The sequence below is a fragment of the Phymastichus coffea genome, unplaced genomic scaffold (assembly GCF_024137745.1).
Source record: "Phymastichus coffea isolate CEN01 unplaced genomic scaffold, Cenicafe_Pcof_1.1 PCOF00007, whole genome shotgun sequence".
Classification (NCBI taxonomy): Eukaryota; Metazoa; Arthropoda; class Insecta; order Hymenoptera; family Eulophidae; genus Phymastichus; species Phymastichus coffea.
In genome coordinates, this window is record NW_026706818.1 from 6,503,026 (window position 1) to 6,647,204 (window position 144,179).

The window sequence follows — 144,179 nt, forward strand, 5'->3', positions numbered from 1 at the left end:
ATTAAATCGTTCGCATATCGAAGCTTTGAGCGAACTATTGGTAGAATACAGATTGATATTATATTTTTTCACGAGAGCTTGAAAATCTGTATTGTAGAATTCCTTGCCTCTATCCGTATGAAGATTCTTTGGCCGTCTACCTTTCGCTAAAATAGATTTCATGGCCGCTGTCACATCGCGACCGGTTTTCCTTTTCACTGGCACAGTCCACGCGTGCTTGGAAAAATTATCAATTATCGTGAGAAGCCAATTATAGCCGCGATTTTGTCTAGAATAGGCCTGCATATCGACGAGATCGGCTTGCCACGTCTCATCGATACCTCGAACGTCGTACTTTCGTCTTGGATAATTACGTCTCGTTGGTTTGTGCAACTCCTCCACCACCGCTTCCATCTAATCGACTGTTTTCTAAATTTTCAACACTTGACTTTATTCGTGGTAATTCCTCCTTGATAATTGCATCCAAATCCTCAAGATCATTCCTTAATCGTGCGATCACGTCTCTCGTAGATTTGATTGCCATCTGAACAATGTTTTCCGCAGTTTCCCAATTTATAGCATCTTTAGCCTTCCACGGAGGAGCAAGATTTTCCAATCTTTTATTCTCTAGATCGTAATGGTACTCGCTCGTGAGCTTGAACCCAATACCGGGCGGACCGCGAAGACCGTGAACTCCTTGCTCTTTATATTTACGTCCGAATACGTCGACGTTCATTTTGATAATGCTCGAACGATAGGTATGCTCTTAGTATATATATAACCACCCTCGCGTAATTCTTCGATTATCGAATGAATTTCGTTGATGTGATTATTGTTACCAGCTGATTGCTCAGCCAATATAAAATCGAAGACGATCAACGAGCTCATTCGGATCATCCCAGTATATGTAATCCATAGAAGTATTGTTTCGAGCAATCTTGTAGGTAGGCAAAGACGTATCAGTCGTCTGTAGCAGCCCCTCGCCTCCTTTTGTATTTTTTTTAGTCAAACCAAATAACGGACCAATTATGTTATTGAATTTATTACTATTGTGCGCTCGTATAGCCTCGTTTGGATTATTTTTCTTCCTATGAATATTAGATATCTCCAAGATTTCTTTGTAGCTCTTGAGATCATTGGAAGTGATTAAACTTTGATCAGGTTGCTTTGCAACCAGTAACTCCATCAAACCCTGTGTTTTTGGATACTTGAAATCATCGACGTCTACGTTATCTTTGTCAAAAATCACCGTAGATTTACCAAGCGTGTATGATCCATTTCGTTCTTTACGTACTCCATAAATCAAGTCCACAAAATTCGAATCACTTTTATCCAATGCATTCGTGTACTTGTCGCCAGCTAAATGCTCATCCTCGCTCGGTTCGTCGGATAAACTGTTATAAAATTGTGTAGTATTGTGCGTGACAGTAGCATCGCTATCTCCGCCACTAGACTGAGCGGTTTCGTACTTGTCGACATTATCAGCCGAATTGATTTCGTATTTTAATTTTTTTTTGTTTAGAAATTTCGGCTTTTTAATAACTGTAACGGGAGTTTCGGGGGGAAGATTTTTTTTTTGTTCCTTCTCACTTATTATGACTTTAAGAGGATCGACTATTGGTTTGAATGTCTTATTCAAGACTTCGTCGGTATACTCTCGGTTATGCTTCAATAAACTATATTTTCGTCTTATCGCGTCTTGCGCTTTTACGAGTTGAGAAAGCACATGTTTTTCCCTTTGATGATCAGCCATGTTAACGCTTCGACGATCATCAAGAGACTGTGTACCGCATTACTATCGTGATATATTTATAACAAAACAATCAAAGCCCTTTCGATATCTTCCACAATTTATAGTTCTGTCTTTGTCGATCACTAAAAACCCATATTTATCATCCAACCAGCATTTTGCACAAAGTTCTTTAAATTGATTGTAAGTCATATCTGAATTCACATGATCGTCGTATATATGTTTCATATTTGCTTCGTCTTGTCAAAAAATTGCCAATAAATTGACGTTATCTCTCACGAGATGCTTAGGAATACGCGCGTACGTTTGCGAGAGATAGAAACAGTCGACGCTCCTATGTCTGCCCATACAAAAGAAAGCGCGTACATTGTCCTGTTTCTCACAGGCGATGTCGTCGAATATCATAATTGAATTAGGCAATGCATGCTCGGAATCGATCACAGATTCGTGCTCCTTGAACGAAAAATACTTCACTCCGTCTATCGGCTTTAACATCTCTTCCAATAATTTATACTTTGGCTGATCGAGCGATTTCGAGTACACGTAAATATTTTCGAATCTAACGCCATTGGGGTGAGTGATAAGCGCCAAAAGACTGTTGGTCTTGCCACAGTTGGACGGACCACAAAAAATAGCTCTGATGCTATTCGGCAGTAAATCTCCGTGACGCTTTGGTTGCTTATCCTCCCGCACGATGACGTCAAAATTTTCTACGGGAAGTTTCACAGTTTGTTTCTTGAAATTCATACTCACGAGACAGAGTTCGAACGATAACTGACCACATGGCTATATATATACCTGTTTTTATAGTTTAAAACGTTAGTCGTGTGTCGGACTTGGTCGAGGGATGATCATATGCAAACGTCAAAGAGCAAAGAAAGGACGAGGATTCGTCAATAACTTCCGTTTGAACTCCATATTTTAGGCTATCAATATTGCGGACCAGGAACTAAGTTACAGACACGTTTAGCTCGCGCCGATCCAGGAATCAATCCTCTCGACGCAGCTTGCAAGCAACACGATATAGCGTACTCGAAAAATCGAGAAAATATCCAGGCTAGAAATATCGCAGACAAAATTTTAGCTGAAAAAGCGATCAAAAGAGTCTTCGCTAAGGATTCTAGTTTTGATGAGAAAGCAGCTGCTTACGCTATATCTAACGCCATGAAATTAAAATCAAAGTTTGGTATGGGTCTCGCGAAGAGAAGAAAGAAAACCAAGACGAAAGGACGCAAGAAAACGAAAAAGTTAGTTAATTTGAAAAGCGTGATCAAAGCGGCCACATTCAAATGGTCCAAGGGTAAATGTGCGCGCAAAGTCATCGGTTCTGCTTTGAAAAAAGCTCGTACAACCGTTAAAAAAGCTGGTGGAAAAGCAAACATCAATGTTCCACGAATTCTGTCAATATCAACTAAGATGGGTGGAGCTTTGCCCTTCCTCATACCACTTTTTGCAGGCTTGAGTGCAACTGGCGCTCTAGCTGGTGGCGCCGCGGGAATCGCAAAAGCCGTGAACGATGCAAAGTCTGCAAAACAGCAATTGGAAGAGAACAAGAGACACAACAAAACGATGGAGACCATTTCTCTGGGAAAAGGTCTGTATCTCCAACCTTATAAAAAAGGCTATGAACTTTATCTCAAACCTTATCTGGGATCAGGTTTGAAAAAAAAAAAAAGTTCGAAATAAATTTACCAGATAGAGCCCTCACAAATGCCGACTTGATGAAGTATGCAAAAGTTTTGAGTATACCAAATTTTCGCGGAGTCTTCATGAGAAATGACTTACCGAGTTCTGGACCATATTATTAATCAGCTATAGTCAATCTTGACGGCGTCGAAGGAACAGGAACGCACTGGGTGGCTTATCGCAAAATCGGAAAAAACGTCACATATTTCGATAGCTTTGGAGATCTTAGACCACCTATTGATTTAATGATGTATCTTGGCAATATCGAGATCAAATATAATACGAAAAGATATCAAGATTTCAATTCTCACGTATGCGGTCATCTTTGCTTACAGTTTTTGTGCGAGGGTATAAAAGTAAAGGCAACGTGAAAATATCGGTAGTCATGTTCACACCGTCATGGAGGATTCGTTAACCCTGACGCTCTCGGGTAATTCTTCACTGTTGGAAGCGCACTATTTCCCACCAATCGAACTATCACAGCATAAACATTACAAGTTAGGCTTAGTCGAGTTTCTAACGTTCAACTCGATACCTAATATCGACGTACATATTAATAAATTTTACGTCGCAAATCAAATTATCGACATACCTGTCGGGACCTACGAGATCGACGACATTGATAAATTTCTTCGCAAAGCTGTGCAACCTCTTCGTACTGATAATAATAATAATATAATATTTAGTTTGAAACCAAACAACAACACCTTGCATTGTACAATCAAGTGTTCCGAACCTATCGATTTTCGTCCGCAGAATTCTATCGGACGATTGTTGGGTTTTTCACAACGTACATTAGAGGCAAACGTTTCTCACAACTCTGATCTTCCCGTCAGTATTCTCAGAGTGAACGCTGTGAGAGTCGAGTGTAATATAACCGCTGGAGCTTACTTGAACGGAAACACCGTTCACGATATTCACGAATTTTTTCCAGCAGTACCGCCTGGATATAAAATTATTGAAATTCCCTCTCGCGTGATTTATCTTCCAGTTACGAAAAAGTCTATAGATTATTTACAATTACGCATCGTCGATCAAGACGGAAATTTAATTAATTTTCGCGGTGAAGTCATAACCATCAGATTACACCTCAAAAGCGTATAATGGGAATTGTTTACGATTCAAAGAGTGGTAGGGACTATATAAGCATTGAAAAATGCAAACCCATCATCAGTCGTCGACTGAAATTGAAAACGTCAACACGACGAACTCCAGTCATCAATCGTCATCGGAAAGCGAAAGCTTTAACACGTCAAAGCATAAAATTCCTAAAAAGTCTTGGGTTAAGAGTAGTTCCAGGTGGAAAATAAATTGCCTAATATTTTCTTTTTGCTGCTGCTTTCAACGAAACAATGGAGAACATTCTCGAAATACAGTCACATGTCGTCTTCGATGAATCTTTGGCTCATTACGAGATCCACGCTCATCAACCTTACACCAATTCATCGTTCAAAAATAGTTACGAGATTCGTATATCAATTCAACATCAAGACTTGTGCCTTTTACCATCTCGCAGCTCGTTACACATTTGTGGACGATTACGCAGCAACAGTAACACTTTGTTAACGAATACTGATTTTGTTAATAATGCCATTTGTCACATGTTTGAAGAAATTAGGTATGAGCTGAATGCTATAGAAATAGATAAATGTAAGAACGTTGGTCTCACAACCGTTATGAAGAACTGGTTATCTCTCACTCCAAGTCAAACCTTGATTGCCGAAAATGCCGGATGGATAAATACCTTAGAACAAGAGGACCGTAAAATAACTAATGCGAATGGCGACTTTGACATTTTGATTCCTCTGAGCTTCATACTTGGATTCGCTGAGGACTATCGTAAAGTGCTAGTGAATATGAAACATGAATTAATTCTCGTAAGATCGAGTACTGATTTAAATGCAGTTTATCAAACGAAGAAGACCGTGGCCAACGTTGAAGCTTACGAAGAATTCAAGATTAATGTAACACGTCTCGAATGGCTTATGCCCTATGTGACTGCATCGAATGCAAAGAAAATACGTCTACTCGACTTTCTAAAAAGCGAACGAAGTATTTCAATGAGTTTTCGTAGTTGGGAACTGTACGAATATCCAGCGCTGCCTGCAAACACAATACACGTCTGGACAGTTAAAACGACAAATCAGTTGGAGAAACCACGCTACGTCATCTTAGCCTTCCAAATCAATCGAAAAAATGAACCAAACTCTAACGCTAGTATATTTGATCATTGTAACATCAGAAATGTAAAACTGTACCTCAACTCTCAGTGCTATCCATACGGTAATCTCAATATTGATTTCAGTAAAAACCAGTACGCAATGTTGTACGATATGTATGCCAATTTTCAAAACGTATACTACGGTAAGGATGCCGAACCGATGCTCAAAAAACTCGAATATAAAAATTACATGCCACTCGTAGTGATTGACTGTTCGAAACAAAACGAATCATTAAAAACTGCTCTAGTAGATGTGCGCTTGGAGTTCGAAACCAGAGAAAATATTCCCGAAGGAACTACAGCGTATTGTCTTATTCTACACGATCGCATCGTTCAGTATAATCCGATAAATGGAGATGTGAAGAAACTTATTTAAGAGTGGGGGGGGGGTATTAAAGAATTGACTCTTTCCTTAAGCAGCTCAGTAGTAGCTTTCTATCGCAATGGAGTACGTAGTGGATATGCAAGGCTTCATGATGCCTGGCAAAACTTATGCCGTGAAAGAGTTAGCGATACTCCCACTTAACTACAACGAAGAACCGCTCGTACGCTTGTTCAAACCTCCCTTTCCATGGCGAAGGCTAACGGAGAAATATAAGCGAGAAAATCTCTGGTTAGAACTCTACTATCATGGATTAACATGGAACTCTGGCGATTATAAATACGAAGAGCATAAATTCATCATCACAGATACACTCAAAGATGCCACAAAAATTTTCGTTTCCGGAGATTTGAAAAAAGAGTGGTTAGAACGATATGGCCTCAAAGTTTTCGATTTGAATGATTGGGGCTATTCGCCTTTCGAAAAATTAAAATCAGTTACCGTGTGCCCTAATCATAACGGCAAATACGTAACGACATGTGCACATCAAAACGTTAAAATAATGAAAAAGTTTTATATTGATGGCTGTTGTATGGATTGGGAAGAGAGCGATGAAGTCGTTGAAGGATTTCTATAGTGATTTTGTTTTTAAGTAAATACTTTGTAGAATAATATGTATTTTTTTAAGAACATGTAGAATAAGATATATTTTTTATCAATAAAAAAATTTTGTTTCAATTGATACAAAAAAATATTCTTTTATTTTTTATTAAACCATCCAACAAAAAAAAAAGCATATACACAGATTTTCCCGCTTATTATTGCAGGAGAGATTTCATCGAAAATTCGAGAGACATTCGCGAATTTTGAGAAATAAGTTTTCTTAATTTACAAGTAAATAACCATTAATATTAAGTTTTTAACACATGTAAATTTTACAGAATTAGTTATTTGTTGATTTTATACAATATGTAATTATCGCCAATATTGTCGTCAAAAGTTATTAACTAATAAAGTTAATTAACGTGATATTACATTATTTACAATAGAAAATTATTAAAATTTCATATAACTTTATAGTTGATTAATTTTGGAAGTATTTTCCAAAATTAATTATTTAAATTAATTAATAACATTTGAATTATGACTAATTTTTCATATTTGTAACGGTTTTTTCTAATCTTAATATGCAATTATTAGATTAATTATCTAAGATTTCTAAGTCATAAAGTTATCATTATCAAGTATTAACTTAATATTTTCGTTTTATATATAGCTTATTGTTTAAATATATTATTAATTGTTTATTTATTAATAACAGTTATTATTCAGCTGTTATTAATGAAACCAATTCTTACTCATGTTCTATGCTTATTCATTTTGCATATAAATTATTTATATTTTTCTAATATTTCATATGTTAATAAATAAATCAACTTTGCATATTGATATTCATTATTAATTTATAATTGAATGAGATATTCTGAATCTACATGTTAAAATCTATATAATCGATACTTTGTTATATTAAAATTAACATATTTTTCTTAATATCATGAATCATTATATCTATGTCTATTATTTTGTGACGTCACGCTGTTTATTTTGATTCGACTCTTATTTGTATACAGTCGCGTAAACAGTGAGGTAGCGCCGCTTAATGTATTGTTTTGACTAAACAGATAGATACGTTAGACTAGTTGCAGTCATTCAGTGATTTAATAAATAGCTCATATATAGGACCGTTACATATTCGAAAGCTTGATTAAGAGAAAGCGCGCCGTCGATCTCTTTATACGCTAAATTGTTCTTAATGAAGGCAATAATTCCACCTCCTTGTTTATGTAGACGATCTTTTCTCAGGGTCTTGAATTCAGGGAAATGTAGGCTAGCGTCGATATTATTCAGCTGTGATTTCTACACACACAAAAATGTTAATATGCTTGAGAATTTTGGGAATTTCTTCGATCCTGGCTCTAATACTTCTACAGTTCCAAAACACAATTTTGAGATCTTCAGAAACAACTTCTGCCATTATGAGAATCTAGGTTTCCGTATCTCCTTCGTAATTCTCTTGAGTTAAAAGGGACAATTTTTCCGACAATCTTTTACATCGGGCCTTAAGTTTGTGATCAGAGATGAGGTAGAGTAGATCGCCAATCATCTTGTGAAGACCGGTGAAATCATTAGTGAGTGATTCCGTGATAGATGCTATGTTACTTTTACCATAAGTTTGTTCGAGAAAGCTTTTGAAATTTTCAAAATTCAAACAGTAGGCCGTGGGATTATTTGTGATTTCGTCCTTCACAGCTTGGAGTGATGATTCAAGATCAGAGACTTCAGTTTCGCTAGACGAGCTATCGAGTATCTTGTCGCTTTTGTGTTTTTTGCTTAACGGTGGCTTGACTTTTTTCAGAGTACTGTTGCTATGGATTTTGACAGGGTCTTTATTTATCGGATTTAGTTTGTTATCAATCGGTATAGAGTAAGTTTCAAATTATCTTGAAAATAGCTTCGAAAATTTTTTTAAACTAGAATATGTCTCAGCCGAGCCTAACACTAAGTACTCTATTTTTACTGAAATTGTAACGAATGCTATTAAAGCAAATACACCTGTAAAGAGAATCGTTAATAACAAAAACCATCGCAATCCGGTTCCCTGGTGGGATTCGGACTGCGACAGGGTTAAAAGACTCAGAAGAGCTGCGTTCAAAAAGTGGCGTTTCTCTAAAAAACAACATGATTTTATCGAATATAAGAAAGCAGTTGCAGTGGCTCATAAGACATTTAAAACTAAAAAAAGAGCAAATTTTCGTAATTTTGCCGAAACGCTCAACTTCAACATTAATTAAAATTACGTCTGGAATAAATCCAAGTTGCTTAAAAATAAATGGGTTAAAATTACCCCTAACAGCTCCTCCGAAAACCACTAGAACAATGATCTTATTAACGATTGTCTAGATCATATCAGTCCAACTTGGTGTCAAAACAATCCGGATGTTCTACCTAACTGCTTATCCAATACTCTACTTGAATCCTTGCTCAATTTTGCTGAATTCAACGCGGCTCTCAGCAGTAAAAGTACTCGTTCGTCATGCGGTGTCGACGGCTTAGACTATGAAGCTATTCAACGTTTACCAATAAAATACAAACTTATTCTCGTTAACATATACAATGATATGTATCAAAATAGCTCATTCCCAGTCTAGTGGAAAACATCCCACATTCACTTCATTAATAAACCCAATGGCAAAAGCGTAAGGCCAATCGCCCTCAGCTCATGTTTATGCAAAGTGTTCGAAACAATGCTTAAAACTAAGTTGCAATGGTGGGTTGAAACTAATAACATCCTCCCTGATTTTCAGACTGGATTTAGAAAAGGTCAATCCACCATAGACAACCTGATTGGTCTGACCCTAGAGGTCGAGGAGGCTTTCTCTGAGGGTAAAGAAGTTCTTGCTGCTTTCCTAGATATCCAAGGCGCATTTGACAATGTCAATGTCGAAATTCTTTTGGATAAACTTGCGGCTGTCGGCTGCCCCCTTATATTTATTAAATTCATTCAACACTTGACTTGGGATAGAATAATCTGCTCTGATATTCTGGGTGAAAATATTAGAACGGTATGCAAGGGCGTCCCTCAAGGAGGGGTCCTCAGCCCTTTATTATCCTGCATTTATATTGCGTCTGTCTGTAACCACCTACCGAAATCTGTTAAAATTGCTAATTTTGCCAATGACATCGCCTTTTATTGTCAACGACTTCCTCTCTCGTCTAGTATCAGAGTCATTGAAAAATCTGTCGAAGTAATCTACCAAAATCTCGAAGAAATCGGTCTTGACTTGGCTCCGCTCAAAACTGACTTACTTCACTTTAATAAGTCGAGAATTACTCCCGGCGAAACATCTATCCAAATTAGAAACACCACTATTTACTCCAGCGAAACAGTACTATTTCTTGGAATTCTCTTCGACCACAGACTCACGTTCAAACATCACATTAATGCCGTTATTCAAAAAGCACAAAGGGCTAACAATATCATAAAATACTTATGCGGTGTCACGTGGGGATATTGCCCTAATACACTACTCATTTTCTATGAAAGCTATATACGCTCCATTTTAGAATATGGCTGTTATGTCTATTACCCTACGACTACGACACTCAGCCATGCCATCGAAAAAGTTCAATTCTCATCCATTAGACTCGCGCTTGGCTACCGTATGAGCACTCCTAATAATATTCTCTTATCCGTATCCAAACTACCTTTCGTTGAAGAGCGCGTCTATTTCCTATGCAAAAACTATATCAACAAAGTTATGTGCAATACTAGTCTTATTGCTCATAAAAATATCTTAAGGATTTTCAAAAAAGTCCAACACAATCAATGCAAGCTCAAGAAATCCAGAAGATTACTCATAAAGTGTATTAAAAATTCTGACTTTACCAACAGCACCATCTATACGAACAGCCACTACAACATTTATCTATACAATTATGACATTCCTTTTAACAATATCATAATTGACACCGAATTTGGTCCGCAGATTAGTAAACTTACTGATCTCAATGCTCAAATCAACAATCGATTAGCTGATGGAAATGCCTACGCTATTTTCACCGACGGTAGCAAAACACCCGACGGTATTTCAGTTGGCGCTGCAACTGTATGTGACAGACTTAATGTCTCAATCATGACAAAACTCGATAACAGAGAGTCCGTCTTTACGGCGGAATGCATTGCTATTAACGAAGCTGTTAAAATTGCTCTCAATCATACTAATCAGAATGTAATCATTTTCACTGACTCTCTAAGTGCGCTTTTATCTCTAAAAACTCTTAATCTTATTGTTAATATTCAAACCAACGCTTATATCTTTGATATTCATAAATTTCAGCAAAAAAGCCTTAATAATAGTTCCATTCAACTCATCTGGATTCCAGCGCACTCAGGAATTCAGGGCAATGAAAGCGCCGATCGCCTTGCCAAAGAAGCAACCTTACTAGCTCCCGACTCCGATCTGAAAATTCCTTCTCCTGACCTCAAAATGTACCTTAAAAATAATGCTCGTCTCAATACACTTAATATCATTTGCGAGGAAGGAACGATCAAAGGAAAAATTCTCTTTCAAAACTTTCACAACGACAAAATCAAGCCCTGGTTCCACAAACTCAAACTCCCAAGAAGTGCTATAACTACTATCAACCGTTACAGATCAGGGCATTATAATCTAAAAGCGTCACTTTATAAAATAGGACTATGTCAGGATACAACTTGCGATTGTAACTCTGAAGTTCAAGATCTTGACCACATCCTCTGGCAATGCCCAAAGTACGACAAAGAAAGAAACATATTAATCGACAACCTTAAGCTCTCTAGAATGTTCCTTCCTTCCTCCAGTATTGTGATACTAAGTAATATTAACGCCAAAATTGCTCGACATCTATATTCGTTCTTCAATGATTGTAAACTTATTATTTAATATTAAACTCAGTGATAATATCCTCACTTGATGTCAAACTACATCAGCTATATTATTGTTATCTTCTCTGTAACTCTTCACCCATAAAAACCAATGTATATTTATTCTCATTTCAGTCGCGATGTCGCCGTCGAGCGGTGCGGAGGTGCAACCGCCTGACGCATCATCGCTACATAAGCATTTCAAGTGTCATCCAAATACAAAAGTTGGAGCAGTTGTGTGTTTAGTATGTGGTAATTTCTATCATACGAGTGAAATAGTTGCAAAAATCAATGCAGGAAATGCAATCAAACTAATAAACAGCTCATTCATAATATGCCAGGAGCATCCAAATTTTGCACTAACATCAAACTTGCCATATGGGGACTTAAATGAACAAGCTAGTGCCTTTATAACACAATTCAAACTTGTAAGTAGAGAACAATTAAAACAGGAAATATTAAATGAGCTTGTGCATGAAAAGCAAATTATAAATGAAAACGATGATAATATGGACGTAACACAGATCAGTGATTTGGATGAATTACAACAATTAAAAGCCGAAAATAACCTATTGAAAGAACTATACAAAGAAACAAAAGAAAAAAATGAATTCCTCAATGAACTACTAATTAAAGAAAAACAAAATAAAAATACAAATACTAACATTATGAGAAAAACATATGCTGAAACAATTGCACTACCAAAACCTAAGCCCAAAAAAATACTAAGATTAATAATAAAGAAAAAGAGTAATGATAACATAAACTTAGAAAATCAAGTAGCACATTACTTAATTAAAGACAAAAACATACAAACAAAAAGTGTGCAAGTTAAAAATACTGACACAATAATTATCAACTGCATGACCGAAGAAAATGTCACAGAGTTAGAAAAAACTTTACAAAAAAAACTACCGGCACTTACTGTTCTAAAAGAAGAAATACGTAAACCGATAATTAAAGTAGTAGGAATTTCTAAAGCTTTCACAACAGTAGGTAAACTAGAGGGGCATCAACTCAGAGGGGTACTAGCTCACTGAGTTGAAGCGTGTGAGTTGAGGTGTGTGCATATTCACCTCATCCCCCCCCCCCTCCCGATCGGCCCGTGCACTGTCGATTCACCCCCCCCCCCCTCCTACTGAGTTATACCGATGCGTTCTACGCACTCCCCCTCCCCTACTGAGTTGATCTGATGTGGCGTATACCGGTGCGTTCTACGCACTCCCCCCCCTCCCCTACTGAGTTGATCTGATGTGGCGTATACCGGTGCGTTCTACGCACTCCCCCTCCCCTACTGAGTTGATCTGATGTGGCTTGATCTGATGTGGCGTGCGTTCTCTGCATTTCCCCCTCTCCCACTGATTTGATTCCTATGCACTACGCGCGTGTTCTGTGTTACGCGTTTTGATTGTTTTATTGTGTGTGTGTGTGTGTGTGTGTGTGTGTGTGTGTGTGTGTGTGTGCGCGTGTGCGCGCGTGTGTTAAAAATTTTTAGATTTATCTGAAAAAAAAACGGACGGATCGGGGGATCGAACGCGCGTCCTCCGGATCCGCAGGCCGATGCTCTACCGCTAGAGCTACAGCCACTGTTACCACGGGCAATACCGTATTGTGTATACTGGCTACACACGCGATTGATATGTGGGGGGGGGGGCGGCGGCGCCGGCGGCTGCTGCTGCTGCTGCTGGGGAGGGCCCAAGCGCTAATACATACAAATGATAATAAATTTTAATAAATATTTATTATAATTGGTATATAACGAATAATAATTTTTTATGTTCGATGTGTGCGCGCGGGCGCGCGTGTGTGCGTGCATGCGTGTCTCATCTACCGAAGATGGTTTAATAGAAAAAAACGTGCAAGTACCTGCTTACTTTCTTTTATTTGTAGACTTCGTGGTTGTAAGCTACTATAAATAGCACAGTGTAAGAATTATCGAATCTTTCATCAACCAGCATTCCAATAAAATGGATCGCTACTCTAAAGTAAAGTACTCTCGTCTTCCACAGGAAGACCCGGACGAAAAGAAGAACAAAGAATCATCGACATGGAAACAAAGTATTTCCAAATTTTCGAGCAATACTAAAAATTTTCCTGGACAAAAAGGCTATCAGCAGTTCAATAACGAAAAGAAGAAATAATCATATTTATACATGTCATCATTGTACACCACCTCAACTAATAAATAAACATTTTTTTGTCTAAATTCTATGTTGTATAAATTTTTTTTGTTGATAAAAAAATACAAAATTTATTATAAAAAAGATGAACTGCTGCTGCTGCTGCTGCTGCTGTCATCGTCAGAGTCAGCGAAGAATTTCGCTTTTTTTTTTTGTTGGATGGTTTAATAAAAAATAAAAGAATATTTTTTTGTATCAATTGAAACAAAATTTTTTTATTGATAAAAAATATATCTTATTCTACATGTTCTTAAAAAAAAAATACATATTATTCTACAAAGTATTTACTTAAAAACAAAATCACTATAGAAATCCTTCAACGACTTCATCGCTCTCTTCCCAATCCATACAACAGCCATCAATATAAAACTTTTTCATTATTTTAACGTTTTGATGTGCACATGTCGTTACGTATTTGCCGTTATGATTAGGGCACACGGTAACTGATTTTAATTTTTCGAAAGGCGAATAGCCCCAATCATTCAAATCGAAAACTTTGAGGCCATATCGTTCTAACCACTCTTTTTTCAAATCTCCAGAAACGAAAATTTTTGTGGCATCTTTGAGTGTATCCGTGATGATGAATTTATGCTCTTCGTATTTATAATCGCCAGAGTTCCATGTTAATCCATGATAGTAGAGTTCTAACCAGAGATTTTCTCGCTTATATTTCTCCGTTAGCCTTCGCCATGGAAAGGGAGGTTTGAACAAGCGTACGAGCGGTTCTTCGTTGTAGTTTAGTGGGAGTATCGCTAACTCTTTCACGGCATAAGTTTTGCCAGGCATCATGAAGCCTTGCATATCCACTACGTACTCCATTGCGATAGAAAGCTACTACTGAGCTGCTTAAGGAAAGAGTCAATTCTTTAATACCCCCCCCCCCCTCCTAAATAAGTTTCTTCACATCTCCATTTATCGGATTATACTGAACGATGCGATCGTGTAGAATAAGACAATACGCTGTAGTTCCTTCGGGAATATTTTCTCTGGTTTCGAACTCCAAGCGCACATCTACTGGAGCAGTCTTTAATGATTCGTTTTGTTTCGAACAGTCAATCACTACGAGTGGCATGTAATTTTTATATTCGAGTTTTTTGAGCATCGGTTCGGCATCCTTACCGTAGTATACGTTTTGAAAATTGGCATACATATCGTACAACATTGCGTACTGGTTCTTACTGAAATCAATATTGAGATTACCGTATGGATAGCACTGAGAGTTGAGGTACAGTTTTACATTTCTGATGTTACAATGATCAAATATACTAGCGTTAGAGTTTGGTTCATTTTTTCGATTGATTTGGAAGGCTAAGATGACGTAGCGTGGTTTCTCCAACTGATTTGTCGTTTTAACTGTCCAGACGTGATTTGTGTTTGCAGGCAGCGCTGGATATTCGTACAGTTCCCAACTACGAAAACTCATTGAAATACTTCGTTCGCTTTTTAGAAAGTCGAGTAGACGTATTTTCTTTGCATTCGATGCAGTCACATAGGGCATAAGCCATTCGAGACGTGTTACATTAATCTTGAATTCTTCGTAAGCTTCAACGTTGGCCACGGTCTTCTTCGTTTGATAAACTGCATTTAAATCAGTACTCGATCTTACGAGAATTAATTCATGTTTCATATTCACTAGCACTTTGCGATAGTCCTCAGCGAATCCAAGTATGAAGCTCAGAGGAATCAAAATGTCAAAGTCGCCATTCGCATTAGTTATTTTACGGTCCTCTTGTTCTAAGGTATTTATCCATCCGGCATTTTCCGCAATCAAGGTTTGACTTGGAGTGAGAGATAACCAGTTCTTCATAACGGTTGTGAGACCAACGTTCTTACATTTATCTATTTCTATAGCATTCAGCTCATACCTAATTTCTTCAAACATGTGACAAATGGCATTATTAACAAAATCAGTATTCGTTAACAAAGTGTTATTGTTGCTGCGTAATCGTCCACAAATGTGTAACGAGCTGCGAGATGGTAAAAGGCACAAGTCTTGATGTTGAATTGATATACGAATCTCGTCACTATTTTTGAACGATGAATTGGTGTAAGGTTGATGAGCGTGGATCTCGTAATGAGCCAAAGATTCATCGAAGACGACAGGTGACTGTATTTCGAGAATGTTCTCCATTGTTTCGTTGAAAGCAGCAGCAAAAAGAAAATATTAGGCAATTTATTTTCCACCTGGAACTACTCTTAACCCAAGACTTTTTAGGAACTTTATGCTTTGACGTGTTAAAGCTTTCGCTTTCCGATGACGATTGATGACTGGAGTTCGTCGTGTTGACGTTTTCAATTTCAGTCGACGACTGATGATGGGTTTGCATTTTTCAATGCTTATATAGTCCCTACCACTCTTTGAATCGTAAACAATTCCCATTATACGCTTTTGAGGTGTAATCTGATGGTTATGACTTCACCGCGAAAATTAATTAAATTTCCGTCTTGATCGACGATGCGTAATTGTAAATAATCTATAGACTTTTTCGTAACTGGAAGATAAATCACGCGAGAGGGAATTTCAATAATTTTATATCCAGGCGGTACTGCTGGAAAAAATTCGTGAATATCGTGAACGGTGTTTCCGTTCAAGTAAGCTCCAGCGGTTATATTACACTCGACTCTCACAGCGTTCACTCTGAGAATACTGACGGGAAGATCAGAGTTGTGAGAAACGTTTGCCTCTAATGTACGTTGTGAAAAACCCAACAATCGTCCGATAGAATTCTGCGGACGAAAATCGATAGGTTCGGAACACTTGATTGTACAATGTAAGGTGTTGTTGTTTGGTTTCAAACTAAATATTATATTATTATTATTATCAGTACGGAGAGGCTGCACAGCTTTGCGAAGAAATTTATCAATGTCGTCGATCTCGTAGGTCCCGACAGGTATGTCGATAATTTGATTTGCGACGTAAAATTTATTATTATGTACGTCGATATTAGGTATCGAGTTGAACGTTAGAAACTCGACTAAGCCCAACTTGTAATGTTTATGCTGTGATAGTTCGATTGGTGGGAAATAGTGCGCTTCCAACAGTGAAGAATTACCCGAGAGTGTCAGAGTTAACGAATCCTCCATGACTGTGTGGACATGACTACCGATATTTTCACGTTGCCTTTACTTTTATACCCTCGCACAAAAACTGTAAGCAAAGATGACCGCATACGTGAGAATTGAAATCTTGATATCTTTTCGTATTATATTTGATCTCAATATCGCCAAGATACATCATTAAATCAATAGGTGGTCTAAGATCTCCAAAGCTATCGAAATATGTGACGTTTTTTCCGATTTTGCGATAAGCCACCCAGTGCGTTCCTGCTCCTTCGACGCCGTCAAGATTGACTATAGCTGATTCGTGATAATATGGTCCAGAACTCGGTAAGTCATTTCTCATGAAGACTCCGCGAAAATTTGGTATACTCAAAACTTTTGCATACTTCATCAAGTCGGCATTTGTGAGGGCTCTATCTGGTAAATTTATTTCGAACTTTTTTTTTTTTTCAAACCTGATCCCAGATAAGGTTTGAGATAAAGTCCATACCCTTTTTTATAAGGTTTGAGATACAGACCTTTTCCCAGAGTAATGGTCTCCATCGTTTTGTTGTGTCTCTTGTTCTCTTCCAATTGCTGTTTTGCAGACTTTGCATCGTTCACGGCTTTTGCGATTCCCGCGGCGCCACCAGCTAGAGCGCCAGTTGCACTCAAGCCTGCAAAAAGTGGTATGAGGAAGGGCAAAGCTCCACCCATCTTAGTTGATATTGGCAGAATTCGTGGAACATTGATGTTTGCTTTTCCACCAGCTTTTTTAACGGTTGTTCGAGCTTTTTTCAAAGCAGAACCAATGACTTTGCGCGCACATTTACCCTTGGACCATTTGAATGTGGCCGCTTTGATCACGCTTTTCAAATTAACTAACTTTTTCGTTTTCTTGCGTCCTTTCGTCTTGGTTTTCTTTCTTCTCTTCGCGAGACCCATACCAAACTTTGATTTTAATTTCATGGCGTTAGATATAGCGTAAGCAGCTGCTTTCTCATCAAAACTAGAATCCTTAGCGAAGACTCTTTTGATCGCTTTTTCAGCTAAAATTTTGTCTGCGATATTTCTAGCCTGGATATTTTCTCGATTTTTCGAGTACGCTATATCATGTTGCTTGCAAGCTGCGTCGAGAGGATTGATTCCTGGATCGCCGCGAGCTAAACGTGTCTGTAACTTAGTTCCTGGTCCGCAATATTGATAGCCTGGAATATGGAGTTCAAACGGAAGTTTATTAATGATATTATTGACGAATCCTCGTCCTTTCTTTGCTCTTTGACGTTTGCATATGATCATCCCTCGACCAAGTCCAACACACGACTAACGTTTTAAACTATAAAAACAGGTATATATATAGCCATGTGGTCAGTTATCGTTCGAACTCTGTCTCGTGAGTATGAATTTCAAGAAACAAACTGTGAAACTTCCCGTAGAAAATTTTGACGTTATCGTGCGGGAGGATAAGCAACCAAAGCGTCATGGAGATTTACTGCCGAATAGCATCAGAGCTATTTTTTGTGGTCCGTCCAACTGTGGCAAGACCAACAGTCTTTTGGCGCTTATCACTCACCCCAATGGCGTTAGATTCGAAAATGTTTACGTGTACTCGAAATCGCTCGATCAGCCAAAGTATAAATTATTGGAAGAGATGTTAAAGCCGATAGACGGAGTGAAGTATTTTCCGTTCAAGGAGCACGAATCCGTGATCGATCCCGAGCATGCATTGCCTAATTCAATTATGATATTCGACGACATCGCCTGTGAGAAACAGGACAATGTACGCGCTTTCTTTTGTATGGGCAGACATAGGAGCGTCGACTGTTTCTATCTCTCGCAAACGTACGCGCGTATTCCTAAGCATCTCGTGAGAGATAACGTCAATTTATTAGCAATTTTTCGACAAGACGAAGCAAATATGAAACATATATACGACGATCATGTGAATTCAGATATGACGTACAATCAATTTAAAGAACTTTGTGCAAAATGCTGGTTGGATGATAAATATGGGTTTTTAGTGATCGACAAAGACAGTACTATAAATTGTGGAAGATATCGAAAGGGCTTTGATTGTTTTGTTATAAATATATCACGATAGTAATGCGGTACACAGTCTCTCGATGATCGTCGAAGCGTTAACATGGCTGATCATCAAAGGGAAAAACATGTGCTTTCTCAACTCGTAAAAGCGCAAGACGCGATAAGACGAAAATATAGTTTATTGAAGCATAACCGAGAGTATACCGACGAAGTCTTGAATAAGACATTCAAACCAATAGTCGATCCTCTTAAAGTCATAATAAGTGAGAAGGAACAAAAAAAAAATCTTCCCCCCGAAACTCCCGTTACAGTTATTAAAAAGCCGAAATTTCTAAACAAAAAAAAATTAAAATACGAAATCAATTCGGCTGATAATGTCGACAAGTACGAAACCGCTCAGTCTAGTGGCGGAGATAGCGATGCTACTGTCACGCACAATACTACACAATTTTATAACAGTTTATCCGACGAACCGAGCGAGGATGAGCATTTAGCTGGCGACAAGTACACGAATGCATTGGATAAAAGTGATTCGAATTTTGTGGACTTGATTTATGGAGTACGTAAAGAACGAAATGGATCATACACGCTTGGTAAATCTACGGTGATTTTTGACAAAGATAACGTAGACGTCGATGATTTCAAGTATCCAAAAACACAGGGTTTGATGGAGTTACTGGTTGCAAAGCAACCTGATCAAAGTTTAATCACTTCCAATGATCTCAAGAGCTACAAAGAAATCTTGGAGATATCTAATATTCATAGGAAGAAAAATAATCCAAACGAGGCTATACGAGCGCACAATAGTAATAAATTCAATAACATAATTGGTCCGTTATTTGGTTTGACTAAAAAAAATACAAAAGGAGGCGAGGGGCTGCTACAGACGACTGATACGTCTTTGCCTACCTACAAGATTGCTCGAAACAATACTTCTATGGATTACATATACTGGGATGATCCGAATGAGCTCGTTGATCGTCTTCGATTGTTATTGGCTGAGCAATCAGCTGGTAACAATAATCACATCAACGAAATTCATTCGATAATCGAAGAATTACGCGAGGGTGGATATATATATACTAAGAGCACACCTATCGTTCGAGCATTATCAAAATGAACGTCGACGTATTCGGACGTAAATATAAAGAGCAAGGAGTTCACGGTCTTCGCGGTCCGCCCGGTATTGGGTTCAAGCTCACGAGCGAGTACCATTACGATCTAGAGAATAAAAGATTGGAAAATCTTGCTCCTCCGCGGAAGGCTAAAGATGCTATAAATTGGGAAACTGCGGAAAACATTGTTCAGATGGCAATCAAATCTACGAGAGACGTGATCGCACGATTAAGGAGTGATCTTGAGGATTTGGATGCAATTATCAAAGAGGAATTACCACGAATAAAGTCAAGTGTTGAAAATTTAGAAAACAGTCGATTAGATGGAAGCGGTGGTGGAGGAGTTGCACAAACCAACGAGACGTAATTATCCAAGACGAAACTACGACGTTCGAGGTATCGATGAGACGTGGCAAGCCGATCTCGTCGATATGCAGGCCTATTCTAGACAAAATCGCGGCTATAATTGGCTTCTCACGATAATTGATAATTTTTCCAAGCACGCGTGGACTGTGCCAGTGAAAAGGAAAACCGGTCGCGAAGTGACAGCGGCCATGAAATCTATTTTAGCGAAAGGTAGACGGCCAAAGAATCTTCATACGGATAGAGGCAAGGAATTCTACAATACAGATTTTCAAGCTCTCGTGAAAAAATATAATATCAATCTGTATTCTACCAATAGTTCGCTCAAAGCTTCGATATGCGAACGATTTAATCGCACGTTGAAGAACGCTATGTGGAAAAAGTTTAGTCTCCGTGGGAACTACAAATGGTTCGACGTACTACCGGAGCTCACAGCTGCTTACAACAATCGCAAACACAAAACTATTGGTATAAAACCTATCCAAGTTACAGCGGCGAATCAAGCTCAAGTATTAAAAAAATTTATACAATACGCGGGAAGAAGAAAGCCAAAGTTCAAAGTTGGCGACAAAGTCAGAGTGAGCAAAGCGAAGCAAGTATTTGAAAAGGGATATACACCAAATTGGTCAACGGAAATATTTACAATTGTGCGCGTGGCACCAACAAATCCAACTACTTATCATTTGAAAGATTATCAAAATAAGCCTATCCTAGGTGGCTTCTACGAACAGGAACTTCAGAAAACCAAATATCCCGACATCTATCTAGTGGAAAAGGTTATTAAGAGGCGTGGTAATCGAGTTTTCGTAAAGTGGTTAGGATTTGATGATTCGCACAATAGTTGGATAAATAGAACCGTATTGTAGAGAAAAAAAGAAAAACTATGTAGATTGAAGAATTAATAAATAAACACACACACACACACATATTTTGATTTGAAAAAAAATATAAAGGAAGTTTATTCTCTTCTTTTTTTTCTTGTTATGCGTACATTGATATACATATATTTATGCAGTTGTAAATTCTATACAACCATTACCCTTATGGCTGAGAAATAATTTAAGTTTATTAGCGTAATCCGACATATCGTTGTACAGCTTTTCATTCACGATCAGCGCACTCGATACCTTGTTTGGTAGAAACAGCTGAAACTCCTCGTTCACTTCGGCTACGATTTTTGCACCGTATCGTGTTTCAACTTGTTTGAGTCTGGTGATCATATACTTGGATTCTGTGTCCAATTCACGAATCTTCATAGTGGGTTTGAATTGATTACAAGCTAAATTATTCAGCTGCGCGAGATCCATCTGTAGAAAAAAACAATGATATCTAAACTCAGTCGACTTGAAACAAAACACACACACACACACACACACACACACACACACACACACACACACACACACACACACACACACACACACACACAAAATCACAATTACCTCGTGTAATTTTTTTTATTTTTTTCTAATTTTATCGACGAACCGAGCTTCCAGTAACTTTCTTTTTCTCGGTGCAAGTTGACTAAGAATGAAATTCGAAGACTGCTGCTCGCTACTCGTCGTCGTCGTCAACGTTGCTGGTAACTTTGTCTCGATGAGAATGAGCTGCGAAGCCTCGGGCGTCGATTGATATAACCCGTCCCCCACTCCGCTCTTTTTCGGCGACGGCGGCTCGACAGCGGCGGCGGCGGCGGCCGGCGGCTCGACGGCGGCGGTCGGCGGCTCGACGGCGGCGGTCGGCGGCTCGACGGCGGCGGTCGGCGGCTCGACGGCGTCGGTCGGCGGCTCGACGGCGTCGGCCGGCGGCTCGACGGCGTCGGCCGGCGGCTCGACGGCGTCGGCCGGCGGCTCGACGGCGGCGGTGGCGGCTCGACGGCGGCGGTCGGCGGCTCGACGGCGTCGGTCGGCGGCAGCAGCGACCGTTGGCTCGACTGCGATCAATCCCAACGCCTCTATCCGCCCCTCCCTCTCCACCAACGGAATGCCGTAATGGCCCCAAGGAAGCGTATCGGTGGTTCCGGGCAGCAAGAAGCGTTTATCGTCGTGCGCGCTGAGCGCGATCTTTGTTTGTCTCTCGCTGTACAATTGATGATGACGCGATCTGATGAACTTTTGCTGTCGGCTCATAATCACATTTTCTCGGAGACATTTGACGTAGTCGGCGAACGTAATCGTGGTATTCAGCACCGAATTCTTGATCCCCTTTGCCTTCTTTATCGCATCTCTATTCCGAACTCTCACGCTGTACATTTTGCTTCTGAGTCCCACGAACTCGAGCATGAGCATTCCGGCGTTCTCGTCCTTCATCTTGCCGACCACCTTCTTATTGGCTCTGGGAATCGCGAAGCGATTCGGCTCTGGAAAATCCGACGTATCGAATTCGTGAATATCACGACGCATGACCTCGTACATGTCTACATTGGTGATCTCGTACACGAGACTGTCCGTGTCGGTGTACAGAAGCTTGCAACGCTCCTCGCCAATGGCGGCACCGAGCATGTAGTCGTAGTGGAATCGATACACGAGCGTCTTGGACAAGTCGAGAACAGCGAGACCTATGTAAATGGGTTTTCTCACGGTGATTTCCGTACGCAACAGTTGAATCGCCACCAGTTCGTCGTCGAAAATGTCGCTACTGTGGAAATTTGGTCGAGCTATCAGAGCCTCGGCACCGTATCGCCCCTCCCACTTGTTCACCAACTTCACGTCGATGTGTTTCTTCTCGTTTTCCATGGTCTTGCCGTACACCGCATTGTTGAACAGTTTGTACAGCATTTTTTCGAATTCGTTTGCCGCTCGCTTACGCAACTCGCTATTCAAATCGATGTACGTCTTGAGCCATGGGCTCTGCTTAAACTTTAAAACCCGATGTATCTTCGCGAGGTGCAAGCCATGCCCTATTGCTTGTTTCAGAGCTCTGTAGTGGATTACGTAACGCTCCTTATCATGGAGAGTCGTCATGAGCTTTTTCTGCTTGGATCCCGGAGCGGCTTTGTGCTCCGGACAAAATGGCATATCTCTGTGCGCATCGTGAATTTCTTCTGGATACTCCAAATCCACCTCGAGTATGTAACCGAAGGCTGAGTCATCGGGAATATCGAAGGAAAAGTTGGCGGTGGCGTCAATGTCGCACCATTCGAAATCACCGAGTGGAAGTGGCTCGGTCATACTCCAACCGTAAAGGTTATTGACGTCAAAATACATCAAATATTTGTCATCTTTCTGTGGATCGTAGTTGTCGTCGTCGTCGTCGTCGTCGTCGTCGTCCATGTATGGATTGTTCGCGGCAGCGTACCTATTACAACACTGGCTAACTCCACCGCGAATGCCGCGCTCGACAAACATGAGCATGTCGATATCCGTCAAGAGCTCCAACCTTACACCCGTATACTTCAACATGGCGTCCCAACTCAGTCCGGGCGTCGTATAGTAGTGGGCCGGATCCAAACGATACGCCGTTCGACACTTGGCTCTGAAATTTTCAAAAACTTCGGCCAACAAGAGAACGTCCGTCTTGAGATACAAATCCGAATAGTTGCCGAGATCGGCGATGTCGAACGTTCTCCAAACGTTCTCCGCGTGACTGTACTCTTCGTCGCTGATATCCGAATCGTACAGACTGCTGTAAAAATCTTGCTTTTGTGGAAGCGTCGTCGTCTCCTCGAGTTTTGTAAACGACGACACATAGTCATACGGAAATACACCTTTTCTCTTGAGTAGGGCAATCTGCGGCAGTGTGTATCCGTCATCATGCTGAAAATGTCGCTCTAGAATATCGTGTTTTTCCAAGTACGACGATAGTTTGTCGAGCGAGGACGCCATAAATCGAAACGAATCGACGAAACGCAGCTTTATATCGGTACCTTCCACGTACTTCGTAAAAGATATGTATTTTTCCTTGGTTTGAGGAATGAGGCTCACTCGACCGGGAAATTCGTTCGCGATTTCCCGGATAAATAGATGCGCATCGTATCCGCTGAGATTGTGAAAAAAAACGGGTATAGTTCGCGATTCTTGATAAGCAATGTTACACGTGCTGTGAGCAGCTCCACGATACTTTCCCGTAAAGTGACAATGATCGCGAACTTTTCTGTCTTTTTTTTTTTTTTCATTCTCGACAAAAGGCCTATTACATATATGACATAGCGTAGCACGAAGAAAGCTAAGTGCCTCTTGAAACGTTAAATTTTCCATAGGCTGCGGGCTTCTGTACAACTCTTGCAGATACTTGGCCAAATCGTGAAGATTGCGAACGAACCACTTGGCCGGACCAACGTCATCGACGGTTTTCTGTCTGTAGCTTCGATAACGCGAAAGAGAGTCATCGTAGCTACACTTGACGAAAAAGCCAACGCTGTACGGTTTGTGACGTTGATAGATCCGCTCGTCGTTGGACACCGCTTCCAAGAGACTCTCAAAATCGGCGTACACGACGAACGGTACCGCGCACTCATTTTTAAAGTTTTCAAATTGTAAATATTTATCCTTGACACTGGGAAGCACAATTTTACACATATTCACATTTTTACAGTCGATCTCGTGCGTTTTCAATCTCTCTTCAGTTAGAAAATAGTGCAAGCAACGATCGCATATGTACGACTTACATTTGCGAAATGACAACTGTCGATACATCAATCGAGATAAGTCTTTTATCCAAACGTAGTGCACTTTGTATGGTATACCGGGACGTTCCATTTGCTGCTGCTGCTGCTGCTGCTTTTCGTTTACATCGATATAATAATTTTCCACTAGAAGAAGATTCACATGCCTGTCTTTTTTCTCATCGGTCAAATGTTGCGGCAACACATCGTAGGATCCATTATTCAAATTTAAAAAGTACACGTTCACTGAAACGTTGTTTTGCTTTTCAAATTTCACGATTTCTTTCGGGTGTACCGGAAATGATAGATTTTTGAAATTATATTTATCTTGATGTGCAGTATAGGCAGTGACACGGCATGCATTCCTTGCGACTGGATGTAACGCCGAAAGGATGGCCCATTTGAAGCATTCGTTATCGTTGTTCCGCACGTTCACACAGGCTTTCTTATTTTTAACAGGCTTGGGCAATTCAACGTAAGAACCAACTCTCATAGGATTGTACTTGCTGATATTTACGGTTAAGTTTAATATAACGCGAAGAGACCAGCCTGAGTCTTGCTCTTGAAATTCTTCCGTGCTCTTACTAATTGGTTGTAAAACGTTTTCGACGAACCACTCGTCTATGTCTGTGGTTAGGTATATCGGCGCCATCTTCGTATTGAAATGCTTCACATCGAGCTTTTCATCGCAATTATTCTTTTCGACTGCATACTCGGCATCCAGTACGGCATTAACTTTTAAAGAACTATGTTTCTCCAAGGTCTCCGTAATTTGAGCATGGAATAATGGTTTGGCATGCCTCAAAAACGCATTCAAATCCAGATGTTTCAGATTGGTTATCACACCAGTCTTTATTCTGCCTTTGAACGCACTATTGATGTCGTTCCAGTGAACTGTTGAGTCTTGAGCTGGATTAACAACAGCCGGTGTAGTGGTAGTAGTAGAAGTAGTAGTAGTAGTAGTAGTAGTAGTAGTAGTAGTAGTAGTAGTAGTAGTAGTAGTAGTACTAGCCGGTTCGAGACCTTCACCAACTACATCTAAAATAACGAGAGGTTCGTATATGGATTGTTCGCTATGTTTGCTCACCACAGGTTCGGCAATCGATGAGGTGGCAATGGGGGGCTGTGCCAACAGCCTACTCTTGTATTCGTTTAGCAGATGTAAAACGCTTCTAATCATACACATAGCTGCTTGCAGCTTCTGTTTGCCAGACACGATCAAGCTAGGCGAACGAGAAAGCTCATCGGCTTTGCGCAAAGCCAATGAACCCAGTGTCAACCATCTTTCGATGTCTTCGACACTAGCATCACCTGCATTCGCCAGACGATGTGCGCGCAAGAGCAACAAAGCTGTGTTCTTGAAATACTCAGCCATGATGCTAGTTACTCAACTGAGCAGATTTGACAAATCCATCGCGTTATATTCATTACTCGTCAATGCTGATTGGTTGGAAAAAGTATAGAGGGGGGTGAACGATTGTGATTGATCGAAAAATTATAGTGGGGCATCAACAAGTGCAAGCTCAGTATAAAAAGACATTCATTCGTCTGTATTGACGCAGTCGTCGACGTCGATTCCTCAGTTACTACGATGGATTTTGTTGTAGACGTACAGGGCTTCAAAACTAGCTTAAACGAATTCGTATTCAAGGAGATTGCTGTTTGTCCTCTGGAAGAAGATCCAACTCCATCGGTGCTTCTGTTTAAACCACTTTACCCATGGGAGTGGTTATTAAAGAAAAATCAGTGTGAAAACCGGTGGTTAGCGAGAAATTTTCATGGTATTCCGTGGGAATCTGGCGATTTACCGTACGACGATCTTGGAAAAATAATCAAAAAAACACTTTTTGGAGCAACTATTTTTGTCAAAGGTCTTGAAAAAACAAAATGGCTGAGAAATTTGTTGACCAATGCACAGTAAGTGTCTTTTCGTCGCGTATCATCTTAAAGAGAAAAAAATGATATCTAATGATTTTTTTTACAGAACGACTGTGGTTAACGTTGAAGATTTGGGTTGTCCATCACTCAAGAATATTTCAAACGATAGCATTTCCGTATGCAGTAACCACAACGCGTATCTAGTAAATCCACCGTGTGCCTTTAAAAACGCGCTGGCTATCAGTAGATGGATGCTCGCTCGCAAAGTCGTGATATGTAATTTGATTTTTTTATATTTAAGTTTGAAAAATAAATTTTAAAAATTAACGTATCGATCAATCCTTGTTTTTACTCACTTATAATATATAAATTTTAGAAACAAAAAAATATAACATTAAAATACAAAAAAAATATTAGATTAAAAGAGAAAAAAAAAGTACACAAACATTTTTTAAAAATAATAGGAACTTTATTAAAACCAAACAAGAACAAATTTACGCAAAATAAGCACGAACGCGTTTGCTAATAGTCTGACGACATATTGGACAATCGTCAATTCTTGATGCACATTCCATGCATACAGTGATATGTCCACAAGGTAAAAAAAGTACAGCGATCCTAGCATCCAAACATATCTTACATCTGGTAATTTCAAGTTGACGCAAAATATTGCCTATATCTCGCTGAGACTTTTCAACCCTTTCGCGAATTTTATTCATTTTTTCATTTTGTTTATCGATACTCTTCTTATAACCGCGTACAAATTCTTCGCAAACAGATACCATACCAACAGTTGCATTTGCTATGGTTTTCGAAGCACATTTCTCCGTCAAATGTAAATCGGAAAAAAGCTTTGTAACAAGACTCTCAATCGATAACGATAACGCAGGCTCGTCTGTACTCGAAGGTAGGCTAGTTGTTGCGCACGCTGTTGCTGCCCGATACTCGAGCTTATACGGTCCACAAACATCTTTACTTTTTCTTCGAGGAGGAGGTACCGGTACGGGGCTCAATCCGATCGGCACATTGCCACAACTTCTGTTACGAATGAAAAGGCAGCCGCCATCCCAGCGCTTATGTTCCGTCATAGGGTCGTCACCTTCTTCCCAACGACAGATTTCCATACCACATTCAAAACAGCGTACTTGATCGATCTGCCCCGTATAATAAAAGCCGGCCGCAGCAAGATCTGCTGGTCGTACGTTTGCGCATGTCCATTGAGACGTGAAGCTATCCAACCTCGCTTGCTCAAATCTGCACAAATAAAAAAATTTAAAAAAAAATATATAAAGTGTGTTCTATAAACAATAAAACAAATAATTACCTATAGTCAATCTTGTTGGAGCTCATTGTAGAATGTTCGTATAACCTTTCTTCTTTCACACTTTACACTAGTTTACTCTGGATGCGAATGCAACTGCTGATGAGATGCAGCTCATTTTTATAACGAACGATTGAGATTTCCCCTTCCATCCTCCATTAAAAAATTCCATACATGCCATACGTGCCATACATTCCATTCATTCCATACATGCCATACATTGCATAAAAAAATTCATTTAATTTTTATGAGTTATACATACACGTGCGCACGCGTATGCGTATGTAAAGCATACAACTTGTGGGGAATTGACTCAACGGCCTATGCGAGTGACGTCATTTAAAACTGTCGCATATACGCACTGATTTTTAATAACGATATTTTAATTATTTTTAATTGAGAAGAAATTACCTATCCTTTCTGTTGAATTTAATTGTTGACAATTTACATATAAATAATTAATTGTCTACATCTAATACGCTATAAGAAAAAATTAGTAATATTATTTATCGAATTTTTTCTCGTAATAATCTTTCGGTAATATTAAAACTGTCGCATATACGCACTGATTTTTAGAGACATTTTTTTTTTGTTGTTGTTATTTTTAATAACGATATTTTAATTATTTTTAATTATTTATCGAATTTTTTTTCTCGTAATAATCTTTCGGTAATAGATATACAGGAGAATCGAACCTAGCCTCCTTTGCATCTATACGACAGTGCTCTACCGTCTGAGTTATTGTCGCTCTTTCTAAAAATAGTGCATACTAACTGTATATTATTTTATGATTTAGGAAAAAAAAATTATCGTTTTTTTTTAGTATTATTTTGTACACTGAATTAAACGAACTATTTTTATTGTGTATATTTTTTAACTAATTAAAAAAATACTTACCTTATACTTACCTGCTCGTTTCGCTGAAAATTGGGGGGGGGGGGGGGGGTAAGAATAAAGAAAAACACAAGGTTGAATTTATTCGTAATTTCAAATTGTTATTGTTTTAGTACTTACCTTTGCGGCTACGATATATTTGCACATACGTTTGAATAGCACTTAAAAGTGCTGATTTTAAAAAAAAAATTATATAAGTTTTTTTTATTAAACAAATAGTTAGTCTATGTTATATTTAACCATACGTTTGAATAGCACTGAAAAGTGCTGATTTATAAAAAAATAATATAAATTTTTTTTTATTGAAAATTTAGCACTGATATATTTGCACATACGTTTGAATAGCACTTAAAAGTGCTGATTTATAGAAAAATAATATAAATTTTTTTTATTGAAAATTTAGCACTGCAAAAAAAAGTGGCCCAGAAAAGGGAAAAAATACTTACCTTATACTTACCTGCTTGTTTCGCTGAAAATGGGAGGGGTGGGGGTAAGAATAAAGAAAAACACAAGGTTGAATTTATTCGTAATTTCAAATTGTTATTGTTTTAGTACTTACCTTTGCGGCTACGATATATTTGCACATACGTTTGAATAGCACTTAAAAGTGCTGATTTTTTAAAAAAATTATATAAGTTTTTTTATTAAACAAATAGTTAGTCTATGTTATATTTAACCATACGTTTGAATAGCACTGAAAAGTGCTGCTTTATAAAAAAATAATATAAATTTTTTTATTGAAAATTTAGCACTGAAAAGTGCTGTTTTAAATTGATCATGATATCGATTAACTGTCGGGATTGTACAGCTTCGTCAACTTGAAAAAAAAAAAAAAAAAAAAAGTGGCCCAGAAAAGGGCCGATCGTTCGTTCGCTGCAACTTGTCACTGCCAACGGCTTGCCACCACCTACTCTTCGTCCGTTGCGTGAGAAATAAAGAGCGTACGCGCTATCGCGATCCTATATTAATACACATTGGCGTCTCTTCTCCGCACTAAACACATTTTCATTAGCTACTCCCACCACTAATTATGATTGTCTTATGCGTGCGACAAAATCAGTGCTGTCGCGTATCTCGCATCCCTACTCCCAAATCTTCGACCAATGACCGAAACGCGGCTAGTGTTTCAAAAGATGAATAAAAATTCGAACGCCTTGCAACGATACGTCATTGTGATTTTTTTGTCGTGGAGTTGTGAAGTGTTTAGTAAAATGAGTGAAGAACGGGTGGAAAATTTGTTTTCCTTGGACGATGCGTCGTGGCAAGACGCACTTAATGAAGCGATCGAGGCGTTGGGCGAGGACATCGATCTTTCCGAAGATGAAGTCTTCGGATTGATCGGTTTACCGGTGCAAGAAGCAGCGGTGGACGAAGTCGTCGTCGAGCAGCCGCGAACACCTTCGCCGAGGAGGAGGAACGACGACGACGACATCCACGAAGCGGCAACCATTCGGATGCCGCTGACACCTCCACCTTCAATATTGTAAGTACATTTTTTTCATTCTCTTTTACCCTCTCTCTCTCATTCTGTTTTTTTATAATTAATACCATTATACTAATAAAATGTTATTAGTTATACATAAATTTTTTTAAAATAATAAGAGCATATATGTTCTTAAATTAAAAAAAGAGGTTCTGTTCTTTTTTTTTCTGTATACTAATAACACAATTATATATCTAATAATATTGTATTAATAAATTGATAAAATTTTATATAGATAATTTATCAATTTATTAATGTAAAAGTATTATTCGTTATATAATATGTATGTACGTGTGTATATGAGAGAGAGTATATACTCCAATTTTAAATTTAACATTCTTTTCTCTCGCGTACTTAAAATTTCTTATTTTGCGATGTCCGGTTTTCGTCGTCGTAGTCGCGTTATCGGCATAATATAAATATAAGTGTTTCCGATTACAGCACGCATCGGACAGCGCCACTCCAATTACCGCCACCGTCTCCATGCTCCCGATCATCTTCAACGGTGAATGTGTAAGTTGAATATTTATTATACAGATAGATATATGAAACGATTTTTTTTCAAAATAAAGAATCTTTTTTTTTTTTTTTTTTTTTTGCAGGTCTGATGACGACGACGACGACGTGGAGATGGTCTGCGAGGTGATTGTCTCGCGTCGACCACCACCACCACCACCATCACGACGCGTGACATGCGTCGACCTGGTGACGCCTCGAGGAGCACCCGTGATGATGATCGACATCACAACGCCACAACAGCCGCTCTTGGTGAACTTAGTTTCACCACCAGCGATACAAGAGACGTCCTGCCGCCAACGAGAACAGGTATGATTCTTTTTTTCTCTTTTCTTTTTTTTGTAATCGGCAGTAGTATGTTCTAAGTTTTTTTTCATTTTTTTGTTGCAGGTCGGCGATCACAACAACACCATGCCAGTATGCGGGGGCTGGGAGTGCGCACACTGCGTCGCTGGTCGCTGCAGTCGGCAGCCGCAGTGGGTGGAATCACCACCGCAGCGCGGCAGCAGGCGGCACGTCGATCGGAACGGGCCGGTCAGACAGGTGGTGCGAAGATTATTCGCATCACGGTCGAGCAGTCCCGAAGATTCCCCCGCTGTGCGCCAGCCTTCTCGGTCGCCGTCGCCAGCTCCGTTGAGTAGGCAGCTTTCTAGATCGCCCGCGGAATTATCCACAACGGCGCTCATGCAGAGTCTCCGCATCGCGGGGAAAAAGCGCCTGCGCGTCACGAACGAAACCGTCGACGGCGCCCCGCGGTACAAAATAGCAAAATTTTTCACCGCTGACGACGACGACGCCGACGACGACGACGGCGACGACGACGACGACAACGACGCCGACGGCGACGACGGCGACGACGACGACGACGACGACGGCGACGACGGCGACGACGACGACGACGACGACGACGACAACGCCGACGACGACGACGACGACGACGACGACGACGCCGACGACGACGACGCCGCCGATGATAATGATGATGGCGAAAACTAGGCGTTAGTTTTTTATACATTTTTGTACATTTTTTTGTATTTTTTTTGTACATTTTTTGTATTTTTTGTAGATTTTTTATATTTTGTTATATAATAAATAATTATTAATAACAATGTCTTTTCTTATAAATAATTATTAATAATATATCTATATAATAAATATCTATTTATAACATTTATTAAAATTTATTGTATTAGCGCTTGGGCCCTCCCCAGCAGCAGCAGCAGCAGCCGCCGGCGCCGCCGCCCCCCCCCCCCCACATATCAATCGCGTGTGTAGCCAGTATACACAATACGGTATTGCCCGTGGTAACAGTGGCTGTAGCTCTAGCGGTAGAGCATCGGCCTGCGGATCCGGAGGACGCGCGTTCGATCCCCCGATCCGTCCGTTTTTTTTCAGATAAATCTAAAAATTTTTAACACACGCGCGCACACGCGCACACACACACACACACACACACACACACACACACACACACACACACAATAAAACAATCAAAACGCGTAACACAGAACACGCGCGTAGTGCATAGGAATCAAATCAGTGGGAGAGGGGGAAATGCAGAGAACGCACGCCACATCAGATCAAGCCACATCAGATCAACTCAGTAGGGGAGGGGGAGTGCGTAGAACGCACCGGTATACGCCACATCAGATCAACTCAGTAGGGGAGGGGGGAGTGCGTAGAACGCACCGGTATACGCCACATCAGATCAACTCAGTAGGGGAGGGGGAGTGCGTAGAACGCATCGGTATAACTCAGTAGGAGGGGGGGGGGGGTGAATCGACAGTGCACGGGCCGATCGGGAGGGGGGGGGGATGAGGTGAATATGCACACACCTCAACTCACACGCTTCAACTCAGTGAGCTAGTACCCCTCTGAGTTGATGCCCCTCTAGTTTACCTACTCACAACAAATGTAAAAGATATAGAAACTGATATTATTGCAAGAAATTTTAGTCAATACGAAGAAAAATGCAAAGTAAATCATGTATTTACAAATGAAAAAAATAAAACAGTAACTGCAATAGTAGAAGTTCCATCTATTTTATATAAACATATAAAAAACAATAGTAACAAATTATTTATTGGTTGTCAAAACTGAAGAGTCTTCGACGTCATCAATACATATCCGTGTTACAACTACTCAGGTTTTGGCCACGGCGGCGGAAAGTGTGAAAAAGCAAAAAAAGAGCCAACGTGTTATAAATGTGCAGGCAAGCACCAAGCAAAAATGTGTAGTAGCAGCATACTCCAATGTCCAAACTGCATTTTCCACAATGAAACATATAGTAAAAACTACAACGTAAACCATAGTGCAATCGACAGCGAAATGTGTGAAGTTTTAAAAATGAAAATAAAAAGGTATATTGAAATGACAGATTATCCAATTCAACCAACTCATCAAAGATATTTTGGTAGAATAACCTTTGAAACAAACACCCGCAAGATATATAACCGTCCGAGAATAAATAAAAGTTTATCGTTATCATCGTTATCTACACCAAGTCCAACAGGTAATAAAACCAGGAGTACTAAATAGTTTTCTGCAATATTACAATATGGATAACAATTTATATGATATTATATTTGAAAATGAACATAAAACAGATAATATTGATGATCTAAATAAATATAAATGTAAAGAAAATAATATCATTCTATGTATAAACATCAGAAGCCTAAAAAAAATTACAATAAATTGCTAGTATTTCTGAAGAACCTCGATAAAAAACCATGTATAATAGTATGCACAGAAACATGGTATTTAGAAAATCATGAAATGTTCAATATTCCAGACTATAAAATATATTATAATGAAAGTAAAATAAACAAATCAGATGGAGTTGTTTTGTACATGAAAGAAGAAATCATCGAAATTACAGAAATTCTTGAAATAGATAAATTAAAAATAATTAACTCTAATATTACACTAGAAAACAACAAAAATTTGATGCTGTCTGCAATTTACAGATCCCATGATTTATCTAAATCTGAAATCCTTTTGAATCTCAAAGAATTATTGAAAATAAACAAAAAATATAAAAACAATATTTTAATGGGAGACTTTAATTTTGATATATTGAGAGAAGAAATACTAGATCAAGATTTTCTACAAGTACTGCTAGAAAATGGATATTGCCCAGGTCTACATACCATAACAAGACCATCCAATATTGATATTAACAAAGGTACATGTATAGATAATTTTTTTGTTAGGCTAGAAAAAGTCAAATATAAAACTTACGTCCTCAACGTACCCTTCAATGATCACTACCCAATAATGATGAGTCTAAGGAATAATTATAAATGTACACAAAAAACCCATTTCAAAATAATAAACTATTTTAAACTAAAAAATAAAGCCAAAAGAACGGTTTGGGCTGACATACAAATAATAAAATACCCTAACCTAGCTACGAACAAATTAATAGAAAAAATACAAACATGTATCAAGGCATCATCTAATAACAATAAACACAATAAGAATAAAATGAACCCAAGGAGTAATTGGATAACTAAAGCAATAATGATATCATGTGCACACAAAGAAAAACTTTATAATAATTGGAAAAAAGATCCCAATAATACAATAAAAAGACAAAAATATAAAAACTATGTAGAAACTTTAAAAAAGACCATAGATCTAGCTAAAGAAAAATAAGAAAAAAATCAAATCAAAACAAATCAACACAATCCACGAAAATTATGGAAAATAATCAACAACAAAATTGGGAAGAAAACCAAAAAAAAACAATAACATAAATCATCTATTAATAGGTAATAATAAAATTACAAACTCAAACGACATTGCAGAACAAATGAATACATTTTTCAGTACAGTAGGCAAACAGATATGTGATAATATTAGACAACCAATAAATAGTAACATTACTCTACCATCTATGAACAACAACAGTATTTTTCTACATTTAACAAATAGAATAGAAGTTCAACAAACAATGAGAAAAATGGGCAACAAAAATGGAGGATCTGACGGCATCAACACTCAGGTACTAAAGATGATAATAAATCACATAAGTGATCCGTTGATCTATATCTTTAATTTATGCTTACAAAAAGAAATATGGCCTGATGAATTAAAAAGTGCTGAAATTATTCCTATCCATAAAACTAAAGAGAAGTATCTACCAACAAATTATAGAGCTATATCTTTAATATCAAATATTGCCAAAATTTTTGAAAAATTAATACAAATCAGGATTACAAGTTTTTTCAACAAACATAATTTATTTTCTAATAAACAATTTGGTTTTAGAAAAGGTCTTAGCACCAAAAATGCCCTATACTACCTAACTAACTCAATATACAATCAACTAGACAAAAGTAAATCAATAGCAGCAACTTTCTTGGATCTAGCGAAAGCTTTTGACACTCTGGATCACAAAATTTTACTCAAAAAACTTTACAGATATGGAATTAGAGGAAGTGCGTATGAACTTATCAAAAGCTATCTAAGTAATAGGAAACAAAGAGTTAAAATCAATGGTGAATATAGTCAATATTAACAAGTCAACATTGGCGTACCACAAGGTACAATATTGGGACCTTTATTCTTCATAATCTATATAAATGATATGTTACAATTGCTACCAAATGATAGTGTGTCGGCTTTTGCTGATGACACGGCAATAATCGTGAAAGGCGAAACATGGCATGAAGCCGAACGAAATATGAATTTCTACTTAAACAAAATATCCATTTGGCTAGCATTGAATAAACTGTCACTAAACATTGACAAAACAGTTTATATGGCTTTTGGAAATAACTGCAATAGCAACTTAACATATCTACATATAAATATAAAGGGTGCACCCATTCGAAAAGTTGATAACACTAAGTATCTTGGAGTGCATTTCGATAGCCATATGAGATGGGACCTGCATACAAACATGCTATACAATAGACTAAAATATCTAATTTATATTTTCCACAAATTATCTAGGATAATGAGCACAGATAATCTACGTATGATTTACTATGCACTTTTCCATAGCATAACAACCTATGGTATTATAGCATGGGGTGGAGCATACATTGGAAGACTCAAATATATACAAACTCTACAAACGCGACTATTACAAATAATAAATAAAAACAAGTTTATAAATGAAAAAAAATCCACTAAACATAGATCAAACATTCACCATGGAATCTCTAGTGTATCACTATGTTAACCTGCAAGATATGTTCCTAAAGAAAAATTCCGTAACAAGGAAAAAAACTATACAGCCCCTTAAAAGAAAATTAACAATCAGCATTAAAGATAGCTATACAAGAGCTTTAGCCACCTTCAATCAACTACCTTCTCACCTCAAAACTTTAAATAGCAATATAAAAACAATAAAGGACAAAATAAAAAAATGGATCAAAGGCCATCCATACTAGATACTAGATACAGGAATACAATGAACCACAAAATACACTGCAACAATTTACAACAAATCTATTACAAACTAAAGCAACAAGGGAACTTTGATAGTCTAAATTCAGCATTGGAAGTCCATGTGGATGAGGATAAGGATAAGTTTTTCTTGGATGTAAGGACTTATTTGTGTTCACAAGGCACTTGTACACTTCATCAAAATCGTTCTCATCATCGAATGTCTGAATATAACATGAAAAAAATGAAAGTATCAGATAACTACAGAAAAATAATTGAAACAATTGCAAATGTGATTGATATAGCATGGAACTCACAACGGATAACTATTAATACCAAAACAAAAAACGGATTCAAAGAGGGAAAAAGAAACGAAACTTACATTCTAACAAAAACAGATACAACCAACATAAATTTCATTAATAAATATGAATACTGCACATACAAACAATTAATTGGTAAAAAACATATACATTTCATAAAAGAAGAAAGCAAAGAAGATCACAAAGAACCAAAGTAGATAAGCAATGTATGTTCTGGGACACAAATGAGCCGACAAAGGATGCCGCCAATGTATAAGGATACGTGTATGTTCTGGGACACAAAGGAGCCGCCCGATGAAGGTGTGAAGGTAGTGACACCTTTTAATTAATGGTCAGACCCCATGGTGAGTGCCTAAAAGGGATTTGATGTACCTTTGACACCTTCCGCGTGCCAGTGGGCCCCATGCTGAGTGTTAAGGGGTATTTGAAGTTGGTTTGACACCTCGCGCGCGCCGCCAATGTATAAGGATACGTGTATGTTCTGGGACAGAAAGGAGCCGCCCGATGAAGGTGTGAAGGTAGTGACACCTTTTAATCGCGATAAGGTGAGACCCCATGCCGAGTGTTGCATTTGATGTTCGTTCGACACCTCCCGCGTGCCAGTGGGCCCTTCGAGGGGGCCAGTCTCCCCCCCCCCCCTCGATAGTAGGACGCTTCACCCACCCACCCACCCGCCCACCAACCCACCCACAGAGGTTGTTAAGGTAGGATGCTGTAGAAGTCGGTAGGGTGTTTGGTAAACTATATGCTTATGCTGGCTGAGTGAAGGACCCTCGGAGAGGGGGTAGCGTCTCTAGCTTGCTAGACGCGTACGCCGTATAGTGAGGATGCTGTTTTCACTCTCTCTCTCTCTCTCTCTCGCTCTATCCCTCTCTCTCGCTCTTCTTCAATAGTAGGGCGCTTCACCCACCCACCAACCCACCCACAGAGGTTGTTAAGGTAGGATGCTGTAGAAGTCGGTAGGGTGTTTGGTAAACTATATGCTTATGCTGGCTGAGTGAAGGACCCTCGGAGAGGGGGTAGCGTCTCTAGCTTGCTAGGCGCGTACGCCGTATAGTGAGGATGCTGTTTTCACTCTCTCTCTCTCTCTATCCCTCTCTCTCACTCTCCTTCGATAGTAGGGCGCTTATGCTGGCTGAGTGTGGGCCCTCGGAGAGGGGGTAGCGTCTCTAGCTTGCTAGACGCGTACGTCGTATAGTGTGGATGCCGTTCTCTCTCTCTCTCTCTCTCGCTCTCCTTCGATAGTAGGGCGCTTAGTAAGCTTATGCTAGCTGAGTGTGGGCCCTCGGAGAGGGGGTAGCGTCTCTAGCTTGCTAGGCGCAGCCACCACCCACCCACCCACCTCCTACCTTTTGTCTGACTACTCCCTCTTCAACCTACAGCGCCGAAACCGCTGCTTTCAGCGCCACCATAGTGCTTAAAAGCCGTGCTCGATGGGAAAAGAGCGCAGTCTTTCGAGACAGCCCGCTTCACTAGCTTTCTTAGCAGTGACAAGCAGTAGTAGTAGTAGTAGTAGTAGTAGTAGTAGTACTAGTAGTAGTAGTAGTAGTATTACTAGTTGACCTACGTGCATTTTCATTACAATGGCTTCTATTGCTTATTTTGAAAATACAGTACGCGATTTATGGAAAGCCTATTACAACTCAGACGCTAATAAGGATGATTTTATTAGATGGAAAAATATAATAATTACCGCTTTGCATTCTCTTGAAGAATATATGTTACGGCCTAACTTAAGTAGAGCAATACGGCAGAGATGTCAAACATGCGCTACTCATTTAAATTCAATCGAAATTAATTTAAATAATTCCATAAAAGTCGGAGGAAATGTTAATTCATTACGAGTCATTCCAAACCAAATTGAAGGGGATGGAGTTATTTGGCGTGAAATAAATTCAGCATTTGAAAAACGTATCATTACTGCATTCATAGCCAATCAAGAACATAGAGATATAAAGTCATTCTTAAAAGCAGCAAATAAATTATTACAACTACAAATACCAAAATATCTTTCAATTCATAATGCTCGAAAAATAAATATAGAAATGTCAGCTTAATTTACCGTAATAAAAGATAATGTAGAGGACATTCAAGTAAAGTATTTCAACACCGAAAATGTTTCTATTTATAAAACGACAGATCTTAAATTATGGTTTACAGAAAATATTGAAGATGTTATACTTAAAAATTTAGAAGAATTTCAAGAAAAAGATTCTGGTTGGACATTAAAAACTATCATCGGTATTACTGTTAATATAAATAAATTTAATCCTTTCAAACCTGGCTCATATATTCAACTACCAAAACAAATAGCAGATAAAAAAGCAATTATCAACGTTCAAAATACAGATAATGAATGTTTTAAATGGGCTGTGCTTGCCTGTCTTCATCCAGCTAGATTTCATAGCGAAAGAGTTCAAAATTATATGCCCTTTGCGAATGAATTGAAATTCGATGATATAAACTTTCCTGTTGAGGTAAAGAATATTCCTAAAGTTGAAAAATTAAATAGTATTTCAATAAATCTATACATACTAAAAAAATACGGTTTGAAATTCGAAGTCTCACCATATTATATATCAACTTTAAAACAAGATAAGCATGTAAATCTTTTGTTACTACAAAGCGATTATATTGATGAGAATGAAACAGAAAAATCTAATAGATCAAATAACAGTGATAATTTCAAATTAAAATTCCACTATGTATGGATTAAAAACTTATCTGCTCTTGTTAGAAGTCAAGTAACGAAACATACTGCACAAATTTATCTCTGTGAACGCTGTCTCCACTATTTTAATAATAAAGAAAAATTGAATATTCATAAGACTGATTGTTCAAAATTAAATAAATATAGAGTTAATCTACCTAATTTTCCTCTTCTGAAATTTAATCATTATGATCGAAACGAAATGGTTCCGTTTATTATCTATGCTGATTTAGAGTGCTTATTGAAACCAGTAAATAACGGACGATCCTTCCAAGACCATGAAGCCTTTAGTATGGGGCTTTATATAAAATGTAGTTATGATGATTCCAAATCAGTCTTTAAGATGTATAGAAAAAAACTGAATGAAGAACAATCACCCGCACAATGGATTATCAAACAATTTCAGATTTTGTTAGATGAAATGAATCAAATATATAAGAATGCAATAGAAATGAATCTTTCATGGCGTAATCAAATGGATTTCAAGATGAGCAAAATGTGTCATATTTGTAGAAAATATTTTCAACCTGATGAAACAAGAGTCAGAGATCATTGTCATTTGACGGGTCGATTTAGAGGTGCTGCTCACGCATCCTGTAATTTAAATTATAAGAATCCTTATTTTATACCAGTTGTCTTCCATAACCTTACTGGATATGATTCTCATTTTACAATAAAAGAAATAGCTACTAGCTCTGATCTTGACGGAAATGTGACTGTTTTAGCTGAAAACACGGAAAGATATATAGCTTTCACAAAACATGTGGACGGTAGTACTATAAATTTTCGATTTATTGATTCGTTTCGTTTTATGCCATCATCTCTCGAATTATCGAGACTTAACCAAACTAAATATCGTAGAGCATGAATTCAAGATAGATAAATATACAAAAACACAAATAGAATTATTGAAGAGAAAAGGCGTTTTTCCATATGAGTATGTTAACAGTTTTGAAAGATTAAAACAGACTCAATTACCACCTATCGAAGATTTTCATAGTCAATTGATAGATAGCAACATCTCTGAAGCTGACTATGAGCATGCTCAAAAAGTGTGGAATGCATTTGACATCATTGATTTAGGACAGTATTACTCTTGGCCGATATTTTTGAAAATTTTCGTAAAACGTGTATGGACGCGTATCAACTCGACCCGGCACACTATTATACTACTCCTGGATTAACATGGGATGCTATGTTAAAGTGTACAAAAATTGAGCTAGAACTTTTAACCGATATAGACATGGTTTTATTCATCCAAAAAGGCATTCGAGGAGGTATTAGTTAATGCTGTAATAGATACTCAAAAGCTAATAATCGATATATGGGCTCAGAATATAATGAAAAAGAACCTAGCAAGACTTTGATGTACTTTGACGTTAACAATTTATATGGATGGGCAATGACGCAATCATTACCATATAAAAATTTTAAGTGGGTCTCTAACATCGATGAGCCTCATTTTTTCAATGTTTTCGATAACAATGAGGTTGGATATATTTTAGAAGTTGATCTAGAGTATCCAAAAGAACTACACGACGAACATAAGGACTTTCCACTTTGTCCTGAACACAACACACCACCTGGGTCAAGACAAAAAAAACTTTTAACAACACTGTATGAGAAAGAACGATCTGTCATTCATTATAGAGCGCTAAAGCAGGCTATTAAATACGGACTCAAAATAAAACAAATACACAGAGCACTTCAGTTTAATCAAAAGTCTTGGCTTAAAACTTATGTAGATTTGAATACAGAAAAAAGAAAACAAGCTAGAAATGAATTTGAAAAGTTATTCTATAAACTCATGATTAATGCAGTATACGGAAAGACTATGGAGGATGAAAGGAAACGAAAAGACGTTAAATTAATTAGTACATGGAGTGGTAGATATGGAGCAGAAGCACGGATCGCGCAACCCAACATTCATAGTAGTTCAATCTTTGATGAAAATTTAGTAGCAATACAGTTATCATGGACGTCTATTAGTATTAAAAAACCAATATATATTGGACTTTGTGTGCTAGATCTCTCAAAAACATTAGTATATGACTTCCACTATGGCTACATAAAAGAAAGACTACCTCATAAAGCAAAATTACTTTATACTGATACAGATAGCCTCGTATATGAATTTAAAGATGTTGATATATATGAAATAATGAAAGAAGATATCAATAAATTTGATACATCAGATTACTCAGAAAATAATCAGTTTAATATGCCGTTAGTTAATAAAAAGGTTCTCGGTATTATGAAAGATGAATGCAATGGTAATATTATGAGAGAATTCATTGGACTTCGAAGTAAAATGTATAGTATACTAATAGAAAACCAGAAGTATTTTTACCTAAGCGAGTAAGCTTAGCATTAGAAAAAGATGAAGATATGCTGAAAAAATTATTCGAGACCGTGGAAAGAAAGGAGTTGTTTATTTACCATCGAGAAGGCTCGAATTTTGAATTTAAAAATTAATCTAGCATAATATGTAAATGTATAAATAGTAAATAAATTTATATTTAAAATTTTAATTATCTCTTTAATTCAAATTTAATTATTCCTTCAAATCCTTTTTTTGGAGAGGTTGAAGTAATTCCTTATGAGTTCTTTCTGCTGAGTTTCGACTTAGTGTAAAGGTCTCATAAGCAATGTTAGTGGAAGCACCTCACAGGTGAGAGCGATGGTTGGGGCTCTCACCATTCCCTAATAAAAAATAAGAAAGAGGGGGGGGGGATTTCGGCGGCTCGAAAAGCGAAGTAGTGGGGTTATATTCTAAAATATCGATAAGATGTTAATAGGAATACCATTCTGTTCGAAGCATTGGTAAGAAGAAGAAGTAGTAGTAATAGTAGAAGCTTAGCCATGCCAGCTATAAGAGACAACAGGAGATCTCACTCCTCTTCTAAGCATGTATGGTTTGCGAAGAATGTTAAAATACATCATCTTCCATACGAAGAAAAAGACTCTAGAAAAGGTATTTGGGAGCAAATAGCACGAGATCACGAACGTTTCCAAAGACGTATTGCTGAATTGAATAAAGTTATATCACGAGTATTACTCAAGAAACGTATATTGATGATGAATAGAATGCTTGGTCCTATATAAGAAAATCATCACACTATATATATGTTAAATAAAATGGAAATCTAATTTAAAGTAGAGGGAGGCGGTTGTGGCGGCTCGAAAACCAAAGTAGTGGGGAAAGGTTTTAAAAGAGCTGTGAGCCTCGAAGAGCTTCATTCTGCCTCAAGAATCGAGTAGTAGCAGTAGTAGCAGTAGTAGCAGTAGTAGCAGCAGTAGTAGCAGCAGCAGCAGCAGCAGTAGCAGCAGCAGCAGCAGCAGCAGTAACAGTACAATCAGCAGTGAGAGCAGTAGTAGTAGAAGTAGTAGTAGAAGTAGTATTAGAAGAAGAATACGTAACATTCTAGATTTCTTTACCTACAGCAAGATGAATTTTGAAATGTTGAATAACATTGGAATGAAGCTTTTCGATATACTTCCTGAAAAAAGTCATTATGAATTGCATGAAGATGAGAATTATCTAATAACATTCATGAGACAAGATGAATCTCGAATTATTCTTGAACTCGATTGTGAGTTCGAAATTGTTCTACCGGACCGAATGTCAAGAGCGATAATTCATCATTTGGATCTTTTTATTTATCTTTCTGATAGAGTACAAAAATATGCATTATTTATTCAATATTATGGATGTGATCGATTTCAATTTAATATTAAGTAAATGTATTTGTATATCTTATTAGTTCTCAATAAAGATTGTATTATATAAATTTATTTTCTGGAGAGGTAAATGAGTCATTAGTGTTTCTATTAAAGCAGGTTTCGACTTGTCTTAATGGACTCACTAGTGTCGAATATAAAAAATGGAAGTACCTAACAGCTAAGAGCGAAGGTTGGGGCTCTTATCCTTAAAATAAAAAAAAAAACAATGTAATATTTATAAATGAAAACAATTATTTATTTAAATACAAGCTAGACACATATAAATTTATATTTGTAATTCATTGTTGTATAGTCTCCTTATTTATCCAAGAATTGTGAGTATTATCAAAGCCAAGCCATTTTACATAGACTTCATTACCCCGTCTTCTGAGAATTTTTTCTACAAGATAAATATCAGGATACATAGCTTTCTGTAGTTCTTGCTCATAAAAACCTCCAACAATGGGATTTTCTTGATAATCTAGTAGGTGATATGTTACAGGTTTAGTTCTCGAAATACGACGAATAGTAAAAATTTCCGTAGACCAATTAGGCGTATATCCTTTTTCAAAATCGTGTTTAAATTTGCTCACTTGCACTTCATCTCCTACCCGGAATTTCGGTTTTTTGAAAAGACGATGGTCGTAAGAGAATCGTATCAAGACCTGCATTTCATTTTCTTTAGTCACGTCTTTAGGGATCATATTTATTGTGCGATGTCTTCGATTATTATAAGATTCTATTAACCTAACCCGGGGAGAAACTCAATCCACTTATAATTTCCTATTAAACTGAATTTTTTCCACATAATATTTTTTAGTGTTCGATTGAAACGTTCACAAATTGATGCTTTAAGATTGCTATAAGTAGAATAAAGGTTTATTTTATATTTTTTCATTAAACTTTGAAAATTTGTATTGTAGAACTCTTTGCCTCTATCCACTTGGAGATTATTAGGAATGCGTCCCTTTTTTAATACAGACTCCATTGCGTTAGTGACATCTGTAGCAGTTTTCTGTTTCACTGGAACTCCCCAAGCATATTTAGAGAACGTATCTATAATAGTTAACAGATAGCGAAAACCTTTATTCTCTCTAGAATAGTTTTGCATCTCAACAAGATCAGCTTGCCACGTCTCATCTATTCCGCGTATATCGACTTTTCGACGAGGATAGTTTCGACGTGCTGGTTTGTGTAACTCATCCACCACTCTTTGATGTTTCATTTTAAAGTTTTTTTTTTAAAATTTCAAACGGTTCAATATTTGTAAAAATGTCTAACGGTCCAATAGTTTTTTCTATCACTTTCTCTTTTTCTTTCTCTTTATGATTACTAATATTATCTTTTTCTAACTTAGCAATAATTACTCGATGCTTTACTAATTCTAATCTTATTGTATCCAATGATTTTGAGAGATCATTTATCATACTCGTAAGCGTAGTAACGTTAGCTATAATAGTTTTTTGTAACGTTCGTAAGTTTACAGTATCGTTACTCTCCTGAGGATCGGCTATATAACAAATTCTTTTGTCATTCGCGTCGTATTGTCCGTCTTTAGTGATATTATACCCTATACCAGGAGAACCTTGATTACCCTCCTTTTTTTTCAATGTACGTCCAAACACATCAACACTCATTTTATTACTAAGGAATATTTAGAATTGTCTTAATATATATAGCCAGCTTCACGTAATTCTTCAATGATTGAATGAATTTCATTAATATGACTAGGATTACCAGCGGTTTGTTCGGCGATAAGCAATCTCAATCGATCAACGAGCTCGTTTGGATCATCCCAATATACATAATGAAATAATGTTCCTTTTCTTGCTATTTTATAGTTAGCAAAAAGACCTCTTCCATCAATAGTCAATTTTCGCTTCTTAGCACTACCACTTAAAGATAAATTTGGACCAATATACTTTTTGAATTTATTTACATGCTTATTGCGATATTCTCCATTTGTTTCATATCTCTTACGATGAGCATTAGTGATTTCAAGAATTTTTATATAATTTTCAATATCTGATGAACTGATTAATTTAGAATTAGGTTCTTTACGAAAGAGAAGTTCCATTAATCCAGGCGTCTTGCTGAATGCTTTATCGTTCACAGTCACATTATCGTTTTGGAAAGAAATTGGAGAATTGCCTATGACATATGTATTTTCATGCAAGCGAACGCCAAATGTCTTGTCTAAATTACTTTTCTGTTGCGGTTCATGCAATAGTCGAATATAGTTTCCTACAATCGAGTCATCCAATAGCTGTTTTTGTTGTTTTGAACTAACATTGTCTAAATTTATTGCGGTTCTATCAAGTGTTGATTTACTAGTCTTACTAAATTCGTCTTCATCACCATCATCAGTAATAGACATAGCGGATTCAAATGTAGAATCAAGCGGATGTAATGTTGAATTTAAGTCATTAACAGTACTATTGAAATATCGAGATTTATAGGGAGTGTCAGCTGTTGTTTTTGACTTGAAAACTTTATCGAACGTAATTTTCTTCTCCTTGTTCGTTTCCTGTTCAGTATTATCGTTAGTTTTATCAATAGCTACCTCCACAAGTTTCTTCAATGGATCAACCATAGGTTTAAAAGTTTCATTCAATGTATTTTATAAATCAGCTTTGTCACGTTTTATTAGTTGATACTTATGTCTGATGGCATCACGAGCCTCAGATAATTGCTCGAGCGTCTTCTTTTCTTTTTCAAAATTAGCCATGTTGACGCTTGCAATTTCTAAAGTTAAATAATCTTCATTTGTTCACTCCGTTATATTTATAGCAAAAGAATCGAATCCTTTTCTATACCGTCCATGATTGATTGGTCTATCTCTATCAATAACTATAAATCCATGATTATCGTCTCTCCAACATTTTGAACAAATTGCTTTAAACTTCTCAAAAGTCATATCTGAGTTAACATGATCGTTATAAATATGTTTAATATTCACGTCATCTTGTCGAAACAAAACTAGTAAATTCACATTATCTCGAATGAGATGCTTCGGTATGCGAGCGTATGATTGACAGAGATAGTAACTATCTACCTTTTTATGTCTTCCCATACAGAAGAATGCTCTCACGTTGTCCTGCTTTTCAGTGGCTATATCGTCAAAAATCATGATGGAATTTGGATTAGCTTTATCCGGTGAAACAACTGCCTCATGCTCGCTGAATGCATAATACTGTATACCATCAATCGGTTCCAATAAATCTTTTAAAAACTTATACTTTGGTTGATTGAGAGACTTTGAATAAACATAAATGTTTTCAAATCTAAGTCCATTAGGATGTGTGATTAGTGTTAGCAAACAGTTAGTTTTCCCACAGTTACTAGGACCACAGAAAACTGCTCGAATACTGTCAGGCAGTAGGTCACCATGTCTTTTTTCTCGTTTTTCCGTCTCAACCACATTATCAAAATTTATGACTTGCAACTTAAGTGGTTGCTCTTTGAAGTCCATATTGTTTTCTAATCACCGATCGAAGGACGAATGAGACTACTAACTATAAAAGACTGTTTATATTTATATTTCTATTTTCATTAAGACTTTGTCTTCTGATGAGGTATCATCATGTCACAAAAGATAGACTGGTGGCGCTGGCTTAGTGAATAAGATCATTAATAACTTACCATTTGAAGCTCATTTGCCTGGTTATCAGTATTGCGGGCCGGGAACTAAATTGAAAAAACGACTTGCTCGTGGTGAACCTGGAAAAAATCCGCTAGACGCTGCTTGTGAAAATCACGATATTGCTTATTCTCAGAATCGAGAGAACATTGAGGCGAGAAACGAAGCCGACAAAATTCTAGCTAACAGGCCTGCGATAGAGTGCAAGCGAAAGATAGTAGTTTTGGTGAGAAAGTTGCTGCATTTGCTGAAGCCAACATAATGAAAGTTAAAAGTAAACTTGGTATGGGTGTTAAAATTTTAAAACGAGGAAAGAAACGAGGTAAGGGATTAAAAAATCGTCACCAACAACGACGACAGCGACGAAAGACACATGTAAAAAGTAAAAATCTATCAATTGCATTGAAAAAAATTATTAACGCTGCCTCGAGAAGTGTTGTACCTAGTAATAAATCACTCTTTGTCATTCGTTCGGCTATAAAAGGCGCTAAAGAAGCTGTAAAGAAGGCTGGAGGAAGAAAAAAAATAACTATGCCTCGTATTCTATCAATTCCTAGTAAAGTGGGTGAAGCTCTTCCTTTTCTAATTCCATTATTTGCCGCTTTGAGCGTCACTGGAACTTTAGCTGGAGGAGCTGCTTCAATAGCAAAAGCCGCTAAGACAGCTCAAAATTAATTGAAAGAAGCTCATAGACACAATAAAACTATGGAAGCTATGGCTATTGCTAAAGGACTTTATTTGAAACCACACCGTAAAGGTTATGGTCTTTATCTGAAACCATATTCAAGTGGAAAAGGTTTGAAAAAAAAGCTCGAAGTAACTTTACCTAATCTAGCACTGACAGATCATGATATTTTTTTTTTTTTTTTTTTTTTATTTAGGCAAACTCAACCCTATAAAGGGTTATTTTGCAATATTATTATTATTATTATTATTATTAACCAGAGTATAGTACAAAATATTACAACAACTAGTAATAATTATACAATTATCCATTACAAATTTGTAACCCGGCAGAGGATAAACCTGTTCGCTGGTCTGGTATTATAAAACTACTAACACTAACAGCAACCAGTCAACAGCGAGCTATCAGACCGCTCACACCTCAGAACATTCAATTCCTGAAAAGCTTGAGACTAGAAGTCGTCGAAAATCGTGGAAGAAAATATTGTGCATATTAGTGTGTTGTATAAAACAACAACAACAACAACAATATGGAGGGAATTCTAGACATTCATTGAGCTGTCGCTTTCGATGAGTCTATAGCTCATTATGAAGTTCATGCGCATCAGTCTTATTCATTATCATATTTCAATAATGGCGATGAAATTCATATAGCAATTCAACATCAAGATTTATCTCTGCTTCCATCGCGCAGTATGATTCATATTTGTGGTAGGTTAACCAAGCCGGACGGTACTACGTCAGTGGAGAACACTTTATTAGTCAACAACGCCCTCTGTCATTTGTTCGAGGAAATACGATATGAAATAAATGCTATTGAAATTGATAAAGTGAAAAATGTAGGCTTAACAACTCTCATGAAAAATTGGCTTTCACTCAATCCATGTCAGAGCTCTATCGCTGAAAATGCCGGTTGGAATGGTGATAACAATGAAGTTTTAATATGTAACGCTCAAGGTTTTTTTGATGTGACTATACCTCTCAGTATGTTGATGGGCTTTGCTGAAGATTATCGGAAAATTGTAGTCAATGTCAAGCATGAACTTATTCTCACAAGATCAAGAGATGATTTGAATGCTATTTTGTCTGCTCCAATTGGGAATCCTGCTGCTTCAGAAAAAACAAAAATTACTTTAACTAAGGTTGAATGGCTGATGCCATATGTGATGGTTGCAGACAAAGAAAAAATCAAATTACTCAATCAGATCGGACGAGATCGTGCAATTACAATGAGTTATCGTACTTTGGAAATGTATGAGTATCCAAAATTACCACGTACATCAAAGCATGTTTGGAGTGTTAAGACTTCCAATCAATTGGAAAAGCCTCTCTTTGTTATTTTAGCTTTTCAAACTAAACGTAAAAGTTCGGCGAGTGTTAATTCTAGTAATTTTGATCATTGTAATATTAGTAATGTGGCCGGGCTGGTCCAGTGAGTGGTAACACCTCACTGGGCAAATGCTAGCTTCCAACGTCCACGACGTGCCCGGTGGAAACGTTGTCCGTCGCGTCAATGCTCTGAGCAGCAACGCTATAACGGACACGGCCAAGAGGAAGATATGGCTCACAAATGACGCAAAAGATAATGGTATTCTGCCGATGTGTCCAACCATTAATCACTCATACACATACACACACACACACACTACGCAAACACTCACACACACACGCCTTCTGGCAAACCGGAGAAGTGAATGCTCGGTGACCCTATTAACGGGTCTTACCGAAAAGCGAATGGTCGGGGACTCCTATAAACGAAGCCGCCCGAAAGCGAGAGAAGGGGATATCTCTAAACGGACTCTCCCCGTGAATGAAGCCCGGTTTCGCCTATGGGCACTCACGTACACGCACACACCACAGGGGGGAACACTGAACACACAGGGTAAACATACAGGGGGGGGGGGACCTCAGGGGCCGTGCGTTGTCCCAGCGCGGTTCGTGGAGTCGCGACCACGAGGGACCTTCAGCACAACGGGACAAAACCAACAATATGAATATGCACAATGAAAACATTGATGTACCTCAAGTGGTAACTCCTTCTCAGGAGGAATCCACCCCGGGTTCCGATCGGGTGAAAGCCCCGGTGGCCACGGGCAGCGGCACGGATTTTGAGGGCCGCACTTTGTGCACGGGAATGGGGGGAAAGACAGGAAAAAACGACAAGAAACTACTGAACATACCGAGACGACAGAGGACGGACAGTGGGTCAAGCGGCGGCAGCGGGGTGAGCTACGTCTCTGCCGCTGAGGGCCAAGAACCGACGACAGGACGAACACCGACAAGAACTAGCGATACACGAGACGTGACGGTACCGCTGCGGCGCATACAAGTGCCACCTGCGCGGAAAAACGAGGGCTCCGAAAAGCAGACCTCCAACACTTACGCCGACATGAAAGACGTGGACAATGACAACGGACATATGACAGAAAACCTCCAGCTGTTTCGCACGCAGCTCAGGCGCATTGATGCCGCGCTCGAAAAGATGGAGGCACGGACTAAGATACAGAGAAATATTAGTACGGACATAACGACTAGTATGGCTGTAATAAAGGAGGCGGTGGAGATTGCATGGAGTGAATGCGACCGCCTAAATCCCCTCCTGGAGTCCGTAAACGATAGGAGGACAGAAAGACAGAAAAGAAAGAGGGAGGACACGGGGGCCAGCCCTGAGCAAGCCGTGGCCTATCAAAGGGTTGCGGACGAGTCAGGCTGGACCACGGTGAACTCCGCGAACAGAAAAAAGAGGAAGTCTAAACAGAAGACTAATGACCAAACGACGGAGACAACTTCCCTCAAATAGAAGACGCAACAGACTACCCCTGTGGTGGCGCTGGGCGCGCGGAGGGAGAGGCCACTAGCTTCGACATCCGCAGCGGCGACGCCTATCCACGGGAACAAACGGTCCGAACTGGACAAGAACCGGCCCAGTGCGGGTGGTTCCCGCCGGAAGGGGGGGACCAACGTTATACTGGTACGGCCAAACGACGGACGAACGTACGCGGATACCCTGCGCCAACTAAAGACGGAGATTAATCCCGAGGGCTCTAAAGTGAGTATCTCGGGATATCGGAAGACTAAGGACGGAGGACTCCTCATGCGCTTTCGCTGTAACGCAGACACAAGACGGAAGTTCCAGGAGAAACTCCAGGTTACTCTTGGAAATGAGGGTAATGTACGAGACATGACACACGGACAGACGCTAGAGATACTAGACCTCGACTGTGTTACAGACACGAATGATGTACAGAACGCATTGAAACGAGAAACAGGACAAGATGCGGACTTTAAGATCCACATTTTTGAACCGAATAAACACGACGTTTGTATGGCAGTGTTCGAAGCAGACAGAGACACGGCCCACAAACTGCTCAAGAAGGGCAGAATCAAGGTCGGCTGGGTCAACTGTCGGCTGGAGAAAGATTGACGGTCCCGAGGTGCTACCGGTGCCTCGGATACGGACATAAACGAACGGACTGCACAGGACCTGACAGAGGACAGTGCTGTTGGAGGTGCGGGGGGACCGGCCATGTCGGGAGAGCCTGCCCCACCAAACAGCCGACGTGCTTCCTATGTTCCGAGGCGCGTGCAACGGAGAGGGCGCACGTCCCGGGAACGGGAGCGTGCGCGGCCTACCGGGCAGCGCTGGAGGAGTGCCGGAAGCAGTCACGACAATGACAGGAATCTTACAAGGAAACCTGCGTAGGTGCGAGGCAGCCCAGCTGCTTATATCACAGACAGCGAAAGAACGAAACGTAGACATACTGATACTGAGCGAGCAATGACTGTGAGACTTACGAGAACAGGACGGCTGGTTCTCGAATACCCTCGGTACGTCGGCCATATGGGTCAAAGGCAAACCGGCTAGGAGAATACAAGCGTCTGGCAGGGGGGAAGATTACGCGTGGGTGAGGGTAGATTCCGTCACCTACGTTAGCGTATATTTGACCCCAAACTGCACGATGGCAGTGTACGAGGAAAAAGTCGGTAAGCTGGAAGACGCCCTCACAGGTCTCCCGGGTGACTTTGTCGTCGCGGGAGATATGAACGCGAGAGCGGTCGAGTGGGGTATGACAACGACGGACAAACGAGGAAGGCTGCTTCTGGATATGGCCGCAAGGCTTGATCTGGTAGTGGTCAACCAAGGGACGACAACGACCTATAGACGACCGGGCTTCGGATACTCAATACCCGATGTGACGATGACGTCAGACAGGATCTCGTCGCGGATAAGAGGATGGCGGGTGACCGAGGACTATACAGCCAGCGATCATCAGCACATCGTCTTTGAAGTGACAGATCAATCGACGAACATACGAAACGGACAAACTAGAGACAGGACTTCAACGTATTGGAACTTACGACGACAAGATAGAGAGCTGTTTGACAAACTGCTAAGGGAGGCACCGTTACCCGCCGAGTCTGTCCCGGCAGAGCTTGGTCTGCGGGAGCGTGCCGAATGGATAACGGACAAGACAATGGAACTGATAACGGAATTGTGCGACGCCACGATGACTCAACGCAAGGGCCGAACGCACAAACGAGCAATGTACTGGTGGACGGACGAGATTGGCCTCCTCCGTGGGGAATGCATTGCCTGCCGCCGGAGGATGAACCGCGCACGGAAAAAGAGCAGACCAGACGCGGACGAACTATCGACAGCGTACAAGATGGCACGTAAGAGACTGACTACTAAAATAAAGGACAGTAAAAACCGATGCGCTAGACAGTTGTGTGAAGAAGTGGAGCGGGACCCCTGGGGACTTGGCTACAAGATTGTGACCAAGAAACTGGGGGCCCTTGGCCCTTCTGAACCAAAAGACAAAGACACCATGAAAGCAATAGTAGATGGACTTTTCCCAAACCAACCAGAGACGGAAGAAATGACGAACGAACAAGAGACGACAGTGCCAGAGTTTGTCGGGGCAGAGCTTATTAAGGCTGTGTCCACGATCAAGCCTGGTAAGGCACCCGGACCAGACGGTATACCGGGAGAGATCCTCCAGCAGATCGTGGGCGTACGTCCAGGACTCCTCCTGGATAAGTATAACGCGGTCTTACGTGCGGGCATCTTTCCCAGACGATGGAAGACTGCTAGACTGGTTCTCCTGCATAAAGGAAAAGGAGAGCCGAATAGTCCGTCTTCCTATAGGCCCCTGAGTCTTCTAGACACAGCGGGTAAACTTTACGAAGCGTTATTGAAACCAAGACTGACGAACGCGGTAACTGCAAACGGAGGACTTGCAGGAAACCAGTACGGATTCAGACGGGGCTGCTCAACTATAGGGGCGATTCGACAAGTGACCGACGCCTTTCGGCGGACGAGGCTCGTGTGCTACGGAGCGAGGCCAATAGTACTTCTCGCGACTCTTGATGTCAGGAATGCCTTCAACTCCGCTCGGTGGGGGGATATTCTGGAGGCCCTACAAACTTTCAGGGTTCCCGAATACCTGATGCGGGTGATGAGGGAGTACCTACACGACAGATGGATTCGATACGAGACGACCGACAGAACAGTGACCAGACGAATCACAGCAGGAGTCGCCCAAGGTTCAATCCTTGGACCCGACTTCTGGAACATACTGTACGACGCACTACTAAGACTACCGATGCCACCGGGGGTGGAGCTGGTTGCCTACGCCGATGATGTGGCTGTGGTGATAATAGCCCGTACCCCGGAGCTGGCGCAAATGCTTCTGAACCGCGCGATGTTACGAATCAATAGATGGATGACTGAACGCGGACTTAGCCTTGCCCTGGCCAAGACAGAACTCATCCTTCTGACGGGAAGCAGGATTAATACCCTGATTCCCATGACAGTCGGAGAGGTATCGCTGCGGACCAGTGGGGCGGTCGAGTATCTGGGGGTGACCCTAGATACGAAGATGACCTTCTGGCCGCACATACAACAGACAGCGAGGAAGGCGGCAGAGAGGACTTCCGCTCTCAGTCGTCTTATGGCAAATACATTTGGACCGAGACAATGGAAGAGACGACTACTGATGACAACGACCCACTCGATCATGCTCTACGGGGCGGAGGTGTGGGCCAACGCGTTGAGGGTCAAGAAATACTGCAAACGACTGACAAACGTACAAAGACAGGGAGCACTGAGGATAGCCTGCGCCTACAGGACAGTCTCGGCTGAGGCTGTCCTGGTCCATGCTCGCCAGAGAGCGGAAACGCGTGTACGAACGAAACAGCGACATGACCAGAACGGAAGCTGCCCAGGACGAAAGAACTAGGACGATGACGGACTGGAACAATGGAGGATGAGCACGAACGGAGCATGGACTAGACGACTCATTGACGACCTGAGACCGTGGACGGAGAGGCAATTTGGGGAAGTGAATTTTTACCTGACCCAGTTTCTTACCGGCCACGGGTACTTCAGGAAATATCTGTTTGACAGAAACAAAGTTAACAGCGCCGACTGTAAATACTGTGGATACAAATGTGATGACGCAGAGCATACATTTTTCAAGTGCTCACACTAGAACGACGAAAGGCAAAGACTGGAGACGACACTTGGAAACATCACGCCCAACAACATTGTGGCAAAGATGCTACAAGACAAAGACTACTGGACGGTAACGGCAACGTACGTTGGACTATCCTACGAGGGAAAAAGGCGGATGGTTGCCTGGAAGTCGAGTGTTAGACGAGAAGAATGCGAGAGTAAATGGTATGAACAAATGGATGAATGTGAATAAACGGACGTAACGAAACGATACAGGACCCGTGGACAACGAGAGGACTTGACGCGATTCTCCAGCGGGAAGTAATGCTTACGCGGTTCCCCGCTGGAGAATGGTGTAGGTGGACTTTACTACTCTTCCCCGGACGGTTTACCCTCCGGTTGAAGAGAAGCGGGATTTGGGCGGTCAGCTGGTCCTCGACGACCCGGAGGCTCTTTGCGTTCGATTGATAGATCGCTTGAAACAACCCGGTCTGAGAGGATCAGCGAGTCACGTCACACGGCGGGTGGGAGAGTGTAGGTGGGTAGCTTCGGTGAACTGCCGTCACACTCCAACCGTTATGGTCCATGAAGATTTATCCTGTTTTTTTACCACCATAAAAAAAAAAAAAAAAAAAAAAAAAAAAAATATTAGTAATGTGAAGCTATTCCTCAATTCACAATGCTATCCGTATGGAAATCTCAATTTGAATATCAATCAAAATCAGTATGCTGTTCTTTACGATATGTATACTAATTTTCAAAACGCTTATTATGGTAAAGAAAACGAGCCGTTACTCAATAAAAAAGATTTCATGAATAAAGTGCCGCTAATAGTTATAGACTGCTCCAAACAAAATGAAACATTAAAAAGCGCGCCAGTCGATGTTCGCCTAGAATTTGAAACTCGGACTGATTTTCCTGAAGATACTGCAGCCTACTGCTTAATATTACACGATCGTATTGTACAATATAACCCGATTAGTGGTGATGTTAAAAAATTAGTTTGAAATTAACAAGACATTATGTAATCAATGTATACGACGCTTTTCAATAAAAAAGAAAATAAATTATATATATTGTTGGAATTTAATAAAAACTACCTATAACCATACTATATAGTGTCTATGACGCCCTATACTTTCGATTGGTGAGGTATGCTGACTATGGCGCCCTCTACTTTCGAATAGTGAGGTATAGGCTTTATATAGAACAAACACGTGCCTCTACTCTCATAACGGTTTTAGGAACTAGTAGAGTTCACATTAACTTCAGCATCTTTTCAAATGGATTTCGTAATAGATTTTCAAGGCTTTCAAAGTTTAAACAAGACTTTTGTTTGTAAAGAACTAGCATATCTACCATTAGATATAGATACTGTTCCAACTGTGTTTTTCTTCGAACCGCCATATCATTGGTTTCAACTTCCTATCAAGTATCGAAAAGTGAATCATTTCTTAGAAACGTGTCATCATGGTTTATTATGGAGATCCGGTCTTATTCCATATAAAAATTTAGCACATGTACTAAACAATCATTTAAATAATTCTAGAAATATTTATGTAAAAGGATTAACAAAGAAACAATGGTTACAAAAAATTTTACCTGAAAAGTAAGTATTTTTATTTATTTATTTTTTTGTTAGAAATTAAAATCATTATTAATTAAAAATTTTTTCCTTTTTTAGAAAAATTTTAGAACCTGAAAGCGAGATGAGATGTCCGCCAATGAGCGCATTACCTTACCCATTAGAAACAATATGTACATATCATTATAATAAACCAGCTAACTTTGTATGTGCCGTTACAAATGCACAAAGATTGTTTTCATGGATAAAAGCTAGACTGAAGCAATCTGAAATGGAAGGTATTGATGAAGTGGACAATATTACCTATAAAAATTCAATTCAATATTTCAATATAGCGATGTCAACTACTGAAAATAAAGATTATAGACAGACTGTATTATATTCAATGTATAGTTGAATGAACAATAAATTAATAATTAAACGAAAATTCTATAAGTTTTATTAATTAATATTCGAATAAAATAATAATCGAGGTTGAAAGGTTCCCGAAATCTAATGAAAATACTATAGCGCTTGCTTAGAGAAAGAGAGAGCAGCATATAGCTTACCAAGCTATATGCTACCCTCTCTCCAAGGGCCCAAATACCCTACTATTAAAGGAGAGCGAGAGAGAGAGAGAGAGAGAGCAGCATCTACACTATACAGCGTATGCGTCTAGCAAGCTAGAGACGCTATCCCCCTCTTCAAGGGCTATACGGAGCACGCTCCTAGCAAGCAGCTAGAGACGCTACCCCCTCTCCAAGGGCTATACGGGGTACGCTGCTAGCAAGCAGCTAGAGATGCTACCCCCTCTCCTAGGACATGCATCTAGTCAGCATGTTTACCGTTGAAGGAGAGTGAGAGAGGAAGGGAGAGAGAGAGAGAGAGAGATATTTTTTTTAAATTTAAATCAATTTATTTAATTTTATTACATTACATTAAATTTAATTAGATTACAAAAATTTTTTAATTTTCAATTATTTTTCCTACCACATGGTTTGGTAGGTCGTGTTGGTTTCCTGCTAAAACAGGAAAATACACTAGGGTCCTCGATTATTTTAATACATTTTACCTTTGGTACCACTTTCTGCTTGCTCGTGGTAGGTAAAATTATACTGTTGCTGCTGCTGCTGCTGCTGCTGCTACTGCTGGTAGCGATGACTGCCGGTGGAAGGGCATTTTCGATGCTACTCATGGGGCATCTCGATGGTTCATTTCGATCAACAGCATCAGTAGCAACATTCATCTAAAAAATAATATTTATTTTAAAAAAAATTTAGTTATTAAATAAAAAAATGTATTTATCTATAATAAATAATCTTACCTTAAGAAATTTCTTCTTTGGCGGAAGAGATGTAAACGCTGCTAACGGAACAGCGTTTAGACATCTTTTCTTGGCTGCTTTTACGGCTGTCGTTTCGTTCGCAGCCCTCGCAGCCTTTTCGGCTGCAGACTGTGCAGCCCTCGCCGTCTTCTCACTCAGCCGCAGCTTTAGCAGCCCTTTCAGCCCTTTCAGCTGCATATTTTGCAGCCTTTGCTGTTCTTTCAGCCGCGGCCCTTTCGAGCTCAGCGGCCCTCTCGCTTGCGGCCCTTTCAGTTGCAGCTTTTTCGGCTGCAGCTTTTTCGGCTGCAGCTTTTTCGGCTGCAGCTTTTTCGGCTGCAGCTTTTTCGGCTGCAGCTCTTTCGGCCGCAGCTCTTTCAGTCACAGCTCTCTCGACTGCAGCCCTTTCTATTCTCTGAACATCGCTCTGTAACTAAGAAAACAATATATGGGTAATTCTAGGCTATTTCGATTGACTTGTAACCCTTCGCTTACGGATTTTTTTTTAATTTGGCACAATTGTTGTACACATAAAACTGAGATTTTTTCCAAATTTTGGAGACGATACATTAATTATATCAAAAGTTATTAACAATTAAAGAAAAATGATAAAAAATTTTCAAACAGCTATATTTTAGAAACTAATAAAGATATCGAAGTCGGATTTTTTTCAAAATACTTATAATGTCTTAAAATTTCGAAATAATTACAACAATAAACAATAAAAATTTTTTTTCGAAAGTTATTAACTTTTGGTTTAAACAATTGCTAATATCTCAAAAAGTATATTTTTTTTTTGAAAAATTCTTGCTCCTACGTATTCCTGAGGATTTTTGCTATCGAAATCAATCATAAAATTCAAGGGCCCGACATATCGGAAAGCGTAGCCCTAATCAAAAGAAGACGCCTCGGCGTAAGGCTGCGGTAGCGCTCCAGCGGACTCACGGTCGAAAGGTACTTTAGCTTTAATCTAAAAAACTAATAAAGATACCGAATCGGAGTTTTCCCAAATTACTTATAATACCTTGAACTTTCGAAATAATTACAACAATAAACAATAAAAATTTTTTTTCGAAAGTTATTAACTTTTTGTTTAAACAATTGCTAATATCTCAAAAAGTATATTTTTTTTTTAAAAAATTCTTGCTCCTACGTATTCCTGAGGATTTTTGCTATCGAAATCAATCATAAAATTCAAGGGCCCGACATATCGGAAAGCGTAGCCCTAATCAAAAGAAGACGCCTCGGCGTAAGGCTGCGGTAGCGCTCCAGCGGACTCACGGTCGAAAAGTACTTTAGCTTTAATCTAAAAAACTAATAAAGATACCGAATCGGAGTTTTCCCAAATTACTTATAATACCTTGAACTTTCGAAATAATTACAACAATAAACAATAAAAATTTTTTTTCGAAAGTTATTAACTTTTTGTTTAAACAATTGCTAATATCTCAAAAAGTGTATTTTTTTTTTGAAAAATTCTTGCTCCTACGTATTCCTGAGGATTTTTGCTATCGAAATCAATCATAAAATTCAAGGGCCGACATATCGGAAAACGTAGCCCTAATCAAAAGAAGACGCCTCGGCGTAAGGCTGCGGTAGCGCTCCAGCGGACTCACGGTCGAAAGGTACTTTAGCTTTAATCTAAAAAACTAATAAAGATACCGAATCGGATTTTTTCCAAATTACTTATAATACCTTGAACTTTCGAAATAATTACAACAATAAACAATAAAAATTTTATTTATTAAAAATAAATAAAATAAAATATAATAATAAAATACCGGTGTCCGGCCGCTGAGGCGTCTTCTTTTGATTAGGGCTACGCTTTCCGATATGTCGGGCCCTTGAATTTTATGATTGATTTCGATAGCAAAAATTCTCAGGAATACGTAGGAACAAGAATTTAAAAAAAAAAAAATATACTTTTTAGATATTAGCAATTGTTTAAACAAAAAGTTAATAACTTTCGAAAAAAAATTTTTATTGTTTATTGTTGTAATTATTTCGAAAGTTCAAGGTATTATAAGTAATTTGGGAAAACTCCGATTCGGTATCTTTATTAGTTTTTTAGATTAAAGCTAAAGTACCTTTCGACCGTGAGTCCGCTGGAGCGCTACCGCAGCCTTACGCCGAGGCGTCTTCTTTTGATTAGGGCTACGCTTTCCGATATGTCGGGCCCTTGAATTTTATGATTGATTTCGATAGCAAAAATCCTCAGGAATACGTAGGAGCAAGAATTTTTCAACAAAAAAAAATACTTTTCGAGATATTAGCAATTGTTTAAACAAAAAGTTAATAACTTTCGAAAAAAAATTTTTATTGTTTATTGTTGTAATTATTTCGAAAGTTCAAGGTATTATAAGTAATTTGGAAAAAATATCGATTCGGTATCTTTATTAGTTTTTTAGATTAAAGCTAAAGTACCTTTCGACCGTGAGTCCGCTGGAGCGTTACCGCAGCCTTACGCCGAGGCGTCTTCTTTTGATTAGGGCTACGCTTTCCGATATGTCGGGCCCTTGCATTTTATGATTGATTTCGATAGCAAAAATCCTCAGGAATACGTAGGAGCAAGAATTTTTCAAAAAAAAAATATACTTTTTGAGATATTAGCAATTGTTTAAACAAAAAGTTAATAACTTTCGAAAAAAAATTTTTATTGTTTATTGTTGTAATTATTTCGAAATTTTAAGACATTATAAGTATTTTGAAAAAAATCCGACTTCGATATCTTTATTAGTTTCTAAAATATAGCTGTTTGAAAATTTTTTATCATTTTTCTTTAATTGTTAATAACTTTTGATATAATTAATGTATCGTCTCCAAAATTTGGGAAAAATCTCAGTTTTATGTGTACAACAATTGTGCCAAATTAAAAAAAAATCCGTAACCTAAGGGTTACAAGTCAATCGAAATAGCCTAGAATTACCCATATATATATATTCTTATTTAAAAATACTTATTTAAATATAATTATACATACCTTTATGACTACTGTTAATATCTGTTGAATATGTCGCCCATTCGACGGCTCCGTCACGATTATATTTAGCTGAAAAGCAAAAATAAAAAGATTAAAAATAAATATATTTAATATTATATAAAAAATACTTACCACTCTTAAAATGGCAATAATTAAGCAATAAAATATCCTAGTTGGTAAACTAGCTAGCAGGATTGGAGGAGTCTGAAAAAATAAAAAATTTATTATAAAAACTGTCTTAAATAATTAATAGAATATATAGATAAAAATACTTACATTAACCATGAAAATAATCATGGCATTTATTGTACTTATTATTTGTGCACTATCCATTTTAATTTTTTATAAAAAGCAAAGAATAGTTACTAAAAATATTAAATGCTTCGTCGATGTATACTTCTTGACCACTACCGAACGATTGACTCCGGAAAAGATTTTCGGAAAAATCAGGATGATTCCTACTCTCCAAAAGAAACTCTAGTCAAATTGATAAAAATCTTTAAAGGAAGAAGAACATTGATTTCGCTTTAGACGCTCAGCATGTTAACGCAACTAAACAAGGCTAACTCAAAAACCTTATCTCTAAGGCAAAAAAAGCAATAAAATAACTAACAGACAATTCATCATTAAGATTACTCTATCTCCAATCACCTGCTGCGTACATACTTTCGAACGCATCTTCATTGAAAAAGGAACATCGAATGCGTTTTAACCCTCAGCATGAGGTAAAGCGTTATTGGAGAAAGTGCGAGCTGGTGTGGGTGGTCGAAAGTTTCCTAAATTATATGTGTGGTCCTGAAAAAGGATAGTGCACGCTGCTAGAACGCATCTTCATTTAAAAAAGGAACATCGGTTATGCTTTAGACTCTTAGTAACGACTTCTACAGCAACCTACCTTAACAACCTCTGTAGGTGGGTGGGAGAGTGGGTGAAGTCAAAGGTACATCAAATGCCTTTTAGACACTCAGCATGGGATCTCACACTGTCGAAGGGGCCCCATAGCGCCCTACTATCGAAGGAGAGTGAGAGAGAGGGATAGAGAGAGAGAGAGAGAGAGAGAGAGAGAGAGAGAGAGAGAGAGAGAGAGAGAGAGAGAGAGAGTGAAAACTACCTTAACAACCTCTGTGGGTGGGTTGGTGGGTGGGTGGGCGGGTGGGTGAAGCGTCCTACTATCGAGGGGGGGGGGGGAGACTGGCCCCCTCGAAGGGCCCACTGGCACGCGGGAGGTGTCGAACGAACATCAAATGCAACACTCGGCATGGGGTCTCACCTTATCGCGATTAAAAGGTGTCACTACCTTCACACCTTCATCGGGCGGCTCCTTTCTGTCCCAGAACATACACGTATCCTTATACATTGGCGGCGCGCGCGAGGTGTCAAACCAACATCAAATGCCCCTTAACACTCAGCATGGGGCCCACTGGCACGCGGAAGGTGTCAAAGATACATCAAATCCCTTTTAGGCACTCACCATGGAGTCTGACCATTAATTAAAAGGTGTCACTACCTTCACACCTTCATCGGGCGGCTCCTTTGTGTCCCAGAACATACACGTATCCTTATACATTGGCGGCATCCTTTGTCGGCTCCTTTGTGTCCCAGAACATACATTGCTTATCTACTAACCAAATATAGATAAAGTAAGATATAAACCCATAGAAACAGTATTTAAACAAATAGATGACATTGCAGACAACAATAGTATGCAAATAGAAACAAGTAAACCAAAAAATACATCAGGAAAACCGATTCTACAAACAAATAATATTCGAATGACCTATGGAGACATCAATTATCTTGGAAACAATAAAGTATTATTATACTTTTATAGAGGTATCAGAGGATATCAAACTTTCACTAATTCATTGCACTCACTGGAACAACAACCTAAATATAAAGATTTGATAGTCTTAGATGACATAGTATTCACAGCAACATGTAAATGCGATTCACATAAACAACATACTGAAATGTTCCCTCATTATAGAGTCACGTGTGCTATAGGACTTACTTGTCCAGCTAGACTAAATACATATGAAAGAATATCATATGCAAGAAAAATGAAAGCATCAATGACGACAATTGTAACGGCCAGACAAATGTTAATCAGATATTGGAGATAGAAGAACAAAATTGAAGATATTAGTGAAGTAAGCTTTTATAGGAAGCATTCTTGCTACCAATATTAAGCCATACTTCATTTGTGAAATATTATAAACTATTATACAAAATGACTCTTAGTTTTAAATTTTTTTTTTTTTTTTTTTTTTTTCCTTTTAATTTCTTTAAGTGTTAGTAGTTTTATAATACCAGACCAGCGAACAGGTTTATCCTCTGCCGGGTTACAAATTTGTAATGGATAATTGTATAATTATTACTAGTTGTTGTAATATTTTGTACTATACTCTGGTTAATAATAATAATAATAATAATAATATTGCAAAATAACCCTTTATAGGGTTGAGTTTGCCTAAATAAAAAAAAAAAAAAAAAAAAAAATATCATGATCTGTCAGTGCTAGATTAGGTAAAGTTACTTCGAGCTTTTTTTTCAAACCTTTTCCACTTGAATATGGTTTCAGATAAAGACCATAACCTTTACGGTGTGGTTTCAAATAAAGTCCTTTAGCAATAGCCATAGCTTCCATAGTTTTATTGTGTCTATGAGCTTCTTTCAATTAATTTTGAGCTGTCTTAGCGGCTTTTGCTATTGAAGCAGCTCCTCCAGCTAAAGTTCCAGTGACGCTCAAAGCGGCAAATAATGGAATTAGAAAAGGAAGAGCTTCACCCACTTTACTAGGAATTGATAGAATACGAGGCATAGTTATTTTTTTTCTTCCTCCAGCCTTCTTTACAGCTTCTTTAGCGCCTTTTATAGCCGAACGAATGACAAAGAGTGATTTATTACTAGGTACAACACTTCTCGAGGCAGCGTTAATAATTTTTTTCAATGCAATTGATAGATTTTTACTTTTTACATGTGTCTTTCGTCGCTGTCGTCGTTGTTGGTGACGATTTTTTAATCCCTTACCTCGTTTCTTTCCTCGTTTTAAAATTTTAACACCCATACCAAGTTTACTTTTAACTTTCATTATGTTGGCTTCAGCAAATGCAGCAACTTTCTCACCAAAACTACTATCTTTCGCTTGCACTCTATCGCAGGCCTGTTAGCTAGAATTTTGTCGGCTTCGTTTCTCGCCTCAATGTTCTCTCGATTCTGAGAATAAGCAATACCGTGATTTTCACAAGCAGCGTCTAGCGGATTTTTTCCAGGTTCACCACGAGCAAGTCGTTTTTTCAATTTAGTTCCCGGCCCGCAATACTGATAACCAGGCAAATGAGCTTCAAATGGTAAGTTATTAATGATCTTATTCACTAAGCCAGTGCCACCAGTCTTTCTTTTGTGACATGATGATACCTCATCAGAAGACAAAGTCTTAATGAAAATAGAAATATAAATATAAACAGTCTTTTATAGTTAGTAGTCTCATTCGTCCTTCGATCGATGACTAGAAAACAATACCGACTTCAAAGGGCAACCACTTAAGTTCTAAGTCATAAATTTCGATAGTGTGGTTGAGACGGAAAAACGAGAAAAAAGACATGGTGACCTACTACCTGACAGTATACGAGCAGTTTTCTCTGGTCCTAGTAACTGTGGGAAAACTAACTATTTGCTAACACTAATCACACATCCTAATGGACTTAGATTTGAAAACGTGTTTATTCAAAGTCCCTCAATCAACCAAAGTATAAGTTTTTAAAAGATTTATTGTCACCGATTGATGGTTTACAGTATTATGCATTTAGCGAGCATGAGGCAGTTGTTTCACCGGATAAAGCTAATCTAAATTCCATCATGAATTTTGACGATATAGCCACTTAAAAGCAGGACAACGTGAGAGCATTCTTTTGTATGAGAAGACATAAAAAAGTAGATAGTTACTATCTCTGTCAATCGTACGCTTGCATACCTAAGCATCTCATTCAAGATAATATGAATTTACTAGTTTTGTTTCGACAAGATGACGTGAATATTAAACATATTTACAACGATCATGTCAACTCGGATATGACTTTTGAGAAGTTTAAAGCAATTTGTTCAAAATGCCACCATTACTTGGTTTTGCTCCTGCTATCCCGACTGCGACTGTCCAAAATTTTTATCAACCACAAAAACCTCTTTCCAGTAACCAACACGCCCCCACTAAGAAATTCACTGACCCCGGGTGTTATTGGGAGTGTGGTTCCACTAATCATATCCGCGTTAATTGCTCTAAGTGTAATAAGAAGGGAAATTTGAATGTGTCAAACTTTCTGGGGTGATTTTAACAAATCGCAATAAAGCCCCATTGCAACCATGTAATCTTAATTCTCTTAATTTCGGAAGAATATCAAGGAATCCAAAAGATTTTCATTTTTCTGGTAAAGCTAATGGGACTTCATGTACATTTAGAATCGATTCCGGCTCTGATATTTCAATTTTAAATTTTAAATTGTTTGATCCGAGTAAAGAAAGAATTCCTTGTGATTCTTCTAACCTTAAATACCCTACAGGTGAAAATGTTCCTGTATATTTTAAAACACCTGTTAATATAGAATTAGGAAAACACCGTTTAGATTTAATTATCTATGTCGCTGACATAGGAGATGATTGCATATTAGGGTTAGATTTTTTTGATGCTGCAGGTATTACTTGTTGCTCGAAAAAAGATGAATTTACAATCCAACCGTACCAATATGACCTATGATAAATCTTCTGTTTTCAAGATATATGAGGTCAAAGCAAAAGTTTGGTTCTTCAATCCGAAGAGAAAAATTGGAAAAACCCCGAAGTTGCAATCCGATTGGGAAGGTCCATATGAAGTTATTCGAAAAATTAACGACGTTGTTTATTGTATAAGACAATTCCTTAGACATAAGAATAAAATTGTACATAGTGATAGACTTGCGAAATACGTTGACCGTCGTTAATTGGAGAACTGTTCTGCTTGAGTTTTTGGTGCTGTGGTTTTCCTCAAGCTGTGGGCAAATGCCAGAACAGGAACTTGGGTTGGACCACATAGCGTCAGCCCCCAACCAAGTTCAATCTTCATTATATCTCCCATAATACTCCTTTCGAAATTTCCTGATGTTCAAGAAATAGGTTCTTTGCTTTCTGGAATGATGATTGGCTTGGGGCCTAGAGTCGTCATTGGAAGACTGAAGATCAACCTGCTTGGAATCAAGAGAGGAGATTCAAGAATCAAGAGACGGGTCCCAGATTTCTTTTGGAATGTTGGTTAGGTTGTGCTCGAAGATTTGGTATCTTAGGCAAACTTGGATCCTTCATTGGTTGAAGACGGATTAACCCGCTTGGTTCGAGATTTTCTTATTGTCGAGGACGACAATTATTTTTCAAAGGAGGGGATAGTGTTACTAATACGATCTATAATATCGAATTCGTACATTTGTATCCACGCTACGTCAGAATAAATATTTTTGTTGTTGTGTAGTTAGATGACGCCTTAGCGTCAAATTGAAAGCATCACGTTTATGTTTCAATAAAGTTTTAGTTTGTGTTATTTACGTATTTTTATTTACTACACGTAAACGTAACAATATATTAAGAGAATCCTAAATATTCCTCAGTAATAAAATGAGTGTTAACGTGTTTGGACGTATATTGAATAAAAAGGAGGGTAATCGCGGTCCTCCTGGTATAGGGTAAAAAATCAGTAAAGACGGACAAAACGACGTGGATAACAAAACAATTTCTAATATAGCTGATCCTCACGAGAGTAATGATGCTGTAAACTTACGAACGTTGCAAAAAACTAGTGAAGCTAACGTCACTATGCTTACGACTACAATAAATTATCTTAAAAAATCTTTAAATACAATAAGAATACAATTACAATCGTATGGAGAAGCGATTCAATATTTACAAGCAAATAATAATAATGATAATAATAATAAGGAGAAAGAAATAAAGATTACACCATTTGACTTTTTACATCAATTATAACAAATAGATTGAAAAAATGAAACATCAAAGTCTTTGTAAAGAGTGGTGGATGAGTTACACAAACCAGCACGTCGAAACTATCCTCGTCGAAAAGTCGATATACGCGGAATAGATGAGACGTGGCAAGCTGATCTTGTTGAGATACAAAGCTATTCTAGAGAGAATAAAGGTTTTCGCTATCTATTAACTATTATAGATACGTTCTCTATATATGCTTGGGGAATTCCAGTAAAACAGAAAACTGCTACAAATGTCACTAACGCAATGGAGTCTGTATTAAAAAAGGGACGCATTCCTAAAAATCTCCAAGTGGATAGAGGCAAAGAGTTTTACAATACGAATTTTCAAAGTCTAATGAAAAAATATAAAATAAACCTTTATTCTACTTATAGCAATCTTAAACCATCAATTTGTGAACATTTCAATCGAACACTAAAAAATATTATGTGGAAAAAATTCAGTTTAATAGGAAATTATAAGTGGATTGAGTTTCTCCCCGGGTTGGGTTAATAGAATCTTATAATAATCGAAGACATCGCACAATAAATATGATCCCTAAAGACGTGACTAAAGACAATGAAATGCAGGTCTTGACACGATTCTCTTACGACCATCGTCTTTTCAAAAAACCGAAATTCCGGGTAGGAGATGAAGTGCAAGTGAGCAAATTTAAACACGATTTTGAAAAAGGATATACGCCTAATTGGTCTACGGAAATTTTTACTATTCGTCGTATTTCGAGAACTAAACCTGTAACATATCACCTACTAGATTACCGAGAAAATCCCATTGTTGGTGGTTTTTTAGGAGCAAGAACTACAGAGAGCTATGTATTCTGATTTCTATCTTGTAGAAAAAATTGTCAGAAGACGGTGTAATCAAGTCTTTGTAAAGTGGCTTGGATTTAATAATACTCACAATTCTTGGATAAATAAGGAGACTATACAACAATGAATTACAAATATCAATTTATATGTATCTAGCTTGTATTTAAATAAATAATTGTTTTCATTTATAAATATTACATTGTTTTTTTTCATTTTAAGGATAAGAGCCCCAACCTTTGCTCTTACCTATGAGGTACTTCCATTTTTATATTCGACACTAGTGAGTGAGTCCATCAAGACAAGTCGAAACCTGCTTTAATAGAAACACTAATAACTCATTTACCTTTCCAGAAAATAAATTTATATAATACAATCTATATTGAGATATCATAAGGTATATAAATACTCTTACATTTAAATAATAAATTGAAATGGATCACATCCATGATATTGAATAAATAATGCATATTTTTGAACTCTGTCGGACAGATCAATAAAAAGATCATAAAATGAATTAGCGCTCTTGACATTAGGTCCGGTAGGACCATTTTGAACTCACAATCGAGTTCAAGAATAATTCGAGATTTATCTTGTTATTAGATAATTCTGATCTTCATGCAATTCATAATAACTTTTTTCAGGAAGTATATCGAAAAGCTTCATTCCAATGTTATGTAACATTTCAAAATTCATCTTGCCGTAGGTAAAGAGATCTAGAATGTTACGTATTTTTTTTTCATCTTTTTTTAATACTTGTATTATATGGAGCACTCTCCATTCATTAAGTAAAATTAATTCCAATTTTGAGAGCCAACCCGTTGTAAAAATAAATCAAACACTCATATTAGGTTACACACGTATGTTTCGTTGGCAGATATCCAACCTCATCAGATCTTTATTAACAATAAATGAAAAAATGGTTACAAAAACAAATATATATAAAAAAATTAAAAATCACACTAACAAACATTTACCTCAATTTATCAATCACAATCCAATTAACCAAAATTAAAGTATCAAACTCATCTTCCAACTTTCTCTCACACAAATATTCAAATTTCAACTCCGACAACAACTATGAAATAATGCAAACCGATCGATGTCTGTTACCTTTTATATCAAAACAAATCACAAATATATACACACTTAAATGTATCCCCTCTCATATGTCGAGAAGAACCGGTACAGTCAGCATCACTGCACATCAAAACAATATTCAAAAACCTTCAATCAAGTCAATCAGATAAAATATCAAACAAACTCTTATATTGCTTACTTAGCAACTTACTATCTTCTTGTCTGTTTATAGTGTTGTCAGATAAATTAATGTATATCATTTCTGAAATCAGTCTCTTATAATAATTCGACTCTCTATCCAAAACTTCTCTTAGTTTGACCAATATACACTGAAGGGCAACTGTCACAACAAAATTTATATACTATATTTGTCTCATTCCATTTATCCGTTGCATCTTTGCCCAGTTTTATTATACTATCCAGCTTATGATTAATTAGTGGTATACAGTGAATATTAAATTTTGTCAAACTAGAGTTACATAAGTGAAAAAATTTTAATTCTTTTAATACTACTTCTACTACGACTTCTACTACTACTACTGCTATCACTGCTGCTGGTGCTGGTGCTGCTGGTGCTGTTGCTGTTGTTGCTGCTTCTGCTTCTACTATAATAGCTACTACTCGATTCTTGAGACAGAATAAAGCTCTTCGAGGCTCACAGCTCTTTTAAAACCTGTCTCCACTACTTTGGTTTTCGAGCCGTCACAACCGCCTCCCTCTACTTTGAATTAGATTTCCATTTTATTTAACATATATATAGTGTGATGATTTTCTAATATAGGACAAGCATTCGATGCATCATCAATATTCGTTTCTTGAATAATATTCGTGATATAACTTTATTCAATTCGGCAATACGTCTTTGGAAACGTTCGTGATTTCGTGCTATCTGCTCCCAAATAACTTTTCTAGAGTCTTTTTCTTTGTATGGAAGATGATGTATTTTAACTTTCTTCGCAAACCATACATGCTTAGAAGAGGAGTGAGATCTCTTGTTGTCTCTTATAGCTGACATGGCTAAGCTTCTACTACTTCTTCTTCTTACCACTACTTCGAACAGAATGGTCTTTCTATTAACATCTTATCGCTATTTTAGAATAAAACCCCACTACTACTCTTTTCAAACCGCCGAAATCGACCCTTTTCTCTTTCTTAATTTTTTTTTTTTTGATAGGGAATGATGTGAGCCCCAATCATCGCTCTCACCTGTGAGATACTTCCACTATTAACATTGCTTATGAGACCTTTACACTAAGTCGAAACTCAGCGGAAAGAACGCATAAGTAATTACTGCAACCTCTCTAAAAAAGGATTTGAAGGAATAATAAAATTAGGATTAAAGACATAATTAAAATTTTAAATATAAATTTATTTACTATATATACATTTAAACATTATACTAATTTAATTTTTGAATTCAAAATTCGAGCCTTCTTAATGATGATTAAATAATTCTTTTTTCTCCATGGTCTCATACACTTTCTGTAACATATCTTCGTCTTTTTTTAATGCTAAGCTTATTCGCTTTGGTAGAAAAACCTCATATTTGTCGTCTACGGTTACTACTACACTGAATCCATAGCGAGTATTTAACCATATTAATTTCGTTATCATATAGGTACAGTTATTTTCTAATTGCGACATTGTTTTTCTAGGTAAGAATGCCGATTTGGCTATTTTGTTAATTGATGAAAAATCCATTCTACAATAAAAAAATCAATCAATAATTAATACTACTAGGAGATATGTAGAGAGCTACTCGTATATAAGATCTACAACAAAACACTTTTAACAAAGTAAAAAGTTGCATGAATGGTTTCTTTTGAAATACATTATTTTATTATTTTATTTCATTTATTATTAATCTTATTTCAATACCATAAAAATGTCTACCAAGTAATAAATTACTTTAATGATTTAGCTCTATTAATTTTTTGTACTTTAACATTATTTTTTTCAGTTTTACTTCATGTTTTAATAACTGGTTGTATAGAATTTGTTTCAATATTGTTTTTAAAATTTTGAAAGTAGTGAAATCTATCTAAAAACGGCCCGAATGCTGTAAATTACTTTTAGAGGCTTTACGTAACTTATTAAATAGTAAGTTTACTTTATAGCATAGCAATTGTTACATTAAAATAAATAATCTACTGTTCACAATCAAATAATAGTACAATGTTATAAGTAATTTATACGTTAAATGCTAGTCATGAAAAATTTATATAAATTTTAGATAACTTTCATTCTTGCCGGGCCTCTTGCCAGATTATAATATATCGATGGAAATTTGTCATCTGATGAGTATTAACAAAAATTTACTGTATTTAAATTGTTTTCCATAATATTAGACTATACCATAACATACATATTTATTTTAATTACATATCCAATAATTACTACATATTATATTATATGATTACTACATATCATATTATATTTGCAACGATTACCGAAAATCGTTTGACTCGCGCGATGGAATTAGCGGTTAAGCGAGGTGAGCCGCGTTCGGTTCGCGAGAGAGAGAGAGCGCGTAAGGGGCAACGACCGGGAGGGGAGGCTCCGAGCGCCAGTACGACTGTGTCACTCAGTCATCCCGTGCGCCTAACCTCCGTATTCTCCGTGCCGTTCGTTGTTGTTTTTTTGGTTTTCCCTGGTGACATTGCGAGCGAGTGCGTGGGTGCGTTAGCAGCAGCAGCGGGAGCAGCAGCGATAACTGCGACAGCAGCATCAGCAGCAGCGATAACTGCGACAGCAGCATCGGCAGCAGCGACAGCAATAACAGCAGCAACAGCAGCGGCAACAACAACAGCAGCAACCGCGTTAGAGGCAGAGTAGCGGGGCAGTTAAGATCTACGTGCTATTTGGATACGGTTGGCCACCGTATCCACGCCGTCGTTGCGGTAGGTGCACCTTCTTTCTCCCCGTATTAATTGTTGTTGATTTTGCGTGCGGATCCGCGCAGCGAGCGCGAAGAGTGTATTGTTTTGCGTGCGAGCAGGTAGTTCGCGGCATCGCGGTTTTATCTTTCTCTCTCTCAAAAAGCGTGTGTTGTCATTCACGCGTGCGTGCGTGAGACTCTCGGCATACCCTCCGTGTAATTTATTGGAGTAAATAAATCACCCTTTGTTTCGTTTAAACGAGTTCATTAGTCGTTATTTTGTTATTCCCTTGCCCGAAGGTCGCGCCTCGCATTGTTTACGTTGGCATTCGAATTCGCCGGTAACGCAGCACGAAGTGTGCGAGACGTTAGGCGGGAATCCTCAATTTAGGTTCCTATAGCGGCCGCACGAGCGCTACCAACAAGCAGCGACAGCGCCGCCAAGTGGCGAGTTGGGAGAACCCAACTCGGAACTTTGAAGAGACTCTGCGCAGGCGCACTCCTAGGCAAGGTAGGTTAATGCGCATCGAGCGCATAGATAACAAGGCTTCATATAGTTAGAGTACGGGTACTTTTAGGCGATTTCCGACTAAATGACAGCCTGTTACATGGCGCCCAACTAGAATTAGGACTCACACACGAGAAAAAAAAGAGAGCAACGCGCGCGAGAGAGAGACGTTTGCGCGCGTGCGTAATAAGGTGCGAGCGGGTAAAACAACGCGTGGCTCGTTCGGTACGTGCTCTGCGGTAGGGGAAAGACGCCTCTCCGACCCAATAATAACTGCTTTTGTGAGCCGAGAGCACACTAACCCCAGGGGTCGAAGAGACGTCCGTAGTCGCTCTAACGTGAAAACAAAAGGTGACTAAGTGTATTTAGGTTAACTTTTTGCTTTTTTAAGTGTTTCATTACACATTAAAGTAGTTAAGAGGGGGTTAGTCACCGAGCGACAGTACCAGCAGAGCGCGCAATTAGGGTGTGTGTAGGGTTAGACCAACTAACCCGGTGGACCTAACAAACAGTTAGCCTCCACCTATAGGCAGGTAGCTGCGAAGCGGAAGTTAGTACTTCCTTAGACTGCGCGATACCTGCACACACCCACAAGCCACGCGTATTGTTGCCTTGTAAATAAAGGCGTAACTGGGTAGTTGGCGATAAAAATCGCAACACCCCGCTCGCGCCTTGGGCGATAGGAGGCGGTAGCGGTCGAGTACGAAAACTAACCTCAACCGTCACCTACGCCCCAACATAAGCGTTATGGAGGATACCGCCGACGCGATAACCCGGTGGGCCTCGGAACTGCCTTCGACACAGCTGGACAGATACCTGACGCAACTGGAGTTGCGCACAGATGGTCCCAGGCTGATGCAGGCAGTCCGATTAGCGTATTGGTTGCTAGGCGAGTACATCGACCTAGACTTCCAAGGAGCGGCGTTGGATAGGGAGGCCACACAACGCAGGCGACGGAGCCGAGAGAGGTGGCTGGAAACCAAGCGACGGGAGTTGGAAGCAGCCGACGCCGAGGATCTTGTCGCCCACCCGCTCATGCTGCTATATAGGGATGAGGCGGTGGAGGCGAACCTAACGCGGACCCTCGCCGTCTACGAGAACCTGGAAGAAGAGAGCCAGAGCGAGATGGGGGGGCGAGAGCCCGCAGAGGAAGGGGGGACCGGCGAGGTCAAGGGGCCCACGGAGGGGGTCGGTAGTGAGCACAAAGGCTCCACCGGATCGCCGGATAGGCGAAGAGCCCGTCGCTTCGAGAACGCGGAGCTACAACCTCCAGAGGAAGAGGAAGAGCGGTGCGTGACCGAGCGACTAAAGGAGGAAATCGAGTGCAACCGGGTCGGGATAAACCGCATATTGGAGATGCTGGAAAAGCACGACCAGGTATGCGCTCGGTGGAGCGACCAGTTGACCGCTCTGCAGGTGGAGTTCCAGCAGTTTAGAAGCAGGGACCCCACCAACCGACGAACGGTCATACCAGAGCGGCCCCGGAGGACCGTGGACTTCCAGTCCACGTATACGTGCCACTACGACCCAAGGGTACCGGGTAGTACCCCGGAACCCCAGCGACCGACCCCTGGCGAACCTCGAGCGGCTCCCCAAAGGCAGGTGCCTTCAAGGACGGAGCAGCCACCGAGAAGAGGTCCAAGAGACTCCGACGCTGAAGAAGAGCAGATGATCCCAGAAGGATCTGCCTGGTACGACGCCAACGCGGCGTCGGGCTACTACGCGACTCGGGACGCGGGTAGGATCGTGAGAGGGTGGAAGCTGCGATACTCTGGTACGGCTTCAGAGTGCGTAGATACCTTCTTGTCTAGGCTAGAAGATCTACGCGCGGGGTCTGGGCTAACGGACGGCGAAATCTTGTGCTCGGTATCAGAGCTCCTCGAAGGCGTTGCGAGGACCTGGTACGAGCTTAACAAGCTTAAATGGAGAAACTACGCCGACTTTGTGGCAGGCGCTCGACGTTGGTTTGGGTCGAGTGAGCTACAGCAACAGAGGTTGCTGCAAGAGGCGCAAGCTCGGTACCAGGAGAAAGGAGAGCTGGTACGAGAATATGCCTGCCACCTTCTCTTCATGTTAGCCCAGCTGCGTCCCCCGTTACCAGAGCAGAGGCAGCTAGATTTGCTATATGCAAATCTCCTACCCGCCATCCGGATGCAGCTGCGAAGGAACGCGTTCTCCAACGTGGACGAGTTTCACGCCCGGGCGACCGAAATCGAAACCGCTTTGCGGGACGACGAGCGCCCGAGGACCAGGTTGGAGCCAACGTCCACGTTATATCCCGAGCACATGGGGGTGTCAGCTAAGGCACCACCGCCCCGGGCAGGACCCCGAACGGCGGCCATGTCCAGCAAACCTCGGGGTAGGGAGCAGCGGCAACCCGAGTCGCCGGTTAAAACCCCGGCCAAGAGACCCGAGGACCGGCCCACAATCGCTGCAGCGCAGGCAACAGACCCCATTGAGGATCTGTCGTCGCAAATTGCGACCCTGCGGCGCGACATGGACCGGTACTTTAAGGAGAGGAAGGCTAACTCTCCCAGGCGGCCGAGGGGTCGGCCACAAGAGAAGGGGAGGAATAAAACCCCCCCAGGGTCTCCTGGCCAGCGACGAGAGGGTCAGCGGAGGAAAATAGATTACTCCCAACCCATCAAGTGCTCGTCTTGTGGCAAACTGGGCTTTACCAGAAGGTACTGCCCGGATTGCAACAAGGGAAACGGGCAGGGAAGCGGAGGACGGAGGTCCCCTCCGCGTCCCCAGTAAAGGTGACCTCTCGTCGCAGGTCGTTGGAACGTGGCAGGGGCCCGTCAACGACCTCAGGGTCCAGGGAGGTCTCGACAGGGGTAGCGGACCCCGCGAGACCCAGCAGTGCAGCGGCGTTAGAGGCGACAGAGACCGAACAGATGCCAGATCTGGGTAACCGGACATTCTGTATCCTCGAAGGGTACGGAGGCCGGATTCAGGTGGTGGAGCAGGGATTTGAGTGGGCCGGAGAGGAGACCACCGGACCCAAAAGCTCCAGGAGACCACCTGACGCTCCGGAGGATACGCCGGCGACCCAGACACCTGCGGGCGAGAGCACGTCGACGCGAGTAGCGGCGGCCCAAGGCAAGAAGAGCCGTGAAAGCCTCCCGTTCACAGAGGGGAGAGAGACGGCGAAAGCTCCCCGCAGGTACAGACCCGAGGATGAGACCAGGTGGTGGCTTCAGGTGGGAATAGGTGCCTATAAATTAAGGGCACTCTACGACACCGGGGCCTCATCAACGGTAATGGGTCAACTCGGGCTTAGGTTGGCATCTGATATGGGGCTGGGCCTGGACGTCACGCGAGCGGGAGAAGCGAAGCTCGCTGACGGTCGCCCATGTCCCATCTTGGGTCATGTGATTTTCCCCTTCACAGTGGGGGGAATCACAAAAGACGTAAGGGTCGCCATAACGCCATTGCTGTCGGATGACTGCTACGTCGGCGCGAATTTCGTGAGGGAATTCAGCGCCAACCTGAACCCTGACACGGACCAGCTGTACTTGGCGAAAGCCAAAGTGGCTGTACCGTTGGAAGTGGCAAGCGTCACTGGTACGTCGTGCCTCGCACCCGTAGGCCTGGTAGAAGCCACGGAAGCACAGCGTCAAGAAGTGGCTAGCCTCGTCGATGGATTAATTCCAGACGGAGGCGAGTGTTTAGGCTGTGCTGTGGGGGTCGAGCATGAGATAGACATCGGAGACGCTCGACCCTGTAAACAGAAATACTACCCGGTCTCCGACAGGGTGCGAGACGAAATGCACGCGCTGGTCAAGGCCATGCTGGACAACGACGTCATTGAACCAGCGACCAGCGGGTGGTCAAGTCCAGTGGTGATGGTTAAGAAGGCAGACGGCAAATATCGGTTCTGCGTAAATTACCAGAAGGTAAACGCAGTAACCAAGCCGGACGCCTACCCATTACCCTTCATGAGCGACATCCTGCGAAGGATCAGGGATGCTAAGTTCATCTCGACACTGGACTTGAGTAGCGCGTACCACCAGATACCTCTTAAAAAGGAGTCGCGCCCAATTACGGCGTTTACAGTCCCCGGCCTGGGGCATTTTCAGTTCAAGAGAATGCCCTTCGGATTGTCCTACGCCGGCGCGACCTTCCAGAGGTTGATGGACAGAGTGATTGGCCCGGATTTAGATCCTTTCGCTTTTGCGTACCTCGACGACGTGATTATTATCTCGCCGTCTTTTGAGGAGCACAAGCGACACCTGGGATTGGTTTTACAACGAATCCTAGGTGCGGGCCTCACTGTGAATAAGACCAAAAGCCACTTCTGTAAGTCGGAAGTCAAGTACCTGGGGGTCCTGGTGAACCGTGAAGGGGTAAGGCCAGATCCAGAGAAGATCAAGCCCATCATGGAGTACCCAGTACCACGGACGATCAGACAGGTGAAGCGATTCATGGGGATGATGTCGTGGTATCGTCGCTTCATACCCGACTTCGCAACCATCGCTGAACCGATAAACCGCCTGACGAAGAAGAGTGTCCCGTTTGCTTGGCAGCAGGAACAGGAACAGGCGTTCGAACGGTTGCGAGATGCAATGGTCTCGGCACCGATCTTGCAGTCGCCGGATCCCAGCGCGCAGTTCGTATTACAAACGGACGCGAGCGATAGTGGGATAGGCGCGGTATTGACGCAAGAAGTCGATGGACAGGAGCGCGTAATCGAGTACGCCAGCCGCTCCTTAAACAGTGCGGAGAGGAATTATACAGTCTCCGAACGAGAATGCCTGGCGGTAGTATGGGCGATCGGCAAGTTCCGGCCTTATGTTGAAGGGCACCACTTCAAAGTCATCACCGATCATAGTTGCCTTAAGTGGCTCCACAGTATGAGGAATCCTACAGGAAGGCTAGCGCGTTGGGCGTTAGCACTACAAGGACACGTGTTCGATATAGAGTATCGAAAAGGAGACCTCAACGTGGTGCCAGACGCTTTATCTAGGGCCTATGAGGAGGGGGTGGTAGAAGTGGGTGCCATGACGCGTCAGCCGGAGACTGCCGATGCCTGGTACCTTCAGAGATACAGGGAGGTATGCCAGGACCCTCATTCTCAGCCTACCTGGAAGGTAGTGGGTGGGAGACTGTACCATTACCATCCGACTGAGGAGAGCGAAGGGTCCATCGACAACGAGGAAGCCTGGAAGCTAGTGGTTCCTGCCGAGAAGAGGCATCAAGTGCTTGAGGAGGTGCACGATGCGCCAGCAGCGGGACACCAGGGGAGAGAACGAACGTTCTCCCGGGCTAGGCACCTGTATTTCTGGCCAAAGATGTACGATCAGGTCAGAGAATACGTGCGGAGTTGCCCGGTATGTCAGCAATGCAAGGCAGAGCAAAGGCCGCCTTGCGGGCTGATGGGTCGTCGAGAGGTCTCGCGACCCTGGCAGGTGGTGGCCAGTGACATCACTGGCCCCTTCCCAAAGAGTTCGAGAGGGTTCGAATATATTTTGGTCTTTCTAGACCTGTTCACTCGGTGGGTGGAGTGCGTGCCCGTACGCAAGGCCAACGGGAAGACCATCGTGCGTGAATTGCACGAGAGGGTGGTCACCAGGTTTGGGGCGCCAGAGATTTTTCTTTCGGACAACGGGACCGAATTTAAAAATCAAGAGGTCGATGCCTACCTGTCAAGGAACGGCATCCAGCGCGCCCTTACCCCAGTTTACCATCCCCAGGCAAACCCCACGGAGCGAGTGAACCGAACCCTCAAGGCCATGCTCATATCGTATGTGGAGCGGGACCATAAGAGCTGGGACGAGCACCTGCCTGAGTTCAACTTTGCGTTGAACTCGGCAACTCACAGCGCGACAGGGTATAGCCCGGCCATGCTGGTCTTCGGCCGACAGCCTACTCCCCCCTCGACCTTTAGAAGGGCCCAGGATCAGTTGGCTCGGGAAGCGTCCGAGGGCCAAGAACTGACCGAATGGGGAGAGCACATGCGCCAGTTACCAAACCTGTGGGAGCGCGCTGGCTCTAAGTCTAGGGAGGAGGCGGCCCGTCAGGCGGTCTACTACAACCGGAGGAGACGTCAGGCCGACTTTAGGGTTGGGGACTGGGTGTGGAAGCGGAACCGCATCTTGTCTTCCGCAGCTCAGGGCATTTCGGCGAAGTTGGCACCGAAGTATGCTGGTCCCTACGTGATTCTGGAGGTATGCGGGACGAATACCTACCGCCTAGGTAACCAGCAGGAAGAGTTGCCTGAGCTGATCCACGCCAAGGACCTCAAGCCCTATTTCGGTCCATACTCTGACGAGGACGACGAGGAACCAGGAGGCGGGGACTCAGCACCGTTGGACGAAGAGGAGGGCGTAGGCGACCCGCCAGCGAAGATCGGGGAATCCAGCGAGGATCCGATATGCGAGCGCGTCGCGAATGCAGCCCCCTCGAACGAGCGTGAGAAACCCGCGGCGGCTCCGGAAGTACCGACCGAGGCGCCGGTTAAGCGTGGCCGAGGAAGGCCGCGCAAAAACCCCGCGTGCGAACCTCGAGAACCAGGTGGCGACGACCTGGATGGCAATGCGGGAAAGGGAAGGGGCAGACCACGTAGAACCGCCCAGCACGTGCGGAAGGTGGTGCTGCCAGCTGCCCCCGCAAATGGGCCATGTTCGCGAGGAAAGCGCCGGGGACCGGGACGTCCTCGTAAAGAATAGCGTCGAGCGTTACACGGCGACGGGTAGGTTAAGGGCTGAGCCTGAGAAATCCCTTGACCCCACTTCTTCTCTTTTACAGATGGAGAGGAAGCTGGTCATCAGTGAGGAGGCCCTCGAGACGGCAACCCAGCTGCTGCTCGACCTGGGATTGGGCCCGGGCGCCGATCGGCTGATCGGCGATTTACGTCGCTTCATCCGGGCCCAGGTCGAGACGGCCGCTCGCGAGGGCCGCTCTCGCCAGCGGGTGGATGACTTCCTCCGGGAAGGTATGAGGGCCCAGACATCCAGGCCCTCGACCCGGGAAGTATCCACCCAGACCGACGGCCCATCCGAAGAGGGTCGTCGGTCTCAGTCCACGCGAGACCAGGGTACGCAGACCCAAGGGTCGAGCGCGTCCACGGTGGAGAGCTCGCCCCAGTGCCCCGGGCCAAGGGAGGCCTGCGGCAGTCAGCACTGGGTCTGCACCCACCCACGAGTCCCCCAGCAGGTGGGTCTCGAGAACACCTGGAGGCACGTGAGATTGGGCCTCCAGGAGCTCGAGAATGCCTGGGAGTTCGTAGGGGAACTCCAGCGCCAGGTGCATGCGCACCTGGGAGAGTTCCTCGACTTCCGAGGTGCCCAGGAACTGCTGGGGGAGTGGGCTCCTGTAGTCCGGCGGCAGAGGGCCTACGGAGAGGCCCTCCAGCGCGTTGACCGGGGGCTGGAGTCCCCAGAGGCCGCGGGCCCGCCGGCAGTGATGCCACCGGCGGCCCCGACGAGCAGGAATGCGGCCAGGGCTCCAGCCAAGCCCCCGACCAAGGCTCAACATAAGAGAGCGTCGGGGGCCCCCGGCGCCGGGCAGGAATTCGTGGTCCGCGTGGACGGGTCGGTTTCCGACCCTACCGTGGTGGTGCGAACCGAGGGGGGACGCACATCCGCCACGGTGGGCGGCGTCACATTCATCGCCGCCCCGGCGTCAGCAGCCACGCCGTCCCAGCAGCCATCAGGAGGCCAGGGCCCTGGGGCGGAGCCCAGCCTCACCCGGAGACCGGGCAGAGGCTGCTATATTTGCGGCCATCCCGGCATCACGACGACGTCGAAATGCCCCAACAAGGCGGAGCACTGGCGCTACCCCAGGCATAAGGCGCCAGGGGGCTCCGGCAAGTGACGGGGGGCATCCGTGGTCCGGGATGGGCCAATAAAGTATTTGTTGAGAATAGGATGTGTTGATTTCTCTCCTTTCACAATCCTATCCTTGGGGTCGCGAGTCAATAGGGTAGTTCGATCCGGTAGTTCGAAGCTAGGAGGGGGCTGCAACGATTACCGAAAATCGTTTGACTCGCGCGATGGAATTAGCGGTTAAGCGAGGTGAGCCGCGTTCGGTTCGCGAGAGAGAGAGAGCGCGTAAGGGGCAACGACCGGGAGGGGAGGCTCCGAGCGCCAGTACGACTGTGTCACTCAGTCATCCCGTGCGCCTAACCTCCGTATTCTCCGTGCCGTTCGTTGTTGTTTTTTTGGTTTTCCCTGGTGACATTGCGAGCGAGTGCGTGGGTGCGTTAGCAGCAGCAGCGGGAGCAGCAGCGATAACTGCGACAGCAGCATCAGCAGCAGCGATAACTGCGACAGCAGCATCGGCAGCAGCGACAGCAATAACAGCAGCAACAGCAGCGGCAACAACAACAGCAGCAACCGCGTTAGAGGCAGAGTAGCGGGGCAGTTAAGATCTACGTGCTATTTGGATACGGTTGGCCACCGTATCCACGCCGTCGTTGCGGTAGGTGCACCTTCTTTCTCCCCGTATTAATTGTTGTTGATTTTGCGTGCGGATCCGCGCAGCGAGCGCGAAGAGTGTATTGTTTTGCGTGCGAGCAGGTAGTTCGCGGCATCGCGGTTTTATCTTTCTCTCTCTCAAAAAGCGTGTGTTGTCATTCACGCGTGCGTGCGTGAGACTCTCGGCATACCCTCCGTGTAATTTATTGGAGTAAATAAATCACCCTTTGTTTCGTTTAAACGAGTTCATTAGTCGTTATTTTGTTATTCCCTTGCCCGAAGGTCGCGCCTCGCATTGTTTACGTTGGCATTCGAATTCGCCGGTAACGCAGCACGAAGTGTGCGAGACGTTAGGCGGGAATCCTCAATTTAGGTTCCTATAGCGGCCGCACGAGCGCTACCAACAAGCAGCGACAGCGCCGCCAAGTGGCGAGTTGGGAGAACCCAACTCGGAACTTTGAAGAGACTCTGCGCAGGCGCACTCCTAGGCAAGGTAGGTTAATGCGCATCGAGCGCATAGATAACAAGGCTTCATATAGTTAGAGTACGGGTACTTTTAGGCGATTTCCGACTAAATGACAGCCTGTTACATATTATATAAAATAATTTTTTTATATAAAATATAAAAATTACCTTCAACTCGTTTTGCTGGAATAAATATTCTTAAAATGCTGTGTTATTATATTACTTATTTAGGATATTTCAAAACATTTTTAATCTAATACATTTATCTTATAAGGAAAGTTCAAGTTAGATTTTTCGTTTATGAAATCTTTTTCGAAATAATAATGAACAATAAAGTAAAGAAATTGAGAAGACGGTTAGAGCCCACGCATAGCGTGCTAAACACGTTATAAGTTTTAGTATAGAGTAGGATCAAAAAAACTTATAGAATAATATGTCTAAAATATTGAGCTTTATTTCGATGTTTATTCTTCTCACTTGCTGTTAATTTTTAGCTTTCTTGAAGTTTTTTTGGGGTTGGGTAATGAATTATTATCTTATTTTCTCAATAAATTATTTTATGTCTTTGGTAGCAACTGCGAATAATATGTATTCTTTGAAACTTAAATTTATATTCCTGAATCGAACCTGATGCTGTTGGCGAAGAGGCCCGGCAACAATGAAAGTTATCTAAAATTTATATAAATTTTTCATGACTAGCATTTAACGTATAAATTACTTTTTACTTATAATATTGTACTATTATTTGAAGTCTATCGTTACTTCCGAAACTCTATACGTATCTCAAAATTGTAATTGTCATAATTGTGATACTATATTCAATTTTGTATAATGATTGTGAACAGTAGATTATTTATTTTAATGTAATAATTGCTATGCTATAAAGTAAACTTACTATTTAATAAGTTATGTAAAGCCTCTAAAAGTAATTTACAGCATTCGGGCCGTTTTTAGATAGATTTCACTACTTTCAAAATTTTAAAAACAATATTGAAACAAATTCTATACAACCAGTTATTAAAACATGAAGTAAAACTGAAAAAAATAATGTTAAAGTACAAAAAATTAATAGAGCTAAATCATTAAAGTAATTTATTACTTGGTAGACATTTTTATGGTATTGAAATAAGATAATAAGATAATAATAAATGAAATAAAATAATAAAATAATGTATTTCAAAAGAAACCATTCATGCAACTTTTTACTTTGTTAAAAGTGTTTTGTTGTAGATTTCATTCATTTCAAAGTAAGCTATAGTTATTTTAATATTGCAAAAGTATTGATGCAATTTTGTACTTTCAACACTTCATTAGATAATAGTCACCTCTAATATATATTTCTAATTTAATAAATTCTAATTTCATTTTTTAATTGCATTTTGTACATACGACAAAGTAAGCTCCATAGTTATTTTAAAAAAGATAAAATTAGTTAGTAAAAGCTAGTTTTCTGCTACAATAAGAAACTTTTAAATACGCTTAATTTAATTTAATGTTTTATAAATACGTCGAGATATTTCTGAAATTCAAATTAAATTATATTACTTTTTCAAAATTTATCGTTTAGAACAATCGTAATTGTGGATTGTTGGATCATAGAGAAAGAAATATATTAATGAATAAATAATAACTATATTCCCACACAGCATGAATTAATTCTAAAATAATTCAAAATTAATTCATGAAATAATATAATTATTTTAGAATTAATTCAATGAATTAATTCTGTATTAATTTTATGTCCGTTTTTTTTTCCTTCAGAAATATAACGAATATTATTACTACATTAATTGACTAAAATAATTTTCAAATATTACATGCATTTTAGAAGAATTATTTTATGAAATATTAACGTAATAGTTTTGAAATTATTACAGTTAGAATATTTTGAATTGTTTCAAAATTAATGTTTAAAATGATATTGAAGAAATAAAAAGCGGACATAAAATAAATACAGAATTGATTCACTGAAATAATTTTCAAATATTACATGCATTTTAGAAGAATTATTTTATGAAATATTATTATAATAATTTTGAAATCATTACAGTAAGAATGTTTTGAATTGTTTCAAAATTAATTTTCAAAATGATACTTAAGTAATAAAAAGCTGGCGTAAAATTAATACAGAATTGATTCACTGAAATAATTTTAAAAGATTATATCCATTTCACAAGAATTATTTTATAAAATACTATCTAATTACTTTTAGAATTATTATAGAAAATATTTAAAATTATATAACACAACCAGATATACTATAAATAAATTATTTACTGAATATATAAGTAAAATTTTAAAAATTATTAAAAGTGCTATATTTTATATAATTATGGAAGAACACGAAATAAAATAATTGATAAACGTACAGTATTTTATTTAATGTTTACTTTAATATTATCTAGTATATGGTGTAACGGGGTTTCTTACCGTTTAATTATTTTTATTCGCGCGAGTTTATTGAAGGGCGAATGTAATCATCTATGCTCAATACATAATCCGGAGAGCATGGGGAAACAGGCGTGAGTCAACCAATAGATCTACTAATCTACGAAAATGAGTGGAAGCAATATGGAATAAGCGAGTCGAAAGCACTTGTTAATAACACGAACAGAATCTTTTATTGTCTATCAAATATTACACTGGATCGGCCCGCGTGTTTATGTTGACATCGGCGCTCGCTCATCGAGGACACACAGTGACGGGACGCTCGCTGCTCTTTGTTAACAGAGCTATTGCATGCACGCTTCGAACACGAGAAATTAATTGTTATACATGCAACCACGATCGCGAGATTAAGCTGGCCAGCTTACCTTTATTTTGCGGACGCTCGAAGATGACACCAATAAGGAAAAGGTCTATTGTTTGTTTGTGTCGCGAGTCGCGAACTTAAAAGTACGTGGCTTCGCCCTCGATGGCGAAACCTCACGCACGCACTAGCGTTATCACCGCGCACGGCGCCTTTGTCTGCTGGCTCAAGCCTTAGCCCTTGTGAGCTGCACGGCACCTCGGCTGCGACGATCTCTGGAACTCAGGTCTTGGTGCTCTGCGAACGGAATTCTGCTCCGGTAACTCGGGTAATGACAGCTGATCTCATACACACCGGCGAACTCGTTGATGGTCAAAGCTTCACTGGTTCAATTTCAATCACGCGCGTTCCGTCTGCTCGCGTGCCGAATTCTTTCGTTACGTTTTTCGTCTCCCCGGTAGGTGCTGCCCCCGCAGGCAGCAATTAGGTTATATTATTAGTGCTAATTTGACGTTTACCGTCACAATGGATATATATTAGATATACATTATAAATATTACATAAAGCAGATTTCTCATCGATTTTTCACATTGAATTTCTTTCAATTTTAACGAATAATAATAAAAAATGGAAGTGCTTAACGCAATGCTAGGGGTTTAAATAATCCTGAATTAAAATTCCCTTAAGGAGATATGAAACGCCCCTGATGACACCTCGAAGAAATTAAGATTTGGTGCTGCTTGACCAAATTTTGAAAGAACCACTCGATAGAATTGTGTGAAATTTGAACTGAGTAATTCTTGGACATATATCTACACCCTAAAAAAGCGTTTTTATTTTCAATCTAACTTTGATTCTGCAATATTTCAAGTTCTGTAAATGCCGGTAAGGTAGGTGCTTTCATGAACGTTTCATATGCTCAGTAATGCGTACAAAAGCTTATTTACGAGATTAAAACCTACAATATTTCTTGGATTATTGGTACGTTAATTTATAAATTAATTAGTGCATTTTTACAAAAATCATATCAAGAATTAATTCAGAAATGATTTTGAATTATTTTCTGAAATAATTCGGGTGAATCGAAATTTTGCATTTTCATTTAATTCAAAAATTAATTCAGAATTAATTCAGAATCATTCCTTCCGTTAATTTCGAAATTAAAACCTATAATATTTCTTTGATTATCGGTACGTTAATTCGTAAATTAATTAGTGCATTTTTACAAAAATCATATCACGAATTAATTCAGAAATAATTTTATATTAATTTCTGAAATAATTCAGGTAAATCAAAATTTTCCATTTTAATATAATGCAAGAATTAATGTATTGTTACGTTAAACATAAAGACTTAGACTTTACTTTATTAATTTTAAAAAGTGTTTACAAACAGATAACCAAGTGTTAACTAACTATTCTGTGTTTTCTATCACAAACATAAACAAACAACATATACAAATTAATGTTGCAGCGGATATATATTCGAATAAGAACTATTCGAAAGATGCACTCGTAACAAAATAATTAATTTATAATTATATCTTGCGTTAATTTGTAACTTTAAACTTATAATTTTTCTTGGACTAATTCAACACTAATCCGTGAATTAATGTGTATATTTGTACAAAAATCATATCACGAATTAATTCAGAAATAATTTTGAATTATTTTCTGAAATAATTCGGGTGAATCGAAATTTTGCATTTTCATATAATTTAAGAATTAATTTTAAATGAATTCAGAATCATTTGTTGCGTTAGTTTCGAGATTAAAACCTATAATATTTCTTGGATTAATTCAACATTAATGAATGATTTAATTTATGTATTTTTACAAAAATCATATCACGAAATAATTTTGAAATAGTTTTAAATTATTTCAAGATATAATTTTAGTTTTATGTTGTAAATTAATTCATGGTTCCTTTCAAAATCCTTTCTAAATTAATTCATGTATTAATTTGTTTATTTTTACAGGAATCATTACCTGAATTATTTTTAATAGAATTTTAGAATATTTCTTTGTAATATTTCATGTATTAATTAAGAAATAATTTTCTTTTCTTAGAAAATTATTTTTATATTAATTCTTTGCGTTAATTCAAGAATTAATTCAGTAAATTAATTCATACTCTGTGGGTTATAGTCAATTGGGGGTTATGATAGACTTCAAATAATAGTACAATGTTATAAGTAATCAGAGCCGGATTTAACTTTCATGGGGCCCGGGGCTACAAACGACGGGGCCCACTTAAGGAATTCGAAAATTCGACAAAACGCAGGTGATACCGAAAACCGTAGGAAATTCGAATGAATAGTTTAATACATTTTTTGTTTAAACAATCATTATTATTTAAAAGATTTTTTTTCTACACTTTTCAGCAACAAAATTTTCAATCAGGTCATTGAAATCAATGGTTCTAAATAATTGGCTTTCAATTTTTAACCTAGCCAGTGCTGACAAGCGGTCGTCTGACATGTTTGCGCGAAAAACATCTTTCACTCGTTTTAACGCGGAAAAGGAACGTTCTGCTTCGCAATTGGCAATAGGAATCGTAACGTATATACGATACGCTACATATAGATTTGGAAATACATCAATCATATCACCTTTCACTATCCAGTTCAAAATTTTTAAAGGATTTAACGTGCCTGCAGCGTCAGCTTGGTTAGAGAGAGAATCGATGTGCATCTTTACTAGCGGTACAAATTGTTTGATTTCGATTAAAATATCCTCAATTAAATCACATCCATAAATTTCCACTAAGCGTTTGGTCTTACTTTCTAAAAAATTGTCTTCCATAACATGAAGTTTCATAAGAAAATCAAATATACCTACTACATTAGAATAAGCTTCGCTTCTTTTTTTCAATTCTACAGTAAGTTTGTCAATTATCGTGTAAAAAGTATCAACTTTAAATTTATTAGCTCCTGTTAATTCTTCATTGACAGTAGTTCCATCAGGTAGTTTTTTAGTAATCTTTCGCTTTATTTTGTCTGCATACTCTTTAACTACGAAATCACCAAGGTTTTCTGCTTCTTTTTCAAATTTTGAAAAATCATCCCGCAAGTTTTGCACAAATCCTATCAGAGATACAAGCATATCGTTCGCTGCACACAAGTCTAATTCAACTTTTTGAATATATTTGCTTACGATATCGAATCTACTTAAAATTGAATACCAAAACACTATCATAAAAGCATTTTCAAATACTGTCAGTTTTTTCGCTAAAGAACGAGCTTCTTGACGGACATCGGCTTTTTGCGATTCATCTTCGCTCATAATAATCAATGCTCTATAAATGCCCTTATAATTGTGTTTTAAATCTCTGGTTGCATCATTGCGCCTTGACCAACGAGTGGTAGATAAACTTTGCACATGAGCTTTGTTTTGTGCTATCAAAATTTCCCATCGATGAGTAGAACACGAAAAAAAGTTATAAAGTCGTTAAAGTATACAAAAAAAAGTTACAGCGCATAGACACTCTTTTGCGCTACATTCCCCGACTAGATTAAGCGAGTGTCCGACACATGGAATGTAATATGCTAATTTATTCTTTCTTTTTATATGTGCTTGTAATCCTTCATATTCTCCCGACATATTTCGAGCGTTGTCATACGACTGAGCTCTACAGTCATTTATTGGAATGACATGCTTTTTAAGCAAACTTAATAACTCTGATTTCAAAGATTCACCTGAGTGGCTATGGATAGGAATAAAACAAAAAAATCTTTCATATACATGAGAGTTCAAATAATAGCGAAAAATGATTGCTAGTTGATCTACATGCGATACATCAGGTGTAGAATCTACAATTAGTCCCCAGTATTTAGCATTTTTGATTTCACTTTTTATAAGGTCCAGTAAAACATTTCCCATCAAAATAATAAATTCTTCACAAACGGTTTTCGATAAATACGAAACACTCCCTTGTCCTTTATTACCATAGTTATCGATATGTTGTCGCAAAAAAGGGTCAAACTCAGCGATAAGTTCTAGAGCACCTAAATAGTTGCCATTACGTGGCGAATCAAAATGTTCATCTATTCCACGAAAAGCAAGACCTCTTTCCCCAAGAAAACGTATCACTGCTACTACTCTCCTCAGAACTTTCGCCCAATATTCTCTTTCTCGTTGCATTACATTTATTATACTTTTATCAACATGCTCCTTTTTTTGCATGTATTGAAGAAAATCGATCGTGCATTTTCTATGCTCTTTGCTATTTTCATGACTGGCGATAGACTCATCACTTTTTTTCCAATTTGAGAAGCCCGAATCCACAAATATATTAAAAGTACTTGATTCATTAACAAATAACTTGCAGATATAACAGAAAATGTGTCCTGTCGATTCGGAATACATTGTCCATGTTCTCTCAATAGTCTCGCCATTCGTTAGAATTTTCAGAAAATTTTTAGAAGAAAAATATCTATTTTGGTGATTGTACTCTCTCTTTGATTTTTTGAAGTCTGAATTTTTATTCTGAAAAAACCTATATCCTTTATTGGTATAACTACGACGTTCAGTCTCATTCAAATGTAACGGCCACAACGCAGGATCTTTATGAACAATTATTACATCTAAAATAAAATTAAAGCTATTAAAATAGGTTTATCTAAGTTTTCATCTACGTAAAATTCAAAAAAAGTTTGTAGCTATGCAGACTCTCATTAAAAATTAAATTATTCATCAATTTCGCACTGTATTTCATTTTATTGAATTTTAAGACCGCTGTTTACAATAATTTTGAAAATTATTTACGTACCTAACTCATCTACTTTTACTGGTAGTAAATGCTCCTTTCCTTCATCTAATTTAACTAGTATATCTTCATTTTCACTATTGCTACGAGCAGCACAGTCTAAAATTTCATCACTTTTAACGTCATGTAAATTATTACCTTCAATCAATGTTGCCTTATTTTGATTAGATATATTCAATGGAGAATTTGGTCCCACGCGGTTTTGAACATTTTCTGCTAATTCGTCAGTAGTATAGCAATGTATGTTCCAGCACACCTGCGGGGGGTCTGTAACCCTTTGACCCCACCGGGCTTAACCCTTTGGACCCCCTGGCTATGTTAATAATAATTATTATTGTTAACAATTATTATTAACAATATTCGTGGGGGGGTCCCTTGGTTTAACCCTTTGATACCCTGGCCTCTATCCCTTCTATGTTAATTATTATTATTATTAATGTAAATAATTGTTTATAATTTTTGAGGAAGGTTTCTAGGGCTCCTAGTCCCTAGGGACCCTATACCTAGTGCTTTTAGTCTAATTAAATTTAAATGTTTTTTTAAAGTTATAAATATATATATATTATTAATAATTTAATTGCTACATTGAGAATGAAACGAATATAGAAAATAGCGACGATTTTTTTTTTGAAAAAAATGAAAAGACAGACCGGAGAATCGAACCGGAGTCCTCTGGGTTGGCAGGCTAGCGTTCTACCACTAGAGCCAATGTCACATGTACCTTTGAGGATGCATATTGTGTATATTAGCTACACACGCATACATTTGGTACAGGGCCCGAGCGTGCGGAGGAGGAGGGGAGCGCATGCTGTCTATAGTTCTGGCCTGATGGGGATGCGCTACTATAGTAGTAGTAAACGTGCGCTCTCTCTCTTTCTCTCTCTGTCTCTCTCTCTCCTACGCTCTAGCTAAGCGTGGACCATGATGTGCGGAGGGGAGCGTATGCTGTCTATAGTCAACACGTGCTCTCTCCACGAAGGGAACTGTTTTCGTGAGAATGCTAGAGACTACGAATGCAGTCGCTCGACTGACACCTCCTTGAGATGTTCCTCCTAAACATCTCTGCTAGGAGAGAACCTTATTCTCATCCATTCACCCTTTCTTACAATCGTTATGATTATTTTACTATTTAAATAAGCACACATTTATTATTTATTTAATATTTATTATTTTTAATTATACATTGAATAGAGTACACTTTGTCTATAATCTTTATGTTCAGTGTCTGACATAGCTATTTTTAAATATTCAGTTGAATTTTTATATGAATTATAGTCAGCTGTAAATCTTTCGACTGTGTCGATCCCTTTTGATTTTGCTTGTTTTTGTCTTTCCATCATCCAATCGTGTATCTTTTGTGTATTTACTGCAGCACATACTATATTCTCGCCATTCTGACTATGATATATACATGATGGTTTAAATTTAAGACTTAAATCTTCCAATCGCGGACATCTCATTTCAGTTTCGATATCTAAAATATTTCTGTAATTAAAAAAAAAAACTAATTAAATTCGAATTTAGAATTTTGTACTATTGTATATTATTTGAACCTACTTTTCAGGAATAATTTTTTTAAGCCATTGCTTCTTTTGTAATCCTTTCACATAAATATTTCTACAATTATGTAAATGACTACGTATAGTACAATTTAAAAAATTATATGGTAAAATACCATTTCTCCATAATATACCTATAAAATTGATTTTATTAAATATTTCAAATAAAATCAATCTTAATTAACGATAATTAAAATAAATACCATGATGATGTAATTCCAACCACTTATTAACACTTTGATATTCAATAGACAGTTTGAGCCAATGATATGGAGGTTTAAAAAGTAGTACTGTAGGTGAAGTATTAGAACATACTGGTAAATAGGCAAACTCCTTACAAATAAAAGTATTATTGAGACTCTGAAAGCCTTGAATATCTAAAATATAGTCCATCATTCTCTATGATATGTGAGCTGAATCGTATCTCAAAGCAATAATGACTATATTTTTATTCTGAAGATCTATATATAAACCCTTTAATACTAAATTAATAAGTTAGATGGTGCTACAGTCGGTTCACCCCCACTCTTTCGTTTGAGCTAACCCTTCCATATACTGCCTACAGCGCCCACACTTTCTAGGCAGCGCTCTCAGTTTGCTGACAGCGCCCTCACTTAACCTTTAAAAGCAGCTTTGGCCTAGCAAAAGAGCGCAGTCTCTCGAGACAGCCTGCGAGCTAAGCTTGCCTTACCTTACGCCATTTGCAAGTAGTTCCTCAGTAGTTAGTTGAATCCTTATTGATTTGTTAAACAAATCAATATTCATTACCAACTGAGAACAAGTTCATTTTAGAGCTGTTCACTACCTTTTCCATCCTTTCATCATAATAATCCTTTATACAACTATAGACAAGTGACTGTACAAGACAATAAAACTAGATAACTAACAACATGACTTCTATCGCCTATTTTGAAGAAACAATTAAAAATTTATGGAAAGCTTATAACCATTCGAACGATTTAGATATAGACGATTGTATTAGATGGAGAAATCTAACAGTTAATGCTATAATTTCAATTAATGAATTTATGAAACGATCTGATTTAAGTAGAGCAATTCGACAAAGGTGTCAAACTTGTGCTTGTCATTTGAATTCTATTGAAGTCAATTTAAGTAAAACTATAAAAGTTGGTGGAAGTATACAACCATTAACAGCTATTCAGGATGAAATTCTAGGAGATGGAGTTGTTTGGAGACCAATTCATTCAGCCTTTGAAAATCGAATTAGTACAGTCTGTATAGTTAATCAACATCATTTAGATATAAAAACATTTCTAGTTGCCGCAAATCAACTATTACAAATTAAAATACCTCAATTTCTTGCTATCCATAATAACTTAAAAATAAATACAGAAATGGCATCACAATTTATCATAAAGAAAAATCAAGAAGAAGATATTCAAATCAAGTATTTCAATACAGAAAATGTTTGCATTTATAAGACTACTGATCTTGATAGATGGTTTCAAAATAACGTTAAAGATATTATACTTAAACAAATCGAAGAATTTCAAGAAAGAGACTCAGGCTGGTCGTTAAAAACTATTGTCGGTCTCACTATTAATATAAATAAGTATAATCCACTTAAACCATGCTCGTATATACCATTACCGTCAAGCATAGATAATAAAAGAGCCTGTGTTAATGTAAAAAATGAAGACAATGAATGTTTTAAATGGGCTATACTTTCATGCCTTCATCCAGTTGCAAGAAATCCAAACAGAGTAATTAAGTACAAGCCCTATGAGAATGAACTGAATTTTGATGGTATAAGCTTCCCTGTAAAAATAAAAAGTATTCCTAAATTTGAAAAGTTGAATAATATAAGTGTAAATTTATATATACTAAAAAAATATGGATCGAAATATGAAGTCTCACCGTGCTATATAACGAAATTAAAACAAACTAAACACGTGAACTTACTCTTAATACAAAACGAATATATTGATGTGAAAATGAGACTAATAGACCACAAATATCAATAGATGATGAAAAATTCAAATTAGAAACTCACTACGTATGGATTAAAACTTTATCTGCTCTCCTTCGTAGACAAGTTACTCAACATACTGAAAAAATTTATCTTTGCGAACGTTGCCTTCATTATTTTACTAACAAGGAAAATTTGAAATCTCATGAAGTTGACTGTTCCAAAATAAATAAGTGTCGGATTAATTTATCTGACGATGCTACTTTAGAATTTAAAAATTTTAAACATAAAGAGGAAGTTCCATTTATTATATACGCGGATTTTGAATGTCTGTTAAAACCTATAGAAGATCCTAATAGAAATCTCAATGTTAAGAGACATAGTTTCCAAGAACATGAAGCCTATAGCATTGGATTATATATAAAATGCCGTTATGATGATAGTAAGTCGATATATAAGTCATATAGAAAAAAATTAAATGAAGACGAATCACCAGCATCATGGTTTATAAAGCAATTGAAGTCCCTAGTGATTGAGTTAGAAAAGATATATAATAATGCAATAAAAATGGATTTATCATTTATTAATGAACGGACATTCTAAACGGCAAGAAGATGTCATATTTGCAACCAATATTTTCAAGATAACCAAAAACGAGTTCGTGATCATTGTCATTTAACAGGAAAATTTAGAGGTGCAGCTCACAATCATTGCAATTTGAATTATAAAAATGCTGCTTTCATACCAGTCGTATTTCATAACTTTACAGGCTATGACTCACATTTTATTATAACAGAAATCGCTACTAACTCAGAATTTGAAGGAAAGATCTTTGTTCTCGCTGAAAACAAGGAGCGATACATATCCTTCACAAAAGAAGTTGCAAACAGTCGAATTAGCTTTCGTTTCATTGATCCCTTTCGATTTATGCCTACATCTCTAGATAAATTAGCATATTATTTACCTCAGCTAGATATTGTACAGAGAGAATTTCAGAAAGATAATTATACTTTAGAAGAGATTAATTTACTCAAAAGAAAAGGAGTTTTCCCATATGAATACATACAAAATTTAAATAGACTAACTGAGACAGAGTTACCATCTATTGAAAAATTTCATAGTCAATTGACAGATAGTGATATTCCTACTGAAGAATATAAGCATGCTCAAAACGTATGGAATATTTTCGGTAGTATTTGGAAGAAAATAGATTTAGAAATGTATTCTGATCTCTATCTGAAAACTGATGTACTTTTACTAGCTGATATTTTTGAGAATTTTCGATCAACCTGTAAGAATGCATATGATCTCGATCCTGCTCATTATTACACTACTCCTGGATTAACATTGGACGCGATGTTAAAATATACAAATATGAAGCTTGAACTATTAACAGATATAGATATGGTTTTATTCATTCAAAAAGGTATTCGTGGAGGTATTAGTCAATGCTGCAATAGATTTTCAAAAGCAAACAATAAATATATGGGTGAAGAATTCAATAAGGATGAGCCAAACAAATTTTTAATGTATTATGACGTAAACAACCTTTATTGTTGGGCTATGACTCAATCACTACCATTTGAGGGCTTCAAATGGGTTTCAAATGTGGATATGTCAAATTTTTTCAATATCTCTGATGATAGCGACGTAGGCTATATTTTAGAAGTAGATCTAGAGTATCCACAAGAGCTGCATGATGAACATAAAGACCTACCTCTTTGTCCTGAACATACTAAACCACCCGGATCAAAATAGAAAAAACTTTTGACAACGCTTTATGATAAAGAACGATACGTTATTCATTATAGAGCGTTAAAACAAGCTCTCAAATATGGACTAAAACTCAAAAAGATATATAGAGCGCTAGAATTCAAACAAAAACAATGGCTGAAACCATATGTTGATTTAAATACTGAAAAAAGAAAGCAAGCTAAAAATGAGTTTGAAAAATTATTTTACAAGCTTATGATTAATGCAGTATATGGAAAAACAATGGAAGACGAAAGAAAACGAAAAGATGTCAAACTGATCAATCAATGGGGTGGTAGATATGGCGCTGAAGCTCGAATTGCCCAACCAAATTTCCATAGTAGTTCCATCTTTCATGAAAATTTAACTGCTATTCAATTATCGCGGACAACTATCAGTATTAAAAAACCTATATACATCGGTCTATGTGTATTAGATCTTTCAAAAACATTAGTCTATGACTTTCATTATGGTTACATGAAGCAACGTATTGGTGAAAAATGTAAATTACTTTATACTGATACTGACAGCCTCATTTATGAAATTCAAGATGTCGATATGTATGAGATTATGAAAGTAGACATTGATAAATTTGACACATCGGACTATCCTGCTGATAATCAATTTGGAATGCCTCTAGCTAACAAAAAAGTTCTTGGTGTTATGAAGGATGAGTGCAATGCTGCTATTATGAGGGAGTACATTGGGTTACAAAGTAAACTATACAGTATTGAAATAATAAATAAGGATCCCTTGAAAAAGGCAAAAGGAGTGAAAAAACATACAGTAAAAAATACAATAACTCATTCAGATTATCGAAGGTGTTTAAACGAAATGGAAATTATTAAACGTACTCAATGTAATATTCGATCTAAATTACATCAAGTATTAACAGAGAGAGAGGAAAAGACAGCACTAAGCCCTCATGATGATAAACGATGTATTTTTTATAATAATCCGGACACACTTCCATGGGGGCATTATAAAACTCTCGAAATTGCTGAAATGAAAGAAAGAGTTGAACAGCTACGAAGAAAGAGGTATAGAGAAGAAGACGAAGTGATAGAACAAAATAGTAATATGAAAAGATTCAGATTTGAAGAAAATAATTCTAGAGGGCAGCACTAGCGAAAGAATTCTACTCCTTCGACAGTTACTAGATGGCGCTGATGACTAGTAATGGAGAGGGAGAAACAATGGATATCCGAGTCTACAGAGTGGGAGAATGGTTTTAGATGAAGAATCATGAGAGAGGGGAGACTGAAAGAGAGGGAAGCGGCGACGGCGGCTTGAGCTTTAAGAGTGGGGATGCCACTTATAAAACTAAGAGCTCACTCTTGTTCCAAACAGTTGCTCAGCTCTCACTCAAGCAACAGTCTTACCTCTAATACGTCTTCCACTAACTATTGAAACAAGTAAGATGTTTAAATAATTTTAGTTTATTAATACCTTAGTAATAAATAAATAAATAATTCTTTGATTTTTTATTTTACAGAATGGATTTCTCAGCAATAAATAAAATTTCGAAGACGACTTTCCTTCCTCGGAAGGCGATGTCCCAATTAACATCAAACACGTTATACCAAGTAACAAAAGTTAGATCATTAACAACGAAATATGGATTTAGCGTTGTTATTACAGTTGACGACGAATTTGATGTGTTCCTGCCTAAAAGGGTTAACATTGTACTCGAAAAAGATGAAGAAATGTTGAACAACCTATATCAGACTAGTGAGAAGGATGAATTATTTATTTACCATATTGTTGGTTCAAACTTCGAATTTAAACATAATTGTATTTTCAACGAATAGTAATTAAATGTATTATAATACTAATGTAAATAGCTACACTATGAATAATAAAAAAAAATATATCTAATTAAATAGTCTTTTTTCCTTTATTTAACTATCCTCTTATTTCCTTTTGTGGAGAGGTAAAAAAAAGTTCTTAATGTAGCCCTTTCCATTGAATTTCATCTCAATGTAAAGGTGACTCATGAGCGTTCGTTCGAAAGGAAGTACCCCACAGGTGAGAGCGAAGGTTGGGGCTCTCACTATTCCTATAATTAACCTTAAGTTCCGATAGAGGGCAATCATTCGAGTTCTAATATATTTATAAGAAGAATGCATAGTTTGCTTTACCATCATTCAGTGAGAAGAAATAGCTATAGCAAGACTATCCTCTTGTGGTTCATCATGGCGCCTATTAGAAGAAACAAGAAGAGCATTCGCGCTTTGAAGTATGTATGGTTCTCAGATAATATTCAAATTCATCATCTTCCTATTGAAGACAAAGACTCGAGAAAAGGAGTGTGGAAGCAGCTTGCACGAGATCGAGAACGCTTCCAACGTCGTATTATGCAACTAAGTAGTATAATATCGCGAGCACTATTTAAAAAACATATAATAATGATGAATCATATTCTTGAACCTATACTAAAAAATCATTGTATAATATATACACTTAACAAACTAAAAATCTAAGTGGAGGTGGAAGAAGCAGCAAGTGGAGGTGGAAGAAGTAGCAAGTGGAGGGAGGCGGCCGTGCCGGCTAGAAAAAAGTGTAGGTGGGGTAAAGGTCTTAAGAGAGAGAGAAGAGCTCGGAAAACGTCATTCTGTTAGAAGAATCATTACCAGTAGTATCCACTTCCTTCTCCACTATTCTCAAGTCTTCGATAGCAAGATGGACTTAGAAATGTTAAATAAAATAGCTAAGAAGCCCTTTGATCCACTACCGGAGAAAAATCATTATGAACTTGAAGAAAATCATTATTATTTAGTAACAAACTTTAAGGAAGAAGATAACAATCGAATCATTCTCGAGCTCGATTGTGAATTCCAACTTATTTTACCAGATCGAATTTCAAGAGCCATCATGAAACATTATGATCTTTATATATTACTTTCAGATCATGTACAAAAATATTGTTTACAGATTGAATATCATAGCGCTGGTAGATTTCAATTTATTATTTAATGTAACAACAATGTATCTTTATTTCAATAAAGTATGTACAATAAATTTATTATAAAATATATTGTGGAGAGGTAAGTGAGTCACAGGTGTTTCTACTAAAGCAGGTTTCGACTTGTTCTAATGGACTCACAAGTGATGATGTTCAAATGGAAGTACCTCACAGGTGAGAGCGAAGGTTGGGGCTCTTACCATTAAAATAAAACAAAAATTATTTATTATTATTGTGATATTTATTTGAATAAAATTTACTTTACATAAACGTCTTTATTCTTTCATATGTATAAAGTCTTATCTATCCATGAATTGTGTGAATTGTCGAATCCCAACCATTTAACGTATACTTGATTACCACGATTCCTTAAAACTTTTTCAATGAGATATACATCAGGATACATAGCTTTCTGTAGTTCTTGCACGTAAAAACCTCCAACAATTGGATTGCCTTTATAATCTCTTAAATGATAAGTGATAGGCTTTGTCTTCGCAACTTGTTGAATAGTAAAAATCTCAGTAGACCAGTTAGGAGTGTATCCTTTTTCGAAAACGTGTTTAGACTTGCTCACACGTACTTTATCGCCTACTTGAAATTTAGGGCTTTTAACGAAAAGACGTCGGTCGTAAGAGAATCGTCTCAACACCTGCATTTCATTCTCTTTAGTTACGTCTTTTGGCTTCATATCTATCGTACGATGTTTTCGATTATTGTAAGATTTCAATAAATCAGCTAGAATGTTGATCCATTTGTAATTTCCTTGAAGACTGAATTTTTTCCACATGACATTTTTTAGCGTGCGATTGAAACGTTCACAAATAGTTGCCTTAAGATTGCTATAAGTAGAATAAAGGTTTATTTTATATTTTTTCATTAAACTTTGAAAATTTGTATTGTAGAACTCTTTGCCTCTATCCACTTGGAGATTTTTAGGAATGTGTCCCTTTTTTAATACAGACTCCATTGCGTTAGTGACATCTGTAGCAGTTTTCTGTTTTACTGGAACTCCCCAAGCATATTTAGAGAACGTATCTATAATAGTTAATAGATAGCGAAAACCTTTATTCTCTCTAGAATAGTTTTGCATCTCAACAAGATCAGCTTGCCACGTCTCATCTATTCCACGTATATCGACTTTTCGACGAGGATAGTTTCGACGTGCTGGTTTGTGTAACTCATCCACCACTCTTTGATGTTTCATTTTAAAGTTTTTTTTTTTAAATTTCAAACGGTCCAATATTTGTAAAAATGTCTAACGGTCCAATAGTTTTTTCTATCACTTTCTCTTTCTGTTTCTCTTTATGATTACTAATATTATCTTTTTCTAACTTAGCAATAATTACTTGATGCTTTACTAATTCTAATCTTATTGTATCCAATGATTTTGAGAGATCATTTATCATACTCGTAAGCGTAGTAACGTTAGCTATAATAGTTTTTTGCAACGTTCGTAAGTTTACAGCATCGTTACTCTCCTGAGGATCGGCTATATAACAAATGCTTTTGTCATTCGCGTCGTATTGTCCGTCTTTAGTGATATTATACCCTATACCAGGAGGACCTTGATTACCCTCCTTTTTTTTCAATGTACGTCCAAACACATCAACACTCATTTTATTACTGAGGAATATTTAGAATTGTCTTAATATATATAGCCAGCTTCACGTAATTCTTCAATGATTGAATGAATTTCATTAATATGACTAGGATTACCAGCGGTTTGTTCGGCGATAAGCAATCTCAATCGATCAACGAGCTCGTTTGGATCATCCCAATATACATAATCAAATAATGTTCCGTTTCTTGCTATTTTATAGTTAGGAAAAAGACCTCTTCCATCAATAGTCAATTTTCGCTTCTTAGCACTACCACTTAAAGATAAATTTGGACCAATATACTTTTTGAATTTATTTACATGCTTATTGCGATATTCTCCATTTGTTTCATATCTCTTACGATGAGCGTTAGTGATTTCAAGAATTTTTATATAATTTTCAATATCTGATGAACTGATTAATTTAGAATTAGGTTCTTTACGAAAGAGAAGTTCCATTAATCCAGATGTCTTGCTGAATGCTTTATCATTCACAGTCACATTATCGTTTTGGAAAGAAATTGGAGAATTGCCTATGACATATGTATTTTCATGCAAGCGAACGCCAAATGTCTTGTCTAAATTACTTTTCTGTTGCGGTTCATGCAATAGTCGAATATAGTTTCCTACAATCGAGTCATCCAATAGCTGTTTTTGTTGTTTTGAACTAACATTGTCTAAATTTATTGCGGTTCTATCAAGTGTTGATTTACTAGTCTTACTAAATTCGTCTTCATCACCATCATCAGTAATAGACATAGCGGATTCAAATGTAGAATCAAGCGGATGTAATGTTGAATTTAAGTCATTAACAGTACTATTGAAATATCGAGATTTATAGGGAGTGTCAGCTGTTGTTTTTGACTTGAAAACTTTATCGAACGTAATTTTCTTCTCCTTGTTCGTTTCCTGTTCAGTATTATCGTTAGTTTTATCAATAGCTACCTCCACAAGTTTCTTCAATGGATCAACCATAGGTTTAAAAGTTTCATTCAATGTATTTTCTAAATCAGCTTTGTCACGTTTTATTAGTTGATACTTACGTCTGATGGCATCACGAGCCTCAGATAATTGCTCGAGCATCTTCTTTTCTTTTTCAAAATTAGCCATGTTGACGCTTGCAGTTTCTAAAGTTAAATAATCTTCATTCGTTCACTCCGTTATATTTATAGCAAAAGAATCGAATCCTTTTCTATACCGTCCATGATTGATTGGTCTATCTCTATCAATAACTATAAATCCATGATTATCGTCTCTCCAACATTTTGAACAAATTACTTTAAACTTCTCAAAAGTCATATCTGAGTTAACATGATCGTTATAAATATGTTTAATATTCACGTCATCTTGTCGAAACAAAACTAGTAAATTCACATTATCTCGAATGAGATGCTTCGGTATGCGAGCGTATGATTGACAGAGATAGAAACTATCTACCTTTTTATGTCTTCCCATACAGAAGAATGCTCTCACGTTGTCCTGCTTTTCAGTGGCTATATCGTCAAAAATCATGATGGAATTTGGATTAGCTTTATTCGGTGAAACAACTGCCTCATGCTCGCTGAAGGCATAATACTGTATACCATCAATCGGTTCCAATAAATCTTTTAAAAACTTATACTTTGGATGATTGAGAGACTTTGAATAAACATAAATGTTTTCAAATCTAAGTCCATTAGGATGTGTGATTAGTGTTAGCAAACAGTTAGTTTTCCCACAGTTACTAGGACCACAGAAAACTGCTCGTATACTGTCAGGCAGTAGTTCACCATGTCTTTTTTCTCGTTTTTCCGTCTCAACCACATTATCAAAATTTATGACTTGCAACTTAAGTGGTTGCTCTTTGAAGTCCATATTGTTTTCTAATCACCGATCGAAGGACGAATGAGACTACTAACTATAAAAAGACTGTTTATATATTTTTAGTTTCATTAAGACTTTGTCTTCTGATGAGGTATGATCATTTGTTACAAAAGAAAGACTGGTGGTGCTGGCTTAGTGAATAAGATCATTAATAACTTACCATTCGAAGCTCATTTGCCTGGTTATCAGTATTGCGGACCGGGAACTAAATTGAAAAAACGACTTGCTCGTGGTGATCCTGGAAAAAATCCGCTAGACGCTGCTTGTAAAGATCACGATATTGCTTATTCTCAAAATCGAGAGAACATTGAGGCGAGAAACGAAGCCGACAAAATTCTAGCTAAACAAGCCTGGGATAGAGTGCAAGCGAAAGATAGTAGTTTTGGTGAGAAAGTTGCTGCATTTGCTGTAGCCAACATAATGAAAGTTAAAAGTAAACTTGGTATGGGTGTTAAAATTTTAAAACGAGGAAAGAAACGAGGTAAGGGATTAAAAAATCGCCAACAACAACGACAGCGACGAAAGACACATGTAAAAAGTAAAAATCTATCAATTGCATTGAAAAAAATTATTAACGCTGCCTCGAGAAGTGTTGTACCTAGTAATAAATCACTCTTTGTCATTCGTTCGGCTATAAAAGGCGCTAAAGAAGCTATGAAGAAGGCTGGAGGAAGAAGAAAAATAAATATTCTTCGTATTCTACCAATTCCTAGTAAAGTGGGTGGAGCTCTTCCTTTTTTAATTCCATTATTAGCCGCTTTGAGCACCACTGGAGCTTTAGCTGGAGGAGCTGCTTCAATAGCAAAAGCCGTTAACAGTGCTAAGGCCGCTCAAAATGAATTGAAAGAGGCTCATAGACACAATAAAACTATGGAAGCTATTGCTATTGGTAAAGGACTTTATTTGAAACCACATCGTAAAGGTTATGGTCTTCATCTGAAACCATATTCAAGTGGAAAAGGTTTAAAAAAAAAAGCTCGAAATAACTTTACCTAATCGAGCACTGACAGATCATGATATAAGAAAATATGCTAAAATACTAAAAATTGCAAATTTTCGAGGTGTTTTTATGCGTGATGCTCTACCGACCGATGGGCCTCGATATCAAGAGACAGCTATTGTAAATTTGGATAATAAACGGGGGCCAGGTACTCATTGGGTAGCATATAAAAAGAAAGGCGATGAGGTTATGTATTTTGATAGTTTTGGTAATCTACAGCCGCCTATAGATCTATTGCTTTATCTCAAAGTTAATAGAATCATGTATAATTATATTAGATATCAAGATTTTAATACATATAATTGCGGCCATTTTTGTCTCAAATTTCTTTTAAACAAACTATAGAAAAGACGACTAGTATATAAAATACTCATGCAAAGAATGACTGTCATTTGATTTGAATCTGTCATGGAGAATACACTAACATTGAGTCTCTCGGGAACATCATCCGTACTCGAATCATATTATTTTCCACCGATCGAATTGATAGCAAACAAAAAATACGTTCTTGGTCTAGTTGAGCTATTGACATTTAATTCAATACCAAACATTGACGTTGGTTGTAATAAATTTTACGTTGAAGGTCAAAAAGCTATCACTTTACCGACTGGTAGCTACGAAATAGAAGATATTGAAAGCTTTCTCATTGGATCAATTTTAGGCTTCACTAAACGCACGCTCGTTGAAAACGAACTCCTTGAAAACGAAACACATAGTTCTGACTTACCCGTCACTATACTCAAAGTCAATGCTTTACGTGTAGAGTGTAATATTACTACAGGCTCTTACATAAACGATCGCAAAGTACATACTATACATGAATTTTTCCCAGCAGTCCCACCTGGATATAAGATTATAGAAGTTCCCTCTCACGTCATTTACCTTCCAGTCACTGTGAGGAGCATTGATCATTTTCAAATTCGTATAGTTGATCAAGACGGAAACCTAGTTAACTTTCGAGGAGAAGTCATCACAGTGCGAGTGCATATAAAGACCATATCTTAGTAATGGGTATCATTTACAATATAAAGAGCGGCCGAGGCTATATTAAAAGAAAAAAATGTCGAACAGCAACCAGTCAACAGCGAGCTATCAGACCGCTCATACCTCAGAACATTCAATTTCTGAAAAGCTTGAGACTAGAAGTCGTCGAAAATCGTTGAAGAAAATATTGTGCATATTAGTGTGTTGTATAAAACATCAACAACAATAATAATATGGAGGGAATTCTAGACATTCATTCAGCTGTCGCTTTCGATGAGTCTATAGCTCATTATGAAGTTCATGCGCATCAGCCTTATTCATTATCATATTTCAATAATAGTGATGAAATTCATATAGCAATTCAACATCAAGATTTATCTCTGCTTCCATCGCGCAGTATGATTCATATTTGTGGTAGGTTGACCAAGCCGGACGGTACCACTCCAGTGGAGAACACTTTATTAGTCAACAATGCCCTCTGTCATTTGTTCGAGGAAATACGATATGAAATAAATGCTATTGAAATTGATAAAGTGAAAAATGTAGGCTTAACGAGCCTCATGAAAAATTGGCTTTCACTCAATCCATGTCAAAGCTCTATCGCTGAAAATGCTGGATGGAATGGTGACAACAACGAAGTTTTAATATGTTACGCTCAAGGTTTTTTTGATGTGACTATCCCTCTCAGTATGTTACTAGGCTTTGCTGAAGATTATCGGAAAATTGTAGTCAATGTCAAGCATGAACTTATTCTCACAAGATCAAGAGATGATTTGAATGCTATTTTGTCTGCTCCAATAGGGAATCCTGCTGCTTCAGAAAAAACAAAAATTACTTTAACTAAGGTTGAATGGTTGATGCCATATGTGATGGTTGCAGACAAAGAAAAAATCAAATTACTCAATCAGATTGGACGAGATCGTGCAATTACTATGAGTTATCGTACTTGGGAAATGTATGAGTATCCAAAATTACCTCGTACATCAAAGCATGTTTGGAGTGTTAAGACTTCCAATCAATTGGAAAAGCCTCGCTTTGTTATTTTAGCTTTTCAAACTAAACGTAAAAGTTCAGCAAGTGTTAATTCTAGTAATTTTGATCATTGTAATATTAGTAATGTGAAGCTATTCCTCAATTCACAATGGTATCCGTATGGAAATCTCAATTTAAATATCAATCAAAATCAGTTTGCTGTTCTCTACGATATGTATACTAATTTTCAAAACGCTTATTATGGTAAAGAAGACGAGCCGTTACTCAATAAAAAAGATTTCATTAATAAAGTGCCGTTAATAGTTATAGACTGCTCCAAACAAAATGAAACATTAAAAAGCGCTCCAGTCGATGTTCGCCTAGAATTTGAAACTCGGACTGATTTTCCTGAAGATACTGCAGCCTACTGCTTAATATTACACGATCGTATTGTACAATATAACCCGATTAGTGGTGATGTTAAAAAATTAGTTTGAAATTAACAAGACATTATGTAATCAATGTACACAATGCTTTTCAATAAAAAAATAAAATTATATATATATACATATACACTATATATTGTTAGCATTTAATACAAACTACCTATAATCCTAGAGAGAGAGAGAGAAAGAGAATAGCATCCACACTAAACGGCGTACGCACCTAGCAAGCTAGAGACGCTACCCCCTCTCCGAGGGCTCAAACTTAGCCAGCATAAGCTTACTATGCTCCCTACTATAGAAGGAGAGAGACCATCATACAGCTTACTAAATACCCTACCAACTTCTACAGCATCCTACTTTACCAACCTATGTAGGTGAATGTTGGTGGGTGAGAGTAGGTTGACGGGTGTGGGTGGATGGGAGAGTGTGGGTGGGTGGATGGGTGGTTGGGGAAGGTACTCTGTCGGAGGGCCCACTGACAGATCCAATTAGCGGTGATGTGAAGATCTTCATGATGTGAAGGTCTCTCTCTCTCTCTCTCTCCCTCTCTCTATCTCTCTACCATTAGTTCTCTCACTCTCTCTCTAATTAAAAAAATTAAGCATTTTATTTATTTTAATTTATTTTATTCAAAATTTATATCAATTATTACAAACAATATTATTTTATTTTATTTTGTCTTCTTTCTTTTTATATGTTCCTACAACCTTGAGGGGGCGAGTCGGCTTTCTCGTTGTCGGTTCAGCCGGAATCATAATGATTCTACGCCGAATAGCCTCACTACTCTTGATTTGAGGCTTCTTCGGCATAGTTCTCTGTAAAATATTAAAAATATTAATTAATTTGGTTTAAAATAAACGAATGAAATATATAAATTTTATAATAAATATATTTTATATATTTATTATAAAATTTATTATAAAATATAGTTTTCTTACCTTAGTAGACAAATCAATTGCCTCATCATGAGGTAAAATGTCGAGCGAAGGCATCGATAATGTTGCAGGCGCAGACGTAGATGACAACGTCTCGGGTACTGAAGATGATGCAGTTGAGGGCGATGCTGATGATGATTCTACTGCAACTAATCTTCTTTTTATTTTGGCTGCTAATTCATCCTGCACCGTCTTGGCCAGCTCAGCTTTTCTCTTGCGCTCCAATCGTGAGAATTCTTGTTTTTTCCTCATTATTTCTGCGCGCTTCTGGCGACATAGCTGCGCCCTCACTCGCTCTTCTACAGTCTTCTCAATCTGATACGCTAATTGTTGTGCGACCAGTCTTTCCGTCATTGTTTGTTTGATCCACTGAAAAATGAAAAATCTGTATAAGTACATGTATATTAAATAATAATATTAATATACTTACATCACGAACAATCGCTATCATTTGAGTCAGTTGGGCAACGTGTAGTGCGTTGCCTGCACACCTAAGCAACTAAAAATAAATAAATAAATAAATATTCAAATATTAAATATTAAGTAATATAAAAAAGACCTTACTGCGTTGAAAATAACAATGAGCAGCCGATACAGCAGCTCGCGTGGGATATCATTAGTACTCTATAAATTATAAATAAAAATTATTAAAATTATATACAAAAATTATTTTTTATTTTTAAAATGTTTACTTACGGTTTCTATAAGCTGACAAACACTAACTATATTTTCCATTTTTCTTTTTCACCAACAAAAATTTGTTCACAAATAAAACTTACTAATGTTTAAATAATAATAAACAATTAGCACTGCACTGTGAACCGCTCGAAGTTTCCTTTAAGACTGACCAACGAAAATCCTACCGAACACTCACACTATTATCAGGTACGAATTTTCTTTAATATATGTAACGCTACACACAAACGTAGACATTCTTTGAGTGAGATAGGACGTTTAGTGTACCCTTTCCCACCCCATGTAGGCTAGAAAGTTTGTCACTTTCTAAAAACTATAAATCTTGACGTCCCGCTGACTTTATGGTCATCTGCAAAAAACACATTAAACGCAGGTCACGCGTCCGCGCTATGAGTTTTGTTTGACCATCCTTAAACCGTCTATGATTTACATTTGCGATAGTCATAGGTAACATAAGATAAGAGGGAACGTAGTAAGCATAGATGCTCTCTCTTTCTGAAAGTAGTAGAGAAGCTTGATCACCCTCAAACCAGCTATGATCTACATTTATGATAGACATAATTAACTTAAGATAATAGGGTAGTTAATAAGCATAGCTGATCATGCGCTCCCCTCCTCCTCGTACTGTGGACCACGCTAAGTCAGAGCTAGAGAGAGAGAGCATACATTTAATACTACTATAGTAGCGCATCCCCATCAGGCCAGAACTATAGACAGCATGCGCTCCCCTCCTCCTCCGCACGCTCGGGCCCTATACCAAATGTATACGTGTGTAGCTAATATACACAATATGCATCCTCTAAGGTACATGTGGCATTGGCTCTAGTGGTAGAACGCTAGCCTGCCAACCCAGAGGACTCCGGTTCGATTCTCCGGTCTGTCTTTTCATTTTTTTCAAAAAAAAATTGTCGCTATTTTCTATATTCGTTTCATTCTCAATGTAGCAAGTAAATTATTAATAATATATATATATTTATAACTTTAAAAAAACATTTAAATTTAATTAGACTAAAAGCACTAGGTATAGGGTCCCTAGGGACTAGGAGCCCTAGGGACTAGGAGCCCTAGAAACCTTCCTCAAAAATTATAAACAATTATTAACATTAATAATAATAATAATTAACATAGAAGGGATAGAGGCCAGGGAATCAAAGGGTTAAACCAAGGGACCCCCCCACGAATATTGTTAATAATAATTGTTAACAATAATAATTATTATTAACATAGCCAGGGGGTCCAAAGGGTTAAGCCCGGTGGGGTCAAAGGGTTACAGACCCCCCGCAGGTGTGCTGGAACATACATTGCTATACTACTTTCGTCGATACTTTTAACGACAATGTTTTCATTTTCTAAAATGTTTTGATCATCAACACTGTTATCTTCCTCTACTTTTTGTTGGTTAGTATCAGTTGAGAAATAATCAGTCAATTTAGGTAGAGTGTTCAGAAGTGCTTTTACATTCTTTTGTTTTTTTCTTTTCTCAGCCCCACTCTCATATCTTTTATGCATTTTGAATACAATAGAATACTGAACTTATAACTAAACACGGATAAACATGGCTTGGAGACAATTGAACTACTGACACAGTCTGCGTGTCGAACACGCATGAACACACGCGGGATGCAAGCTTTTGTTTCTCCGTGAAATTAGCAGAAAAATGCCCGAGCGAGCGGCCCGGGTCTGCGTTACGATATAGATACGCGCACGCGCGAATATGCATTTCCACGAATTATTCATATACACAACACAAATAAAATATACATATATACCAAAACTTCTTCCTTTGCACTAAAATAAAAATAATGCTAAAAACGATAAGTTCTTGAGAAACTCCCGAGGTGGCCGTCGCGACTGTCGATGGAACCGAAACTCGGGGCTCCGGTTCTCGAGGAGCCTGCTGTGGCGTGGGCCTGTCTTGTGGGACAGACACCACACTTACCAGCGGCTCACTCGAGACCAAGGTCGGAGCGTCCCGAATCGCTCGCAACTGCGCTTGCTCCCGTGAATACGCTTGGCTACAACACGGACAGTTGTCGACAATTGTGTCCAAACGGCCACAATTCCGACAAAAGTCGCGTCTGAGTGGCGGCCTCGTGCAGTCAGTCCTGCGGTGGGAGCCCGTCTGGCAGTTGAAACACCGGTACGGTGGGAGATCTAGTTGATCATCCCACGGCACCGAAGTCAACCCGCAGAGGAAGACTCCCCTCGCAAGCCTGACCTCAGGATTCGAGGCGCCTACTCTAGCCGGCGTATTCATCGGCAACGACCTTTCCGCGCGTGCACCCTCGCGCCTTACTGGTGGGCACGCCTCTGATGATGTCGAGGCACGCTCAACAGTCGGCACGGGGAGGACCGGCAACGGTGACAGAGGAGACGGCGAGGGCACCGACGGCCCGTCCACCTCCATAGCGCCGACACCACTTCCGCAGGGCCCAAGCCTTCGAGCCACAATGTGACTCGCCGCTCGACTCGCCGAAGCCCCGGTACGTTGGTCGGGGTCAATTGACGCAACGTCCGCGACCAGGCGAGCCGAAGACGGCGGCATTGGGTCCCGCGAGTGCAGCGGCGACTCTACGTTGCACGAGGATAGGTTGAGCCGACCTCGATTTCGCCTCCGTCCCGCGTTCACGCGCTCCTCGTGCTCGCGCCTTCTCTCGTCGGCCGAGTAACCCGCCGGTGCGAAGCCACCCGGGCCACCAGTTCTTACGAACCGGTAGGCCGGGTCGAGCCTCTGAAGCTCGAGAGGCTTCCACGGCAGAGGTTCGTGTACGTGCCTCTGAGGCGCCACCTTAGGCGCATCAGCGGCCCGCGCACTCTTCTCGGCCGAACTACCGTCGTCGTCGAGCATTTCGAGTACCCCGTTGGTGCCCGTGGAACTTGCCGACGGAGATGGCAACGGCGTACGGCCAACTCACCTTCGCGAATTCGCGCGCGTCTTAGCGGCTCTCTCTATTACCGGTCTAACGGCGCAACTAGCCGCGGGGAGTCGGTCCGGCGACGAATCACTCCGGGAGTCCTCTCCAGCCGGTGGCTGGAACAAACTTGCCGAGGCGGACATCACACGAGATTTCTCCGCGGCTTCGCGTATCGCGAGAGTTGTGAGTCGGAAGGAAGCGCACTTCCTCACTGCCTCCGACCAGGTCTGCACCGGCTTAGCTAAACGGAGTACCGTTTGCGGAGCCTTGCCTTTCCTAGCGAGGTGTACCTGGCTACCCACTTCGGCCGGGACCGGTCCCGCCGGCAACGGGGGAGGAATCGGCACGTCGCGGCCCGAACCGGCACTGCCAAGCTGGACAGTCGAGGCACTTGGAGGCAGTGGTTGAGCCTCAGCTTGAGAGGCCGCCTGCTCTTCCTGGGAAGGAAGAGCGGCAGGTTTCTCAACCTGGCTCGAATCCACCTGCTCCAACGCTATCGACTGTTCGGCGCGAAGCGCGGCGCTCAACTCGATCGCGGCAACGGATTGCGCAGAGCGATCAGGCTCGACGGGTGCAGCTGCTCCTGACTCCATCGGCGTACCTTCCATAGTACTAATAATATAAAACCTACAAACAAAATAAAACAGCACATACGTTAAACAATCAAAATAAACAGATATACAGTCTACTCACAACCTTTAACGCTACGAGGTGGTATGTATCGCTTCAGTTCCGATACATGTACTCTCGTGCTACGGTGTTTGCTATCTGTTTGCAACTCATAAATCTCGGGTGAAACTACGCTAATAATCTTAAACGGACCGTCGTACTTCGGATCTAATTTCGCGTTCTTACCCGCGGCAGCGTTAGAAAGCGTATGGACTTTCCGCCAGACTAGATCGCCTACTTGGAAAAGTACTTGCTTTCTACCTTTATCATATTGACGCTTCTGCCTTTCTTGAGCTTCTTCAATATGTTTTGCCACTAGGTCTCGAAGCGCATTCAATCGCGTTAACCGATCCGTCCACGCTTGCGTATCAATCTTCGTGATAGGCAACTTCTTTTCCAACTCTCTTCTAAGACTTTTAACCGGCCGAGGATCTCTACCAAAATTTAAGAACGCCGGTGATACCTTAGTCGACGACTGCGTCGCGGTATTTAGAGCGTGCCTAAACTCGTATATAACAAATAACGGTCCCAGCTTCTGTGGTCTTTATCAACAAACATAGCAATCATAGTTTTCAGCGTCTTATTGACGCGTTCAACCGGATCGCTCTGCTGATGATATGCGGGGCACATCACGTGCTCGATGCCATGCTCTCGCAACATACCTTGGAAGATCACGCTCTTGTATGCTTTCGCATTGTCACTTATCAAGTACTCTGGCGTTTCCCATCTAAATAGAATTAATTCTTCCAAGGCAGCGGCGAGGGCAGGCCCGTCTGCCGACCTAAGCGGTTTCAGTTCTATCCACTTGGTGAACAGATCTTGAAACACGACCATATACCGAAACCTGTTTTTGCTACGCGGTAGCTCGACTACGTCCGTGGCTACTACGGCCCAGGGGCGTTCTACCGCACGCTTTCCCATTAAGCCGAGCGGCGCCTGTTGTACTGTTTTGTACTCCTGGCTCTTTTTACATTCGGCAATAAAGGTACTAACGTCGTACCAAACGCCCGGCCAGTAGTACTCACGTGCTAACCTATCGTAAGTCTTTTCCCGGCCTAAATGTCCAGAGGAAGGCTCGCAATGAGCATCGCGCAACAAGCGTTCTCTATACTCGACCGGCACTACCATGCGCCAACACTCTTTTCTGTTAGTGATCGGATCGAGCAAATGATTCTGCATGAATTTATAGAGCGTGCTACCTTCTACTCTCCAAGTTCTATACTTTTTCGGCCTAGATAACACATCCTGTATCCGTTGCAAATACCACTTATCGCTCGTGTCCTCAAACGCGCATACCTCATATTCGCCTTCGAATTCTCTAGATAGCGCGTCTGGCACATGGTGTAATGCCCCTTTCCTATGTACTATCTCACAGTCGTGCTGCTGAAACTCAAGTACCCACCTCTCTAACCGACCTGTAAGTTCTCTCTTATTCAAAATTTTCGTAAGCGCGCTATGATCAGTAACTACTATAAAGTGTGACCCTTCTATGTACGGTCTAAATTTCTTTACCGCGAATAGAACGGCTAAAAACTCTATCTCACTAACCGTGTAGTTACGCTCATGAGTGTTAAGCATTCGGCTGGCATAGCATATCGGATGCTCGCCATCGTCGAATATTTGAACTAAACACGCGCCTACCGCAAAAGATGAACCGTCGCAGTGCAAGTAAAAAGGGCGCGCGAAGTCCGGGCGCGCAAGGACAGGCGCCTCAGTCAACGCGCGCTTCAACCTTTCAAATGCGACTCGCTGAGCTTCACCCCAGTCCCACGGTTGATCTTTAGGAATCAATTTTGTTAGAGGAACTTTAATATCACTTTCGTGTTCGATAAACCTAGCGTACCAGCCTACCATCCCGAGAAAGCGACGCAACTGAGCTACGTTGCTCGGAGCCGGATAGTCTACAATCGGTTGCACCTTATTGTCGTCCGGACGCAAACCCTCACTGTCTAAGCGATAGCCCAAGTACGTCACTTCTGTGCAGAAGAAATCCGACTTCTCGAGATTGATTTCCAGACCTACGCTACCTAACCTCTTTAATACCTTTTCTAGCCAAAAGACATGACTTTCAAAGTCCGCGCTAACCACTAGTAAATCATCAAGGTACCAGAAAACGTGCGGTTCGTATTCAGGCCCGAAAAGTGCGTCCATGACTCTCATGAACGTTGCCGGCGCGTTTACCAAACCGAACGGCATCCTTTCGAACTCCCAGAGACCTAATCCCGGTACTGCAAAAGCTGTATACTGCTTGCTCGGTTCCGAGAGCGGAATCTGACAGAATGCTGACTTTAAGTCGATTTTCGAAAGATGAACCGCACCGCGCAACCTATCTAAGATTGAGTCCATGCTTGGCATTGGATAAGCGTCAATCTTTGTCACTTTATAAACCGGCCTAAAATCTAGACAAAATCTATAACCGCCGTCTTGCTTACGTACGACTACCGGCGCGCTACACCATTGACTGTTCGACGGCCTGATTATCTTTGCCTTCCACAGGCGCATCGTTTCTTCCTGCAGGAAGGCCAAGATTTTCGGCGACATTCGACGCATTGGCGTTTTAACCCATTAACGTCCAAAATGTCAAAATTTCTTGCACGTTTTCAAAGTGATTTTTTCCTATGTAATTGGCGTTGAAAAAATTCTTGAATCACATATTCTGATGTAAAATTGCATGCTCTTTCAGAATCCGTTGCCAGAATCATGATAAAACTCACAGAAAAAGAGATATGCTCGATTGAAACATAAAAAATACCTAAAATTTCGAAAAAAAAGTGTTACGGTGAAGATATCACCTTGCGACCGTGATCAAAGGTGATCATGGGATTTAAAGTTTAACAGGGAATTTTTTTGTTTACCTTGAACCATCGCTTCTTTACAAAATGGCAGAAAAATCGAATTTTTTTTTTTCAATCTTCATCAATTTTTTTCTCAAAATCTATGGACTTTAGAAAAAAATTCATAAGAACAAAAATGCCTTAGAATCGCTTGAGGAATATTGTCAAATTTTTTCAGAATTTTTTGAGACATTTTTGAAAATCCCATTTCCCAAGTTTCCCGGAAAATCAAAAATTGTCTCAAAAAATTCTGAAAAAATTTGAGAATGTTCCTCGAGTGATTCTGAGACATTTTTGTTTTTATGAATTTTTCTCTAAAGTCCATAGATTTCAAGAAAAAAATTGATAAAGTCGAAAAAATAAAAATTCGTTTCGGCCGATGTTTTGAAAACCTATTGGTAAAAAAACGTTCTGTCTACGAAAACTCGGAAAAAATTTTAATATTGCTCGAATGATTCTAACTTATTTTCATTCTTTTTTCAAAGACTTATAGATTCCGACAAAAATTTCATCCTTTATTTCCATTTCATTTCGGCAGATAAACGTAATTTTTGGTCTCATGTATTCATGAATATTCGTCTTTTTTTGTTCTCTTCTTTCGTGTTTTTGTACATACGGATGAGTGATAAATAAACGAAATCATTAATTTCATACATTATGTCGCGGAAACGTGTAAGATCTTCTGAATATGAATCAGATTCTTCAGATAGTGATTCAGAACGCAACGTATTGATTCCGGATCCTGACTATTCAGGTTCCGATGATTCTGGTTCCGATTTTGATTCAGATTGCGAACATGAAATACCCAATATCACTTACAATAAAGCTCGTGCAAATTATTCTGAAAAACAAGATAAACTTGAAAAAGGTCATGAATTCACTTGGATTGAGGGTGAAAAGTTACACCCTGATTCTTGTGAAGATAAAGTATTATTGTCCGAATCGCAAAAAAAGAAAATACGTAGGAGCGAACCTTTTCAATTGTTTGAAACCTTTTTTTCTATTGAAATGAATAAATATATTATTGATGCGTGTAAAGACAATGGTTATGATCTGAAATTGAAAGATCTTGATACTTTTATTGGAATAGTTATTTTTTCTACATTCAATCCCAGAAAATCACAGAGAGATTACTGGTAATCTGATCCGTATTTATCTAATGAAGTAGTTTCTTCTGCAATGTCTCGCCAACAATTTGAAATCACAAAATCTAAATTGAAGTTTTCAAAAAACAAAGACAAAGATTCAAATGATCGAGAATGGCGCGTTCGTTCTCTACTGAAACTTTTTCAAAATAACATCATGAAATTCGGAATATGGAGAACTGCTCTATCCGTCGATGAGATGATGGCCAAATCCTATTCAAAAACTGTTTTGAAACAATTTATTCGAGGAAAACCAATAAGATTTGGTTTGAAATTTTGGGGCTTGTGTACTTCGGACGGCTATCTACTGAATTTGGATCTTTATTGCGGCAAGAATTCTCAAATTGGAGATAAGTTATCTAAATGTGCTTTAGGTTCACGAGTAGTATTATATTTATTACAACCATTTTTTCAAATAATAAGTTATAACAAAATTTCTCAATTTCATCTGTACTTTGACAACTTCTTCACGAATATGGATTTGGTATTACATTTGAAGAAATTGTGTTTGAAATGCACTGGTACTATCAGAGATAATCGAGTCAAAGAAAAAAATGTGCTTGATAAGAAAGCTCCAAGAGGGACAGATGTGGTGCAGCACGACGTAAACAGTGGCATAAATTTCATTACTATCATGGATTCGAAGCCCGTCTCAATAGCTTCAACTGCAGCAGGTGTCAATCCTCTATCTATTTCAAAAAGATACAGCGCAGAGGCTAAATCTAAAATTGAAATACCTTTTCCGCAAGCTTTTCACCTATATAACAAATTCATGGGAGGTGTTGACCTGCATGACGGACATTGCAATGACATACTCCCAAGTATACGATCAAAAAAATGGACATGGGTAGTTTTTATGAGACTTATACAGGCGTCTATTACTAATTCTCTTGTAATTTTCAATGCTGCTAACGATGGAAAGAAAAAAGTTGGAATAAAAGAGTTCACTATTTCGATTGCCAAATACTACTTACAAAAAAGTAGTCGCAAAAGTAAAGCACATGAACGATCTAATAGTGACAAATTGAGGATTTGTTCGAATGGAAACTGTCCAATAAGAACAAAAATTTTCTGCAAAACATGTAATTTAAATATTTGCAATAAATGTTGGCTAAAAAAGCACAGCTAAAAGTATGAATAAGTGAGAGGCAAGGGGACTCACGGAAAACAAGCACCCCGAGACGTGAGAGGCAAGGGGACTCACGAAAAACAAGCACCCCGAGACGTGAGAGGCAAGGGGACTCACGGGAAAAAAGCACCCCAAAGGAGACAGAATTTTACCACGTCCACGCCGTAGTCTCTGGGTAACGCTAAGAGAAAAAAAATGTTCCTAAAATTTGCACAGAAATCGTTTTTTACCAATAGGTTTTTAGAACATAGCGGCCGAAACGAATTTTTATTTTTTCAACTTTATCAATTTTTTTCTCGAAATCTATGGACTTTAGAAAAAAATTCATAAGAACAAAAATGTCTTAGAATTACTCGAGAAACATCCTAAAATTTTTTCAGAATTTTTGGAGACATTTTTGAAAATTCCATTTCCCAAGTTTCCCGGAAAATCAAAAATTGTCTCAAAAAATTCTGAAAAAATTTGAGAATGTTCCTCGAGCGATTCTAAGGCATTTTTGTTTTATGAATTTTTTTCTAAAGACCATAGATTTTGAGAAAAAAGTTGATGAAGATTGAAAAAAAAAAAATTCGTTTTTTCCGCCATTTTGTAAAGAAGCGATGGTTCAAGGTAAACAAAAAAATTCCCTGTTAAACTTCAAATCCCATGATCACCTTTGATCACAGCCGCAAGGTGATATCTTTACCGTAACACTTCGAAAAAAAATCCTAAAAATTTTTTTTTTCGAAAATTTAGGTGTTTTTTATGTTTCAATCGAGCATATCTCTTTTCCTGTGAGTTTTATCATGATTCTGGCAACGGATTCTGAAAGAGCATGCAATTTTACATCAGAATATGTGGTTCAAGAATTTTTTCAACGCCAATTACATAGGAAAAAATCACTTTGAAAACGTGCAAGAAATTTTGACATTTTGGACGTTAATGGGTTAATCGGGCGCGCGTCACCTACATCGATAATATGTTCGATAACGTTAGTGACTGCCGGTGAATCGCCAGACTCGGGGACGATCCGGCGGACGAGCGCCATGATCGTCTCGCGCTGAGTCTCTTCGTACCGATTCAAACCTGCACATTCCACAAACACGTCAACTGCTTCACTACCTTCGTCAGCAAATTGACACCAATCACTCTGATCACCTGACCGCCAAGCACGATTCCCGAAATCAATGTTGATGTGCCAGTTCTTACAGAAATCCGCGCCTAATATTAGGTCGTGTTTTAAAGTTGACACGGCCGTCACGGTCAGCCAGGCGATTCTACCACCTATCTCAACACACAGTCTGAGATCGTCTAATGTTCACGCTTTTTCACCTGAAATACCTTGCAAGAATATAGTTGGCGGCCTCAAACGTTCCTCGTATCTTTGTGCAAGTCTCGGTCCTACAACTGACACCTGAGCACCTGAGTCCAGCAGCGCGTTATAGACTTCATTGCCTATCTTAACCTTCAAGAAAAACCTATTTTCTGTCACGGCTACTAACGCTTGATCCGACTCTTCCGTTCTTAGCAAAGGTACTGAGCTATCCTCAGTCTTCCTCCTCACCGAAACGGACGGTGCGTCTGTACAGACAACCGGACGCTTGCCCAAAACCACGGAGTTGGCGGGTTCGTCAAATATGTGTGCATTATCTATGCGCGAATTTGTTGAGCCCGCCGTGTCGTCAGATGTGGAAGAGTCCACGTTCAGCTGAGTTTTGTTCTTTCCGACCGCATCCCACGCATCGTACTTAAACAAAGTTCCGCTTGTCGCCTCGTCCCGTTGTTCATGACCGGCCCTAGCACTAACACGTTGAATCGAGGCTTTTCCGCCGCGCGAAATGCTCGATTTTTGGTTCTCTGGCTTTAGGGGCCCGTCCAACGCCGAGGAAATAGACTCTCCATTAACTACGAGATCTGGTCTCTCCAGCTTCTCGTCAGCTACATCGTGAACGACCTCACTACCCGACCTACAAACGACTTGCTTACTTTCGTTTGCATCCGACTCTAATTTTTCATCTACACCAAATACTACCGGCCTGCAAACGACTTGCTTTCTTTCGTTTGCATCCGACTCTAACTTCTCACCTACATCTAAAACTACCGGTCTACAGACGACTTGCTTTCTTTCGCCTGTATCCTATTCTATTTCTAACCTTACATTAATGATGCGATCGGAATTCCTTATTTCCGACGCAACAACCGAGTTGCTCTTCCTTTTTAGCAGCTCGTCTATCCAAACCGCCCGTTCGATTTGCTTTAAGCAGGAGTCGCTGAGCGGTCGGCGGCTCCTGCACCCGAGTTTCCCTGTCTTACTTGACTACAAGTCGGACAATTTCGGAAGACAAATCCAACGGTCCCGCAAACCTGACACTCTGGCTTGGCCTCCGTCGGTCTCGGCGGGCAATTGTTCGCATAGTGCCCCGGTTGTCGGCACTTATAGCAAACAATCGGCTGTGAATTCTGCGCAGCCGGGCACTGAGACCTTTGATGGCCAACCAGACCACACGCGAAACACACGCCTGCAAAAGAACGTGGTCTTCTCGCGGCACCTGTTTGAGCGCCATTAGCTTGTCCACGCTGTTGTGGAATCAAACTCGGCGCAGAAAACATCGGCACCTGGGCGGCCGGCGGCTGCGCCGCAACGTTCTGCTGAGCTGCAACATTCGGTTGCGCTGCAACGTTCTGTTGCGCAGCCTGCTGCGAAGAGCGGTTCGTCGCCTGCGGCTTCGTGCCTTGGGCATTAGCCGCGGCAACTTCGCTCTTCGGCCCTTTGCCCTTGGCCTTTGCCTTTTTTCTGTTAGCGCACGTTTCTTTAGCCGGTTCCACTGTTAAAACCTCGTCTAATTCGCTCGCGACCTGTTCTACCGCGACGACTGCTTTCTTTCCGGCCAATTTCTTAGGCTCGGTATAAGCAGACTCTGGTACGAGCGTAACGTCCGCGCTCGGTGGACGTTGCCACCTTCTCTAACCTATCATACGATCTTCTAACGCTAGGCCGGCTTCCTTGAATTGACTTAGGTCTTTAAACGCTTTGGTTTCAAGGTATCGTCTATACTGCGGATGTAACCCTTCCACGATAATAGCTACTTGCTTTTTGTCGGAAATCGGCGGATCGAAACGTCTCAAGATCGATTGGAAGGCCGCTACATATTCGGAGATGCGTTTGCGTTCTCCTTGCGACCTCTGCATCAATTCCCTATACAACTGCTGCCTACTAAGCCGACGACAAAAATTGGCTGAAAACCTCTTCCTGAATTCCGATAAAGTCGCCCATTGCTTTCGATTAAGCTCGTACCACGTACGCGCCTTACCACGCAAACTAGTGCCTACTGCGTTTAGCAACTCTTTATCCGGAATTCTATAAAAGCGTTGACAGTCCTCTAGTCCTGACAAATAGCTAATCGCGCTCGTATTACCGTCGTCCGAAAAACGAAGCGACCAGGCATTTAGCGCACTAACACCATCGGCTGGCACGCCATTGATATATTTGACGTTCTTTGGACTTTTCTTCTTCTTTTCAGCTTTCGTCGTCTTGTCGCTTCTACGCGACGCGCCTTTCCTTTGCTCTTCGATCTCTGACTCGGAGGAGCTCGAGAGGTCTACGGTGCTGCCATGGTCCGGCAAAATTTTCGCCTTGACCGGCTTACACTCCGACACTCTCGTTGAAGCCCTGGACTCCGAGTCCGAGTCTCCCTTTTCTCGCCTAAACATTCGCGCGCCTACGCTAACAGGCGCTCGCACAGCTCTTTCCCATTCAGAGATCCATGACTCTCTGTCAGATGGTGGGCACTCAGGAAAGAGGACCTGACTCACTGGCTGAGCGCTTGAGTGAACCTGGTAAACAGGGCTGGCGGCCGCTGGCACGTTGAGCGCCGCGCGGCCGGTCGTCGGATCGGCTTGCAACGGCTGTCGAGCCTGTTGCGCAGCCTGATCCGCACCACCCTGCATTGCCTCTCTCTCTACCCTATACACGGTGTTTGTGCCGTCAGTAATGCCTTGTTGCACTTCCCGCCGGTATATCCATCGCGGAACAGCTGTTATTGCATTCCATACCTGGCTCAAGGTGCCGGCACTACGTCTCTCTGTGTCAGGCGCCATGATACACTGATGCTTCAAATTTCTACGTTTTCTCTCAAACAAAGGCGCGTTGTTTTAACACGCTTTGCCCTTGCTAACAAAACGCGACAAAATCACTTTCACAAACCATACTACAGAATTAATCGTAAAAAAAAAAGAAAATGTAATTACTAATGCTACTTACTAACTATTCGCGCACACACATACAAACACCGTTCTCACCTCTGCTTTGCCCTTCCCCACAAGGGATGCCATGTAATAGCGTCGGCGTGCAACGCCGATATATTCACTACTATTACCAATTATTTATAAAGGGGGAAGGCAAGGGAGGCGGTGTATCGCTCCAAGCAAAGCAGGAAGGAGAACAGCGGGCAAATGATTTCACACACACAACTCGTTGACAAACCGTTTATTACAAATGCACTACCTCGAGTGCCGACGAGAGTACAAATCACTTATTACTAATAACACGCGAAACTTAGTCTAAACGAGATGACCGGCACGTTAGCGCCATGTCACCTCGTTAACCGGCTCAAACAATTACTTAAACTACACACTGCCGAAAACTACGCCGGCTCGGAAAAGCCTGGCGTAGCAACGCGAACCGTGAGAATCGCCGAGGAAAGGAAGAGATACAAAGAGAGAGAGAGGAATCGGTGACCTGACCAAATTCTGGTGGACGTCGCTGTTGCTGGCGGCCTCGAAGGTGTCCCACCGGCGACTAGGCTGGAAGACCCCTCGCTGCTGCGTGGCCGGCGACCTGGCAGAAAAGGCTGTCGGGTTCTGCCTCGATGACGGCTTCTTGCAGGGCAACTGCTGCGTCGCTGGCAGAGGAAGTCCCGTCCGGCCGATCTGCTGAGGAATGCTGACTTCTTCCCGAACAAAGGGCAGGCAGCGATGGTCACCAGCTAACTCTAGTACGACTGATTGCTGTCGCGCGCGTCGCGTCACTCTCTGTCGCGAGTGCATGAGAGCCGGCTTCTCACGCTTTCTCCCACCACTCGCCTAATCGGTGGCACGCGGCAATGCCCGTCGCGACAAGTGCCGCGCGCCAAGCCCAACACTCAAACTATTGCTTTTCTCTCTCTCTCTCGCACTCTCAATACTCGAGCGCGTCGTCGCGTCCACGGCTTCTCCTTCCATTCTCGTGTGTTGCTGAAAAATAAAAGGGCAGGCATCAGGCACGTGATAACAACGTGCGCTTGATGCCGGCCGTGCGCCTTTGCCTAGGAAGGAGAGGGAGGCAAGCACACGGTGCAGGCCATGACAGGCCTACACCGTCACATATCATATAAAGCGCATTGCCAAAGAACATGATTAATGTCTTTATCTGCTTCGTTGCACCTGCAGATAGGATTCGAAATAATGTTTATTCTGGTTAGCGACGCGGCTAAGTTATAGTGATTTGCTCTTATGCGAGATATTGTTGTAATGACAGTACGATCTAACTTATGCTTTTCAAACCATGTAAACTTTTTATTTAGGAAATAATATTCAAAGTAAATCTTGCCCTTATGACTACTTTGATTAATGAGGATTTCATTCGTTTGTGTCTTGCAGTCAGCTGAAAAGATTTCATACAGGTCAGTGAAGGGGCAGAGATTCAAATCTGTCTGATCAAAACTAGTCGCCCTCTTAGCGAGCAGATCGGCTCCTTCGTTGCCTTGGATTCCCACATGGGAAGGAATCTAGTAGAGTTTTAGAGAGGTTTTGAAGGGATTGTTCGTACGAAAAGAGAGAAATTTATTTTTGATTTGAGGAAAAAAAGGGAGTAGTATAGCAATGTATGTTCCAGCACACCTGCGGGGGGTCTGTAAACCTTTGACCCCACCGACCTTAATCCTTTGGACCCCCTGGCTTAACCCTTTCATGTTAATAATAATTATTATTGTTAACAATTATTATTAACAATATTCGTGGGGGGTCCCTTGGTTTAACCCTTTGATTCCCTGGCCTCTATCCCTTCCATGTTAATTATTATTATTAATGTTAATAATTGTTTATAATTTTTGAGGAAGGTCTCTAGGGCTCCTAGTCCCTAGGGACCCTAACCTAGTGCTTTCAGTCTAATTAAATTTAAATGTTTTTTTTTTTAAGTTATAAATATATATTATTAACAATTTACTTGCTACATTGAGAATGAAACGAATATAGAAAATAGCGACGATTTTTTGAAAAAAATGAAAAGACAGACCGGAGAATCAAACGGAAGTCCTCTGGATTGGCAGGCTAGCGTTCTACCACTAGAGCCAATGCCACATGTACCTTAGAGGATGCATATTGTGTATATTAGCTACACACGCATACATTTGGTATAGGGCCCGAGCGTGCGGAGGAGGAGGGGAGCGCATGCTGTCTATAGTTCTGGCCTGATGGGGATGCGCTACTATAGTAGTATTAAATGTATGCTCTCTCTCTAGCTCTGACTCAGCGTGGTCCACAGTGCGGGGAGGAGGGGAGCGCATGATCAGCTATGCTTACTAACTACCCTATTATCTTAAGTTGATTATGTCTATCATAAATGTAGATCACAGCTGGTTTGAGGGTGATCAAGCTTCTCCACTATTTTCAGAAAGAGAGAGCATCTATGCTTACTACCTTCCCTCTTATCTTATGTTACCTATGATTATCGCAAATGCAGATCATATACGGTTTAAGGATGGTCAAACAAACTCATTAGCGCGGAAGCGTAACTATCTGCGTTTAATGTGTTTTTTTGCGGATGACCATAAAGTTAGCGGGACGTCAAGATTTATAAAGTTTTTAGAAAGTGACAAACTTTCTAACCTACATGGGGTGGGAAAAGGTACACTAAACGTCCTATCTCACTCAAAGAATGTCTACGTTTGTGTGTAGCGTTACATATATTGTAGAAAATTCGTACCTGATAATAGTGTGAGTGTTCAGTAGGATTTTCGTTGGTCAGTCTTAAAGGAAACTTCGAGCTGTTCACAGTGAAGTGCTGATTGTTTATTATTATTTAAACATTAGTAAATTTTTATAATTATATTAGTAATCTTGATCTTAGGAGTCGTCCCTAAATTAGTAAATTTTTATATTTTTTATAAAGTTCATTAATAAAAAATAAAAACAACAACAATGGAAAATATCATCAAAGCGTGTGAGTTTTTAGAAACTGTAAGTATAATTTTAAATAATTTAAAAATAATTAAAATAACTTTTTAGAATTTTTTAATAATATTATTATTCAATTTCAGCTTACTATTGCTACCATGCAGAACGTAGCAAAAGAGCCGTTATATCGGCTCTTAATTTTAATATTAATAACTGTAAGTATTTTTTTCTCATATATTTATTTATTTATTTATTTATTATCATTTATTTTCAATTGCAACAATTTGTGGAGGAGAGCAGTCCTCAAGGACTGCAAATCAGAGAAATAAAAGCTACGGTTCAACAAGTAAGTATTATTATAAAATTATAACAATTTATATTTTTTATTAATATTTAATTGTCTTATCTCTTTTCAGTGGATCAAGGAATCTATGGCGGCCAGAATGATGACGCATCAAGTCGCGTATCAAATTGACAAGATTGTGAATGATCGCGTCAAGGGAAAGTTAGAGCAACATAAGCGTGCGGACGCTATGAGGAGGCAGCAAGAATCCGCTCGATTGGAGCGGAAACGGAAAGCCGACTTAGCTAAAGCGGAGCAAGACGAACTTGCTGCGAAATTTAAGCGAAGGCTTTCAGCATAAACAACATTGCTGCACCATCAACAACAGCCATGGTGAATCAAGGTAATGTGCCATCTTCGAGGATGTCAACGTCATCTGCGCCGATAACATTATCATCGTCATCAGCAACGTCGAGATCAACATCACCAGCGACGTCAACAGCAACCTCATCTACAGTAACATCCGCAGGCTTTTAAAGAGGAGATGATACCCAAATCGATAAACCACTCGATTTAACTGCTAATGTAAGTAATTACGATATAGAAAGAATTAATAAATTTAAATTAAAAATAATAATTAAAACATTTTTTTACAGAAAAAAATTCCGTTGGTAAAAAACGTTGAGTGTGTTCGACGGAAAGTAATTTTGATTCCGGCTCAACCAACAATGACGAAGCCGACTCGCCCCTCTAAGGTCGTCGGATCAAAAAAAATTAAATAACAATAATATTAAAAAGAAAAAAAATTGTATTTTTAATTTTATAAAAAAAGTAATAAATTAAACTAAAATAAAAAATTAATAATGTTGGAATTTACTTAGGATCTACCAGTGCCCCCACCCTCATTCACCTCTTCCACCCACCTATCTACTCTCACCCGCTCACCCACCAACATTCACCTACATATGTTGGTAAGGTAGGATGCTGTAGAAGTTGGTAGGGTATTTAGTAAGCTATATGATGGTTTCTCTCATTCTCCTTCTATAGTAGGGAGCATAGTAAGCTTATGCTGGCTAAGTTTGGGCCCTCGGAGAGGGGGTAGCGTCTCTAGCTTGCTAGGTGCGTACGCCGTTTAGTGTGGATGCTGTTCTCTCTCTCTCTCTCTCTTTCTCTCTCTATGATTATAGGTAGTTTGTATTAAATTCTAACAATATATAGTGTATATGTATATTGTAATGCGGTACATTACAAGGCCTTTCCTGAGTGCTGCATTATTTGCAACACCTCAGAAAGGCCATCCCTGTCCCTTGCCGCCGCGTAACCGGTTGCATAAAATAAAGATAAGCGCGCTCTATTTAGAACTATTACTCTTTTTTATGTCCGAACAACCACGCCGGAGATATGGATGAAACAAACTTGTCAAACGCGATCCGACGGACGCTCAAAGAACAGACAGAAAAAAAAAGGAGCGCACCACAGAAAAAGAGAGCGCACGCACACACTCACTCACATATCCTCCCGACCACGTGTTGCCGTCCGGCAAAAGAAAAATGCAAAACTTGACTGGGAATTGCAATGGAAATGCATGTTGATGATACATGCAGATCCGTTACACTCCCAGACACCAACACTAACACTCACGCGGCACTGACACTCCTGGGGCGAGCAGAAAATCGCCGATGAAGTGGCAGCCGGCAATCAGCTGTGTCGGGCTGCCGAACACCATCGGCGACATCCTGAGCGCCACACACACGAATACCAGCAACCACACACACAAACACCCGGGAGAACATCACAGAACCGACACGGGAGCGTCCCAGGAGGCGCTCCAACAACCGGCACAAGGACACGAGGCGTACGCGCTAGAAACTGAGCGGCCATCTTGAAGCGTCGATATAGACTGAGAGCGAGCGAGCGAGACAGACTGAGACAGAGCGAGCGAGACAGAGCGAGCGAAGCAGACTAAGCAAGAGTGAACGAGACAGACTGAGACAGAGCGAGCGAGACAGAGCGAGCGAGACAGAGCGAGTGAGACAGACGATACAAAATAATAGATAGAATAATATGCAAATGCGAAGATGAGGGCGCTACAAATGAAACGGCGTATATTATATACGTATTTATGACACAATAAAAAAAAATTATAAATTGGAAAAGAATGAACATGGAACAAATATCGAATTGTAAAATTCGCACGCGACCGACACCCCTATTATGATAGCGAGTGACAACTACCCCCTTTAGGTTTAAATAATAATTTAACAGACCGAATTTGAACCTCTGACAAAATTCGCTAGTGACGTCACGACCAATGAGCAAATTAGAATAAAATTTGATTTCCGTCCGGATAGACAAATAGATAAGAGTAGGGGTAGATCTTTTCCAACAACTAAAGATAGCTACCTTAGTGGGGGGTGAGAGAGCGTAAATAACGACGAAAGTAGGAGAGTTAAGGAGGGCGCTGTATTCTTCTAATTTACATACAGACCAATAATAAAATATTCGGAGGGCGCTACCGATATCCGAATTAGCATACCGACCAATAATAACATTTCTTCTCGGAAAGAGGAGAAGAAAAGCGATCTTTGACCGCGAGAAGCCGATTCTCGTCCATTTTGCCACTGGATCTCTCAATAGAAGGAGCCTCTGTCAGATAATTTTGCTGCAGAATTATTAGCACTAGACGCCTTCCATATTCTTTTGCCAATTTTGTTGCTAAAACCGCAAGGAAAAGATCGTAAGTAGGCAAAGTGCTATTCACTTTTATTCAATCGCGGAGTGCGGGAATAAATCGCTCAGTGCCGTAGGTCGTCGCGACACGTGGATCCGTCGACGCCGGTGCCTATCGGATCGTGCTGACCTGTCCGCCATTCCGTAGATATAAAGTGAGTGTTCGGTTTTACGAAAGAAAGATCGTGATTTAGGATTCGCGCTGACCTTTCGTTAATTATTTATTGAGTGTTAGATGTTACGAATGAAAATTGCGAGTTAGGATTCGCGCTGACCTTTCGTTAACTATTTATTGAGTGTTAGATGTTACGAATAAAAATTGCGATTTAGGATTCGCGCTGACCTTTCGTTAATTATTTATTACGAACGTAGGTTTAACCGAATAAAATTGTCGTGCTTATATAGTTGTTAATCTTCCCGCTATTCCACAAATTAAACGTGAACGTAAAGATCAACCAAGGAAAATTGTGATTTAGGATTCGCGCTGACCTTTCCGCCATTTCCTAGATTTAAAGAGTGTGTTCGGTTCATACGAATTCGAAGCAGTAATTGAGTTATTCGCGCTGACCTTTTTGTTAATAGTTCGTTACGAAAGTAGATTTAGCCGAATAAAAATACCGTGCTTATTCGATTTTGTGCTGATCTTTCCGCCATTTCGTAAACCGAGTGGGAGCGGTTAGATCAGACAAAGGAAATTCGCGACTGAGTTATTTGCGCTGATCCTCTCTCTTTGTTAATCGAAGACCGACCGGCAAATCATTAACGTTCCGATGAAATTGTATCCTTACGGATTTATGAAAATTCAGAATTTTACCGACTATATTCACTCCGACCTCGTATGTGAGAATTATTAATGCATCAATAAAGTGATTAATTATCTTTATATTTATATATAAAATTTACTTTGATACCCTACCTCTATTGCATGCTAGCGATTTTCAGCCGCGAGCAGTTACATACGGGTATCACTAATTCGCTATATTTTCGGGTCACTCGATAGGTAACATACGCGCGAATTCGAACGTCCTCACGATCTGACTTAAGGAGTCATCACCTGAGCTGCCGGCATACCCTAATTAAGGAGGAAAAATAGCAACGAGAGTTGGACACCAAGGCCTGAAGTGAGAATACAACGCGTATTCCCCGTTTGCCCACTCTGCGCAGTCGCCGTTAGGCAGACCGGGATACGCGACAACCCTACTGGCCTTACCACCGACGATCGCCGTAATCAGCCGACGGTCTGGCGCCCTAAATAATTGGGGGTAGAGCCAAACAGGCCTTGTGGCGGAAGAAACTCGGAGCGCGGTCAACACCCCCGAAATTCCCTGCCACAATATATATATATATATATATATATATAATTTTATTTTTTTATTGAAAAGCATTGTGTACATTGATCATATAATGTCTTGTTAATTTTAAACTAATTTTTTCACATCACCACTAATTGGATTATATTGTACAATACGATCATGTAATATTAAGCAGTAGGCTGCAGTATCTTCAGGAAAATCGGTCCGAGTTTCAAATTCTAGGCGAACATCGACTGGAGCGCTTTTTAATGTTTCATTTTGTTTGGAGCAGTCTATAACTATTAACGGCACTTTATTAATGAAATCCTTTTTATTGAGTAACGGCTCGGTTTCTTTACCATAGTAAGCGTTTTGAAAATTAATATACGAGTACATATCGTAGAGAACAGCAAACTGATTTTGATTGATATTTAAATTGAGATTTCCATACGGATAGCATTGTGAATTGAGGAATAGCTTCACATTACTAATATTACAATGATCAAAATTACTAGAATTAACACTTGCTGAACTTTTACGTTTAGTTTGAAAAGCTAAAATAACAAAGCGAGGCTTTTCCAATTGATTGGAAGTCCTAACACTCCAAACATGCTTTGATGTACGAGGTAATTTTGGATACTCATACATTTCCCAAGTATGATAACTCATAGTAATTGCACGATCTCGTCCAATCTGATTGAGTAATTTGATTTTTTCTTTGTCTGCGACCATCACATATGGCATCAACCATTCAACCTTAGTTAAAGTAATTTTTGTTTTTTCTGAAGCAGCAGGATTCCCTATTGGAGCAGACAAAATAGCATTCAAATCATCTTTTGATCTTGTGAGAATAAGTTCATGCTTGACATTCACTACAATTTTCCGATAATCTTCAGCAAAGCCCAGTAACATACTGAGAGGGATAGTCACATCAAAAAAACCTTGAGCGTTACATATTAAAACTTCATTGTTATCACCATTCCATCCAGCATTTTCAGCGATAGAGTTTTGACATGGATTGAGTGAAAGCCAATTTTTCATGAGGCTCGTTAAACCTACATTTTTCACTTTATCAATTTCAATAGCATTTATTTCATATCGTATTTCCTCGAACAAATGACAGAGGGCACTGTTGACTAATAAAGTGTTCTCCACTGGAGTGGTACCGTCCGGCTTGGTCAACCTACCACAAATATGAATCATACTGCGCGATGGAAGCAGAGATAAATCTTGATGTTGAATTGCTATATGAATTTCATCACTATTATTTAAATATGATAATGAATAAGGCTGATGCGTATGAACTTCATAATGAGCTATAGACTCATCGAAAGCGACAGCTGAATGAATGTCTAGAATTCCTTCCATATTGTTGTTGTTGTTTTATACAGCACACTAATATGCACAATATTTTCTTCCACGATTTTTGACGACTTTCAGTCTCAAGCTTTTCAGGAATTGATAGTTCTGAGGTGTGAGCGGTCTGATAGCTCGCTGTTGACTGATTGTTGATTGACATTTTTGTCTCTTAATATAGCCTCGACCGGACTTTATAATGTAAATGATACCCATTACTAAGATATGGTCTTTATATGTACTCGCACTGTCATGACTTCTCCTCGAAAATTAACTAGGTTTCCATTTTGATCAACTATACGAATTTGAAAATGATCAATGCTCCTCACAGCGACTGGAAGGTAAATGACTTGAGAGGGAACTTCTATAATCTTATATCCAGGTGGGACTGCAGGGAAAAATTCATGTATAGTATGTACTTTGCGATCGTTTATGTAAGAGCCTGTAGTAATATTACACTCTACACGTAAAGCGTTGACTTTGAGAATAGTGACGGGTAAGTCAGAACTATGTGTTTTGTTTTCAACGAGCGTACGTCTAGTGAAGCCTAAAATTGATCCAATAGAATCAACTGTTTCAAAATGTATTTTTGACTGCACTGAATGACACTACGTAAAGTATTATTTGGTTTCAGGCTAAACGATATACCTTTAGATGCTAATGCTTCTTTGAGAAAGCTTTCAATATCTTCTATTTCGTAGCTACCAGTCGGTAAAGTGATAGCTTCTTGACCTTCAATTTAAAACTTATTATAACCAACGTCAATGTTTGGTATTGAAATAATTGTTAATAGCTCAACTAGACCAAGAACTTATTTTTTGTTTGGTATCAATTTGATCGGTGGAAAATAATATGTTTCGAGTACGGATGATGTTCCTGAGAGACACAATGTCAGTGTATTCTCCATGACAGATGCATGTCAAATGATAGTCATTCTTTGAATGAGTATTATATATACTAGTCATCTTTTCTATAGTTTGTTTAAAAGAAATTTGAGACAAAGATGGCCGCAATTATATGTATTAAAATCTTGATATCTAATATAATTATACATGATTCTATTAACTTTGAGATAAAGCAATAGATCTATAGGTGTTTGTAGATTACCCAAACTATCAAAATACATAACCTCATCACCTTTCTTTTTGTATGCCACCAAATGAGTACCTGGTCGACGTTTATCATCTAAATTTACAATAGCTGCCACTTTATATCGTGGTGCATCAGCTGGCAGAGCATTACGCATGAAAACACCTCGAAAATTTGCAATTATTAGTATTTTAGCATATTTTCTTATATCATGATCTGTCAGTGCTCGATTAGGTAAAGTTATTTCGACCTTTTTTTTTTTAAACCTTTTCCACTTGAATATGGTTTCAGATGAAGACCATAACCTTTACGATATGGTTTCAAATAAAGTCCTTTACCAATAGCAATAGCTTCCATAGTTTTATTATATCTATGAGCTTCTTTCAATTGATTTTGAGCGGCCTTAGCACTGTTAACGGCTTTTGCTATTGTAGCAGCTCCTCCAGCTAGAGCTCCAGTGGCGCTTAAAGCAGCAAATAATGGAATTAAAAAAGTAAACGCTCCACCAACTTTACTGGGAATAGGTAAAATACGGGGTATATTTATTTTACTTCTATCGCCAGCCTTTTTCACAGCTTCATTGGCTCCTTTTATAGCAGAACGAATAACTACAAGAGCTCTATTGTTAGGCACACTACTTTTCGAGACCGTCTTAATAATTTTATTAAATGTAACTGACGGCTTTTTGATTTTTCTACATTTCTTTCGTGCTTGGCGTTTTTTAAATCCTATACCTAGTTTTTTACTACCTTTCTTCATAGCAACACCCATATCAAGCTTACTTTTAACTTTCATAATGTTGGCTACAGTGAACGCAGTTGCTTTCTCACCAAAACTGCTACCTTTAGCTTGTACTCTTTCCCAAGCTTTGTTAGATAGAATTTCGTCAGCTTTATTTCTTGTGGCAATATCCTCCAGATTTTGCGCATAAGCAATATCGTGTTCTTTACAAGCAACGTCTAGTGGATTTTTACCAGGATCTCCACGCGCCAATCGTTTGTTCAATTTTGTACCAGGACCACAATACTGATATTCAGGTAAGTGAGCTTCAATAGGCAAGTTATTTATAATCTTGTTCGCTAGATCACCACCAGTCTTTCTTTTATATTACGTGATCATACTTCTTCAAAAGACAGCATGTTAATGAAATAAAAGATATATAAGCAGCCTTTTTATACCTAACAAACTCATTCATTGAGGTGTCGATGATGAGTAAACAACATGGATTTCAAAGAACAACCTCTTAAGCTTCAAGTCATTAATTTCGATAGAGTGGTGGAGACGGAAAAACAAGAAAAAAGACATGATGAACTATTGCCTAATAGTATTCGTGTCGTTTTCTGCGGACATAGTAATTGTGGAAAAACTAATTGCTTATGAACATTTATCACTCATCCTAATGGTCTTAGATTTGAAAACGTATATGTCTACTCAAAATCCCTTAATTAACCTAAATATACATTTTTGAAAGATTTATTAGAGCCTATTAATGATATAGAGTATAATGCTTTCAGCGAGCATGAGACAGTTGTTTCACCAGATAAAACACGACCAAATTCTACCATGATTTTTGACGATATAGCCACTGAGAAGCAAGATAACGTAAGAGCATTCTTCTGTATGGGTAGACAAAAAAAAGTAGATAGTTTCTATCTCTGTCAATCGTACGCTCGCATTCCGAAGCATCTCATTCGAGATCATGTAAATTTACTTATTTTATTTCAACAAGATGACGTAAATATTAAGCACATAAGGATATGTCTTTTGAGAAGTTTAAAGCAATTTTTTCAAAATGTTAGAGAGACGGTAATCATGGGTTTTTGGTTATCGACAGAGACAAACCAATAAACATAGACGATATAGAAAGGAATTTGATTCTTTTGATATAAGTATAGCGGAACGAGTGAATAAATGCTATTAAACTTTCGGGAGTTACAAGCATCGAAATGTCTGATTTTGAAAGAGAAAAGGAGTTGAAGCTCGTAATGCCATAAGACGCAAGTATCAACTACGAAAACGCGTTAAATCTGATTTAGAAAAGAAATTGCATGAAACTTTTAAACCTATGGTTGATCCATTGAAGAAACTCGTAGAGGCAACTACTCATAAAAGTAACGCTACTACTGCTGAACAGCCAACGAAAAAGAAAAAGAAAATCGAGTTCGATAATGTTTTCAAGTCAGAAGTAGCAACTGACACTCCCTACAAATCTAGATATTGCAATAGTACTGCTAATGAATTAAATTCTACATTACAACCGAATGATACTACATTTGAGTCTGCTATTTCTATGGATGATAATGATGATGATCATGATGAATCATCACTTGATATAACTGCTATAAATTTGAACAAAAGTAGTTCAAATGTAACTACAGAACAGAGACAACAGCTATTGGATGATTCGATTATAGGAAACTATGTTCGACTATTGCATGAACGTCAGCAGAAAAGAAATTTAGACAAGACATTTGGTGTTCGCTTACATGAAAATACATATGTCATAGGCAATCTTAGTTGTTTCAATAGTTAGTGGAAGACGTATTAGAGGTAAGACTGTTGCTTGAGTGAGAGCTGAGAAACTATTTCGAACAAGAGTGAGCTCTTAGTTTTATAAGTGGCATCCCCACTCTTAAAGCTCAAGCCGCCGTCGCCGTTTCCCTCTCTTTCAGTCTCCCCTCTCTCATGATTCTTCATCTAAAACCATTCTCCCACTCTGTAGACTCAGATATCCATTGTTTTTCCCTCTCCATTACTAGTCATCAGTGCCATCTAGTAACTGTCGAAGGAGTAGAATTCTTTCGCTAGTACTGCCCTCTAGAATTATTTTCTTCAAATCTGAATCTTTTCATATTACTATTTTATTCTATCACTTCGTCTTCTTCTCTATACCTCTTTCTTCGTAGCTGTTCAACTCTTTCTTTCATTTCAGTAATTTCGAGAGTTTTATAATGCCCCCATGGAAGTGTGTCCGGATTATTATCAAAAATACAGCGTTTATCATCATGAGGGCTTAGTGCTGTCTTTTCCTCTCTCTCTGTTAATACTTGATGTAATTTAGATCGAATATTACCTTGAGTACGTTTAATAATTTCCATTTTGTTTAAACACCTTCGATAATCTGAGTGAGTTATTGTATTTTTTACTGTATGTTTTTTCACTCCTTTTGCCTTTTTCAAGGGATCCTTATTTATTATTTCAATACTGTATAGTTTACTTCGTAACCCAATGTACTCCCTCATAATAGCAGCATTGCACTCATCCTTCATAACACCAAGAACTTTTTTGTTAGCTAGAGGCATTCCAAATTGATTATCAGCAGGATAGTCCGATGTGTCAAATTTATCAATGTCTACTTTCATGATCTCATACATATCGACATCTTGAATTTCATAAATGAGGCTGTCAGTATCAGTATAAAGTAATTTACATTTTTCACCAATTCGTTACTTCATGTAACCATAATGAAAGTCATAGACTAATGTTTTTGAAAGATCTAATACACATAGACCGATGTATATAGGTTTTTTAATACTGATAGTTGTCCACGATAATTGAATAGCAGCTAAATTTTCATGAAAGATGGAACTACTATGGAAATTTGGTTGGGCAATTCGAGCTTCAGCGCCATATCTACCACCCCATTGATTGATCAGTTTGACATCTTTTCGTTTTCTTTCGTCTTCCATTGTTTTTCCATATACTGCATTAATCATAAGCTTGTAAGATAATTTTTCAAACTCATTTTTAGCTTGCTTTCTTTTTTCAGTATTTAATTCAAGATATGGTTTCAGCTGTTGTCTTTGTTTGAATTCTAGCGCTCTATATATCTTTTTGAGTTTTAGTCCATATTTGAGAGCTTGTTTTAACGCTCTATAATGAATAACGTATCGTTCTTTATCATAAAGCGTTGTCAAAAGTTTTTTCTGTTTTGATCCGGGTGGTTTAGTATGTTCAGGACAAAGAGGTAGGTCTTTATGTTTATCATGCAGCTCTTGTGGATACTCTAGATCTACTTCTAAAATATAGCCAACGTCGCTATCGTCAGAGATATTGAAAAAATTTGATATATCCACATTTGAAACCTATTTGAAGCCCTCAAATGGTAGTGATTGAGTCATAGCCCAACCATAAAGGTTGTTTACGTCATAATACATTAAAAATTTGTTTGGCTCATCCTTATTGAATTCTTCACCCATATATTTATTGTTTGCTTTTGAAAATCTATTGCAGCATTGACTAATACCTCCACGAATACCTTTTTGAATGAATAAAACCATATCTATATCTGTTAATAGTTCAAGCTTCATATTTGTATATTTTAACATCGCGTCCAATGTTAATCCAGGAGTAGTGTAATAATGAGCAGGATCGAGATCATATGCATTCTTACAGGTTGATCGAAAATTCTCAAAAATATCAGCTAGTAAAAGTACATCAGTTTTCAGATAGAGATCAGAATACATTCCTAAATCTATTTTCTTCCAAATACTACCGAAAATATTCCATACGTTTTGAGCATGCTTATATTCTTCAGTAGGAATATCACTATCTGTCAATTGACTATGAAATTTTTCAATAGATGGTAACTCTGTCTCAGTTAGTCTATTTAAATTTTGTATGTATTCATATGGGAAAACTCCTTTTTTTGGAGTAAATTAATCTGTTCTAAAGTGTAATTATCTTTCTGAAATTCTCTCTGTACAATATCTAGCTGAGGTAAATAATATGCTAATTTATCTAGTGGTGTAGGCATAAATCGAAAGGAATCAATTATACGAAAGCTAATTCGACTGTTTGCAACTTCTTTTGTGAAGGATATGTATCGCTCCTTGTTTTCAGCGAGAACAGAGATCTTTCCTTCAAATTCTGAGTTAGTAGCAATTTCTGTTATAATAAAATGTGAGTCATAGCCTGTAAAGTTTTGAAATATGACTGGTATGAAAGCAGCATTTTTATAATTCAAATTGCAATGATTGTGAGCTGCACCTCTAAATTTTTCCTGTTAAATGATAATGATCACGAACTCGTTTTTGGTTATCTTGAAAATATTGGTTGCAAATATGACATCTTCTTGCCGTTTTGAATGTCTGTTCATTAATAAATGATAAATCCATTTTTATTGCATTATTATATATCTTTTCTAACTCAATCACTAGGGACTTCAATTGCTTTATAAACCATGATGCTAGTGATTCGTCTTCATTTAATTTTTTTCTATATGACTTATATATCGACTTACTATCATCATAACGGCATTTTACATATAATCCAATGCGATAGGCTTCATGTTCTTGGAAACTATGTCTCTTAACATTGAGATTTCTATTCGGATCTTCTGTAGGTTTTAACAGACATTCAAAATCCGCGTATATAATAAATGGAACTTCCTCTTTATGTTTAAAATTTTTAAATTCTAAAGTAGCATCGTCAGATAAATTAATCCGACACTTATTTATTTTGGAACAGTCAACTTCATGAGATTTCAAATTTTCCTTGTTAGTAAAATAATGAAGGCAACGTTCGCAAAGATAAATTTTTTCAGTATGTTGAGTAACTTGTCTACGAAGGAGAGCAGATAAAGTTTTAATCCATACGTAGTGAGTTTCTAATTTGAATTTTTCATCATCTATTGATATTCGTGGTCTATTAGTCTCATTTTCATCAATATATTCGTTTTGTATTAAGAGTAAGTTCACATGTTTAGTTTGTTTTAATTTCGTTATATAGCACGGTGAGACTTCATATTTCGATCCGAATTTTTTTACTATATATAAATTTACACTTATATTATTCAACTTTTCAAATTTAGGAATACTTTTTATTTTTACAGGGAAGCTTATACCATCAAAATTCAGTTCATTCTCATAGGGCTTGTACTTAATTACTCTGTTTGGATTTCTTGCAACTGGATGAAGGCATGAAAGTATAGCCCATTTAAAACATTCATTGTCTTCATTTTTTACATTAACACAGGCTCTTTTATTATCTATGCTTGACGGTAATGGTATGTACGAGCATGGTTTAAATGGATTATACTTATTTATATTAAAAGTGAGACCAACAATAGTTTTTAACGACCAGCCTGAGTCTCTTTCTTGTAATTCTTCGATTTGTTTAAGTATAATATCTTTAACGTTATTTTGAAACCATCTATCAAGATCAGTAGTCTTATAAATGCAAACATTTTCTGTATTGAAATACTTGATTTGAATATGTTCTTCTTAATTTTTCTTTATGATAAATTGTGATGCCATTTCTGTATTTATTTTTAAGTTATTATGGATAGCAAGAAATTGAGGTATTTTAATTTGTAATAGTTGATTTGCGGCAACTAGAAATGTTTTTATATCTAAATGATGTTGATTAACTATACAGATTGTACTAATTCGATTTTCAAAGGCTGAATGAATTGGTCTCCAAACAACTCCATCTCCTAGAATTTCATCCTGAGTAGCTGTTAATGGTTGTATACTTCCACCAACTTTTATAGTTTTACTTAAATTGACTTCAATAGAATTCAAATGACAAGCACAAGTTTGACACCTTTGTCGAATTGCTCTACTTAAATCAGATCGTTTCATAAATTCATTAATTGAAATTATAGCATTAACTGTTAGATTTCTCCATCTAATACAATCGTCTATATCTAAATCGTTCGAATGGTTATAAGCTTTCCATAAATTTTTAATTGTTTCTTCAAAATAGGCGATAGAAGTCATGTTGTTAGTTATCTAGTTTTATTGTCTTGTACAATCACTTGTCTATAGTTGTATAAAGGATTATTATGATGAAAGGATGGAAAAGGTAGTGAACAGCTCTAAAATGAACTTGTTCTCAGTTAGTAATGAATATTGATTTGTTTAACAAATCAATAAGGATTCAACTAACTACTGAGGAACTACTTGCAAATGGCGTAAGGTAAGGCAAGCTTAGCTCGCAGGCTGTCTCGAGAGACTGCGCTCTTTTGCTAGGCCAAAGCTGCTTTTAAAGGTTAAGTGAGGGCGCTGTCAGCAAACTGAGGGCGCTGCCAGCAAACTGAGGGCGCTGCCTAGAAAGTGTGGGCGCTGTAGGCAGTATATGGAAGGGTTAGCTGAAACGAAAGAGTGGGGGTGAACCGACTGTAGCACCATCTAACTTATTAATTTAGTATTAAAGGGTTTATATATAGATCTTCAGAATAAAAATATAGTCATTATTGCTTTGAGATACGATTCAGCTCACATATTATAGAGAATAATGGGATTTATACTCTAAGATGGACTATATTTCAGATATTCAAGGCTTTCAGAGTCTTAATAATACTTTTATTTGTAAGGAGTTTGCCTATTTACCAGTATGTTGTAATACTTCACCTACAGTACTACTTTTTAATCCTCCATATCATTAGCTCAAACTGTCTATTGAATATCAAAGTGTTAATAAGTGGTTGGAATTACATCATCATGGTATTTATTTTTATTATCGTTAATTAACATTGATTTTATTTGAAATATTTAATATAATCAATTTTAGAGGTATATTATGGAGAAATGGTATTTTACCATACAATTTTTTAAATTGTACTATACGCAGTCATTTACATAATTGTAGAAATATTTATGTGAAAGGATTACAAAAGAAGCAATGGCTCAAAAAAATTATTCCTGAAAAGTAGGTTCAAATAATATACAATAGTATAAAATTCTAAATTCGAATTTAATTAGTTTTTTTTTGAATTACAGAAATATTTTAGATTTCGAAACTGAAATGAGATGTCCGCGATTAGAAGATTTAAGTCTTAAATTTAAACCATCATGCATATATCATAGTCAAAATCGCGAGAATATAGTATGTGCTGCGGTAAATACACAAATGATACACGATTGGATGATGGAAAGACAAAAACAAGCAAAATCAAAAGGGATCGACACAGTCGAAAGATTTACAGATGACTATAATTCATATAAAAATTAAACTGAATATTTAAAAATAGCTATGTCAGACACTGAACATAAAGATTATAGACAAAGTGTAGTCTACAGAATGTATAATTGAAAATAATAAATATTAAATAAATAATAAAATATGTACTTATTTAAATAGTAAAATAATCATAACGATTGCAAGAAAGACCGAACGGATGGGAATAAGGTTCTCTCCTAGCAGAGATGTTTAGGAGGAACATCTCAAGGAGGTGTCAGTCGAGCGACTGCATTCGTAGTCTCTAGCATGCTCACGAAAACAGTTCCCTTCATGGAGAGAGCACGTATTGACTATAGACAGCATACGCTCCCCTCCGCGGACCATGGTCCACGCTTAGCTAGAGCGTAGGAGAGAGAGAGAGAGAGAGAGAGAGAAAGAGAGAGAGCGCACGTTTACTACTACTATAGTAGCGCATCCCCATCAGGCCAGAACTATAGACAGCATGCGCTCCCCTCCTCCTCCACGCACTGTAGTCCACGCTGAGTCAGAGCGTAGGAGAGAGAGAGAGAAAGAAAGAGAGAGCATACGTTTACTACTATAGTAGCGCATCCCCATCAGGCCAGAACTATAGACAGCATGCGCTCCCCTCCTTCTCCACGCACTATGGTCCACGCTGAGTCAGAGCGTAGAAGAGAGAGAGAGAAAAAAAGAGAGAGCATACGTTTACTACTATAGTAGCGCATCCCCATCAGGCCAGAACTATAGACAGCATGCGCTCCCCTCCTCCTCCGCACGCTCGGGCCCTATACCAAATGTATGCGTGTGTAGCTAATATACACAATATGCATTCTCTAAGGTACATGTGGCATTGGCTCTAGTGGTAGAACGCTTGCCTGCCAACCCAGAGGACTCCGGTTCGATTCTCCGGTCTGTCTTTTCATTTTTTTCAAAAAATCGTCGCTATTTTCAATATTCGTTTTATTCTCAATGTAGCAAGTAAATTGTTAATAATTTATATTTATAACTTGGTTGAAGTGTGAATTTTTTTGCTAATTGCGATGTTTAACTCGAGAGATATACAGGCGGAGCCAACTCCAGACGAGGATTTGCTACCATCAGTGTGAAGAGCGAGAGCCTTATTTTCCGCGACAAGATCATCTATCAAAAGATCTGGTTTCTGAGTGTTCAGTAGTGTCTTGCCAAATGACACATCTATAGGAAGGTTTTTAAATAAGATTTCATAGTCGAATTGATATAAATTGTAAGTTTCGTGAGTGGTAGCCCCTTTAAATACGTCGTGGGAAACGACTAGGATGCAGGCGATAATTCTTTTAGTTTTCTTTTTAGATTTTTTATTTATATTATGGTACATTATACAGGCACGCGTAGTCTGAGACCCACTACTGGAAAGCGTTTTGGCAAGAAACTTCTTACACAAGTGGACGGCTCGCATTTTTAAAAGCGGAAGTTTAGCTTTAGCTAAGAGGATATTTTTCGGGGTGCTAATGCGAAGACCAAGCGCGCTTCTTACAGCGATATTTTGAATTTTTTCGAGTCTGTTGATTTGCATTTTTTTATTAGGAAAGTGAATGAAGCTAGCATAGTCAAAAATCGAACGAACGTAGCTTTTATAAAGTATAAGAAGAGTGGTTGGGTCAGCCGCCCACCAGGTACCACACAGAAACTTGACAATATTAAGGGCTCTAGAGCATCTTTTATGAATTTCCGCAACTTGATGGCAGAAAGTAAGCTTGTAATCGAAATAAACTCCTAAAAAACGTACAGAATTGCTAGATTTTACAGATATATTGCCAACTCGAACTTCAACATTACCTGGAGCTATGTTCTTGTTGTTAAAATGCAAAATAATAGTTTTTTCTGGGGCGAGTTCCAGCACCAGTTGTCCGAGGTTAAATTGAATCTTTTTTATGGCGTTTTGCAATAAGCTTTTAGCTCTCCTGATAGATCTAAATTTAACGTATAAGGCAATATCGTCCGCGAATTGAGAGATGCAGGTATTTTTTTGGAGGTGTTTAACTATACTAGCCACGTACAATATATATAGGAGGGGGCTTAGAACTCCTCCTTGAGGCAAGCCTTTATACATTACAGTTGGCAGATCACCGGAAGGTTCGGTAAAAACTTGTCTTTCAAAGGTAATGAATTTGATAAATCGTAAGAGGCATGTAGGATAGCCCATTGAAGTAAGTATGTTGAGAAGCGATCCAATTTGAACATTGTTAAATGCCCCCTTAACATCAAGAAATGCCGCAAGTACCTCTTTTTTTTCTAGGAAGGCCTCGTCAATTTTTAAAGTCAGGCAAGTTAAATTATTGGAGCATGAATGACCTTTGCGAAAACCGTGTTGGCTGTCAGGAATTAGCTTGTTTTTTTTAGCCCAATATTGCATCCTATTTTTTATCATAGTCTCGAAGAGCTTGCAGGTGCAAGACGTTAGAGAGATAGGCCGAAAACTTTTACCGTCACCTTTGGGAATAAAGTGTATGAAAGCGTTTCTCCACTCATCCGGGAAGGAGTTCGAATCATACATCAAATTCAGGATATCAAGTAAGAGCAATTTGAATTTGATAGGAAGATTCGCCAAAATTTCAAAATCAACCCCATCCATACCAGGGGAAGAATTGACATTTTTAGAATCGAGGGCTACATTAAATTCAACAAAAGTAAAGTGTTTTACAAGTAGGTCATTGTTTTCATAGTTGGGAATAGGTGGAGAGTCAACTTTTTCTGATAGTAGACCAATATTTTTGTTCAATTGTAAATTTTGAGTTACATGAGAGGGGTTTATTTTGACTCATTTATTTTTAAAAATTTTGCATTTGTCCCAAACGTAGTTAAAATTTGTGTGAAAATTAATAGTCTCGGAAAATTTGCGAAAGCACTCCTTTTTCTTTAGTTTAAAGGTTCTTTTTGCAAGAGCAGCATGTTTTTTATAAGTAATCAAGTCATCTAGATTTTTGCTGAATCTCCACTTCTTCCACGTCGCTCTCCTGAGTCATTTAACACGATAACATTCCGCATCCCACCAAGGGACTGGGTTATTATTTCTGTAGGCTTTGTTTGTTACAATTTTTTTCGGCGAAGAGTCATGGATAGCTTTCGTCACAGTAGATATAAAAAAACTATATTTTTCAGGTGGGCTTAGCAATCGTATCCGTTAACGAGAAAGTTTGAGTATTGATCAGTTAATTTTTGGTTGAAAGTGAGCCAGTTAGTTCGAGTACATTTGATTTTAAAACATTTTTTTAAGTACAAGGATTTGACAACATTAACGGCAATGGCAATCGGATAGTGGTCAGAGCCCAGGGTTTCGTCTGAGACACTGAAGTTGACTTTGTCCGAAAAGTTAGTAGACGAAAATATAAGGTCAATATTTGACCTTAAATTTCTGTTCAAATCAATACGAGAAAGGGAATCACTGTTATGAAGGAATATATTTTTATGCGATTGGATAGAGTTTTCCAGTCTGCAGCCGTCGATATCTGTTTTACGACAGTTCCAATTTTTATTGTGTGCGTTGAAGTCACCCACAAATATGCAAAGTCTATCATTTTTAATGTTATTAATAATAATGTCCCATTCAGACTGACTCAGACTGAAACCAGGAGATCTATAACACGCGAAAAGGTCGAAGCACGGAGAGGTACTGTTTATATGAATGCCGCACAGCTCTACATGGTCGCAAGGGGTCTTTAGATCTACTATGTCTATAAACGCCAATGATTTACGAACTAAAAAGATGATACCTCCTCCTTTTTTGTGTGTTCGGTCTTTTCTCAACGTAACAAAGCCCGGAAACTGTACGTTAATTTCAGGTGTAAGCCAACTTTCGACGCATACGAGAATATCAATATTTACGAGCAGTTTATCGATTTCAGGACGTCTGTTTGTAAAGCTTCTGCAGTTCCAATAAAGAATTTTGAGATCTTTAAATTTTTCTTCAGCCATTTTGAAAAGGAAAAAGTTAAATTAGTTGGAATCAACAGTATTACATTCACTCTGTGAGTCAGAAAAGTCCATAGGATCGGTTGAGTTTTCATCACTCAGACGCGCAACAATACTATGTAACCGATTTTTTAAATTTTTGTTGGCTAGCTGATCATGAATTTCATTGAGCATTTTAATAAGAGAAGCAGTGTCTTTGGTGAACTCTCCAGCTATATCTGGGATGTTTGTCGCTCCATGTGAGAGTACAAGAAAGTCGGTTGCTTGAAATCTAGAGGGTAATTATTTGTGTTCATCATGACAAGAGGTTTGGCTGAATCTAGTTGATGCTCCACGTCCTCACTAGTCACTTTTTTTTTACTCATACCTTTAAGTTTCTTAAGCGGCCGGCCAGTCCGCCTCTCCGAAGCCGCAGTGACTGTTTGAGCCCCTTGAGCCGCTCCGGCGAGCGAACTTTTCGAAGAGTCGGTGCTAGGAGGAGTGGGGCGTTTGAGGTTATCTGGGGGGATATTTCTTGCTTATCTATTGGTGATATTAATTTAGCCGTGTTGTCGACGGCTGGAAGAATTTCTTTGTTGCGAGGATCAATGGCAGGAGGCGAGGTAACATTTTCAACGGCAGTGGCTGTATTGTTATTCTCGGAACTTTCCGTCGAATTCAGCGTACCAGCACTTATATTCTTGCAGTGTTTCGCTAAATGACCTTCCTCGCGACAAAGGAAACAGCTTAGTTTTTCTGCTGAAAGGTAAATGTAGTATGTCGTGTTGAGTAGGTTGATCTCCATTGAAGGCTGAAGCTTAATTATATCTTCTGGGTTGATATACATCTGTCGGCGAAAACTCAGTATATGTGAAAAACCAGGTTCATTAATTCCAGCTCGAATATATGTAATATGAGAACATGGAGTGATACCCAGTTTAGCGAGTTCTTCAATGATCATGTCATTAGGGATTATTGGGCACGCGTTGGAGATTATAATGCGCTTCGCTTTAGATATCAGCGGTCGTAATTCTAAAGAGTAAGATCCTATTGTAACTTTCTTGCACTCATCTGTGAGTTTGTCGGCGGTTTCCTTGCTATTCATGTAGATACATATTCTGCCGTGAGAAATACGTAATACAAATCGTATGTTAGCTGAGTCAGTTAGTTTTCCGATAGCAATGGTATATTCTTGAACCGTAATTCCCTCTACAGCATCAATTACGATAGCTTGTTCTTTGGTAGGTACTTGTACTTGTTTCGCAGCATAAGCATATGACGATTTGGGAGAGGAAGACTGTGATTGAAGCGTTACGTTGAGAGTAGAGGTCATGGTTGACTAAGGAAGTGCTTCTGGAACCAGAAGCACTAACCAACTGCACAAAACGAGCTTTTTGTGGGCCCGAACACAAAGCACCGGTACACACTAAGCGTTTTATGTAAAAGAATCCACAGCGAGCATGCACGAGGCGCAAGATGTGAGATGTAAACACTCGCGAGCACGGGCGAATCGTAAACACGTCCGATCGCGACGGTGTCTCAAATCGGACTCCATCTGAGAGATATTGTTTTCTTAATCTATTATATTCTCTTATAGCTGATTCATCAGCTTTTATACTAGAAGGATCAAAATTAACTAAATGCAAACCTTCTAATTTAGTAATTCTAGATAATGCTACATAAGTTTGACCACAAGTAAAAATGTTGTTTCCTGCTTCTACAACAGCATTGTCCAAACTTAAACCTTGACTTTTATGGATAGTGATAGCATAACTCAGGCAGAAAGGAAATTGTTGTCTTGTAATATATATCTGTTCCATTATTTGAAATTGGTATTCTAATCGTTTGATACAATATTCTTGTTGATTTGACTGAAGTTTAATGGTAACGCTCTCTATCCCGGTTTTTCTATTGCTTACTGGAACGATTGTTGCTATAGTGCCATTAACTAATCCAATAGACACATCGATATTCCTTCGTATCATAATTTTGCAGCCTATTTTGATTGTAATAACTCGAGAAATACCACATGCATTGTCATTGTCATCATTTAAGATTTTCAAAACGCGTTTTTCTAACCTCTTCGGGCATTTGTAACAATCATTAGTAAACAGCTTTATCTCTTCCGACTCAAGTTTATTCAGCATGATATTATTAAGTATTGTACACATATCTTTAGTTGGCATGAGACAAACTGTATTGCTTGGTAAATTATTGAAATATTCATATAATTCGTGAAGAGAGACTGACGGAGTATTAGTTGAAAAATGAATCTTTCTTTTTTGTAAAGCTTCTGTATCAGAATTGGTTAAATAACCTAATCTTATTCTTGTCAGAATGTCTGAATAAATGTTATCGTTTTTTTGTCTCATATTTATAGTGAGTTCGTCGTAATTGAACAATGTCCATAAATTAAAAGACATTATGCCTTTAATATATTTATCAATTTGTGATCTAGTCATTGCAACGAATGGAAAATCTTCCTGTACAGGTGGTAGTTGAAGTAAATCACCAAATACTACAATATGTATCTTACCAAACCATCCGTCTTCTTTCTCTGATGTACAAAATATTTCTGCAAGTCGTAAATGAATATACATGCACGGTGCTCCGGAAGCCGATTTAAATGAGACAAAAATGCAGAGAAAATCTGTCTGGACAGAACGATTGTATCTATAAAAACGAATCGAAATCAGCTTGTCTTACCTCTAGGTTTGTCCTTTAATAAGTTTTGGACCATTTTTAAAATTTTAATTTACAAAAATTTAAAATCTCGTACCGAAAATTTATTTAAGTTATTTTAAATGTGTATAATTATATGTATAATAATAAAGAAACATGTAGAGACATTTAGTAAAAAAAAACAAAACGATAAATAATGTGACAAAAATAGTATATTATATCAAATTATTAATCATATACATAATGTAAATACAATAATAACACATGACTGTTTGGTATTTATACTTTAAACTCTTTAACTATAGGAATTCAATTGTTCAAAGTCCTGTATAACATTTTATAGAACATTTTGACTAGATTTTAATTAAACTAACTTTACAAAACAATTTACAAATGTAACGAAAAAAAAGCAACAACCGCTTTTTTGAATTTTAACATGTATAATGGATGATTAAGTGAGTTTACTTTGTACTTATTCCAATGTACTAAAAATTCTCGGTGTATAGATTCACCAGCTTGCTCTGACCAATTCCCTAATCCATCTCCATGAAAAGAACGAAGGGCATCTTTGATATGCTTAATAATGACATGAATTTTTAACGTTTTTGAGCATTCTGTAGCTTCGTATATTTTTTCAAAGTTTTTTAAGTTTTTATCCAAATCTTTGTCAACTTTTCTTGTAGAGAAACAACTTGATACTACTTTATCCATCGCTTTAAAAGCATTTATGTAAGGCACCAAACGAAGTCTGCCAACTTTTCCATAAATTTTTACATCGTCTAATAGGTCAGCAGACTTAAGTAATTTGCGACAAGCATTCCCCTCGAATACTCTACCATGATAATTTTTCGAGGAAAGAGATAGTTTTTCTGGCCACAAAAATGCAACTTCGGATGTCAGAAGAGGTACCAATCCTTGAAAAAATAGATGGTTAACGAAACCTTGAAGTAAATGTAATTCAGGAATAATACACTTGTCGATAACACATGTACTATCATCTTCATCAAACAAAGGTTCGTTAACAGTACTGTGAGCTTGCGGAGCCTTTTTTAGGTTTTTATTTAAATTTACGAAAAGCTGATAATCTCTTCGTAGGTCTCCGTAAGTCTTTAATTTAGCAGCATCATCACCCTCAGCGATATTAACCTTATCTTCATTACACAATTTATCTGATTTTCTCAGTCTTACGAAGCAATACGGGCATGGATACGCAGCTGAAGCAGTTTGCTGTCCATTCACTATTAACAGCAACTTAAAATCAGCTACAAATTTAAATGAAATATTATTAAGCCCTGTTAACTCAAATAATGTTTTCATATTTTCATATGACTCTTTAATATCCGGAACAACACACAACATAAGTAGTTTTTTCACACTTGTTAATTTTGATTGTGATTTTACATTAGAGTTTTTCAATGTGGACTTCGATTTTTTTTCAGCAGGTTCATAATCATCATCTTCACTGCTAATGTCGTCAGACGAATAATTTTCAGGAATTATAGATATACATATTTTAAAAAATCCCTGTCCTCCATCGGCCATAACTTTAATTGTATAATTTCCAATTAAGCTCCGTTTTTCAACAACAGTTTCTACTAATTCACTTGCATCAGCATATATTACTGGTCTGTTTTCTCGCTTGAATGAAGAATTTATATCGAACTTAAATGCTTCACTTTTGTAGAGATTTTCTAAAACTTTTGATTTTTCACTAATATGAGTATTATACTTCTTAGGGTAGAATTTCGACCACATTGCGAATGAATTAAAGTTCCTAATGTTTTCATTTGTCTTTGTGATGATGTACTCTGTACGAAAAAATTGTCTAAACTTTCTTCAGAAAAAAAAGGATTTTTGTTTTCACTTTTTTTTGGGTTGAGTACAACTTGCATTTTTTTTCCTCTGTCATTACTAAGATGTAGTTTTACATCTTTAATTAGCGATGAATTTTGATCAACTTTTTTACGTATAAGCCCAGTGATAATTTGCTCTTGCTCCCTTTCAGGTAAATCATCAATTGACTTGAGAATTTCATCTTTAGATTTACTTTTATTTTCAGATTTTCTTTCAGCAGATTTTGTAGGAGGATTTATTACATTTACATTTGATATCATTCTACCATTTAAACCATTGTTTTCATTAATTTTTATTGGAACTTTTTTAACACCACGGCCTTTTAAAATTTTGGTTCGTACATTTGATCTCGCAGTTAAACACAAGTAACAGTAGCAGGTATCATCACAATTTTGTTTTTGTTGCCTAGTATTTTTAATCAACTTTATATTTTCATAGTTGGGCATTATTGGTAGAATTCTTTCTTTCTTTTTTTTTGCATGTTCATATAGTGTTTTTTGACACGTGCCACATATTCCAACGGGAAATCGTTCATCATGCAAAGAATAATTTTTGTTTACAAATTCTTTTACTAAAACACATTGCTTTTGAGTTATTTGAAACTTTTCCACTTTTGACAAACCAAACGTTATCTTTCTTCCGCATGGCGCACAGACTTTTTTTCTATTTAGTTCATGACTAGTTACACTATTAACACTTTTCATATCAAAACTATACTTCGCAAAATTGTAATTATCACCTACAATATTTTTTGAACTATTTGAATAACACAGATACAAGATAAATCATAACTCAAGCATGTGTATAAGCGGTGAATCAATTTCGTAACTGAAAATATAAGCTGCTTTGAATGATGTTGGTATGAAATATTATAGGTATAAGCATGAACTGCTGTGATGACAATTGATTACATCTAACTAAAAGCGAAGAAAGTAAACAAAACAACGTTAGACGAATCAAGTGTTATATTAGACATATATGTATATGTATAGATGCGAATAATTATACTTCTATTTATATATACATGTATATACGGACGACTGTATGTAAGGGGTACATATTTTTGCATATCACAAAAGATATATTAATATTATTCAGAGCTGATTATAGCTCAGATGAATTTTCAGTCCGAAATTTTAAATTTTTGTAAATTAAAATTTTAAAA

General features: G+C 38.8%; 3 protein-coding genes across 3 annotated transcripts; 2 read left to right on the forward strand and 1 right to left on the reverse strand.

Annotated features, from left to right (window-relative positions):
• The first annotated feature begins 9,263 nt into the window (after window positions 1–9,263).
• On the forward strand, window positions 9,264–11,441 carry LOC131669309 (uncharacterized). The gene has a single exon (XM_058944097.1). It carries the CDS (start codon window positions 9,264–9,266, stop codon window positions 11,439–11,441), a length of 2,178 nt encoding a protein of 725 aa, XP_058800080.1.
• An 18,628-nt stretch (window positions 11,442–30,069) lies between these two features.
• On the forward strand, window positions 30,070–84,710 carry LOC131669319 (uncharacterized). Its single transcript, XM_058944110.1, has 5 exons — window positions 30,070–30,341; window positions 30,783–30,854; window positions 30,944–31,166; window positions 31,248–31,548; window positions 84,697–84,710. Exons 1-5 carry the CDS (start codon window positions 30,070–30,072, stop codon window positions 84,708–84,710), a joined length of 882 nt encoding a protein of 293 aa, XP_058800093.1.
• A 233-nt stretch (window positions 84,711–84,943) lies between these two features.
• On the reverse strand, window positions 84,944–85,873 carry LOC131669323 (uncharacterized). The gene has a single exon (XM_058944125.1). The coding sequence runs from the start codon at window positions 85,871–85,873 to the stop codon at window positions 84,944–84,946; it is 930 nt and encodes a 309-aa protein (XP_058800108.1).
• Window positions 85,874–144,179: the final 58,306 nt, after the last annotated feature.

Bases quoted from the DNA above. Each gene is read 5' to 3' on its own strand.
- LOC131669309 (XM_058944097.1), top strand. From the start codon at position 9,264: ATGCTTAAAACTAAGTTGCAATGGTGGGTTGAAACTAATAACATCCTC.
- LOC131669319 (XM_058944110.1), top strand. From the start codon at position 30,070: ATGAGTGAAGAACGGGTGGAAAATTTGTTTTCCTTGGACGATGCGTCG. The intron at 30,342-30,782 runs GTAAGTACATTT...TTCCGATTACAG, and splicing joins ACACCTCCACCTTCAATATT to CACGCATCGGACAGCGCCAC. The intron at 31,167-31,247 runs GTATGATTCTTT...TTTTTGTTGCAG, and splicing joins CCTGCCGCCAACGAGAACAG to GTCGGCGATCACAACAACAC.
- LOC131669323 (XM_058944125.1), bottom strand. From the start codon at position 85,873: ATGAGCGAAGATGAATCGCAAAAAGCCGATGTCCGTCAAGAAGCTCGT.